At 38.5% G+C, this 131,249-nt stretch overlaps 1 protein-coding gene across 2 annotated transcripts; it reads left to right on the forward strand.

Annotated features, from left to right (window-relative positions):
* The first annotated feature begins 15,150 nt into the window (after positions 1-15,150).
* PREP (prolyl endopeptidase) lies at positions 15,151-113,152 on the forward strand. Of its 2 annotated transcripts, none has more exons than XM_031611257.2 (15): positions 15,151-15,352; positions 16,476-16,550; positions 23,887-24,020; positions 25,780-25,910; positions 28,446-28,655; positions 29,846-29,967; positions 39,077-39,182; positions 61,990-62,181; positions 70,887-71,084; positions 72,638-72,741; positions 91,637-91,773; positions 97,588-97,682; positions 100,286-100,417; positions 104,892-105,048; positions 106,324-113,151. In XM_031611257.2, the coding sequence occupies exons 1-15, from the start codon at positions 15,179-15,181 to the stop codon at positions 106,616-106,618; spliced, it is 2,262 nt and encodes a 753-aa protein (XP_031467117.2). In that variant the 5' UTR covers positions 15,151-15,178; the 3' UTR covers positions 106,619-113,151. The 2 variants fall into 2 exon arrangements, with proteins under 2 accessions (XP_031467117.2, XP_089992059.1); XM_090135933.1 differs by lacking the exon at positions 15,151-15,352 and adding an exon at positions 15,543-15,705 and having other exon boundaries at positions 106,324-113,152.
* The last annotated feature ends 18,097 nt before the right edge of the window (positions 113,153-131,249 follow it).

Raw genomic sequence — 131,249 nt, forward strand, 5'->3', positions numbered from 1 at the left:
TGAGTAGAATTTTATGCGATACAAATGCATAACACATTACTTTTCTACCTTGCATTTCAGTTTCAGGTTAGTGAAGCCTTCCAGCTCAGTACATATTTTCTCTGATACACCATCTGGCAGTATGTGGCAGCAGTTACATGCAAGCCCCTATCAGCTATACAAGTCCTTCTGAAACAATGTGCATTGCAAATGTGAACAGTTACTTTTTTATTACTTAAAACATCCCTTTCAACTTTCATTGTCACCAAGACAAAATGGCTTCAAACAAAAAATTCCTCTAAAACAAACAAACAAATGAAGGGTCACGAATCCTCAAAAATAACAATGCTGCAGGTCTATTTTAGTAATTCTCTTGGCAGAGTAAAATGGAAGCTTCTCTTAAAAGAATTGCTTCCAAGTTTCAACGGAACAAGTCGTAAATAGATTGTTCAGGAAATTCGCAAAGTTTGGGTATGATAATGAGAAAGTAGTTGATTAAAGTTTGAATTTGCTGTCAGAATGTGTTACTTGCCTCCCAGATGGGACTTCAGGACATTTCTTTTCCTTAACTCTTCATTCTAAATTAAATGTCCATTCTTTCCTTAAAGAAGATTTCTTCTTTAAGGCAGAGATAGCCTTTGAGCCAGGCGAGGAGAGGACGCAGCACAATAAAGGACACAGAGGTCTTTGTGATGACAACAGGAAAAGCTCAAGAACGAAAAGAGAGCAGTGCTGAAGGATGTGTGCCAGAGCAGGACCAGGGAACCAGGAAGGGGGGAGGCAGGGGCCAGGCAGGGAAGAAGGTAAAGGAGCCCTGGAAGCCACTGTTATTCCAAGAGATGGCACAGATAGGCAGAGAGCAGGCTGTAGAGTGCAGCTGCTGACCTTTGGCAAGCTTCATGTTACAGCAGCAGCACCGACAGACTGCTCTGTCCCCAGTGGGATGCCGTCCTTCCATCCATCACAAGCAAAACACACTCTCCATAACTTCTCCCTGTGAACGTCCCCATTATTCAAGCAAGCTGCCATCATTCAGCATACAGCTAGTAAGAAATGGACACTTCAGAATTCTGAGAGAAAAGGAGATTTTGATTTCTTCACCAAAGCATGACTGTTTATCAGCAATCTCTGTGAAGAAAATCCAAAAGGGATTCTGACGCACTTCCAAATTTCCTTTTCTTTTTGAGGTGAAAACAAAAATAGAAGGGATTCCTTCATTTAGAAATTAAAAAAAAAAAAAAAAAAAAAAGATTAACTTTCCTTTCGTCATCTCTCCCTCTATATGTATATTAAACTGGGAAAAAGAAAAAAAAAAATGATTGGCATTGTAAAGGCTTTTAGATCAGTCATAAATGGAAAATTGCATGTTCAAACTTGCTTTGCTATAAGTAGTAGAAAATTTACAATAGTCAGGATGCTTCCTTCCAAAGGACCCTAAACCTTTTCAGAAGAAAACCTCTGAAGGGTACCATGATGAATTACTGACATTCAGTCGTTCTGCTGAAACTCAGCACCTTGTCAGGAGCAGCACTACCCAGTTATTTAAGACAGGAAGTGAAATATATTTCACTTAATTGCAGGAATAATGCATGTGGTTAGAGCAATACTTAGACTTGGTATTCGGTCACGTCACACATTTAATAGCAGTGTTATTGTGACAAGTGCTATGCAATTCTTTGCCACCCAAGAGGTCAGCATCATTTCATCTGAATAAAGTGCCCTCAGCAGCAACTGGGACACAGAACTGGCTCAGAAAGGCTGTGCTCATCTGCTAAACAGTCAAACAATCTTCTCTACTCAATCCATTTCCCTGATATTTTCTGCTCAAAGTACGATCTTTGTTAAACTTACTGTTTTTGAGAGTTGAAGAAGAGCTAGTACATAGGGTTTTGAAGCATCCTGTAGTGAGTTATAGTTGCCTCTCACTTTCAGCTTGCTATTCTGATCTATGTATGCTTGCAAAACAAAATCAACATTAAAAAAACAATGCAAATTCTGCCAGATTTCAGCATGGACTTAACTGTAATATGAATAAATCCTCAAATAAATTATCACTAAAATTCATTCTACTTTCCAGAATTTTTCTGCAAAGTTTCCTTTCCTTAAAAGTGGTATAAATAGCAAGATAAGTCTTGCAGGTAGCATCATCCAAACTTGCACGTGACTGATCATTTCCCCTACAGAAGGTACCACATCAAGTATGTACCATGAAACCTCTTGCGTTTCAACCAAAAAGCATTTGTTATTTGCAAGTTTTCTTTACTTTTTGGCCATCCCCCTGTCCCAGAACAGTTTTCTAAGGTATGTGCGGAATCATGGTCTCTCAGTTACATCCCCCACTCTGTTTTGTGAGAGTACGACAAGTTAATTGTGCTTGATGATATGGATGGCCCTTTCAAGTCATGAAAAATGATACTGCTTTGCTTATCACAGGTAGATAACCATTAATATTACGTGTCTCGTCTATGGGAAGAGAAAGGGACTTGTTTGTTTTGAAAGTTTTCAAAGGTAGGAGACAAAGGGTTCTGTGGGGACACCAGCACACAGTGCAGACATACAGACTGAAATCAGAAGACTGGAACCTGCAGTAAAAATAGGTAAAAAAAACCAGAAACCTGGCTGTTTCTTTCAGAAAGTCTAAGCTATTACCCTTAGGAGTACAGCAATGTGAAAGCAGAACAATATCCTATTCAACTCAGGCAGAGCTCCTGGCTGAAGCTTCTTCTTGGTCAGCCACTATTTTAACTGAACAAAATCCTAAAATCTGACTCATTCTTACTTGGTTCACCTGTAGCAAAATCTCTTAAAATAATTGGCATTCTTAGAATGTGATCCAGAAATACTTTTTTTTTTTTTTTTCCAAGAAAAGAGGATGTGGAGATGGAAGTCTTTAGACTACTCTAGTATTAGTCATTACATCTTTTTTAGTAGCACTCCATATCTATCTCACTCTGAGGAGTCCTATATTTTAAGTCAGTGGAAAATGTCTTATTAGCTTTGACTGGCTTTGGATCAAGCACTAGGTGCCTGAGGGCTTCAGGCAGTCCCATTTTCACAAGTGGAGTACTGCAGTGTAACAGTCCTATTTTAAAATCATATGATGTGCACCACATCATCGTAGCAAGTAACATGATAACAAATACAAAATTTAGATTTCATCTGACAGATTTTGTGCTATTTGCAGAGAAAAGATGTATAGAATCGCCAGGCAGGCAAGGAGCTGATTGAGGAGAGGGATCTCTCAACGGAGCTCAGTGGAACCGTGGTGCTTCAGAGGAGGATGAGGATCCCAGACCCCTGGTGCCGTGATACTTTGCAGTAATTAGGAGTTCACTTCCTAAGGGTCAGATCATTTCTTTGACCTCTAAGAACCTCCTCAAAGAAGCAAAAATCAAACAAGAAAGCTCACTCTACCTTTTCACATGAAAATAAAAATATATGGTTTCTCTGTAATGATTTAAAAAATTCAAAATTGTTTCTCTTTTGAAGCCTTTCACATAGACAGCTTTTGCTTCTGCTGACTGAAAAGGTAATATCTCTCATATCTTACAAAGAAGCAATGCATTTTATAGTTTTTATAGTTCTTCTGAAGTAATATTAAAATGACAAAGTTGGAGACAAGTTTCAATGATGTTACAAATGCAAAAATAAAGTTAATCAGTTATTAATAAATGGCACGTGTGTAGCTGATTTACAGAAGGTTGCAAAATACATATATATCCAAAAGCATTTTTAGAACAACAGAATTCAATACCAGGTCTGCAGGGTTGCAGTGCTGACTTTGAGCAACAGCTATAATGGGTACACAAGTTCAGCTCTTCTCCAGAGTAAGACCTCAGGAGAAAAAAAAAAAAAGTTAGAGATCCTTCAACTTGAAAGAAAATTGAAATCATACCATTATATGCTTATATTTTCTGTGTGCTTTGCAGAACAAATGGTTCTTCCAATTCTCGCTGGACATTTGATACTACCATAAATCACTGAATCATAGAGTCATAATGCTTGGAAGAAAACCACTAAGATTATCTACTCCAACCACCAACACATCCCCACTGTGCCCATTAACCATGTCTCTCAGTGCCACATCACCTATCCATCTATGCAATTTATTTTTAAAAAATTACATGAGATATTCCTTCTTCTCAAAATAAATCTTATTGTTATAAGAATCGGTCAAACAACAATGCATACATTCTGCTAATAAAATAGGATATTAAATTATCAACTTCTGTGAAATTAGGACTTTCCCCATGTTCCTGAGAATAAATTTCTCAAAAACAAATGCACAAAACATCATGAAATACCCTTAACCTTCCTCCTGTAATTGGTGTTATGTAGAGGACAATAAAATTTCAAAGACTCTCATGCACCTTGCCTCTCTGAAAACATGATACTTGTTAGACACTTAAATAGTGTTAGTATTTAAGCATTACACTGCAGTTTTCACTGCTAGCAAAATACTGAGCACTTTGTCATTCTGAAGTAAAACTCCCATTTGAAAGAGCTTTTATGAAAGAGTTCATTTTATCTGCATGAAAACTGAGGTATTTTGAAGAATTCTTTAGGAAAAGCCCTATTTACTAACTATAGTCTACATGCAAAATAATTTGTGAGAAACCACTGTGAGTATAAATTTTAGAGTGCTCATAAAACTTTATGCGTGGAACAAGTGAGGCCATATTACACTGAGGAGTGGACTCTGTCCATGGAGTTATCAGTTAGGTTAGTGGTTAATATATAATCTTCAGTCTACAAACACTGAAAAAGGAACTCTCTGCACTCCATGTCACCTAAAAAAATGTGTGGGTATAGTCACTTTCCATGATCTCATAACTTTATCACTGATATCGCTAACTTCAGAGAATTAAACTGATCAATAAATCCTTCCTTCCCTATTTATTTATTTATTTATTTTGCCACACAGCATCTTTTCATGCTAAAAAGCTTCTTTAACAGTTCTCCTGTTCTCCCGCTGCATTCAGCTTTTTATTACAGAATTTTTACCTACATAAAACATTGAAAATATTTTATTTTTTTCATATACTATGTGATCCCAAACTGCAACACGTAACATATAAGTATATAGATACATCATAAATATTTTCTTAGGTCTCTCAAAGATCTAATATACCACCTCTGATAGGATCCTCATAATATCAACAAAATTGGTGAAACAAGTTGCCACTGGTTTTAAAAATGAATCGTGTCTTTTCTCAACAACTTTTTAAAATGCCGTGCAGAGATTCTTGTACTGCATTCTCTTCACAGACCATGGGACAGATATATCTAATGCAGAATTATGCAGACACCTCTAGATCTATGTCATTGCCACTACTGCATGTTAAAAGTAGGAATTTCGCAGAAATACATTTTGTGCTAGGCAAGAGTGGATTTGACTACACTGTTTTCCTTTAGTATGATGCCCAGAGGAAGCTGTTACTCAAATAGAAATGGGAGAGCATACTTCAAGTCTCAGGGAGACATTGTGTTCCCTAATAGACCCTAAATAAAGACCCTGTTCCCTAAATAAAGAGCTGACAAACCTGCCTTGGAAACTACGGAAGTTACTGAACTTTTTTTGAACCTCAAAGTTTTGGCTTATCACTTGGGCAACGATTGGGTTGGTTCTTATTTATATCCCTATTTAAAACAAGCAGATTAATTCTTAGGTTTGCTTTCAAATTCGGTCATAAATGGAATGTCTTAATTGTTTGTTAAAGGAACAGCAGGTTGTGGTCAGGGTCAAATGCCCCTGTGCTCAACAGATTTTAGCTTTGCATAGTACTAACTCTTGAGATGGTGATAAGCAAGCAAAGCAAACCCAGAGGATGATCTTCATGCTTTGTATGAGGGAAATGCTGAGTGTGCAAGTATGCAAGAGCAGGGAAGAGGGAGGAAGAGACCTGATTCCTTTTGACTGGGAATTTTTCACTACATTGGGCAGCACAGTATGTACTGGTACCTCGGCTATTGGTGCAAGCACTTCAGCAAGTATGGAATTCTGCAAGATTAGCAGCAGAATGATGCAAGATATCACTGCTGGAGAGTTGACTCGAATCTTGGCAGAAAGGTTAAGTATATGATCTTGTTTGCTCCTAGTAGCTCATCACTTGCTTTGTAGTGAATCTGCTGACAGGAGCACAAACCTGGTGATGGTCCTCCAGCAGTGTCATTCCATAATTGCTTGGTTTTCCAGAATGGATGGACTCCTTTCTGAGTCACTGTGAGCGATCATGAGATTTGCAAAAACTCAAGAACTCATATAGGTATTGCAGAATGGCTGTTTTCATCCAAAGTGTACACAGATCAGAAGAGCTACCTGCAAGTGCGAGCTCACTAGCTGGGCCATGATCTGGCTGGGTGTTTTCTAACGTAGAGACCTAGGAAACAGGGGCATGGAGATACTTTTTATTACCTCATCACTACCATCTTAGACCTGATTCTGTCTTTTCATGGATGGATTATGAGAGGGCCTGGAAGGGTCAGACAGCAATAGGGAAGAAATAGAGTATTTTCTTTTTATGTAACCTAAGAAGCATCAGACGCAAGTAGCACACCATGCAGTCTCTGAGTCCCTCTCCCAGAACACAAGCAAATCTTTCCAAAAGGGAGAACGTGGCAGAACTAAATAAGAGGAGGCTCATCCTTGCCCCACAGCCATGGGCTGGAGGAAGTGGGTGTCTCAGCAGGGAAGCGATCTGTTGCAGCCTGGTGGCTGGCCCTGCATCTCACTTGAGTATCAGACAGACTGTAGGGAAGAGAAAACGGCTATTTCAACTCAGCCAAGAAGGATTTCAGTTCTTTGCTCTTCTGCTCCCAGTGTTTGGGGCTGAGGGACTAATTCTGTTTGTTTTCCCTTGGAGAAGACTGATTGCCAAGTTTTTCCATTTCTTGGAATGAAGGAACTGGCTTCGTTTATTTTCAGCACTCTCCAGGAAATGAGGCTGTTACATTTATTATCCTGAAGCTGGAAGGCCAGTTCAGTTACTTTAGTAGGTGTAGGGGCACAGTTGTTAAATTTATTGTGCTTTTTCCAAAGGGCTGAGCCTTGGAGCAAGTATGTTATTCCCACTAATTATGTGGTGCCTTCCCTGTGTCTTTGGCTGAACATGCCAAATGTTCGAATCGTGACCTGCCAGCAGAAGCAAAGACCTTGCATGGGCAATTCTGGTAAAAGAAAAATCCTATGAGCTGTGTAGAAATATCTCCATTGTCACATTCCTGCAGCAGTGTCTGTATGATAGTGAGCACAGCCATAGTATCAGCTCAGGGCAGTGAGGGCACAAGTGACTAAGGCTTGCAGCAATATGCCAGTCTGCTGCAAGACAAAAAGAAAATCCAGGTAACATTACACAAGAGAAAGGTACATTTCTTTCTCTGATCTCTTTTAGTGCTTACAAGATTTAGATAACACACTTATCATGAAGTAAATGGAGATATTTTGCAAGTTTTACTTGGTGTGGTAACAACTATTACCCTTTATACCTCTGTAAATACTCTGAAGTTTGCACGACTAAGGGCATAAATAAAGCTAACAAGCACAGCCTAACTTCAAATACCTCCTAGCTTTTCACATGCATGCCTAATTAAATAATGAGGATGAATTTCTTTCAGGTTGTAATAAAATAAAATTGTATAAATAATTATCTAAACAAAGTACACACATGTCCAGAATAAATTACCATCATATTTTCTGATTACTAATGTAAGTTTTGTTAGGAGTGAATGAATAATATTAAAATATTTAATTAGTGAATTCAGAGAGGGGTTATTTGCAGCACTAATATCAACAACAGTACATCTAACATTATTAGTGATCAAAAGAGACTACTACAACACTAACATCTAACATAATTAAGAGATCAAAGTTTACTAGGTAAGCAAGACCCTGCTTGTAGAAGATGTGGTCTCCCGGTCCTTATTTCTTGCATTTCTCTCTTTCAAGTTTATTTCCCGAGTACTTTCATCTCATCTAGAACACTAAAACATTGGTAATCAAGTAAGTTTTGTAAGGAAGCAAATGAACTGCAGCAGTAGATTGTTAGTTCTGTGATGGCGGCTGAACACTGACTTCACAATATGCACCTGTGAGAGGGATGGGGCAATGGGAAGGACATGGTGCTGTTACTTGGCACACGTACTAATTTCAACATGTTTCCCAAGATGTATAAAAGGTCCTTCTGGGTAATCTCCGCAGAGCTTTGGTGTGGTAGGTCTGCCCTATAACCAGATGTTATATATTCAACTTGTCCTATGCCTTTTGATGACTCTCAAGCAGGATTTAGAATAGGACTCCTGACAAGAGATTATGAATTAGATTAAATTAAATAGATGAAAGTTCATGCGGATTTTTTTGTGCAATTTTCTTCCACCAGGATGTGCCATACATATTTCTGCAGTTTCCTTGACTTGCTCCATGTTTCCTGACTGTACTTAGGAACCTGTTCCAGTCAGTGATCAAGATGTCTCTTCCTCCCAGAGTGAAGGCAAAGGAATTACATCTAATGAAAACGATCAGAGGAAGAATTTATTTTCACAGATTTTGTCTCAATTTCTCTTTCTTCTCACTTTTGTCAGAATTCCAAGCCTTATAAATAGAAAAATTAAAGGAGATATAAAGGCTTGCAAAAGCATGAGAATGACAAAGCGGAAAAAAAAATGTTATACTTGTTTGAATATCTACTGGGTCATTGAAATTCCTGCTCCTTTGACATTCCTGCAGACTCTACCATGAATAAGAAATGACAAAACACATGCAAGACATTTGTTTTCAGCGTTATTGTTGCAGCCTGAGAAAATTCATCTTCTAAACTGACTGTCTACTCTGTAAACCACATAGAGTTTTTCTACCAGCTTTGCACTAGATTAAAATCTGCGTATTAAAAAGTTTTGGTGGCAGGATTTAAAATCACATAGGTATTAAAAGATTTTATTATCAATAAATCTCACGCGAAAATAGGTGAATAATGTGTCTTCTCTCTGCCGAGGGCTCCTCCTCTCTGGGTAAGCTCATCTGTAAACACAAGCCCAACTGCTCATGCTGATGATTCAAATCCACCCTTACGCTCCCTTCTGTCCAAGCCCAGATCTCAGCTGGCTTCTCTCCGAATGTCTAGCCATCGGCTCAAGCTTAGTGCAGCTCACCAGAGCTCTTAATCTTTCTTCTAAGCTTTCTTTGCTTCTTCTTTTTGCAGCCACTGTGGCTAACATGACTGCCCTGTCTTCTGTTTAGTCCTTGAATTTGTCAGCACCCTCAGACCAGATCTTTCTCTGCCTCAGCTTCTCATATCTGTGTAAATCATGGTACATAAAACTTCAAAGCTATAACCTTCCTCATACTACCATACAGATAAGATTAGCAGTCTGGGTTTCATTCTCCTGCATGTCTATTTCCACAAGATGGCCCTCTCTTGTTTTGGCAAGTGAGTGTTTTCTCACTCTTTCTTCTTTATCCACAATTGAAAATAAGTTTCTTCTCCTCTCGTTTCATCACAAGGACTCCCCCACTGCCAAGCACAGCGTAATTTTCCTCTCTGCAGATTCCAGCCCCACTGTCGGCTCTGATAAACAAGAGATGTGCCAGCAATCATCACATATTCCACATCATAACTTTTCCTACACTGCCTTCCCAGCCCAGGAAGAGCTCTCTGTAAAAAATACACTGTGCATGATTCGTGTCTGAACTGCATAGACAGTACAATGACAGAAATACAGAGATTTCACATTCAACTCTGCAAACGTTAAGAATGTGTTCCTCAGTTACAGAACTAGGTTTAATTCATACTCGCTTGCAGGAGATGTTAAAGTCACCCCATATATTAAAAATATTACAATTGGATTATTTACAAATGTAATAATTTAGTGCCTATCAAAATTCATACTGTTCTTAAATGACAATTATGGAACTAAAACTTACTTTCTTCTTATTTTTGTCTCCAATGTGGAACTGTAGTGATATAATTCATTTTAAATGAATTATTACAAAGGGTGGCCAGAGCACTGTGATAACCAAGTACATTGTCATAAATAGTTTGTATTTCCAATTCAAAGGTCATGGATTTCATAGCTTTATTTCCTCCTTTTTCCCATGGAATGAGAGGTTCTTCTCAAAGGCATGTTAAAGTTTGTTTGGAATCGCATTTCTGGTGGTCTGAATTATATTTTTTCTTCAAGGAACTATAGTTTCTATAGCATTATAACCCAAACCAAATGTCTTCTGAGGCACAATGGAAAATAATTATCCCATATTTTCTGAAATGTAAGGAATAAATAGCTTCCTTTAAATTCTTTAAATATTTATTTCTTTTTTCAGATACTACCATCTAAACATTATTTATATTGTGTTTGTTTTTTTTTAATATAGGAGTTATTTGAGTTGGTTTTAAGATCTGAATACAATGATAGGCTTATAATATATTTTTGCATCACCCAACGGCCAAAAAGAGGAGTTTAGAAAGACCAAAAAACCCCAAAACAGCAACAACAAAACCACATCAGAATAAGCACTTCCTTTTCCATTTTATTAATGTGGATTAGCTATCTTTACACACACACACACGAAATAATTAGATTAAAAATGCTTATAAAGATATTTTTACAGAATGTTACTTAGTGGGAACTGAAATAGGTGGAATGAAAAAAAGATAGCTAGAAAACCTCTTATTGACAGTGTTGGACTTTCTTACCTGTTAAACTCTGTATACCAACAAAAGTTCAAACCCTTCTAACTTATCTACAAAAGCATTTTTCAGAAGACTAGCAAAATGCAATAGAGTTGTGGAATTATTGAGATAATAACAGTAGGATGCATTTCCAGAAACGCTGAAGTATACATAAGTGTCAGGACTACACCATGATCCAGTGGATAAGTACCTAACTTTGCAGACTCTGAAGGACTCCCTGGTAAGTTATAAAAAGACCCAAACATGCCAAACATCCAGCAAAAGCTGAGAATTCAGTATCTATTCAGGGATACAAAAGCCCAGATTCTCCTATGTGATCTCTGCTATTCAGCAAATCCTTCTTTTAGTGGCAAATTGGTATCAGATAAAAAAAAAAAATTAGGGAAAAAAAACCAAAGAATGAAGTAAGAATTCCCGGGATATTAGCATCTTCCAGGATTAAAATTTTGTTCACTCTTCACTTCACAAGAAGGTCCATGCAGAAGGAAAGGCAAGTAAGCCTAAAACATCTCAACACTTATCCATCTGAAAAAAAAAGAAAAAAGAAAAAAAAGATAACCACCAATTCCTTCAGTCTAGGGAAAGATATTTTTAATTGGATGTATTTATACTAAGATGATTTATATGTCGATGCTCATGTCACTTTAGAGATGGTTTATCACACCATAATCATGGTTTAGAATTGCCTGCTCGATGAAATACTTTGAAATAGCTATTCTGTGATTGCTATTCCATGCCAACTCACCATGTAAATATCCCTTATTACCTATTTGACTTCATAACTCCAGGAGTGTCAGTGTACCAACCCACAATACCAGGGAAAGGTAATATGATTCTGCAGCATACCACTGACTTTAATGTACCCATCCTGACCCTTAGTGTGCAGAGCAGTTAACCATAACAAAACAGTGTTTTGCTTGACTGCAATTTCAAACGTTGGTCATTTCTACATCATGTAGTAGTGTCTATAACTGAAATAACGCAGACTTTCTCTACGTTATGTAGACACTCTATAAATCAGCTCAAAAACTGAGCAATCCTCAGTTACCCATAAACGATACAGAATTTTTGTAATTAAAATGTACAGTAATATTACTTAGAAATCAAAGACTCACTGCTAATCAATAAGACTAAGGCTCTCAATTAGTGTTTTCAAAACAGAAATCCAGCAGGGCAGACACCTTCAGAATTGCTTTCTGCTGAAACTTGAATAATTTGTATGCCTCAGCATGTTCCTGTTAGTGAAAAACTGAGGTTCTGCTGACATCTGTTGATAAATGTCTGAACAGCAGAACTGGTGTCTTACAATTAAGTAAGTGGCATTTTAAAAACACAAAGAAAACAGAAGTCAAGGTACAGACCTGGCTTCTTTCTATAGCAGAAAATTTTCTAGTCATTGTCAAATCCTGGCAGTAGAATGAGACAGGGGAAAGGATGAAAAGGAAAGGTAAAAACAAAATTTGCTGGTATTTTTTGGTAAGACGTTCCCCCACAAGAAGGATGAGGTCACTTCCTACTGAGTCAAAACACAACTTGCAGTGAGTCAAATTAGATATGCTGATTAAGCCGAAAGAAATCGGCTAATGACTGGATGATCAACAGAAATGTAATTAATATCAGCAGAGACCAGAATGTGTTTTTCAAATGATTGAATTCATGCTAATATGGAAATGTGATGATAATGACAACTGTGAGATGTTAAAACTTGGGTTTGTTTTGTTTTGTTTTGTTTTGTTTGAAGTACAGGAAGAATTTTTGCTTACTCAGCAGAGTATCCTCAAAACTTAGTAAAAAATCATTAATAAACTCTACTGGAGGGTTTTTGAGCAAGTAATTTCTTTCTAGAAATTTCACTTGCTGTTACAACACTAAACAATTAAATCTGGTCTCAAAGCTAAAATTAGGATAAAGTCCCAACAGTAATCTCTTTAAATTTTGTGTTAGTTAAGAAAAGGGAGCGTGTTAAGGAAAAGGGAGAAGATGGCTACATCTTTCATAGTAAGTATTTCTGTTAACAAAAAATGTGCTACACTCTCTTCCATTTGTACAGGGAGCGCATGCTCACCACTAAGAAAAACATGTTTTCGGCAATGCTTTAGGCACTGTGTAACCTGTAATAACTGCTTTTCTGATAAGGAAAGCTCAGACAGTGCAATTTTGCTTCTTTATCTACTGTTCATTTGTGAGCCCTCCTCCTTCCTCCCCCCCATAAGGAACAAAAGGGAAATTTACGTTAAAGAGAAAATTCACTTTCTGCCCATCCCTGGTGCTCACCTTTGAAAGAATATTACTAGTTGTAAAATACGAGCCAAATGATCTTATCCTGGAAAACCATGCATGTGGGTATCTTTGTATCTTCCCACTTTCTCTGTATCCGGGATGAATTGAAAGGTATTATGATGGATAATTACTGTGACTACTTGGATGCTTGCCAGGCCATGTTGTAATAACTGTGCACTGGTATGAGAGCGTTGTTCTAGACTGAAAAATAGGGGCATTCCTGTGCCAGCTGCACAGAAGTGTGCGGTCTGGCTGCCCTCTCCTGGCACATCAGAGTTCTTCAAGTGCCTGAAGAACATCTGTGCATAACTCAGTATGTTACAGTGGGCTGCTTTTACTGCACAAAGCTGATCTACAGATACATTGTGGAAATGTCTGGGATGTTTGGATGCATGGCTGGCTGCTAGGTCAGAAGTACTTATAAGCATAACCAAGATGCTGAACATCCAAAAATTCTGGACAAATGTGGAATGTTCACATTAACAACGGACAACATTTCCAGTCTGAAGAAGATGACCTTTTTTTTTTCTGCAGGAAAACTGCAGCTCTGGATCAGATGCAAGGACTTAGATGTGTAGAAACTGAAGTTGAGAGGACTCAGAACTCTGCCAGCTGGACAGCCAGACTCAGAGGGCAGTGTCATTGGTGAAAAGCCTGGTTAGAGATCAGTAACCAGCAGAGTACCCCAGGGGTTGGTTCTGCATTCAGTCATGTTTAACATCTCCATGAATGGATGATGGAGCAGGGAGTCTCCCCAGTAAAGTTACAGATAACACCAAACTGGGGGCAGTGGCCAACACAGCAGGGGGCTGTGCTGCCACCCGGAGGGACCCCAACAGCACAGGGCTGACAGGGACCTCCAGGGGTTCAGCAAGGAGAAGTGCAAGGCTGCACCTGGGGAGGAACAGCCCCAGGAACCAGGACACCCAGCTGGAAAGCAGCTCTGCAGAAAAGGGCCTGGGGCTTCAGGGTGTACCAAGGTGTGCATGAGTTGGCAGCTGAGTGCCATTTGTGCTGAGATGGCAATCACTGTTCTTGGCTGCATTAGGCAGAGTTGTCAGGAGGTCAAGGGAAATGATTCTTCCCCTCTACATTGGTGAGGTCCCACCTGGAGCACTGTGCTGGGCCCCCAGTACAAGAGAGACCTGGACATACTGGAAAGGGTCCAGTGGGGGGCCATCAAGATGCTGAAGAGACTGGGACACCTCTGCTGTGAGGAAAAGCTGAGAGAGCTGGGCCTGCTCAGCCTGGAGAAGAGGAGGCTCAGGGGGATCCCATCAATGCCTGTAAGTGCCTGAGGGGAGGGTGCAAAGATTGCATTGTTTGGCTCTTTTCACAGTGGTGCCCTGTGCTCAGGCAACTAGCAAACTTTTGGCAGCACAGGGCACACCAAGGCATCTCCATTACCTTGCTGTCTGCATTTTGTGAGCACCAATGCAAAAGGTGTAGTTGGCCTTACACAGGATTAAATAGGGCAATAAAGGAAGAAGGAAAACTGACCGTAAGAGAAGGGATGAGAGACATGAAGACTTATGGACGTAAATGAAACTGATGAATGTAGTTAGATCAGTTATTAACAGTAATCGTTATTGTGTGGCCTTATTCCGTCACACGTACACAATCCACCCTCAAAGTAAGCCCATTTAGAGATGGTAACTCTTCTCATTAAGTGTATTGAATCAAGACACATTTCTGAGTTGGTAAGTGTGAAGACTTGATTCAATTTCTGGAATGCTTTATATTATTGTCATTCTAACCACAACTTTATCAGGGACTGTGCCGTCTTTGGGCTGCTCTTGCCTGTAGACTCTTATCATGTGTAAACATTGTTGCCTCCAGCTCTGCATCATGCATCACATGTACACAGGAGTTGCTTGGTAGAGAGCAGTCGAACTCACCCCGTAGTAAGCATGGTTTTGTCGGGGTTGTGAGCCGAAACTTCGAAGAAGCATCAGTTCAGAAGGCAAGCAACGTGGCCGTGCTGCTGGTCAGAGGACCAAGAGCTACATGCTTCTAGTATTTTTGTGATACTAGAGATCACTCCGTCACTTCGAAGAAAAACTGTGAGTTTTCTAACACAAGAATCCCTATTACAAATAAACACCGGGGTGACGATGCTCGAAGTGATCCACCCCATACTCCTAGAGGAGCCCCGGGGGCAGCCGGCGCGGCGGCCTCCAACAGAGGGCGCTGCCGCCTCGGTCCGCCGCCGGCCTTCCCTGGTTAGGGCGGGTCTTATGGCGGCTCCGCTGCGCCTGGGCCGTGCTGTGAGCTCGCTGCCGGCCGCTGCCGCTCGAGTTGCAGCGTCGCAGCCCCTTCCGCGCCTCTCTTCCTCCTCTTCTCGTCGCTCTGCGCCTCCTCCCGCCATGCAGGCCTTCCAGTACCCCGAGGTGTACCGCGACGAGGCCGCCGTGAGTACGGCTGGCGCGGGGGGCAGCCCGCACTCGGAACTCCGATTCGGGGGCGCCTCGGCGGCCCGAGCGGCTTTGTCGGGGGGAAGCCTGCCGCGCTCCCTTTCGAGGCCCTCCTTACGTTAGCGCCCGGGGGTGGCCGGGCGCGGGGATGGGCCGTGCGGGGCGGGTCGCGGCGCTCTGCCGCTGCGGCCCTGCGGAGCCGGGTTGGGGGCTCGGGGGGCGGCTTCCGAGCGGCTGGGAAATGCGGGCCTGCCTGGCTGCCGGAGGGGCGCCGCCGGCTTCTCCGTGATGGTGCACCGGGAACGTAATGTCTCCGCGTGTTCCAGCGTGGTACCCGCGTGGATCGCGGTGTGAGTTTGTAGGGAATCGTGCGTGCTTCGCAGTTCTTCCTCGTATTGCTGTGCTTTGTACGCCGGGCCAGGAATTATTTGCAGCGCACACTTTGCTTTTAACCCAAAATGTTGGCAGAGGTGAGCTGGAAAGACTCAAGTATTTAATTCCGTAGTTAAGCGGAAGGCTGAACCGTGCGACTCCAGGTATCTCGGTGCCTTTTGTGTGCTGGAGCAAGTGGGCAGATAGGAGCTAATTTGGGTGCTAAAAATGGTTTTCTTTTCATCAGCGTGTGTACTTTGCTGAAAGTTTGTGAGCATTACATGGAGGGGTGTAGTAACTGCCAGGGGCAGAACCCGAATTTACACTTCTGGGTTCAACCTGGAGTCAGGTTTTGAGATTTCACTTAAGCATCTGGATTTGAAAGAGGTCTGATTTGTTTGTTTTTAAATGAGCTTTCTAAGCTACCTTGTGGAAAGAATTAAGGTTTGTCCTGTGCGTTTCTCTGGTGTTATTTTTTTTCCCCTAAGGATTATTGCTGCCATAGTTCTTCCACCAAAAAATGATAGAACTAACAACTCACCTGAGAGCAAGATGCTGGTGTCCTTTTCTTTTGCTTCTTAGCATCCTCTTCTTTTGCTTCTTAGCACTATGTGCTTCTGTTGAAATTCCAAATAAACTTTGTTTCAGTGTGGCTTATTCCCTGGTAAAAAGTTTATTGTATAAATGCCTTTTTTTTTTTTTTTTTTTTCTCATTATTTTTTCAAAGTATTGTCTCTTATTAATTCAGGTATTGGATTACCATGGACACAAAATCAGTGACCCATATTGCTGGCTTGAAGATCCTGACAGTGAGCAGACAAAGGTAACCTTTCTTTGTACAGAAATGGCTGTTTCAATAAAAGATCTCTTTTGTAGGCTATGGGTATGTATTCTGTTTTTAGAAGACCTGCCAATAGATTTAAAAATCTTACCATTGTGAATGTAGGTGTAACGTAGTGATGCTTAAAGGTGCCAATGGATCAGTGCTGTTGTTTTGTACCTTTGTGTTAGGGTGGGTATAACAATTTGGAAAACTAAAGCCCTGTTTGTCTTGCGTTGATTTTCTTTGACAAGCCAATTTTCAAGGTTGCACTATAACACTGAAGGGGACCTCTCTGTTTTTAAGATTGCTTTGCCTACTGTCCTAAGTAGATCTAAAATTGCCATATTAATACAAGTCAGAACGGGTAGGAAGAAAGCTTTTCATTTACCTTTCCTTCTTCTTACAGTGACAAGTGTGTAAATCCATTTTGTGTGTTTTGAACTTTGTTCTCCTTAGGTTAGGCTTTGATAATGGCTTCTACTACAGATGTCACAGTATTTTCGGTGTGCGATCTAGTATAGCTAGACTCTGCTTCTGGAGCAGGTCTTTCACTGAGGGAGACCCTGAAAAATAATGAAGTGTGTCTGTGAGCGAGTTCCTCCGGTAGTCATGGCACAGGGAGTTGGAAGAGTAATGGCAAGAAAGTTGTAGATGGCAGTGGAGTGGAAGGGGATTGTTCCCTTAGAATGGCTAATACCTTTGTGACAACTGTAGCTAGAGAGCAACAGCTCTAGCTTCTACCTACTGACATGACTGTGTTGGAAAGAAGATGAAGGGCTAGTTTCTTTTAAAAATAATTGTGTAAGATATCTTTCTGTTAGTAAGATTCCTTTTAAATTCACTCATATTATGCTAAGCACCTATGATGTTTTGATGAGCTACAGGATTTTTAAATAGGATTTGCTGTAACAGTTAAGACTAAGATAAAAACATACACAATGTTCCATTCCCTACCTGTAAATGTGGATCTAGGATTTATAAATATCTGTATTTAAAAAGTTATTTGGGGACTGTATTGTAGAGAAAAATTAATCCATAGACATTGACAATGAAAATTATACATGTAGTAAGTTTGGAGTATTTGGTGTTTTGGTTCTGATATGCTTAAGATATGGTACATCACATTTAAAGGGATTTATTCATAGGGAGGTATGGTTATATCTTTGCTTTATAAGGGCCATGCAAGTATCCACCCACTCAGGTGGTTTTCAGAACCCTATGGAGGAGAGGTGGCACTGTGAAAATGCCGAGATGTCACTATTTGTGTCACTGCTTTTGCTACATGCTGTGAACAGACTGGGGAGAAAAACTTGAAGGCAGATCAATCTCTTACCGAGGTGGTATTTATGTAGAGACAAAAAAAGGAATGGGGAATTGCAGCATCCTTGTAAAAAATGAAGCCACCCAGGCATAAGATGTCATTGTGGTGGAACGAAAATTCTGTTACTTCATACTTACCTACAGTCCAAAAAACACACAACTTGGCAGTGCTGCAATAGAATGATGCCAAAAGTGGAAAGAGTTCCTTTGTGTCTGAGTACTCGAGTAGGAGGTCATCTTTTGCAATGTCTCAGGAGTTACTGAACAAAGACAGCAAGTTTTTTGCTTTCCTGCTTCTTTCACAGAGGTCAGAAAAGACTTGTGAAGCATTAAGCCTCTTTCATTTGCTCTATTACTCACTTTCTTGTGCTCTACAGCAGAGGTTGCTGACAGCTGCTCTTTCTTACTAGCTTTTTTAATGGTTTTATCTCTGTGTTCTTCAGATTGTTCTGCAGGAGTCCTGCAGAATAACCATTCTGTACTTACCGGATCAAACAATAACCAGACCCTGGTAAAGGAACAATTGGATGGCTGTACAGACTTCAGAGGGAATTTCAAGTGTGCTTTGTAGACTTTTCAAATCTTGAAGTCACTAATCTTGAGACGTGCATCTTTTCTTACTCTTCCTCTGAGTCCTGTGTTCTCTTTATGCACTATGTAACAATCTCACACTTCCATCTATTCTGGGAGAAGATCAGGTGTCCAATGCATACCCCCACCAATAAGCTAACTTTAATTTTCCACATTTTAAATACAGAAGAATTAACTTTGGCTTTTGTGCTCATCTGCAATGAAAGAACTCCCACTCCCAGTTCCTGTCACATCCAGGCAAATCAAGCGTGTTGTAAACAGGGAAAATTCTGGTTTAAGCTAAGAGTGAAGGCTGAACTTCATTTATAAAGTTAGGGATGTTTTCTCACTTGAGAACAGTCAAAAGTGTTCTGTATGTGCTGTTAAATAGCGAGACAATTATGTTGGATTTTGCCTTAGAATTCTTGACTAAGCAGAAATAGTCAAGCATTGGAGTGGTGATGATTGGTGTTACTTTGTTTCCGTTGACATGAGTTGGTGAAACAGTTTAAATTTCTTGAAGCATGGAGTAAAAAGTGCAAGCAAATGATACCAGTTTCAACTATGGAATGTTCACGGTTCTAACTGATATGTGCTGTAGGTTTTATAGGATTGAGGTGGAAAGAAATTATGCCTGTAAAGAATCACAGTCGCTTGTGCTATGTCTAATCCAAATCATTTTTCTTTTTGTAATTGGCTTAGTCAGGTGTTTCTCTAGTGATGTTAGAGTGTAGGTGGTACTGTACCTAATCTGCTGTATTTTGTACAATTCCATTAAATTGGTTGATTCTGTGCTTTCTCTGACCTCTCCCTCATTCTTACATTGACTGGAGTGTTTTTGTCCCTTTCTTGCATCAGCGTAGCCATCACAAGGTGATTTTTCTGGGGATGAAGCCTTTAGGTAAATGAGTTTTGTAGTGAAACACATAATTCAGCTCACCCAAAGGCCACATGATATTTGGATCTAAGAATTAGATACTTTCTTTTCTAGCAGCACACAAGCTACTTTTAATTAGATGAAAGTCTGATAGCTCTAGAGATCTTTCAGTTAGGTTACCAGTGCATGTAGCTTCGATTAAGAAACAGATTATTAAAGTCTGCAGGTAGGTAGCCAGTACTGCTTCTTGTCATATGCACAGTCTCTGAGTTGATAAAGCCAACCCTCAAGTAACATGCTTCCATCTCTATGTATTAGTGTGCCTTTTTTTTTGTTTTTGTTTTGTTTTTGGCTTGTGTGTGCTTGGATGTAGTTATGCACAGTTACAAACAACTAAAAATCTCTTCTGCAGACACATAAGTAGAAGCCAAGCTCCTGATTAAAGAAGGAAGTTCTGGTCTTACCTGGGAGAAAAAACGCAGCGTGGGTTTCTGCTGGGTTTCTGCTGCTGTTATGTTCAACCATTGACTTTTAAGACAAACTGAGGAAGATTTTTTTTGTCTCATTTGAAATGTTCTGCTACTCTAGTAAAGTCTTCTGTTGATGACCAAAGTCACAATTGCAAAATCATTCTTCGTCTAGTGTCTTGGGTTTGGCTTGGCTGGACTTCTTTAACTTCTTGGCATGTTTTACACTTTGGGATGTAAGCTCTATTTTAGACTAGAAAAGTCTTTTGTTACTGTATATTAGTCAATTGTATACAATACCTTAGCTCACTAGAACAGCTCTGTAGACAGGAACGTGTAGCATATCTCAGACATCAGGGATGGAGAAGGGATAATAAAGTAGGGGTTGTGTAGCAGATAGCTTACTTTGATATTATGAACTGGTGTATGTATGGATTGAGATATGAACTGAAACTCTCAAAACTAAGATTAAATGGGTTTGCAGTTATAACTCAACGCTTTTCATACACTTTTTGGATAACCTTGCAGTTAAACTTTGGGTTTTGCTTTAGTAAAGACCAAAGAAAGTGCTAAGGAGCAAGCCACCAGAAATTTCTTAGTTTAATTTTGGAACATTTGATACAAGGTACGTGCATTCTTGTAGGAGTTGGACCAAACTGTCTTTCACTGAGATACAGAGATTTTGGGGGGTAACTATTAAATGAACTGTAAATTCTTTATGGATTAATAACAAAGACTAATAATATTTTAAAAAACAATTTATATCCCAAGACTTACCCATGGAAAATATACTGTGAACGCCTTGTTTTCTTCTTGGGTAGTTTTCTTCTTGGATAGAAATAATCTTGTCAAGAGAGTAGCATAGTAGCATGTACCTGATGGGTTGTAACAAACCACAGTTTAAAAAAAAAAAGTGTCTTTTTTTTTTTTTCATATGAAATTTAAATATACACTTCTTTTAAAATACCATTTGACCTGGTCAAGTGATTGTCAAAAACTTTAGCCTTGTGTAGCCTTGTCTCTGGCCTCACTACCACCTTTGCTTTTCAAAATTACCTTATTTTCTGCCACATGCAAGTGTATACCTTACTTTGACCCTTATTCTATTCTTTCTTCTGCTAACAAATTCTTTTGGGTCAAGGCTGCTATTAGTTTGTCAGGTGTAGATTTCAGCAGAGGAAGTATTTTCTCTGTAGGTTCATGAGAACATATGGACAATTGCTGTAGGTTCTGTACCCTTGGTTGGCACCTGTTTAACTCAGCACGGTCAACAGAATTGTCTGCTGTGAGAGTTCTATTGGTAACATCTGTTCCTGCACTTCACACAGGGCAATATTTCAAATATGTATTGCCTTATGGTTAAGAACAGATTCCAAATTGGACAGAATGTCTTTCAAAAATCTTTTAATTCCTACCTCCTTTTTTAGACAGTGATGATATTCCCTTTTCTAAGCAGTCTTTTCATCTTTGGTGCATACTAAGTGGTAAAAAATGTTTGAAATTTCTTTAAAAACAAAATTACTAATAAATCACTTGAGTGCAACAGTTAATTTGTAAGCATATTGTTGTGCAATGAACGGTTGAAAGGAAAAGCTTGTGTCTTCTCTCTGAGTGCAAGAGGTAAAAGCAGATGTGGTAAAAGTGTGACTGCACTTAAAACTGCACTCAGTTAAACCTGAGTAACACATATAGTCTCAGTGTACTCTACAGCAGTGTTACTGTTTGGGTCACTCTTAATAGAGGGAACAAGGATCTGTGCCAGTTTCTTTCTGCTGAATGCTACCACAGAGTACTTCTGCCTGTCTAGCATGTTGGTGTTTTTGTGTATGTGTGTGTATGCATATATATTTTTCTTTTTCCCCTCTGAAAATGTCACAACACTTTGAGTAGTTAGCCTTCATGGTATGTGCTGTGCTCTTAGAAATTTCTATATTTCTACTTAGAGGAAACAGATCAGATCAAAGTGATTCTTGGGTAGATTTAAGTTCTTTTTGTCTTCTAATAGAGCCTGGGAATGTTAGGACAGCAAGGTAGAAGCTACACCATGTTCTCATTGGAGCAATGTTTTGGCTTACCACTGGGATGTGCTGTGCTTCTGTACAGGATCTTAAAGCTGCCTTTGTCAATTTAATCCTCAGGGGGAGAACAGAAATAAAAATCAGCCTTCCCCTGGCAATGGTTTCCCCTTTTTCATTCTTGGGGGATAATTTCGTGACAGAGTCCCTGATGCATGGAGTCTAATGTTGAGTAAAGGTCCATAAATCATTTTAGCCTTCTTTTGTGTCTTTCCCTTTTCAGTGCTATAGTTGTTTTTCTCTGTCATCCTTAAGTGGTGACTTGCATGTAGCCAGCACGTGAGTTCTTAACCTAAAGCATTTCTGCACTTAGCTGAGTGTTCTTAGAGCATTATTAATTTTGCACTTGTGTTTAAAACTTACCAGTTTCTGTGTGCTTTGTTGGACATGAACAAATATCTTCCAAATGGAGAGTGACCAGAATTAATGTACTTTCCCCCTTATCATGTAGCCTGACAAGTCTCTGAAAACAAAGCTTGGCAATGCAACTATTGGCCATGCACTACTGTGGCAGCAGGGTCCATTAACCTCTGTGCCTCATGGAGCCACTTCTCACTGTAAAATGCTATTAGTATAGGCAATTTTGTTTTATTCTTTCATCTTTTTCACCTGAAGAACTGATAGATGGCTAAACATTGACAGCAATTGGTAAATGCCTATTAAGTGCTTTGTCTAGCAGCTGTTTCTCCTGAAAGGCTGTGAAATACAGGCTGTGCATTATGGTTTGTGGCCCACCCACTCCCATAAGTCATGTACTACAGTGAAATGTAACTCAGATGTTACTATGCACTGATCCACCTGCTTTGTAACAGATTCAGGAGAGGGTAGAAACAATAACCTCATTCAAAGAAGCTGGGGAAGAAACCTGTGTTAAACAGGTGTCAAGAGTCCAGCATTTCAGCTCACCTCATTTCAATAACAGCTAGAGACTGGGTTGTGCATGGTACTGCAGCTGTCTTTGGAAAGCCTGGCTGTGATTTACAGCTACATGCACTGTGCCCTATCCTTTCTAGCCTATGCTCATGACAGAAGAGTCTGCATGTCTGCTTCCTAACAGCTGTGGTTCACAGCATGCTGCCTTAAGACATTAGGTATTAATTTTATGTTAATGCACTGTGCTGTAAGTAGGTCTGATGAAACACCAGCATAGCACCATTTTTTCCATCCATGTAATGGGAGTGGTGGCCTCTAACAAACAGCTGAAGTGGCAATAGTTTTGTCCACTGGAGTTAAGTGCTTGCATGTGTTTGGTGGAATGTTCTAAGGAAGCCAGACCCCTTAATGTTCTCTTCCCAGAGGTTACATATGTTTCTCTTTTGTAACTAAGAATTTATCTTTGGACAGAGGGAAAAATGTCTCATCTGTTCTTGTAAAGGACAATACATTGGGCTTTCCAAGAAATATTGACTGGGGCTAGTAATCCAAAGTGTTATGTTAATAGAATGAACAGATGGTGCACGTGACATTTTGTATCATCATCTAGTTTTTCACAGACCCTGAAATGATAGTCGTGTGTATGGGCAAAAGGGACTCTGTTCATTATCAGTTTCCTGATTTATCTGCATTTGTGGTGAAGTAAGAGAAGGTGATTTTTTTTTTTTTTCCTACGTGTTTTCTGTAACTGATATTTGCTTAAATGGTAGCTGTAAACCTAAGAATTTCTTTTGAAGAAAGAGCTTTGGTGTGTTGTTTTGTTGTGTTTTGTTTTTAAAAGGGAGTGGCAGGAATCTGGCTTGTCTTTGGCCTGACTGCTGACTACCTTAATGTGTGTCCTGGAGAAAGATAATTCAAGGTATAGAATCTGTCTTATTAAGTGCTGCAACGTGTAATAATGCAGGTAAATATGTGAGATTGTTCAGGTGTAACTCTACACACCCTACATGGGGAGAAAAATATCTGTGATAATTAATAATTAATGTTTAATTAATAATTTAATTAATAATTAAGTAGTGTTTCCTGTAGGAAGTGCACATTTCTACTTGAACTAATATACTTTTTTTGGGGGGGGGGATATTATTTTCTTTCAGGCATTTGTGGAGGCTCAGAACAAGCTTACAGTACCCTTTCTTGAGCAGTGCCCTGTCAGAGGACTATTCAAAGAACGAATGACTGAACTCTATGATTATCCTAAATACAGTTGCCACTTCAAGAAAGGAAAAAGGTACGTGAGGAATGTCTTCGTAGGTGGCATAGATGAATGTGGAGCAGGTCAAAAGCAAGTACAAGTTAGATAAATTATAGAATGTGGAGCAGGTCAAAAGCAAGTACAAGTTAGATAAATTATAAGCTATGCTTGCATTTATTTCTTTATTGCTGGGAACTAGGAAAGGCATGTGTTCAAGCTGGTATTTAAGATGTGGTTGCATGATGCAGAGCACAAGATGCTAGAGTGTCTGTGATTCCCAGTCATATTATCTTCTTGTGCATTTATCATCTTCTTAATAAGAACAGTGGATTTATTAAAACTAACTACAATGTAGGACAGCTGCTATAAAATAAAAACTCTGAGGAGTTTCTTTGAAGGTTTATCACTGCCAGTTAAAGACACTTCCTCCTTAAAAAAAAAAAAAAAAACACCACAAATCTGTCAGGTACATGTTCTAAATGTTTAATAAAACAAACCAAAATTAGTCTGTTCCAGTAATCTTAATTAATTTGATCTTTGTTAAATGAGCACCTACTTATACCAGGCATGTTTTCACTGTAACGCACAGGGAAGAGCAAAAGATAGCTCAATTACCTTAAGACTTTTGCATTGGTATTGAGAGAGATCTGCAGCTCTTTAGTTACCTGTCCTGTGAGAGAGGGCATAGATTCTTGTTATTAATGGAGGGAAAGTATATTGTGTTGGTGCTTTGCTTTCAGTTTGTTTTTGCTATATTGTGGGGAGCTGATGTTGATTTGGCACTTACGTGACACAGCATGCCATCTCTTAAAGATGTTAAATTTAAGCCCAGAAGCAGTGAAGCTGCTGAAGGACAGTGCTGTATACAGGGAATTAAGCCCTGTTGAGCAAGTCAGGAAAAGCTTATAGTTATATGTGATGCTACTGCACATGTGTGCCAAATCTGATTCTGGAGCAGGCTTGGTCAGCAATTGCTCTGGATTCTCTAAGCTGTTCTTCCTGTGCAAAGCAAACATGTCTAGCTGTGGTTATTAATGCTCATAATATTTTATGTTGCAGAAGTGTTCATGGCATTGTTGAGTACAGTCTCCTCTAGAGATTAAAAAAAAAAATTCTTAATTTGTTGTAACTGACTGTCCTCCAGAAAGAGCAATTATGCCAGTAACTTAATGTGCTTCAATTTATGGCACTTTACTTTGATTTTAATAGGTGTTTTTTTAGTTTGAGTGTTACTCTATTGATTGGCTTGTGCTGAGCTTAAATCATAGTGTTTAAAAATTGTGCCCCTAAATTTCATATTCTGTTTTAAGAGATTATGGTGTTATACCAAGTTAATTAACACTTGCTGAGGGAGATGAGAGCCTGTTCCATTGGATGACATATATAAACTTTATATAAGCTATATAAACTTTAATGTAGACAGTTATGTGGAGCTTAGAACATTTTGCTTTGTTTGAAATGCACTGTGGTAATGCAGATTTTATTATTAAAAGATGTTTTAGATGCACTCATATATAGTCTCCTTTATGTAATCTACATATCTTATTGGGCTGGAATTCCTTTTGTTTTCAGAGGCCTAGAAATTAGTGTCTGGGCCTCCTCTGTGTCAAAGTGGATCACCAACTCCCTTATGGTCACAGGGGAAGCCATGGTTCCTGTTCTGCTGTGATGCTTGTATTTCCATATTTATCTGTCTTTTATTCACTCCATGACAATCTAACACAAGTTTTTCTTGCTAGTCTAATTGAAAAATCTGAGTTCTTCATAGTCATTTTGCCATCTTTTGTTCTTTTAGGTATTTTCACTTTTACAATACAGGACTACAGAACCAGAGGGTTTTATATGTACAAGACTCCTTGGATGCTGATGCCAAAGTTTTTCTAGATCCAAATAAGCTTTCTGATGATGGCACTGTGGCTTTACGAGGTTGGTGACACGACAGTTACTCCTGAACAAGTCTGGGTCTTCAGTAGTTAGAAATAGTTTGTGACTCTTATTGTGTTTAAAAAACAACAAAGAAGTATGACCAGAGTGGCTTGTTAGCATCAAAGTAATCACAGTAGCCATATGTATTTTGTATAGTCTTTCAGAAAAGCTCTTCTCAGTCTGTTATTTTCATAATTAACTGGGTTTATTTTTTGTCATATCTTTTTCATAAATCTGGAATGTATTCCACTGAAATATGTATGGATCTTGAGGCTTTCTGTAGCTAGGAAAAAAAATTTATTAACTTCTATAAACTAATTATCTTAAAATTTTAGTTTGCGTTCTTAATACAAGCCTGCAAGTTAAGGTAAGAGAGAATGAAGTAGCATAGTGTTAACTTCTGTGAGAATCACAAGATGACTTGTTCGCTTCAGTGATAACTCATGTTAGCTGTCCATTTTCCCACTCCTTGTTGGCTTATTGCAGAAGCAGGGCTCTTAAATCTATAAGCTTTCGAAGTCTTTGCAAGACCAATTGATGAAAACTACACAAAGGACAGAATAAGAAGACACTTTGAGTATAATCTAGTCAAAAAGAATCAATATGGCTTTTTCACAGAGAAGTCCTGCCTTTAAAGTGTGGATATCAGATCAGGTTCATGCTGCATTTCTGCAAAGCTTATAACAAAGTCTCTTTCTAAACGCAACTAGAGAAAAGACAGCCATGGAAAAAGAGGTGAAAATCCTGGCATTGATTTTAAAATAAATAAATAATGTAAAGACAGGGACAGGAATAACTGTCTAGCTCTCAAAGTAGAAATCACCAATGCGGCTCTCCCAGGAACTGTGAAAGGACATGGGCTGTTCTATATATTCTCATGTAGCTAGAAAAAGGAGTGAGCAGGGAGGTGGCAAAGTAGATTGATAATATGGAGTTATCCCATGTAAAGACTGAAAAATGACTGAAAAGATGCAGGAAGTAGATAAGTTCATGATACACAGAGGATAAAGAACCTTGGCCTCATTTGGAAAGAAATGGATGAGATTCTGAGCTGACCATGACTACTTCAGAAGAATTCTTGGTTTCTAAAAGACAATTCCATGATACTGTTACCCTGGTTCCTTGTAGCAGCCAAAATAAAGACACTGAATGTCAGAAATAGTTAAGAAAGAAATGGAGACGAGAACAGAAAACATCATTATATTTGCAACCCAGGGGTTTATGTGGTAGTGTTTGAAAATTAAACACAGTGCCAGCCTGGTCAGCTCCCAAATGGGGCTCTAAATTATAGTTCAGAGAAGGGCAACTGGAACAATCAAAGGTTTGGAACAGAGGTTAGAAACAATTGAATGTGCCCAGATCAATCGATCTGGAAAAGAGATAACAAGGATCTGATAGCAGTCTGCAAAATCCTGCACGGCAGTAAGTATGATGGAGAGAGTGCAAAAGGCTTGGATATTCATGATTTTTTCTGTTCTAAGAATGAGAGGATATCAAATGAGGGCAGTGGGAGCTGAGTCCAAAGCAAAGAAAGTGTTTGTTTATCTTGGAAGTAGTAGATTTGATTAACAATGACAGTTGATGTTGATATAGGGAGCTTACTGTGGGTTTGAAGGGAAGGTAGAGAAGGTCAAGGGAAGGCACGCATTGATGATGATTAACAAGCTGCTTCGTGGAAAAGAGGTGTCCTAAAAATGGTCAGAAGCTGGAAGAATACTTTCAGGAAATAGGTGTGCTGGTGTTGCTCTTGCTCTTGCAGGCATCTTCTTGTTACTTCTGAAGAAACCTATATGGATTCTGTTCTGAATCAGAATGACCACCCTTGTTCTTAGGGGGGAAGAATATGTTGAGGTGCATGAGTGGTGTGTCTCAAACCTGAAATTCCTATTAAGTGCATTTTTTTTTTTCAGTAGTTACTTTCAGGTCTTGATAGGCTTATGATAATTCAGTCTCTTCAGTTGAGTTGATTTCCAGAAGTGAATTTGATCCTTGTTGGCTGTGATGGAAAATCTTCTGAATTTTTTTCAGAATCATATTTTCCTCAAAATTTGGATAGATCTGCATATATCTCAGAAGTCTTAGCTGGCATTATGGTAATGAATCCATTTGTTTTGTAGTGGGGAATTCAGTTTTGATGGTTATGCAGGGTCTAGTTTTCACTGATTGCAATATTGAAGCAGTAATGCATCTGCAGTGCGGAGTACTAGTGATGCTACTAAACATGCTTTCTGAGTACACATGACTGACTAAACATGAATCTGCAATCTATTTGAGAGGCCCAAGATAAGAAAACTACTGCAAATCCCAAATTATAGTTGGTGTAGTTGCTTGTATTATCTTTAGAAAATAAGTCCTCTTGGTGTTCGGTGAGCACAGTCCTTTTAACTGCTTTCAGTTATACCTCTCTTTTGTTGAGATTTGACTAGTGTATAGTGAATAGTAAAAAGCCATGTAGGAAAATAGCAACCACTTTTTTGAAAACTCTGATTCCTTGCTCTGGTTCTTACTGCATCTTGTTTGTTTCTGATTTTCTAGGTTATGCATTCAGTGAAGATGGTGAATACTTTGCATATGGCCTGAGTTCTAGTGGTTCTGATTGGGTTACTATCAAGTTTATGAAAGTGGAAGGTCCTGAGGAACTTCCAGATACACTCGAAAGAGTTAAATTCAGTTGCATGGCATGGACCCATGATGGAAAAGGCATGTTCTATAACTGCTATCCAAAACAAGATGGGAAAAGTGATGGTAAGTATGGCTGTACCAGTTGCATGCCATTTGGAAACAAAGTAACTTTTTCAATTAATTTGTGCAACAAATAGTTAATACTAGTTTATACAGTTAGATATCAGATTGTCTTATATGGCCAAAACCTGTATTCAATTCGTGCCCCTTCCTTTTATTCTTGTCTCTCTGACTATCCTTTGCTTAAAAGTTTACTGGCCCTTTTATTTTTTTCTCATACAATCTGTGGTTGACTGAAATTTATGTCTGGAGACAGTTTACTCTAGATCTCTGCCTTGTTATGCATTTTTTTTCTGGGCGTAGGTGAACTGACTTAGGAGGTTGACTTGATGAAGAGTAACCTGAGTTACAAGGTTTTTGTTACTCAACCAGATCCATTCATCTGTGGTTCACTGCACAGCAAACCTGAACATTTATGCTAGCAAAACTTAAAGTAGTACAGAAAGCAGAGTAAATTGTTGGAGAGTGTCAATATAGAAGAAATTTAGGAGCTTTCTCTTAATGTAAGGGAATGCTACTATTATATTTCTTCTGAACCTGTGCCCTTTGTGAAACCTTGAAGAGAGCTGAAATTCTGTCTCTATTTAAATTTGTAGCATGTAGTTTTGCCAAACTTGTAATTTAGACACTCACCATGTGTTGTGTTTACTTTTAAACATATTTGTAGTTCAGAATCTGAAGTATTGCACTGGAAAATGTTGCAAGAAAAAAAAAGGAAAAATCAAGTAGCACATCGTGCTGCACCTTATAATGCTTCATTTTATTTTCAGCAGATGAAAATACAACAGTTCCTAAAAACAGCAATTAGCAGTAGATCTCCTCTTAATTCCCCAATGTAAGATAGAAGCAGAAGCATCTTTAAAGGGTGGCAGAGATTGTTGCTTTTCTTTGATTGTTTAGTATTTAAAGAAAGTGTAGTTTGAAGTGATAAACTTTTACTGCAGGCAATACTTTCTTCAAACGTGAAAGGCTAACTGTTTGAACAAGGCGGCCACATGATTTGAAGATGCAGTGTATAGTGGAGAACTTTGATTGTTTGGAGGGGAATGGTTGTACACTTCAATTATTCCTAGTTCTCTCTGCTGAATGGCTCTCTTCTTTTATATGCAGAAAGATATAGAGGTTTCTGAAGGTTTTGTGTGGGCGTTGGATTTCTTTGAGAACTAATTGTTTAATTATCTGCTATTCACTAGGTACTGAGACCTCCACTAATCTGCACCAAAAGCTGTATTATCATGTATTAGGAACTAACCAGTCAGAAGATATCCTGTGTGCTGAATTTCCCCATGAACCAAAATGGATGGGTGGAGCTGAGGTATGGTGAGCATGCTGAAGCTTAACATTATCTTTAAAAAAAAGTTTTTTATTAGTTTAGATACTGGGAGGAAATTCTTTACTCAAAGGGTGGGTGAGGCACTAGAACAGGTTGCTTAGAAAAGGTATGGATGCCCCATCCCTAGAGGCATTCAAGGCCAGGTTGGATGAGGCCCTAGGCAGCCTGATTTAGTGGCTGACAACCCTGCCCAGCAGGGAATTGGAACTGGATGGGTTCTAAGATCTCTTCTCAATCTAAGCCGTTCTGTGAATCTGTTAGAGTTGCAGAGCTTAGCACTGAACCAAAATTTATTGACTTGGAATCATTGACTAAGAATTGCTGAAAGTGAGACTGGTCTGCTTTAAATCAGTCCTTGAGTCTGTAATGAGACAGTCACGCAGCATTTTTCCTTCTTCAAGGACATTGTCTCATGTAAATTTTGGGTTAAAAGAGGATCACTTGGTGGAAAATTTATCATTGTTCTGTTTGCTTCTTGTCAGTGAACATCAGCCTTCATTTCTTACACAAAGTCTATTTCAAGAAACATATTGTCTGAGTATTCCCCACATTTATTTTCTTTTTATTTGCTTTCATAGCCTCTTTCCTAAAAAGGAAATATCTCTTCTACTTGAAGAATGATGACAAACAGGAGTTCTGTTAATAATGTATGCACAGTTTATAGTTCATATCTTTCCAGCTGCAGCTGTAAAATGTGGCTCTGGCACCCTGATATTAATGGAAGATGGTTCTTAATGGTCAGGAAAAGACAAATATTCTGCAATTGTATACCATTGTGATTGTAAAATGTGGTTTTATCTTTGTGAAATAGGTCAAAAATCTCCTTTTTGAATCATCCAAACAAATTTTCTGGTCAATTTTTTTTTTTTTTTTAAAGCATGCATCTGAGAAAGGAAAAGACCACAAAATAGTTGGGAAGAATTAAAATAGCTTTAGTAAAAATCAAGTTATGTGACATATAGATGCCACCCTAAATATTCTTATCTGATACTATCACTCTGCCAGAGATTTTAAAATCTAGCACAGCTCAGTATTTTATGAAAGTCTGCTTACTTACATTCTTGTAAGATAAATAAAGAAGCATTTTTATTTTACACTGCCTAGCTAGCCCAAACAGATAGAAATAGATTCTCTCCTGTTTTACTCAAGTTCCAGTGGAGTCAGTCAGATGATGCTATCGATGGTCTACATTCAAATATCAAACCTTGCATTGTAGTGGAATCAGATCTTGAAGTTCCAAATCAGATATTGCAGGTTTTTGCAGCCGTTGGGTAGAGGAAGGAAAATACCTGACTTGTCCATGTCAGGCACTTTTCACTTGCATCTTTCTCAGAGAAAGTTATAATAATGCCATTATACTTTAAAAAATAAGTAGAGTGTTGCTGTGATGTATATTTAAATGGAAAAATGAATTTGGGTCTCCAATTAGGACAGAAGAGGGTTGAGCAAAATTTTGTAAGCTTGTTACATCTATGAAACAACATGCAAGAAAATAGCTTCAGTTTAAGTAGTTGACACTACTTGTTCACACCAGCACTAAGTATGCTTGATTTAAACAAAATGTGTAATGCATAAAATTGAGTTGACATAGAAATGTAGATGCGTTTCCAGCTTCTCACTGGAATGGATTGCCTGTGAGGGGGGGAAAGAAAATATGTTTATTGCAAGTCAAACTTCAAATTTATAGCCAGATCAGTTTTGAAGAGGATGGTATCTAAGCTCTTCATTAGTGTAGAAAATGCGTATGTTTTTCTGGTGCAGATTCTAGGATAGTGAGGGGTTTGGAGGAAGCAGGGATGGGGATTGAGTGAATTTCCAGTAGATGGCAGTATAGGATGATTATTGTTTTTTGGGTTTTTTTTTTCCAAACTTTTGCACTGTTACAGATTATCTTTGAAACAGGAGCTTCCCAGGCTTCTGCCTCTCTGTTAGTGGTATGTTCTTGCTTCCTTTCCAGGCTCATATAGTATAACTGTCTTTCACAGACACACTGTTATTCTCAAAGTTAGTCAGTAAATTATGTGAGAGTCTTTCACGTTTGATAGTGTTCGAAGTCCCTACTGCACAGACAGGAATGAAAAGAGGGCAATGGGGGAACCCTCCTGTCCCAATTCTGCCAACAATGAAGCAAGTACAATTTTTTGTGTTTTTTTTTTTTTGTCACACTGTGCACAGTCCATAACCTGACCAAAAAAAAAAGTATTTTTTAAGCGTTTAGAACTGTCAGTTTACATCAGTAGTTCCCAGCAAGGAAGGTGAACTTGCAGATGAAATTCGGAGTTCAGAGGAATAAGCTTTGCTGGATATGTGCTGGCTGTGGTGTGTTTCCACTACAAGATCATGAAAGTCCAGCATCCACAGGGGAAGAATGAACAGTAGGGGCTCAGAGCATCCAGTTTGCTTAAGTAAAACTGCCAGGTGGTCTTTCTGGCTGCGTGGGGGTCTGTGGTAGGTGTAATGTCTTATAGACATTGTATCACAGAATCATTAAGGTTGGAGTTGATCTCTACGGTCACCTAGTCCATCCTTCCCCAATGCCCATGGAGCCATGTCCCTCAGTGCTAAATCTCCATGGTTCTTGAATACCTCCAAGGAGGGTGACTGCCACCGCCCTGGGCAGTCTGTGCCAATGCTTGACTGCTCTTTCTAAGAAGAAATTCTTCCTAATGTCCAAATGGCTTTGAAGGGAATTGGATCTAACCTAGACTTTGGAACCTCCTGAATTTATTCTGGTGTCATATGTTTGCATGCGTGTGACTTTCATTGCACTTGAAAACAAGCTGAAGACCACAGGAAAAAAAAAGTAATACATTAGTTTGTCACCTTAGAAGGCTACAAATTTTACTCTGTACTAGAACTAAGGAGGATGCATGTAAATACCCATGTGCATATTGTTGTGTTCCACTTGGGAACAAGGCTGTCTCATGTAGGAAATTAAGGGAATAGTGAAACTGAGTTAATGCCCAAAGCAATTTTTCTAAGCTGAAAAATGAAAAGGGAGAGCATATTAGCTTGTTGTTTACATACAATAAGACCATGATATCCTTAGAGTATATCAAGCCTGCTTCTCGGTATAGAAAGGTTTCTAATGGACCTGATCCAGAAATCCCGCATTCCTGTAGTCACCCACTGTTAGGTCTTCTAATTTAAAAAATCTAATTTATTAAACCAGCGTGACACAAATAGGTAACAAAATAATTATTTGTAGCATTCTTCAGGGGATTCTCATCTTCTCAAGAACATAAAATACAGTGGGAACTATCATAGACTCGTAGAATGGCTTTGGTTGGAAGGGACCTCAAAGATCATGAAGCTGCAACCCCCCGTCTCAGGCAGGGCCACCAACCTCCCCATTTAATACTAGACCAGGCTGCCCAGGGCCCCATCCAATCTGGCCTTGAAAATCTCCAGGGACGGGGCACCCACAACTTCTTTAGGCAGCCTGTTCCAGCACCTCACCACTCTCTGTAAAGAACTTCCCCCTGACATCCAACCTAAATCTTCCCTCCTTCAACTTAAAACCATTTCCTCTTGTCCTGCTGTTATCTACCCTTGTAAAGCGTTGACTCCCCTCCTGTTTGTAGGCTCCCTTTAGGTACTGGAAGACTTATTCTTTTTTCCAGGCTGAGCAAGCCCAGCTCCCTCAGCCTGTCTTCATAGGGGAGGTCCGTAAGCCCTCTGATCATCTTTGTGGCTCTCCTCTGGACCTTTCTAATAGCTCCCTGTCTTTCTTGTATTGGAAGCCCCAGACCTGGACACAGTACTCCAGATAAGGCCTCCCGAGGGCAGCGTAGAGAGGGACAGTCGCCTCCCTGTCCCCCTTCGCTGATGGAACCCAGTATACCATTTTCTTTCCGAGCTGCAAGAGCACACTGCTGGCTCATGTTAAGTTTTTCATCCACCAGGACCTCCTGGTCCTTCTCTGCAGGGCTACTCTCAAGGACTGCTCCTCCCAGTCTGTGTATATGCCTGGGATTCCTCCAGCCCAAGTGCAAAACCTTGCACTTTGCTGGAACTATATGCTAGTTTGAGTGACTTTAAAACATACAAGCGAAAACTTTAAGAATGCTTTACCTAATTTCCTCTTGTAGGAAAGGAAGGAGCTTTGTTTTTTCAAACAATAAGTTAATAAAAGCAGAATTTGAATGGCTGGAAGATTACAGTGGGGATTCTTGACTGTCATCATGCAGGCAGCACTTTGTGGCACATCTTTGACACTGGAACACTTGAGGCTGTTTAGACAAAATTGCTCTGATTTCTTATTGACCAAGTGTTTTGACAGATTTCACTGGATGTTTTTACATCTCCTTCTGCAGAAGGCTTGTGGTTTTTGATGTTGTTGTTTTTTTTTTTTTTGTGCCTGGATTTTAATTTATTTATCAGTTAGGAAGATTTGAAGTATTTGTAAGTGATGAAAGGCAGGTAATTTCTATATCAGTCTGAAGTGTCTTTTGCATGTAGATTCTTCAGGTTCAAGTTTGGTGAAATCATGCCCAACATTTTTGCAGCATGTATGTAAAGATTTGGAAATAACAGCTGTCATCTGTCTGTATTATACTGATGGCTTCCTACATTTGTAAATGAATACTTATAGGAGGAAATAAAGTTTTTACGCCATCGCTCCTCATGGTTTCAAACTGTTGTATGCATAGCATGTAATGAAAACTGTAGTATTAAAGTGTAGCTTACCAATGCTATGAGTTTTTAATTTCTAGCTATTGTCACAGACAGCATTGCTTTATCTTTACTGCCACCCATCTTGCTTTCCCTGAAAGGTTTGTTGTTCCTATGTCTGAGCGCATAGAGTGCAGTTCTTACTTTGACAATTTGGCTCTATTGTTTACTTTGTTTTATTAGAAATGTGTTAGTAATGGCAGTTAACCTTGTTCCATATACAGAGGACACTGGTTTTTGAAGTAAAGCAGTAGTTCACAAAGGTAACATAGATGCAGGTCAGGATGCGGGCTGTAATGGTGTTAATATCTGCAGTTAAAGAAGAGAGGTCAGTTTATTTTATTCTGGATGTAGGCATATTATTGTATGATTTTTACTTCATTTTTTTTAATAATGCAGAAGCAAATTATGCAATGATTAGGAGTTTTTCTACCTTGATAACAGAGGAAAAAGTGATAAAACTTGTGGTTGTTTAGTTTAAAATGGTAAAGAACATATAGTTGCCATAATAATAGCCATTCAAAGGACCTGTGTTTGTGAAGTAAAAATAGAGAGCTATTCCCTGTTCTAAATCTTTCAGTGGTAACTATCCAGGTAGTACTCAAATAACTAGAATTAATTTTCACAGGAGTTGCTGTCAAGCCACTTTACTTGGAAGAAAAGCATTTTAATGTCTTTCCTATTGACTTTTTAGTTGAGGGGTAATACATAAAGCCAGGAAGTCAGAAAACCTTGCAGCCTTCTCCTGTTTGTTCTTTTTTGTTTGCTTGTTTAATTATGTATGAATTTTAGATCTGGAGCAGTTTTCTATGAGACAAAATATTTAACTTCACTTTTGCTGTGGATCCTCATAGATTGTTACTGCTATTGTAAATAGCAGAAGATAGGACTACTTGGGGTTCCTTAAATAACTTGCAGAATAAATTACATTTTTCTTTCTTTTACAAAATATGGTTATGTAGTTGCAAAGCTCTTTTTATGTGCATGCATTTCTTGGACTTTAAATAAATGTTTATATCTATTAACTTACCTAAGCCACAAGAAAACTGCTTTCTCCCTGAGTATTTTTCTAAGGAGTGGTTACCTTTCCTGGAAGTTGACAGAACAGGCAATAGGAAACAAAACTGCTATTGAAAACAAAAAATGCTCCCCTATAAAGTCTTTCTAGAAGAAGCTTGGTTTATAAGGTGTAATCCATGAAACAAATAAAGCACTGCTGGTGAGTAAAGCTATTGCAGTGATATTTCTTTGTACACTGTAGAGATAGTCACTGAAAATGGTGCTGAAATAATGAATTCAAAATTGCCACATGACTGAACAGTGGCTGCAAAACTACAAACTATGTACTTACACTGTGTCTTTGAAATAAAACTTCCTTTACCAGTGCTGTGTTAAGGATTGTTGCTGCGTTACTCCAGTAAAAATCTTCATTGTTAACTGAAGTTTTGAAAAGCACTGAGTGGATTCAAGAGTCAACTCCAGTTGAAAGGCTTTAGGACTACTTCTGTCTTATTTTAACAGGAACTAAGTGTCAGATTAAGATGTTTAATTGCTTTATAACTTCCTTACCTTTTATCAGTGCATGTTGTCTGAAATAACAGAAATCATATCAATGAGAGAAAATGCAAACTGACTAGTGTTCCAAATCTCTTAGAAATTCTCAGTGTGTTTCTTTCCATCTAGGATGAAGGGAAACACAGATTTACTTCTGAGTCAGACTGTCAGCTCTGACATTACAGCTGTCTTTTTTTTAATATTGAACTATGAATGCATTCTGAGACTTGAGTGAAGTGCTGGTATGACATTTCAATTCATAAGTTTGTGGGCCAAGAGCAAGGGTGCAGTTTACCTTATTAAGATGTATCTATTTAAGGATAGCCCAAATGTTCTTGGGAAATCCTATTTCCTTTTGTCATTTGGATAACTAGTCTGTTTACAGCATAGAAAAGCTGGGGCATAGCAGCTGAGCTGCCTTCAAAGCAATCTCTGCCTCTATTACTCATATTTCCAGTTGCTCAGTACAGTATCTTAACTCAGCCATTTGTGCAGCTGCCCAGTGAATTGAGATACTGGTCTGGCAAAGGAGGCTTTCTCTATATATTTCGTTCCCTCTCTCTTTTTTTTCTTCTCGTCCAAGTTTTTCTTTTTCTGCATGAAGCAGTGGGGGCTTGTTTTTGAGCATGTTATTTTTTTCATCTGGATCAGTAATTCAGTGTGATAATAAATCACACAGATAATAAATGCCTGCCCTAACCTGTATGGTTAGGGGAAAGAACTTGCATGTATACAAGTAACCCTAGCAGAAAGAAGAGCTAGAGGGGGAGATGACATACCCTGGTGCTGCTGCCAAAATTTGTTCATCAAACTGTAACTTTGCAGTGTAGATTTCTAAATCTGCAATATAGTACTAAACATTTTAGCATGCAGCAGTCAACAGTGTCTCGTCCTGTTTTTATCATATTCCTTTGGGTTATAGAACTCACTGATGTAAAAACATCTTCAGCGATAGAGGCAGACATAATTGGCATCCCACCACGAATGTGATTTGGGAGTTCCTACTTCAAATTAAACATAAACTGCTATCAACTCTTCACTCACTCAGCTGGGAACATGGAAGGAAAAACTGATTAGATGTGCTCAAATTTGCTGTCATGAGAGGTTCTGAATTGCCCTTGCTATGACAGCACATGAGAAAATGGCAAATAAGTTTTCTGTCTTGTGTGAAGTGAGCGGTTTTCAGTTAGCTCTTAATTCATAGCATCAAAGAACAAATCTGTGTGGGTTCTGGCTATGACTGAAAGACTTGCTTGTGTCTTACTATTGACTTCTACTGCAATATGTATTTGTGTATTCCACTTGCCAGTAGCGTATTTCTTGAATTAGTGAGGAAGAGAAAGAAACGTTGAGCTCGTACAGGTATGAACAGTTATTTAACCAACATATTGCAGTGGTTTAGTTTAATTAAAACTGACACTTTCAGTGGATCTCTAAAAGAGATCACCTAGCCTTGATTTCCGTTCCTGAGCATAATCCACCTGGGAAGGAGGTGGTAAAATGTCTCAGTATTGCCTACTGTAGGAATCTTGGGTGTTCTTTGCTGTTCATCTAGTAAGCTTGCAGATGTATGGCCTTTCTTTCGTGGCATAATTCCTGGTTGATAAAAAATACTTATAAAAAATGTAACTTGGAAATGCTTGTTTGTTGGTTTTATTTTTTTTTTTAGTTAGTTTCCACATACTGAGATTAGGTACTGTATTCTACAGTGTTTCTTTGTGCCTTCAAAACCATGGATCTGCTTGAATAACTGTATAGCTACAGGCTAATATTCCTGAAATTTATTTTGCTAACTAATTCTAAGAAAACTTTGCACAACTAATGTTATGAATGTTAACTGAAATAAGCCTATGCAGTGACTACGGTTGCTGAATAAGGACTTTTTGAAGATGTTTAGTGCCAAATGGAGAGTTTTCAGAGTTCAGTTTCATGTTTTGTAACTACAGGTTTAAATTTCCATTAGATATTTTTGTGTAAGAATGTAGACAGTCTTCTACATTAGATGTTAATAAAACATATAAATCTGGTAATTTTGGAATAAGCTCAAAAGAACTTAGTAAGAAAAGGGAAACTTGAAATTGATGACTTCCTGTTATATTATGCCTTCCTTTGTGGACTTGCACTTTCAAAAGCTTTGCAAGGAAGCAAGTTATGTTTGCAAAAACTGAGCAGAAGAAAAAGGCTTAAATGGCAACTTTGTGTACCAGACACAACTTTGGAGATTTTATCTTGTGTTTCTGTAATGGCAGAACAAAAAGCTTCATCTGAAAATTTAGAATGTGTTTGTATCTTATAATGTTCATTTAGCAGCACTAGATTTATATGTGAACCTTATGAAAATGATAAAAACAATTATTTTTTAAGTGACTGGGAGGAGAGCAGCCAGTCTCTTTGCAACTCTGAGGGAGAGACTTTTAGAGCTACCTTTGGAAGTTCATTGCAATTAGGCAAAATATGAATCCAAAGCTATCTTTTATCATCTTGTTAAATCCTTCTCTTGTGTGTGCTGCTGTAAAGGACAGTAGGGCAGTGCTTGGCTTCTTATATTAAAAATAAATTGACATAGCATATATGTTTGCCTTATGCAGAGACTCTTTTAGATCAAATATGTTTAATAATAAACAACTTTTTTTAGTCAAAGATGGGAATCAATAGATACAGCTGTTTTGTTTTAATCAACTTAAATTTTTATACTTCTGTTATTTGCGGATATAAGCGGTGAGTGAGGATTCTTGGTCAGTTCTCATACATCTGTTCATTCAATTAATTGTAGCATTAACTAATTTTTTACTAGAGTTTTAGGGATTTTCAACTTGGCCTTTTCAACTTGGATTTTTTATTTTATTTTCTCCTTAATTTATAGATATCTGATGATGGTCGATATGTCTTGCTGTCCATTCGAGAAGGGTGTGATCCAGTGAACAGACTGTGGTACTGTGATCTCCAGGCAGAGTCTCAGGGTATATCAGGTATGTGTTTTCTTGCTTTGTAGATTTTTCTTCATTTTTCTTTCATTTCATTCTTTCATGTAAAATTTGAAATATATTTGCACGTAAATATTTATGTATCACCTAACATCATATTTTCTGATACAGAGAATGAGAAAATACACACTTCTAGAACTCGGTTTTCTTTGTTATGTTTCATTAGAAAAAAACATTCTTAGTTTTGTAGTTTAAAAAGTCCCAAGGAAAAATTGAGATAATATAGACACCCTTAGCAGTGTATGTTCCATTTTTTCTACTCCACTAATATTTTCCAATGCTTAAATTTTTTTTCACATTTCACAAGTGCATGTCTCTCTTCAGTCATTAATCTCCTTTTTTTTTTTTAAGAAAACAAAGCAACCTGATTCTCCAACTTCTATGTAACATTTTCGCTGTATAGTGAAATGAAAATAAGCCCTTTAATGTATTAGTAATAAAACTTGGCTCTGTAGTGTTGTTATTCTTAGTAGATACTTCTACTGTAAGATTTTAAACAAACATTTATAAACTGTTGCCTATTTGTCTTCTAGTTGGATTACCTTCTGTCTTTTGTGTATTTGCCATGCTAGCCTCAATATTATGGGCAAAACACTTGGTACTTTGATTCACCATAGTATGACCATTTTAATGATCAGAAGCTTTTGTGTTGCCAGAATACTGGCATTGTTGAAATCTCTTCCTAGATACATGCTTTACTCTGTACACAACAACTTAATTCTTTGACTCTTCGCTGCTTCTATTTTCAAAAAACTTCAGGGGTAATGAATACTGTAGCAGCTCCTCACTGAATATGGGATTTAAGCAACTTGTTCTCTTGCCCGTAAACAGAATATTCAAGGCTTATGAGAGTGATTAGAACTGGTAGCAGCTCTGCAGTGGAGGGGGAGAGGGGAATGTATTTTTGTTTCTCTCTGTCAGTGCCTTTATTATACTTATTGGTTGCATAGTCTTCCCTTAATTAGTTGAACAAGTCTTAGTACAGGAGATTGAATTTTGGTGAGTTAAGTGTTAAAGATGATAGTTCATACTTCGAAACTTCTTCCCATGGAGAATATTGATTTTTATTTCGTGTTCATGTTATTCTGCCTTTTTATAAATGATATTTCTTAATTACTTTTAAACTTGTCTTAGACAAGTTGTATTAGACAAAACTGCTAAGTTATTTAATGCCCTCTTGAATGTAGAAGATGGCAGGTCTAATGACAATCGTTACAGATACTTTCTGTGGAAGTCTATTACAGACATTAAACTGTGTAGATAAAACTGTTTAGTATAGTGATGCATTTTCGTAAATGATAAATTGGATTGTCATTCAAGATGACACTTTCTAGCTAGAGGCAGATTGAATTAAAAAGAGTAGCTCTCCTCCCATATTTACCTTCCCATTTATAGATACGTTGAACAACCTTGATAAGAAAACTAGCATGAAGCCTTGACAGACCATGGATAAGATAATGAAGCTTCTATTTTATACTGCCTGGTATTAGGTAAAAGTACAGTTTAACCTTTTTTCAGGTTTGAAAATGCTGCTTTACAAAAAAATATTTCCTTCAGACCAGTGTTTGACTTGCCTTCTTGTTTGTTTGTGGGTGGAAATTCTTTTACCTCTCTAAATTCTCTATTTCCCTTTATAAAAGGAAGGATGTAGGTATAGCAGTTTGCTTGCACAAATTTTGTTTTATAACCTCATGTACCTTTGTTATCTAAGTTGCCAAACACATTTTCAGTATGAAGACTTATCTTTACCCATGTCTTTCTGCCTTCATGTTAGTAAGCACAGATTTAACAGTAGACATGAGATGTTTCCTAGAGATTATTCTCCAGTCACATGTAAGCACCCTGAATCACTGATCCTCTAGCCTTTGGCCAGAAATGGTAAATTTGAGCAAGCATCAAATGTGTAAGCTTAGTTTTTTGACTAGCAACTTAGACCACAAGAAGTGTAATTCCAGTTCAGTTTGTAATTTTCTGGGTCAGCAAATGTAGAAGTAATTATTTGTGAAGTTCAGAGAAACTAATACCAGATTTCATTAAGGTGATTTAGATAATAAATGAGCAGCTCTAGAATATGCCTGAAATTGAGTTTAATGACAATTCTGTTTCTTGATATAAGACTTGCATTTAACTGCAAATTAGGAGAGGCTGTTCAATAATATTCTAAGGGATGTTAAGATGGGTTAAGTTGGAGAGAATTATGTATAATGGAAGCACGTTCTTACAAAACCAAAGGATATAAAAATACTGGCCTTCCTTATACTGTTATACATTATGAGTGTGTGTGTGTAAGTAGTGAAGTAGTGTAGTGAATCATGCTACCAATTACGAAGACTCAAGAGAATTAAGTCTTGAGTATCTGTGCTTTTTAAAGCATGTTACATTATTCTTCTATCTTTTAGCTTTTAGAACATGTTTTATTTATAATGAGAAAAATTTGTACTTTTGGTTAAGTCTAAGGGATTTCTTACCATTTTCTTTCCTCAGAATTATTGACTATTTAGTCTGAGCCTTTTTTCTTGACCTGTTTACAATGACCTGTTTATTCAGAAATCTGTGGTACCATTCAGAATATCATCTTTCTTTCAAAAAAATATTTATATATGCATATAAATAAGAAGAAAAGGAAAAAAAGCAGGACAGTATTTTTTCGGTGTCCTAGATGGTACTTGAAATAAATAATCAGTTTTTCAGACTTTTGTTTTTCTTCCCTAATACAAGTTATCCAATAATGCAGTCATTCTTTAAAGGTTTTTAAGTTTTTCAAGTTTTACAGTTCTTTAAACTTAGTTGGGGAGCATTGAACAAAAAAAGCAATGAATCCTTTTCAGAAGATATGAGGTATGCCCTCCCTAGTTTGTTTGTTTTTGTTTTGGAAGGAGTGGGAGAAGAAAAAGCAACTGCTAATCATGACACGTTTCAAATGGTTGGTTTTTAAAGTTGCTCTATAGCATATCTTTATAAATATCATTTCCTTATATCACAATGAATTTGTTTTTTAAAATACTCTTTCCCATAGTCAGTGTGCCACTGCAGTTGAAATGCCCACACGTGAAGTGAATTAACGTTGCTTAGACAGAATTGCACAAAAATGCAGAGAAGTGATTCTGATCCATGATTTATTACCCAAAAAGCCTATTTCAAAATGTCATGTTAACTAACTTAGTCTACCTTTCTTGATTTTGATTGCTAGCAGCACAGTCTTTTCCTTTGACAGAAGGCAATCAAATTTCTTAGTTGTTTAAATAGTTTTCTTTAAAAAGGTGTTCTTATAGACAAGAAATATGACCACTGAAGATTGGATTTCTTTTCCCTATGATGTACTGAGGGCCTTGTGGAGCTGATTGTAATTCTTTCACTATTTCCTTGAGATAATGATTGCAGTGATAAATGGTCATTTGTTTGGCCCGCTTACTTACAAGTGGTTGTGTAGAAGTCACGTTAGTTCAGTGTTGTGACCTCAGTACTGAATGCCAAAACTGCCAGGTTGTTTGTTGGAAAACTGTGGGAATGTCTGTGAAATTAAATTATATTTATAGGCCATTGCTTTGTTCCAAAGACAGGGAAGCATATCTTTCTTGGGAGCTAAATTTCTGTTTTACTTTTTTTGATCTGTGATGTACAGAATGTGAGAATTTCCTATTTTTCAAAAAGTCAAATTATTTTTTTATTTGTGTATAGGTTTTGGTGGTGCAAAAGTGAAGAAAATGAGTTCTGAAATGCAAAAACTTCTGTTATTAACGTTTTCTACTCCTGAAAAAGCAGAAAGAATGTCTTGGAAGATCAGAATTGAGAGTGTCTCTTTTATGTTAAGAATTAAAGTGGACAAAAACTGGAGAGAGGGGAGAAAATGCTCCCATATCTCTAGGCCAGAAGTATATTAGTAGAGGGAGGGTTGGAAATGGTAGAGTATGTTGAAAGACTGAGTATGTGCATGCACATTTCCTAAACAACATTCTTTTTTTTTTTTGTTTGCATTTGAAAATTGTTTTTTTCAGTGTCAATATGAAAAAGTTGCATCAAACCTAGTTTTGGTGTGTGCTTATCTACTATATTAAAAAATGTAGCTTTTATTGGCTAATATGCATCAGATCTATTAATTATTGAATTTTTTTGCATTGTTGAGAGTAATTTCTACATTAGTCTCCAGTGATTCTGCAGCCTCAGGGTCTGCTGAATCCTTGAATGAGTCAGAAGGAGTAGAATCGGTTTCTTGAAAACAGTGTAACTTTACCCAAAAAGAAGCACCAATTTGTTCTATTCAGGGAAGATTGTACGAAGAAATTTCTCTTAGCAATAACGCATCTGTTACCAATACTGTTCTCTCAATGAAATGAGAATTTTTTTCCTTCTCATAAACCTTAGAATTATTTTATACCTTATGTGGTAGTCTCATTCATTAAAACAGTGAACAAAGCAATAATTATAGTGTCTTCCAAAGGTGGACTCGAATTATCTGCTCTTCCAGAGTGTTTTGAAAGTTCATTATTAAAGCTTAACCTTATCTAATTGTAAAGTGATTTCATTCTTGTTTTACATGAGATGAAAATATAAGCTGAAAAACAGTGCATTCGGATTCTCCTAATGTGAGGAAACAGAAGAAAATGTAAACGGCCTCTTAAAAAAAAGTGTGTTGAGTTTTCATACTATACCTCTTAATTAGCAGTGATCTCCAAAACTGACAAAAAAAAAATCCAGCTTCCAGGGCAGCTGGGCACTAATGATCCTAATAATGCTTCTAAATGCAATTAACAGAAAGACTATCTAGATAATTATGCTGCCTCTTTGTAAAACTTTAATTATTACTTTCCTCACAGGTTAAAAAAATGAACTGAAGGCAGCTCCCATCTTTTAACAATGTGTTACTGTAACTTTTGCGTTGTTTCCTGAAAAGTATACAGATCTTAGATATTTTGGCATCCCTTTGCAATCATCTGAGTCAATACAGCCTCTACTACCTTTTGCTCTTGTTGAAACAGAGACTTAATGTGACTGTGTTTTATTTGCATTGTTCTCAGTACCACCCTCGTGCTGTAAGTCTTGAACCCTTCACATCTTCTGAATGACAGAAGCACGTGTTCTGGCTTCCCACTGTTTCACCTTCGGTATGGGATAGGCTGCCTGTGTAACTCAGGCTATGTCTGTACACAAGCAGGTTGGACACAGCCTTTTATGCCCTTACAATGAAGCCAAGAGGTACATGCCAGCTCATCTCTGTGTGCTAGAGGTCTCTTCACTCCCAGATGTTGTAACTGTCCAAGTGGTCTCTTGACCACTTGAATGATTTTGGTTAACACCATTCCCCAAACTGTGACCACAGGGTTCTCTCCCCTATGGATTATCTGAGATACGAAAATCAATGAAAGTTTATCTGTCAGTTGTGATGTCAATAACAGCTCTCTTCTCTCAATTCTTTGAATAATTTGATGGCATCCTGCTTATGCTGAATCCTAGTACAGTTGAATTAAAATGTCAACGGATGACTTCATACAAATCTCTACATCAGATTTCAGAATATTTGGCTTAGATTAAAAATTCTTTCACTAGCATAAAAAGATGACAAATAATGAGAGGAAAAGAACTGAAAGAATTCAGAAAATGGGATGACTCCTGTTCTTTTAAAGAGAATGATTGATCTCATGACTGAGTTACTGTATGAGCTTGATGGACTTACGGTATAGATTAATTCTGTACAGAATTTGTGTACTTACTGGAGGGTGACACTCCCGTATTTTAATGTAAATTCTTACCTAGAACATAGGTACAGAAAAACACCCCTCCTAGTGGGCTTTTTGGTTTGGATTGTTGGATTTTTTTAGCAAGGTTTTGTCATTACTGGTAATTACTGTGACCCAAGATGGTTCAGTTTTAGAACTGATCCATGGGATAAAAGGAGCAGTAACAAATAGATTGGTTTCTAGAGAGCTCCTTAAGCAACTCATTTTCTGTCTGTTCCTAGACATAACTAAGTCATAAATCAATTAATAGTGTGTTATGCAACTGACTGTCTGTGTTGAAATATCATTGTAAAGGAGGACTAGGCACTGTGTTGGTATATGGTTTAAAGTATGTACAGGGTGGACAAGTGCAGGCTTGTAGTAGTTGCTTTCAGATTTGTAGTTCCGTTTTTCTTGGGCTGGATAACACATAGATTGAATATATAATAATAACAAGGTATAGTTGTTTTAAATCTCTTCTGAGATTTAAATGATTTATATTCATTTTTTCATTAAGCTAATCCTACAGCTAGTTTCATTATTGAATACAGTGAATTCTAGTGTGGCTGGGGTGGGTGACAAACTTTCTTACGTTATGCTGTACTGCAGAAATGAAGTCATAGCTGAATTCTGTTAGAAGTAATGGGAGAGTTGTTTCCAGACCCTTGGTGTCTGAGAGGAGGTGATGGACAGAGCTGATATGTTTCAGGTCATTAGCTGGATTTCTGTGCTCTCCCTGCAACTATTAAACAGAAAGTGTCTCCGTGAATTGCAATTCTTTAGGATGATTACAGGCTTAGATCTCTGTGCTGCTTGCAAAGGTACCCGTGGCAGTGAAGCTGTTCTCTCTCATACTCCTTACTCCTTAAGATTAAAGGCAAGGGAAGAAGCAGAAAAGACCACAAAACTGAAGACCACTTTTGAAAAATTAAAAGAGAAATATTCCTCCCATGGCATTTGAAAAAAGTGTTAAGTGGAGGTGAGAGAGAAAATAAGTCAATTAAAATGCAGCTTTTTGCAAAAAGATCTCGTAGAGAACTAGTTGCAGAACTCTTAAATGAGCATTCATTATTTCAGAAATTGTACTGATTGGCAAAGAGGGAATGAGGGATACTGAAAAAAAATGAAAGCAAATGTTAGGATAAGATAGGTATTAACTCTTTCTCAGCCAAAACTGAGACAGCCTGGGATCTAGCAAATTACACATCTGACTTAGGTACCTTTTACTTATTTTAAGGATGTAGTGCTTTAACAATGAAACTCCAATTTAGTGACATTTAAAAAGAGATTAAATAGCATTAAATTAAAAATAGAAGGCGCTTGGGTTGTTCCAATCAAAATTCCATTCCATTTTGTAGAAGCTTGCTGTGGAAAGACTCATACAAGTAGTCTGACTTTGCAACTGGAAACTGTGAGTTAGAAATATACAGTTTAAGGGGAAGAAAACAAAAACCATTTTTACTTATCTATTAAGAAAGATCAGAGTAAAGTTTTTTTTGTTTTGTTTTGTTTTTTTTAAGTTTTCTTTAGTCTGAAAGATAAAAAATGAAAAATCATTGTCCTTCTAACAATTCAGAATCCAGTTCAATTGTTTGGTTTACATTCCCAGGAAAGTAAGGGGGGGAAAAAAGATCTGTCTAAAAAAATGCATCTTGGGAAAAGAAATGAAGTAGGAAAGGAAAATGATGAAGTGGTGTATTTCGTGTATAGAAATGAAAAACACTCATCAGATACTTGCCTGAGAGAACTCAGAAGATGACTGTGAATTCAGAAATGAGTCAGCTACTGTGGGAATTATGGTCCAACACAATATAGCCTATAGCAGGCTTACAGGAGTTAAGATATTTCTTTCCTCAGCAGATGGAATCAATGTGTAGTCTTCCCTTTTTACTTTTACTTACATTTGAAGTGCTATCATAACAAGAAAAATATTTCCTTTTTCATTTCAAATTGAATTAATTGGTTTCTGGCTGATTTGAAAAGACGGATACAAGAGCATAAGTGTTTCCAGATGGAAAAAAAAAAAACGAAGCTGTAAAACCGTTTTTACTTCCTTAAATTTTGAACAACTTTTCCTGTTTATGCTCAATTACATGCCCATCTTGCCTTTCACTGGATACTTGGATGATACAAATAAATTAAATTTGCAGCTTTTCTGTGTAAGAGGCTGAAATGAGCGAACCAGATTGTCCCATGAGAATCAGCAAGAAATGGAACAATTAAATAACTCGGCCTTTTTTGTTAACAATTCATAAGTTGTAGGAGCAATGCCTTACTTTCTAAAGCAGCAGGACAATATTCTAGCTTTTCCTTTGTGTCTCATTCCAGATAGTGATTTATTTTTTTCAGCTCCTTTCAGCTTTTCTTTATCCCACTGGTCTCCTTCTCTGACTAAGAGAATTTGACAGTCATCAGTGCTAATTTAAAGTATTCTGTTGTCTCGAGGTGCCTGGCTTTGCTCCCTTACCTTTAGCTGTCTTTGTTGTTAAAAAATAATTTCCATTTTTTCCCCCATATAATTTGATGTTTCCATTTGCAAGAGTGGGCATCATTTTCAGTCATCTTGCTAGTGAGGAAAATTACAAATAAGGAACATAATGTGTATTTTAATGTTTTGTCCCGTATTGAATAGTTTTGTAAGATGATACGGACGTTAAAATATTGAAATGTTTAAGTATTTATCTTTCAGGTTCTTTACTTCCCCATGGAACCCACAGTCCTAAACTGTAACAAAATTTCTATTTTGTTAAATTCAAAGAGAGGCAGGAAAAAGACGCATTATAAATCTACACACTGAGATACTAGAATTAGAAAGTAGGCAGTGTTGAAGTGGGAGGCACAAAGTTGAAATTACAAAGGATGCAGACACTCCCTCTGTTTTCATGCTGCCTCTCTGAGGTATTACAACACATGCAAGGAGGCAGTGTTTCTCTTGTTCCTGTTGCACTTTTTCCAGTCAGGTCAGGATAAGAAGCATTCACCTATGCAGTGAAAAGATCTGATTTCAACTCTCTTGCTGTGTTAAAAGATTTGATGCAGTCTCTCCCACCTATAAAATACTGTAAACATGAGACTTCATTACTTATCTTTTTAAGCTTTTCTTGCATGTAGCCACACCCTGCTTGAACTGGCTTCCACTATACTAGTAAACTGAATGGATGATGAATGTTTTCTGGCACTAAGACCAGCTGACTTTCTACAACCTGTGTCAATACTTGTACAACCCTCTTACTCTGCAGTACTTGGGTGGCTGCATCCAGACTGCTTCTTAGAAATGATTCCTGGCCTTAAATCATACCCCAGCCTGGAATATTTTTTAAGACTAATTAATTTATTTTTAGTATTGATGTAGTCTGTGAATTACGCAATTGAGAAACATCAGTAGGGGTTGACTCTTGCTGCAGTCTCTTTTCAGATGTTCCATGGAACAACTGCTGACATTCAAGACTTTTCAACTGTGTGCCACTGCACTTTTCTGTATCTCAATGAACATTCATTGTTTCACTTAGCTCTATGTGCAGTAGAAAGTTTTGAGACAGTACAGTGTACTCAGTAACCCAGAGGTTTGAAGATAAAGAAGTTGGAATGTATATACAGCTCTCACCCTGTATTTCCCAATTCAGTTTGTAGGAATCCTCAAATAGTTAATAGGAAGTGCTGGCATCTGTACTTTCCTGATATCTAACTGGTAGAAAATTGCATGAGCAAGAAGACTTCTAGTCAAGTGATAGTTGCTGAGAATTTAATTTAGTCTAAGCTAGTTGGCTAGGATCCTTTCCTCTTCGTGGAGATGAGGAAAATGGTACTTCCAGGTAGCAGTTTTCTTTATCCTAAACAATAAAGAAATAGTGTCTTTTCATGAAATGTATCAGTATTCTGGATTAATAGCTTAGTTTTACATATCTTAGGTAATAAACTTTTAGTGCAATGATTTTTATAACTACCTGAGTAACTACCTGAATGGCAAATAAGGAAAGTTAAATGGTGACATTTGTATTTGGTGGCAGAAGCTGAAGAGGACTTTGGATCCCTTACAGTAGGTTTGGTCTATGTAGTCTAGGTTTTGGAAAAACTGGAACGTGTACCTTAAGCAATCCAAAATAAAAGCTCTCCTTCATTATGAAACAACTGTTCTATGGAATTTCAAAATGGTTAGTATGATCATGTAGTGTAATAGCTTACATATCTCACTAGCTTCCATTCCAATTTTCATCCAGAGGTTAGAATATACTTTTAAATGTGCAGTGCTCATTTTTTTAGAAGTCACTCTGTACAGGTGTTCTAGCCAGATAGGTGTTTTGCTAGGAGTGAAGTTTCTCTTGCCTATCATTTGTAACTTTAAAGAGCAGACTTTGTTAGCAGTATAATCCTGTTAAACAGAATCAATCTGTTTTTCTTTTAATGAGTTTGGCAGGTTTGTATTTGTGCCATTTCTCCAGGCTGAAAGAAGCCTCTATTAAATGCATTCCAAAACATGGCATGGTTTTAAACGTTGTTGTATTTCTTTGCTGGTCTTCAATAGATCTCAACTATCAGCAACACAGATTCACGTTATCCTTCCTTTTTTTAAAAAAAAAAATAAGAAAAATCTTTCAGCCTCAAAAAGGAGATCTTGTTCAAACTACTGAGCAATTAATTCCTTCGGATCTTACTTTTTCTGTGGAACTCAGTCCTTTTTTTTTTTTTTCATCTTGGGTATCTTATCTGTCGTGGCTAATGTTTATATAACAGAGCAGTTACTCTTGTAGGGAATACCAAGTGGACTTCACTTGGTGTATGGTAATATAAAGTAGTCTGTACAGAAGTTAGTCCATGAATTGCTTGTAGGTAAGAATTAAACTGTGTGTCTTACATGCTTCACTGTGCACCGGGGCTGGTGATGGAAATAGGGTAATACAATGCTGGAGTTACTTTTCTAAGGAAACTCATGAGAAAATTTATCTAAAATTGAAGTGAGAGTGGTATGATTTTGCTGGTGAGTTACAAATAGGTTGTGGCAAATAAATTGACAGAACAGCAATACCCTTACCAGCACAGCTAAGTCTAAGGAATTCACCCATGAGTTCTAGAAGAACTCAAGGTGAAATAGCCTAATTGCTGAGGTAGTGTGTAATCTTTGACTTAAATTGACATGATAATTTAGAAAGGAAGGGTAGCAAAGTGATACAAAATTTGTAGAAGGCTTTTGGAAATACTGGGGGAAACTGCAGACTCATAAATCTGATGTCTGTGCAACGTAAGTTAGTAGAAAAGTACAAGAACATAATTAGTAGTTACCTGAACAAAACTGAAGCAGGCTCATTTTTAGAAAGGAAAAGCTTGTCTTACAAACAAGTTGGTATTCTTTGAAGGGAATATAGGTAAATAATTTGTAAAGTCAAGTTGGATTTCTGAAAGGCTTAAAACTGAGTATGTCACCAAAAGGTTATTCTTTTCAGTATGAGCACAGCAAAGAGAATGTACACCATTGTGTATTTTCTTTGCTGTTGTTGTCTTTTGAGATGAAATTGTTTTCACTGCATACTTTTGTCTTCAGCTCGCCTCTTAGCTTAGATGCTATATGTATTTCAAGTCCGAAAGTGAAAATTGGTATTTTAAGTACTTTAGGAAAATGTTAGTTGTGGAAATCTGCTGGGTCTTCTGTCAGCTCTGCTGTACATTTTGTACAGCACTGTAGATGTCAGCCAGTCCAAAAAATTACTTTCATGTGAAGGGAACCTCTGGCTTAATTCTCATCTTTTTTGTGAAATATGATTGTCCAATATTTGCTATTTCATTATTACTTTAATAATTATCACTTAATAAATTTCATTAGCTTTTTTATACTCTTTAAGTTGTGAGTGAAAAATGATATAATTAAAGACTTTATGAAAGCATGACATTAGTTCTGCTGCAGTGAGAACAGTTGTCTTCTGTATTCATTGATTCTTTATATATTTCAAGTGTCTGGGGACCACTGGAAGTCAAGTTGCACTGTGTAGGATTGAAAATAGTCTTGAATCTAAGTGAAGATTACATCTAAGAAATGAGAGTAGACTGCTTCCCCTTTTCTATATAGGAATACGTGTGATACTTTGTCAACAGCCATGGGTTAATTGAATTTACGGTGTGATCTTCTTTAATAATCCTTGCCAGAGTGTTTTCCCTGGAAGATAACTTATGAAGCAGTACTTCTATTTCCTTCCACTAATACTAAAGGAAGCACCTTTTCTGCTTCTCACGTTAGATAAAATGTTCTTCATGCTTCCCTTCCCTCCTTCACAGTATTCATACTGTGTATAGGATGAGTCATTTTGCTCTTCAAATATTCAGTTGGTTTGCTAAGATTTTAACTGGGCTATTGTGTGCTGTTTGTGTTAAGAATGGGCCTTTATATACTAGAAAATCACTGCATAGCTTCTGACGAATTCGTAGCTATTCTTTAATGAGTGTTGGGATTCTTGTTGGTTTTGTTTTTCTGTCTACTGAACCTACTAATATTATTTAATTTTGCTTTGAGATTCAGTAGCAGAGGTGCAACAACTGTATGTTGTGTCAGTAAAGATAGCACTGTGGGTTCATGTCCAGGAGTCTGTCTCTCATTCAGGACATCAGAATTCCCTACTTTTCCTGATGAGATGAACATAAATGTCTCAAACATTGATTTATACAATTTTTTTTTTAAATATCTAATGCTGTAAATTTATTAAGAAAAAAACAAAAGCAGAGCAATTGCCCAGTAACTCAGTATTGTAAGGCACGATTTTTTAGTAGCTGTTCTATTTAACTTGTCTTCTACGGTACTGGCAATGCTCTGGAGTTTGCTTGTGTGTTGAACCAATCAAACAAAAGAAACTTCTCATTAATCACCTTACTTACCTGTTGTACTCAATATACCTGAAAATGCATCATACTAAGCAAACAGTTGAATACATAGCAATCAAGCATTTATATATTAGAAAACTTTGCTGTGCAAGTTGTTCTTTCTTTTTTTAAAGATAACTTTTTTCTCCTAACATGTTTCTTGTTTTTCCTGTGTCTGGCAATAACTTTTTCCTTCTCTCTAGAGATTGTTTTTTTGATTACGTTGTTAGCCTTGACTATTTATTCTTCTGAATCTGTTGTTTGGTGTGGGGAGAAGGGAAGTTAGCACAAATATGTAGGCGTGTGAAGGAGAGTAAGTGAAAGCTCTTTAATCATCCTTGGATAAAAACTTAAACCAATATGACACAGCCAATTGGTCTTTTTGAAGTACTGACTTTTTTCTTTTTGTATTATAGCAGTGCCCAAGAAGCCTAATAGAGAATTGAGATCCTCTTGTTACTGGTACAATAGAGCTGATTTATTAATCATTGCCACAGAGCTCTGAACAGACCCCGCTCTTTTCTTCCTGGGGGAAGCTGCATCCTGAGAACAGAGTAAGAAAGGAGGGTCACAAAGCAGATTGGGGTGCAGAAGAGATAGCTTTCTTACATCCTCAAAGGATGCATCAACTCTGAAAAGCTGTGTGGTTTCTGGAAGGCAGAAGACTTAGAGTAATAGCCAGTTGAAAAACACAGGCTACAGGCTAGATTGTTGATTGGAAGGGATTTTCCTGTGAACACAGGTTTGCAGATGTTGGAGATGCAGGGAGCTTGGAGAGAGAGGATGGTGATGGAAGTTCTTACATTTGGGTATTTGGGAGCTGTTTTGGAAACTGATAGTTTGTCTGAGAATCAGAGAATTGCTCAGATTGGAAAAGACCTCAAAAATCATCAAGTACAACCACAATAAAACTATATTACTCTAACAATCCTCCACTAAATCATGTCCCTGAGCACCACATCCAAACAGTTTTTAAACACAACCAGGGATGGTGATTCAATCATCTCCTGTGGGGTGCCTATTCCAGTGCTTAACAACCTTTTCTGTAAAGAAGTTTTCCCTGATATCCAAACTAAATCTTCCTTGGTGCAACTTGAGACCATTTCTCCCTCGTTCTGTCACCAGTGAGAAGAAATCAGCCCCACTGCTGCTGTACCCACTTTTCAGGTATTGGAAGAGAGCAGTAAGGTCTCCCCTCAGCCTCCTCTTCCCCAGACTAAACAGCCCTGGCTCATTTAGTCGCTCTTTGTAGGACATATTCTCCAAACCCTTCACAAGCCTTGTTGCCCTTCTTTAGACCTGTTCCAGCAACTCAGTGTCCTTTCTGTACTGAAGTGCCCAAAACTGAACACAGTACTCAAGGTGAGGCCTCACCAGTGCTGAGTACAGGGGCAGGATTACTTCCCTAGTCCCGTTCACCACATCATTCCTGATACAAGCCAGGATGCCATTGGCCTTCTTGGCCAACTGGTACGCTGCAGGCTCATATTCAACCACTGTCCATCAGAACACCAAGGTTCCTTTCCATCAGTCAGCTTTCCAGCTACTCCTCCTCAAGTCTGTAGGGTTGCCTGGGGTTTGTGATCAAAATGCAGGACCCGACACTTGGTCCTACTGAAACTCTTGCACTTAACCTTGGCCTGTTAATCCAGTCTATCCAGGTCACTCTCTAGTGCCTTTCTCCCCTCAGGCAGATCAACACTCAAGGGAGCTTGGTGCCATCTGCAGACTTAGTGAGGGTGCACTCAATCTCCTCCAAGATCATTAATAAAGATGATAAATAAAAGCAGCCCTAGTACCCAGCCCTGGGGGACACCACTTGTGACCAGCTGCCATCTGGATTTAACTTCATTAACCACAACCCTTTGGCCTGGACATCAAGCCAGTGTTTCAACCATCAGACCGTACACCCATCCAAATAATGGGCAGCCAGCTTCTCCACAGGGATGTTGCAGGGGATACTGTCAAGGGCTTTACTGAAGTCCAGGTAGACCACATCAACAGCCTTACCTTTATCAACTAAGTGGATCGCCTTGTCATAGAACAAAATCAGGTTTGTCAACAGGATCTCCCATTCATAAACCCATGCTGACTGGGCCTGATCCCCTTGTTGACCTTAAATTGATCCATGGTGGCTCCCAAAGAAGAGTGAGAGGTAGATGAAGCACATGAAGGAGATAATCTTGTCTAAACTATTGAAGAACTAATAGCTTGAAAGAGGCTAGACAAACTGACCAAGGCCAAAAGTTCAGTATTTGCTGGTTGCAAAGTTGTCAACTGGAACTGCTTTGTACTAGGCTGGTATGAGAAGCAAGGCAGACTGCAAGAAGGACTTGAAAAGCAGTGTTATCGGCTGTAAGAATTTCTTTATTCTGTGTTTTTGTTTAGAAGAGCATTGTGTTTTTCCTAGACAAACTGAAAAAACGTGCTCTGGGGGCAGGCAGAAAAGCAAATATGGTGTTTGTCAACTTTCTGTTGATGTTAGATTTATATGATCTTTTTGTACTTTTGTTTAGTCTTGCAGCTTATAAGATCATCTCTAAAATAGATAAATAAACAGCAATGAACAGTGCTATATACAGTAACATCAAAGGGGTGAATCAGTATATTCTATATAGGCTGAAAATGTAGATCAAATTCTTTGTGGTGAAAATGGACAAGAGAAAGGATAGTGAGAGGACAATAGACATCAGCTAGAAAGCTGAGCATAGCAGGTGGAGAAAGACTCTTCTGTGTTTTAAGAAACTTTAAAATAATAATAATTTAAATAAATAAAAAAAACTTCAAAAATCTGTATTGAAACAAAGCCATCCCATCCTAGTTCCCTAGCAAATAGGGAAAAAAAAAATCAGCTCAATCTTATAAAATACGTAGAAGCCTTAACTAAATTGTGTTTGCTTTAAGAAAACATTTTCATATCCTATAAATAGTTTTCTCTGTTTTTTTACTGAGAAAACTCAGTAGTTTTCTCTTGTTATAGATGTTCTTAATTCAAGGGGACTCACTAGCAATAAGGTTAAACAGGTTACAATTTGAATAAAGAGATCTAGTTTCTAGCTGGACGTCACATTTGTAAATAGTACTCGCAATCAGGTTATTTTTTAGACTGCATATGTTAAAGAAAGTCTGGTGTGAGAGATCACTGTTGGTTCCTGTTTTTCTGTTGCTCTGTTTTGCTGCAGTAGGACATAAGCTATAACTCTCTAAACAAAGCATATATATTCTCTTCTGTCCTTTGTGTAATCATCTAAATGGAAATAGAAAATAGAATAAAATAGAATAAAATTAGAAGCCTTGAATCTGATGAATCTCTGCTCATAAAAGTGCTTGATTTCTTTGTTTTGGGCTAGTCTTATATGTCTTGACATGTCTGAACTTTTTAACCCAGAAACAAAGATTGCCTCCTTCCTTTTTTTTTTTTTTTTTTAGTTCAGAATATATTGAATTACAGTGAGTAGCCATCATCCACAGGATAAGTTGTACTGGAAGCTCTCTTTACAAGTGTGACAAAGGTTCATTCCTTCCAGGGAAACCTTAGTATCTCCTCTCCTCCAGACATTCATAAATGAAGTCTGATCCTATGAGGTTCAGATATTAATTTCAAACATAGTCCAAGTTTCTTGAGAATCTGCTTTACCTTTGGAGACCAGAGCGACGTAATTAAAGATTTGTGGTTGTGAAGAAGAAAGGGGGAGAGGGGGGAAAGAATAGTTCTTTTTTGTAGCTGCCTTGGTCTGAGTGAAATCTTAAAAGCAAGCCGTATGTTGCTTGATTCAAAATGCAGGTAGTTTTTGATGCACATGTAGATGATGCCAAGGAGGGGCTGCACGCTGCCCTGGATATGAAATGATCATACCACCAGGGCCATGAAGCTGTCTTCCAATTTGAACCGTAGCATCTACTATGAGAATATCTATCATGTGTTGAGTGTAAAGATTATTGTGGATTAGTACCGTGATATAAATTCTGGAGTAAATGCTCAGTTTTCAAAATCTCTTCTCATAAAGAATATTTGAAACCTGGAAGTCTCTGAGTACGTGGATTTTCAGGTTTGAAAAAATCTCTAAAATAAAAGTCTAATGAATCTAATTTGCTGATATTCTGCAGTAAGACTGCTTCTGCATGAAAGTTCAGACACTTTTTACATGGTGACTTGCTGACCCTGTGCAATTAAACTATTGGCCAGTGTGAGTGGAAGCAGTGAAAATTAAAAGATAATTTCATCTGCCAGTCAACATAATTACTTTTGCAAGGAACGTGCTACTGCTTTTTTGGTTGATTTGGTTTGGACTTTGTTATTATTTGGGACGCTAGAAAAGGATGTTGGCTATATAAACTAGCATTCTAAACATCCTATGGCTTTTGTCTTCACAAGTGTCTTCTCTGGTGACAAATAGTGTGACATTTTATAGTCACACTCTTCTGTAACAAGTTCAGAAGTTGAGGTAATGAGGAACTTTTGATGCTTAAAACATCAAAAATAGTGTTATGTGTTTTCTTGAGAATACTTTTTTGCATCTAACTGAATCTACAGAATGCAATATGAAGTATAATTAAATGGTGATTAGTATTTTATAGCTTTACCTGATCACTTTGACTGCTGGAATACATGAAAAAGGTTGAAAAAGAGTTTTTCTTGCTCTTAACTTTTCTCCCAACATCAGATGAAAAACTGCCATTAGCTGATAAATAAAAACCCTGTCTCTCCAGCCAGCATAGCGAGGCGGTTATTTGCCACAAATGGATTGTTTGGCCTTTCCATGAACCATGAAATACGGAAGGAATTACTGAGAACATTTGCAAGCTGATGAACAGTGACTCTCTAGCACTCTGTCTTTCTCAAAGAGGGCTGACGGCAGGCTCTCTGTGATCATTCTTGCTGTTATAATCACAGTTTGTTCAAATTAGCTTTTCCTTCCCCTATAGTTTTCATCAGTCAGCCACAAAGCTGCTTCATCATAGAGAGCCTCAGCAGACCATTGAATGTTTTGCTGTGTCCTGCTGTGGTCTGAATCTGTGCTGCTTACTGATTTGATTTTCTTTTTGATCTCATTGATCTGAAAATTTTCTTTGAAAATCTGTATACTTTGTTATTTTTGCTCTAATTATTGCTGAAGAAGGGTCAGCTCTACAGGATTATGTTTTTCTGCTATGTGGCACAGCTTCTACTGACGGTCAGGTGGAGGTTATAAATCCTGTTCCCACACTTGCAATTGTAATTGTAATGCAATTATTTGATGGTCGATATTTCTCTGGCAAAACATGTATGCTAAACTGTCTATAGCTCTTCAGCATGGCACTTTAGCGGAAGGACTGGCAGGAACAAGGATTAAGTTATAGCAACATACAGAAAATTATCAACAACTTTAACCTCATGCTTTTCCTACGTGTATCACATTGCATGCTTACGTGGATTAAACTTTGAGTCTTCAATGATTTTGGTGTTGAGGGTAAGGAAGCCTGGATTGAAAACACTTCTTAGTGGATCTCTTCTGAGATATACTCTCAACAGATTGCAGAACAGAGGCAGTAAAACTTGCAAGTCTTAATAAAGATCTTGTTCTTCACCTCTTCCTGCCTTCCCTTCTTTTAAAGAAGAATGAATTGAGTGCACCACCTCTGGCCTTGTCTTCTTGGAATTAGAGGCTTTTCTTTCTTAGTGCTTAGTTATTGAGTTTTATTTATGCAAACATAAAAAATTAAGAACAATTTTTTTATTTTTGCAAGTGCATTTTTTTTTAATTCATTTTCTCTCTGTGACTATTCTTAGTTACAGAGTTAGATAAGTTAGTGCTTTTGGAACGCTTTTTTAACGTCATAACTTAGAGATGTATTGTTTCTGTTACTGGAACACTGAGTTTGAGACTGAAACAGGAATCCTTCACCTGGCTTTAGATCAGGGTAAGCAGCCTTCCACTTATTGGTTTTGGTGACCTTTTGTCAAAATATTTCAAGGGTGAGGAGAAACTGTTTAGGTAACTAGATGCATGCATATATTTGCTTTTGGTCATGGATATAATCAGCAAGTTAACGCCCATCCAGCCATACAATGGAAGGTGAGCATGTATCTTTCACTATTTGCTAAGAATGTGCTGATCACATAACAAGTGTACAGAGATCTGACTGCAGTCTATGGCCCATAGCAGGTCCATCATCCTTGCTCTGATGGAAGATCTATGCACTGCAGCTCCAATTAAGGTATTTTCGTAGGTTATTTTGCATGAAAACTTTTTAGATTTCAACATTCTCTTCTGTTGATGATGCTTATGATAATAGCTCTCAACCTTATTCATTCAGCTGCCATAAGACCTGCTCTGTTACACATGTATAGAGGATGTTCTGTAAGGAAATGAGCACTGCTTAAGGCCCACAGTACATTCACCTTGATTTTGAGAGTTTGATCAGTTACTGTAGAATCTTCCTAAATTCGTGCCAAGTGAAGGCTGCATGCAGAATACCTTCCATAGTACTCAGTAGCTACCCATACAAACAAAAGACACTTGAAGAAACAGAAGAGTTGCGCTTAATCTGGTTACACTGAGCTTAAATCTAAATGTATGTCTCCTCATCTCGACAGACCCGTAGATGCATTCCTGACACAGAAAGACAGAATCTTTAACAAGTCATACTTTGCATTTCAAATTATGTTCCTTTAAACAAACTTCCCTCCTGATGTAACGTACTATTTTCAACAAAAATCTGCTTTGTCTGTTCCCCTTGGTGCTTTGGGTACAGGAGAGAGCAGTTTGAGACAGACAGGTCCTTTGTCTGGCTCTACCTGTGCTTTCACACCCAAAGGTTACCTAGAGCTGGCCTCTCACTTTAAGTCAGTCAGCATCTCCTATCTCAATTTGTGATTAGGTGATGACCATTGCTAATCTGTCAGGGAAAGAAAAATCCTGTAAAACAGATGAACGTTCTTCTAGGTAAACTAATTTAATCTGCTGTACTGTTCACTCAAGGAAATGCCAAACCAAGCATGAAAGTGGAGGCCTGCTGCTGGAGGAGGGAGATAAAGGAGCGTGCAGTTTTCGTTCAGTCAAGCTTCTCCTATGGCTCATTAATCATGAAAAATGTTCCTCCTCTTCTGCTTCTCTTTGCTGCTGCCTTGTACATACTGGTGCTCCCCTGTCATAGCAGTGTGCTTGGTCAGGAAACAAAAGAGAGAGCCTTATTTTGTAGCACTTCTAACGCAGATATGCAAAACAAGAAAGTAGGCTAGGAAGAGCAGGGTGAAGAGCAAATCTTGAAGAGGTGCTGAATCAATCCATCACCATGGTCATGTTGCTCATTGGGGTGCTGCTCCATACTGGCATGGCTGCAGGGGCTGCCCCTACGTTAGGGAGACCTGGGCATCAGCAGCCAGAAGGTGTTCAGCCTCATAACAGATTCCCCCACCCCTAGTCAGTTTTCAGCCTTATTGGAGCCCAGGGAAGTGGCTGTGCTGGTCAACCAATTGTTGTTCCTAGCCCAAAGGAAAAAGCAAAACAGAGTGATATAAGGCAATGCTGGGGCATCCTTTTCAGTTGCAAGCTATATCTGAGTCAGCTGCAGTCCGCAATACAAATGCACCTTCTATGGCTGGGTTTCTTCCTCTCACTGAAAAACTACAGCAAGTAGTAGTAGCAAATGTAGCTGATGTAACTGTCCTTTTCAGCTGCTTGTAGTTGCCTTGTTACTGGCTCTTAACTCAGGCCAGATATTGATGTAATTAATCACTTCAGTGAGACAATGGTTTAGAGGTAATTCATCTGCAGTACTTGTCTTCAAAGGACTATATAATATCCACTTTAACAAGATGAATGCTCTTGATTTTATTTTTATTTTTTATTTTTTTGTAATAACAACTTAGTGTATCCCTGTAGAATATTGGCTCTTTCACTGTGTACTGACTGTTCTTTTGGGACTGGATAAATGAGTTGCAAGACAGCAGTATAAATAGCTAATGTAATGACATTGTCCTTTTTCTCCACTGAATCCTATTTTTTCTTTTGACTGTGCAGTTTATAGTTACTATGTGCATTTACCATAAAAAAGAATTTTTTTCAACAGACTTGGGATTCCTTTTTATGAAGTCTCATTCTTCCTTAGGAGGATGATTTCATTCTGCCAGAAACTAAAATACAAATGTGCCAGTATTTTTATAGTGTTATACTGCAATTAAATTTTTGTCTTGTGAAACTGTTGTGTGTGTGAATTGAGATCTTACAACAGTTTCACTGGTATATATTAGAGTTAGACATAGGATAGATTTTCTGCTTTTACTGGACTTTAAAGCAAGTTTTTTTTCCATAGAACTGCAGGGAGGACTTATAAGGTTTTTCTTCATGAAATCTCTAGAGAAAAATGGAAGTTTGGGCCCCAGTGAAACATAAAGATTCCACATGCAATATGTTCTCTCAAATACTAAGTTGACAAGATTATCTGCAAAGTTTATATTACAGTAGTATAAAAAGTAAAATTTAATTGACTAATCTCTCACTTTGTGTGAAGAGATAGGGCAGTTTTCCTTAAACTAAATTGGCAATTAAGTGAGTGATATGAGCTTCAAGAACATACTAGACCTGACTGTACTCTTACTGTATTTAATGAGTTTAAAATGCCATGTCACTGCTTCCTCAGTTATCTTTTTTTAAACTTATAACAATTATAGCTCAGCTATGACCTAATTCTATTATCCTGACCAACTATTAATATTGTTGTGCTGAGTTATGGAAGGAAATATTGTGTTATGGACTTACATGAACACACTTATGCACTGTTTGGGTCCTTGTCTTTATGAAGAAACAACCTTTAGTATAAAGGATGAGGTAGAAAATGGGCAATTGTTATTTACAAATGGAAAAGTTTCAATTTCTCTCATCAGTAAGGACTCTTCCTTACTGTATGCCTATAATAGTATGCTTGGTTGATAGATTGAGTTGCAGATGTAACAAGCATATTGATCATATCTATTGTATTCTTCTCTTTCTTTCCACTGGCCTCTAAATCTGTTGCAAAAAAAAAGTAAGATGTGAGTAAGTAGCGGCTTATTTCTTATTTTTACTCCAGGTTATTCAATATTAAGACTGTGGTAGGGAGCAAATAAATTGAGGCAGTTCATAGTCAAGAGTGCTGTACTTCTATTATTGGATGTGGTATTCTAGAAAGTTGATAGGGAAAATGCAATATCATTCTTGATAAACATTATTCAGCTAACTATGTGTAGTCCTTCTGGTAGTGGTGACAAGCTTCTGTAGAATAACATCCAGGAATATTATCTCTGAGTTGACAGGGAAATGCTTTATATTAAAATGTACTGTACTCATTCAAATAGCATCGTTTCTTTTCTGTGGTAAACTATTCGCTTTCAGGGAATATGGAAAACTTTACACTTCAAGAAGAGAGAAAATCTTTTGCAGAAAGAAAACAAAGGACTTCTATAGCTGAACACTAACACTCAGCAATTTTGCTGATGATGTGAAGCAGGCAGGAATGTCTAAAACACCAGAAGGGTGTACTGCCATTCAGTGAGATCTGGACAGGTTCCAGAACAGACAGGGAACGTCTAGAGAGAGTCCAGCATGGTGATGGGCCTGAAGCATCTCCCTCATGAGAAAAAGATGAGAGACATGGGGCTGTTCAGCCAGGAGAAGAGAAAACTGAGGGAGCATTTTTTCAACACTTGTAACTATCTAAAAGAATGGTATCAAGTAAATGGAGCCCACCTCTTTACAGTGGTGTCCAGAGACAGAACAAGAGGCAGTGGGGATGAACTTCAACACAAGAAGTTCCATATGAACATGAGGAAAAACTTTACTTTGTGAGTGACAGAGTATTGGAACAGGCTGCCCAGAGAGGTTGTGAAGTCATCTCCTCTGGAGACACTGAAAAACCTGCCTGGATGCTTTCTTGTGTAACCTAGGGAACCTACTTTATCAGGTAGAACTAGATGATCTTTAGAGGTCCCTTCCAACTACTCAGTTATGTGATTCTCTGGTAGTTCTGGCAGTATTCTTCTTGAATTTAGTTAGAAATTCCTCAACGTGTCCATAAACTGGGATTTTTCCACTGCAGCCTATTAAGCTGGTTAATTATTCATGTATATTAAGCCCCTCCAATAGCATTGCCCCTTTTGATTGCTGTTGTTACTGGAGAAAGAACCTACAGTAATTGTGAGGAAGCCCTTGCTCTTGAGTGTAAGGAAGCTTTATTTCAGAAGTTGAGGAATTCACTTTATATGTTTGATCTTGCAGGAATTCTTCAATGGGTGAAGCTGATAGATAACTTTGAGGCTGAGTATGAGTATGTCACCAACGAAGGAACAGTATTCACTTTCAAGACAAACCGTCTTTCTCCAAATTACCGATTAATCAACATTGACTTCAGTGACCCAGAAGAATCGAAATGGAAAGTTCTCATCCCTGAGCATGAAAGAGATGTTTTAGGTAAGTGTTTGTCATGTAAAAGTCTCTCTATTCTGTTTTTTTTTTTTTTTTAAAACTAATACAGTCATTAGTCAGTTGGATGATCTTGTACAGACCTTACTGTTTTACTGTGTTTGAATTTTGTTTAGGATTTCATGTGTTTGCTTGCAGTTAAGTTTTGCCTAATACTTGAGAGGTCCGGATTCCATTCCTCTATCTCTTTCATCCTGTGTGGCCATAAAGGAGACAGACTTAATCTGTCGTTGTTTTAATTCTGTTTTTGTAGGAAATGAGGGGAAGATATTTTCCTGCTTTCTGTTAATGTAGTAAATGCTTATTAGATAGAAATTGCAGCAAGTGGGGCTTTGTAAGCAGAAAGAAGGAAAAGAACAAGCATAGTATAGTATAGCACACTATGAGCAGACCTGGTCAGAGATAGAAATGAGTAGACAGCAGTAGAAAAAAACCTCAAGACAGTCAAAGTGCATGGAATTCTTGGAGTATAAAAGTGACTTAAAAACATAAATGTTTGTTTTTTCAAGGTATATTGTGACAAATTTTCTGAACTTAGGTTCAGCATTGGGAAGGTTTCTTATCCCGTTTTGGGGAAAATGATACTAAAACATTGTGCTTACATTAGTTTCAGATAATAAAGAAAAACTTCTCCTGAGCTATTTTTTTGACAGATGCTTTGTGTACATTCATGTAGTCTAATCTGTAGACCGTGCAAGATCTGATCATGATTTATCCAACTACCATAATTACAGCTATACAAAAAGATTCAACTTCTTTTTTTAATCCTTCTCTATACAAATCCACTAATTCGCTGTCTGCTATTTTTCCAGTGAGGAACTGTTTCTTAGAATGAGTAAAATTCTCTGTATATGTGATGGACATACATATATGTTACTGTATATACTTACTAAGTATATACTTACTAAGTATATTACTATACTGTCTCTTACTAAGACAAATCTAATTGGCTCTATTTTGAATTCTGATTAAGATCTCACTTTCCAAGACCTATAAGAAATCTCTATTTCTGCACTGTATCTTACCTGATTTCTGCTGCAGCCTAGACAGGCTACACCTCTATAAAGCAAAAATGGAGAATGAAGTGTTTATGACATAGTTTTTGAGATATTCTTCAGTTGACCAGAAGCTCTCTGGGCAGTCTTTGTCCCATCTGTCCAATGTAACAGATCTGTGAGGGAAAATGAGGCACCTATGGGAGCATGTCCAGAACTGCAGTGATGTTGCCTAACAACTGGAGTCTGAGTTTTGCAAGATTTTGGGTAAACACAGAAGTAGTGAGCAGGGCTTAGTGAGACGCAAATCTTTTTCTCAAGATTATGAACTCTTTGAATTATGAACAGTCTGGATTTTAAATGAAGTACATTTCCAGTTCTAGACAGTGAATAATTGTTGCACGCAAGCTAAAATCACAGAATCACAGAATGGCCAGGGTTGGAAGGGACCTCAAGGATCATGAATCTCCAACCCCCTGCCACATGCAGGGTACCAACCTTCCCACCTAATGCTAGACCAGGCTGCCCAGGGCCCCATCCAATCTGGCCTTGAACACCTCCAGGGACGGGGCATCCACAACCTCTCTGGGCAGCCTGTTCCAGCACCTCACCACTCTCTCCGTAAAGAACTTCCCCCTGATGTCCAACCTAAATCTCCCCTCCCTCAACTTAAAACCATTTCCCCTCATCCTGCAGTTATCTACCCTTTCAAGGAATTGTTTCCCCTCCTCTTTATAGGCTCCCTTTAGGTATTGAAATGCAGCAATGAAGTCACCCCGCAGCCTTCTTTTCTCCAGGCTGAACAAGCCCAGCTCCCTCAGCCTGTCCTCAGAGAAGAGGTGCTCCAGTCCCCTGGTCATCTTCATGACCCTACTCTGGACCCTCTCCAACAGCTCCCTGTCTTTTTTTTTACTGGGGACTCCACACTTGGATGCAGTACTCCAGATGTGGCCTCACAAGAGCAGAGTAGAGGGGAACAGTCACCTCCCTGTCCCTACTGGCCACCCCTCTTTTGATGGAGCCCAGGATACCATTTGCCTTCCAAGCCGCAAGGGCACACTGCTGGCTCATGTTAAGTTTTTCATCCATCAAGACCCCCAGGTCCTTCTCCACAGGGCTGCTCTCAAGGACCGCTCCTTCCAGTCTGTATGAATGCCTCAGATTCCTCTGCCCCAAGTGCAAAACTCTTAAAAAACTGCTTCTGAGTTTGATTTTTGATTGCAAGTGAATTTGCTGTCTATCCATGAAGCCATACGTAGATTACGAGGAACAGTATTTTATAGAAAGGGACCAAGCTGGAGAATTGACTTACAGAAAGCAAGTGTTGAAATAGAATGGGATAGAGGCATGTGATTGGTGTAAAATACATTTAACAGACATGGGTTTACCTGCACTGTGATCTGGGCAGCCTAGAGGCATTGTGCAATGCCTGTGTAGGTAGGCACTAGCTAGATATTCCTTCCTAGCAAACTTAAAGCCATATCTGTTCTTCACTGCACCATGTCACATAGCTCAACTCCATTTTGTTTTCATTCTAAAGGAAAGTCATGCTGAGTTCATGTTTGTGCACGTATAAAAAAACAGCATAATGCATGCAACATTCCTCTAATGAATTATATGCGACAGTCTTGACTATATAAACATAACAAATGCTGCAGTTAGAGAATCAAAAGCCTGGATAAATGGGTTTGCTGGGGGCATTGGCCTTCAGACTATAAACACAACAGGCATTCAGCTCTTACACACTTGAAGGCAAACATAATCTGTCATATGAAACTATCACAGTGATTTTCAAGACTCCATTGTGTATTATCAGGCTTCTGCTGGGTTTGAATGTGGAGCAAGGAAAGGCAATCATATCCTTGTTTTTTGCCAGCTTTTTGGGGTGGTGCATAATGGTATTGCATTAAATGAGCAAATGAAAGCATCCCCACAATAAGGTCAGTTATAAGTGTATCTTAGAGCTTAGTGCTACAGTAAAATAAACTTGAATTGCTCAGTTGTTTTTCTGTGGTAAACAGTTGCAAGTTAGTGTTACATGCTCAGCACCAGCATAAGGGAGTTTTACCATTTTTAGGAGGTTGTAGCCCTGAATAAATTAACACACTTCAAGATAGCAGGCAAACCAGTCACTGTCATTTTGTTTTAATCATTCCAAGATTTGGTTTGGAAATACATAATTATAGCAGAAGGTAGTTAATAATTCATTGCCTTGTGTAAGCCTTGCAGTCTAGGGAATTTGATTTTGTGTGATCCAGAGATGACAGTGTAATGAAATGCCTTCAGCAAAAGGTAGGACAGCAGTGATTCAAAGGGTAAATGAGCGCTGCTACTTGTCCACTTCAAGGTATGTGAGGGAGACTGTTTACTCAGATATAATCAGTTGTGCTAGAATTTCCTTATAAATAATATAGTCAGTGATCCTCCAGGCCACAAATGTCTTTTTTGTAATTTTACTGGATGTATAAATACTTGAATCAAAACTCTTGCTCTAACACAGTCTGCTTTTATTTCTATGAGTTAACTTGAATTCTGTTTCAGAAACCCTTTGCTACATGCATATAGATTTTATTTATGATTAATAAATTAAGTATTAATAAAATTCTGCCACTGTCCATTGGTGGTAAAAAGAGAAATTCCACAAAGTGTCATAATGCATTCTTAAGAAACATGCTAATATGATTTAACCAAGAAACAAATATTCTTGCCTACACGACAATATGGATGTCAGTTTTACCAGATATAGTTTGTTTTAATTGAATTTGACCTTTTTTTATTTTCAGAACTGTTTAGACATAAGCTAATTTGGGAAATACAGGGAAAAAGCAATTACTGTCCCACATTGAAGCTGATCACACACCTCATTCTACAACAGGGACTTCATGGTGACTTGAGATTAATTTGGATCTCTTCTCTCTGTGTTGAGGGGAAGAAATAAACGATGGCTATTTTAAAATGAAATTTAAGGAGGAACCTGAGGACATCTTGGTGTGCAATGAAACGCATTTCCCTCCCACTTTTGTGCTTGTTTATAAAGTGTTACTCTTGATCTTCAGGGAATCTGAAATTTAACCCTAGGGGAGGTTCATGTCTAACATTGAACTTGTGGTTTAAATGACTGCATAGCTGCAAAGGTGTGGGCCGATTTCATTCAAAAATTGCTGTGGTCACTAGAAACACTTGGATGGTAGTTTGTGTTGTTATAGATCTCAAAAAATTATTAAACTATCTCATTGCCCCAGAAGTGCTCAGTACTTGTGGAGCAGGGCAGCTTAAAAGTGGCAGTTGCACCCTGCCATGTAGTTGGGACTATGAAAAGAAAAATAGATCTCCTGAGTAAGGAGGGCTAAGAAGTAAGCAGTATTCCTGAACGTCATAGATCAAGTAAGTGTTTTAAACAATAGAACCGTATCCTAGAATGACAGAACTTGGGTTGGAAGGAACCTTAAAGGTCATCTAGTTCCAATCTCCATGCCATGCCATTAAATCTCAACCATTAATAAGCAGGGGCAAAGCTAGCAATTTTTCTGTACCTTGCAAACATCTGCACCCCTAAATTCAGGGCATGTAAAATGCTTGCCTTCCTTCTGCTAGCTTGTGCTAGAGAAAGGCAGTAATTTCTCTAATACCTCTAACCTTCTAAATCAAATGCTTAAGAATCTGCAGTGATAATGAACAAACATCCAGAATCATGAAGTGTTTTTGGAGATGGTTATCTTTTGGTAGCGTAGTGAAACCAGGAGAGAAAGACTGAACTGAGATTACAAAATTATTAATCCTGAATGGCAGGGAATCTGTATGGGTGTGAACAGTCCTTCATGTTTATCTCAGCTGGGAGAAAACTTGTGCATTCCTTTACTGTGTGTTGTTTTTCAAAATACCCCTACTCCACACTGGAGAGTTTTGTGTTCAAAGTAAAGCAAATGAAGGTTTGCATGGATGCTCTGAGGAGCAGCTGTTCTGTCTGTTACCCCAAGGAGGTACTCTGGGGGGCTGGCTGGCACACCATCATGACAGAGAGAAAGAACTTGGCTGCAGTGCAAAGGACCAGATTGATAAGTTCCTACTGCAAGATGCGGTGTGTGGCTTAGCTGCCATGTTTCTTAGCAACTAAGAGCTAAGATCTGGCCAAGCTAGATGCATCCCTCAATCAGGGATGTAGAGGATGTGGTCTAGATGCATGTCCCTGACTTAAGTCTTATTCTACTTCCCAGAGTAGGGCTTTACTGTATCTGTTTAACTCAGTTTACTATGGAGAAGCTGTATCAATCACAGATGACTAAAGCCTATTGATTATTTCAGAAAGCATTGTTCCTGATGTTTGCAGTTTCAGAGTAGCTTTGCCCACCCCCTTGCTCTCTCATTTATATGTTTCATACTGTGAGAATGTAGAGTATAAAATCCTTGTTGTGCTGAAGTTGGCAGGAGTTTTGCTCTTAACTTAATCATGGCAGTCTGTCACTGATGGTGTCTCAGAGGAAAGACAGATGCTGTGAGGGTTTGGTTACCCTCACATGTTTTAAAATGATTCATGGTTTATTCTGCAAGTTGCTAGTGCTTTCATTTCAAGTCTATCTTCAGCTATCTTTTAGTGGTAATTATGGGTCATTTTGCTTGATACCAGCATGCATATATATTAATCTGCTGAGGCACTGAACATTGATTGACATCATAATGATGATGATCATTTGGATGACCAAAGAATCCAAAAATGACCCAAATCCATTTCCTAGCTAAAGTTTTCACAGCCCATTAACACATTCTTATTTGTTGAGTGGATGCATGAGCATATTGTATAGAAAATAAGTTGTCAGTATCTTTTTATGACTACATAGTCATCAAGATGGATATTTTCATTTTCAGAGAGAAATGGAAAGTACCAAGGATGCTCCTTCCTGCCTACTTTTAGCACTGACCAGTGTTTCCATCCATCTCTGATGCCTAAGCCAAAGGATCAGGTTGGAAAAGGCAACCTCCTACTAGTTTATTGTTCAGTATGTGAATCTGTAGAGAAACTGAACAGGGCGGCCAAAATATTTAGGTGATCTACATCCTACGGATGTTCATTGCTGCCTGTTTTCTGAAAAGGGAGTGTACAGCAAGTGGTGTCAGCCTGAACTTTTTAGACGTGTGAGGCTTGTGTACACACAGTCATAAAAGCTTCAAGGAAGTGCAGAGGCATGTAGAGTGCATTCCGCAAAGTATGTGCAAAACCAGAGGCTGACTGCTGTCACAACAACCTCGACAGTTCCTGCAGTTGTCAGTGGTGAGCAGGGGAGTAACGGGCTGAGCTTGCAGTCAAAAATAGCTCTTGTTAATAATTTAGCATTGTTTGTTTGCTGTATATATAAATGTTGGGTCTTAGTCTTTCTTTTCTTCTGCTCTTTCAAGCTTGCTTCAGTTATTTTGTTCTGTTTTGATTTGTACGTCTTTATGTAGATACTACTACTGTAAGTTTTGGAGGCAGTTATCAATGCACCATAACAATTATTACAAGGTTATGCTGCTGAAATCTCATAAACAATTTTAAAGCAATTTCCCATTGTCTTTTCATCTAATATCTCCAGCTTGCTGAAAGTATCTTATTTGTAAATGAACCAGTTGATGATGAGGTTAATAGTCCTGCTTCCCAGGCAAGTTCTTTAGTAACAGGAAGCCAGAAGCCTTATGCCTCCTGGGCAAATGAGTTGTTTTTTTTTTTTTTTTTTTTTAATAGAAAAGAGTAATATCTTATGTAGTTTGACTTTTAATGAAAACATCCACTAAATTGCAGTGCTATTAGTTAGTTAGTGAGGAATTAAGGTTGATCACAATTTAATTTTTAAAATAAAGAGTGCCCTTGCTGAAGCAGAGCTATGTGTATAATATGTTTGAGGTTGATTTGAGAGTATCTCAGTCCATTTTGTGAAACTTTGCCAGGGAATTTAAAGAGTAAACGGAGACATATTTGTCATAGATATTACTGAGAATACAGAGTTCACAGGAGCTCATTGTTACAGCAGGATGTTACTAGAGGGATTTAGTTCAGATTTTTTTTTATTAGTGATCCAGTTATAGATGTAAATGTTGGCAGATTTGTGCAACAACAATGTAATAAATGCTTCAAATGACTGCATATTTTCTTTGTATGTGGCTGGGAATGATTCTATATTTCAAAATATGTATTTGTGTATAATAAAGTCATGAAGCATGTTTTGTTCTCCAGTCTTGCTTAAGCTCCAGAAGTAAAATTAGATGACCATTAAATTTATAAACAGTGTTATATTGTACGCTATTATACTATTTCAGACTGTGGCTTTGTGGCTGAACTTTTGGTTTATGTTGTATTCTGGGATTTCTGTTCAAAAATTCCCAGATTTAGGCTAGAAGTTTATGTGAGGGAGTTGAAAAGTCTGGAGGAAAAGGAGAAAAAGAAAAATAAGAAAAAGTTATTTCAGGGGTGATGTTTGGGAAGAGGATGGAGTAGTTAAGCTTTAATTTCTTGTTTATAAAATAAATTTATATGGTTAAGTTCTTTCTGATCAAGCCGAAAGAAGGGTAGGCTATAGACTTGCTAGGTTCAAGCTCTTGGGGATCATGACAGACCTAAACTCCATACAAAAGCAGAAGCTGTTAAAGAAGCTAAGCTGTGCAAAATAGTGAGGTTCAGAAAGAGCTTGTTATCCTTAATGGAAGGGGCACATGATATGTCACTGAACTTCTGTTCTGGCTCCTGAATGCTCAATTATGCTTTTACAAGACAGTGTTCAGTACAACTCTATGAATTCAAGACATTTGTTTTTACAGGGCTTTGAGGAAAGAGAATGAGCTGTTAAAATGTGAATAATATAATATAGAATAAGATGGAAATTATGCCAATGTTTTCTTGCTTCTGTTTTGTCTTTTGCTCCTGTGTTGGCATTTTAAATTCCCCACTTGCTGCTTTGACACTGGCAGCATGCCCCAGTCATTCCAACCTGGTTTTTCGTGCTCATTTGAGTCCATCTTTTTGATTTTCCTCCAGTAGATAAGATAAGGCATTGTGTAATGCTGGCACCCTGTCCATGATTTTCATTTCCAGTCTGACTTATCAGGGGAAAAGTGGCATATGTGTAGTTGGAAGAGGACAAGAACCACAACCTCACCAATGCTACAAACAAAACTAATTAATCATGTCCATAATTCCTGTATGCCTGTTTGAGTATTGCACAATGTTCAGAACAGCTCTTTTCTAATGCTGAATAGAGCTTGCTTAGAAGAATAGTCTCCTGAATACTGAGACAATAAAAACAGGATGAATGCTACCTTCTAGGTTCTATACTTAGTGTGCAACACAGGATAATACATCTCTTCATTATTATTAGTTTAGCTTAAGTCCAAATCATGATTTTATTTTTGCCAGTAATATTGATGGAAGTGCATGAAAGTTAAAACAAGGTCTCAGTGGAATTTTTTTGAAATCTGTGGTATTTAAGAATAATGTTTATCTATAAATGGCCAAAATGAGGAAAAATCTTAGTTAAACAATTCATTCTGCCTGTGTCTGCATAAATTAGCTTAAAGCGACATGGTCAGCACATATCCAAAGAATGTAATCTTTTATGTTTGGGAGTATGGTGTATGTATTTAGGTATGTGAAAGAACTTCAATTTATATTCATAAATGCAAGAAATTCAATTTATATATTATGTTTGTTTTTTTCTTTCCCATACTCTTCAGAATGGGTTGCTTGTGTGAGGTCCAACTTCCTCGTTTTATGCTACCTGCATGATGTGAAGAATGTCCTGCAACTTCATGATCTAGCTACTGGTACACATCTCAAGACTTTCCCATTAGAGGTTGGGAGTATTGTGGGATATAGTGGTCAGAAGAAGGACAGTGAAATATTCTATCAGTTTACTTCATTTTTATCTCCAGGTAAGGTGTTGAGGTTTTTTTTTCCCACTATATATTGTTCTTTTTCCTGGGGACTTAAATTCTCTTGTTCAGTAGGTACTAAATACATCTACAGTGTAGATAAAATTGTGTTCCCTTCCCTGGGGGAAGGGGCTGCATGTTGCAGAATCTACCAGTTGGGAAGTCCATGTTGCTTAAGTAATGAGCATGTTTGAGACATCTGTGTTCAGAAAATACAAAGGACTGGCTTGTACCAGAGATGACTGTGGTTTGGGATATTAAGTGCCAAGCCATTACCAAAATGCTATCCATGACTGCTTCTTTCATCACATGGTTTCCTAATATGCACTTATTCTGCCTGCTCTGAGCAGCTATATATATGTATAACAGCTGCTCTGCCTGTGACCACCTTGCATGATTTCCTTTGTGCTTTCACATTACTTTAATGCTGCTGTAATGCTTCTTTGTATTTTCATCTGCATTAGGCTTGCTAGTCACTGTATGGCAAGTACAATTAAACAAAATACTTCCCAGCAGGTTAGAGTATTCCTCCTTTTATTCCTCCCATTAATTCACCATTATGGAAATAATTTTTATCAGTTTTTAAGTATTGGTTTTCATTTATATTCTTTCACCAATCTTTATCTTTGATTTTCCACAGTCTATAAAAATGATTTAATGAGGCAATTAACTTGTATCAGATGTGTCCTCATTATTTCATTTTTCAGTATAATTTTTATAGCCAAAACTTCTGTAATACTTTCAGGAAACAAGAAGCAATTACCTAAAAGGTACACAATACAGCAGTATTTCAATCAAGTATTGTCCACTCTGGTTAATTTTATTGCAGAGAAAATTTCTGTGGAAGGCTTGTTGCCTCAAACTTTTAGTGTTCTTTACTTTAATGAACGTTTAAATAGAAGTTTTATACTGCTCAAAGGCAGAGATTTTTCTCATGCAAAATCACTTGGAAAACATGGATGTGTCTCAAGCAAGTGAGGCTGCCTTCAAACCTTCAGGATCAGGATGTAAAATAAATGGTAGGAGACCAAATTCTGTTCAGTCGCATAGGTACTCTCTGCTATTGTCACAATCTCAAGTTGATGCCTAGCTCTTTCTGTTATCCAGGGTTCTGTTTGAATTGTAATGTCAAAATATTTTATTGTAAGTAGAAAAATGTCTTGAATAAAATTCTTAGTATAGTTATTCTTGGTCTGGTAGCTCTGAGGGAGATGTTTTAAAGTGAACTTTACACTTCTTCCAATTCTATCAGTCTCAGTAAATGCTATGTTACTTCATGAAAACAAATGGTTTTCTTTTTTTCCAGTTTGTTTAACACACTTTCAATACTAACTTTGGGCAGCAAGAACTATTGTCTTTGCAGAAAACCTTTGCATCCCTCTTAGATTAAATGTATACATGTGTTTTTTAAAAAGTGTTAACTGAAAGAGTTATTAAGAGCTTTTTTTTCCCACCCTGCTGAATTATCATTCATTACTCCATCACAATGCCTAACTATCATCCTTTTAACAGTGCCCCTTACTTGAAGCTGACAAAGTTGCACTCTGTTATAGGTATTATATATCACTGTGATCTGACTAAAGAGGAACTGGAGCCAAGAGTTTTTCGGGAGGTGACTGTGAAAGGATTTGATCCTTCGGTTTACCAGACAATTCAGGTAATAAATGCAACTCCTTCTATCTGCTTGTTAACACTTAGACGAACGTTTAACAAAATTGTGCTTGGCTGAAGGTGAGTGATTTTTTTTAGCTTAAGAGCCCTGCAGGGCTCTTTATAGATACCTATTGTGAGCTCATAGCAAATAGTATGACTAAAAATATTATGTGAAATACACATTTTAAGTAACAAGTGGTCTTGCCACTAAACACAGTTTTGGTAAGTGCTGATAAGGTATTGGGCCCTGGTTTGGACTTTAAGAAAACAGAGTGTCTAGGAATAATTTGTACAAATTCATTGAAGTAATTAGGAGTGTCGTTACATCCTAAAGCATAGCAGATTTAATCCCTGCAATTTATAGAAGAAAGTTTGCAATGTGGTTTAGTTACTTTATACATAGGATTTTGCAAGTGTAGAATAAGAGCGAAGTAGAAGATCTCTGTTTCTATAGCCAAAGGTATAACAGGAACTGATGCCTGAAAGTGGAACTTAAATAAACTTAGTGTGGAAAAATAGGAAATTACCTCAGAGATACTATAGTGAAGTGTGACACCTTTCAATGGAGTCTTGGAAAGGAGATGTTATCTTTCTTAATCTCTTATTTTAATTTTGCCCCGGTACATATACAGGACAGATTCTGTAAAAGCAGAGAGACAGTTCTGTGTGCTCATGTTGCTGTTGTAAGCAACTCATCTGTTTGTCCACGCATCTGCAGACAGAAATAAAAGTTCTGCAGATGACAGTTTGTTATAAGTATTCTCACAGAGTCTGTTTCAGTCAAATTCATTTCAGAGACTTGCCCAGAATTACTTTGGGGCATAGTGAGCTGAAAAAGAGAAGAGCATTTTCTTTAGGGAAGAACTTGGTACAAATATAATGCTGACATGAAACTTGAGGATAATAATGGAATACAAATACCCATCTAATTAAAAAGAGTTTTGAAGGGGTTGCCATAAATTAGAAATAATGCATTTTTCTAGTAAATCATATTTTATGACTGGAAAAACAAAATCTCATTTTATATTTAAATCAATTACATGCTAAATTAGGGCAAGTTTAGAGTAGTAACGCACGTTGTTTCGAAAAGGAAGCATGCTCTGCTATTCCCTGTGGAAACCTCTACTCTGTGAATCTCTGGCAGAGTGGAAGTATTATTGTTCTGGCTTTCTCCTTACTCCTGCTCAGTGCCAGTTCTAGGTAAATGTGATCTGTGCAGATACAATAGGATCATAAAAAAGTGTTCAAAGAACACTCTTGGATCACCACTCATTCAGCTTTGCCTTTTGTCAGCAAATTAGTCCATTGTGGTAACACCTTTGAAATTTCTTCTCCAATCATTGGAATTCATGATTCACCATGAATTACATTGTTCAGATTCATGGGGAACTCTCAAATGAGCTGTGAAGGCAGCGGCTTGTTGCAGCTGTGACTGGGACTATTTGGTCACCTTTGTAGTAACCTTGCCTGACAGTGCTGCATGCTTTTGCACAAACCTAGTCCTCATCCCCATTTGTGGAATCCCACATGGACCTTTAATGTTTGTGCTAAATCAGACTTGGATGAGAGAAAGAGAAATGGTGGCTCATCAAAGGAATTTATAAATGGCTGTCAACCTTGCATATCCGTTTTAAAACTTAGGCAATGGTTTGGGGAATTGTGGAAGAAACTGAAAATTAAGAATGCAAGAAAAATACTGAGGTTAGGCAAAGATTATTGATTATAGAAGTAGCATCAGCATTATGGAGTTCATGACATAACTTTAATTTCCATCAAAATTACTAAAGTATTAAAGAAAAATGTTGTTGGCTCTGTTCTGGTATATGACCTTAGGGAAAAGCAGGTCCCCTGCAAAGATTATTTTTTTATTCTTCTATACCTGAAGAATTATATCTTCCTAGATTTTTCTGTATAGCATATATGAAACTTTAATGACCTGTTTTTATAGCAGTCTTTGAATATAACTGTGTTAAGAAGACTTGAACTGAAATTGTAAGGTGTCATGAGTGTGAAATCTGAATTATGGCAGCTGGAAAATGTCATAGCGCCTGCTTTTTGTTCTTCTGGATCCCCTGTAAAGCTTCCTTCACAGACTCCTTGCACTGCAAGTATAGACCAGCAACAAAGTTTACTTTATGTATATGAATTTTCATAGAATTATAGAATGGTTTGGGTTGGAAGGCACCTTTAAGATCATCTAGTTTGAACCTTCCTGCTATAGGCAGGAACACTTTCCTCTAGACCAGGTTGCTCACAGCCCCATCCAGCCTGGCTTTGAATGCTTCCAGGGAGGGGAAATCCACAACCTCTCTGGGCAACCTGTTCCAGTGTCACACCACCTTCACAGTATGGAATGTCTTACTAATATTTTAACCTGGCTACATTTGTTAAATGTTATACTATATAGTCTTAGTAACTTTTTCCTACCAAATGCTTCCTGAGATTTCTTTGCATTACTAAATGCTTTGATCCACCACAATGACAGATTTCAGGAAGTAGCCAAAATCCATGGGTGGATTTTACAGGAACTTTTCTTTTGCCAAGAGCCTTCATGTTTATTGCATAGATAACTCAACTGCTGCTTTAAATAAAAAGTTTGTATTTTATCTTTACAAACTAAGTGCTTATGTGTCTCTCCATATTAACACCTCACCGTGACACTTAGTCATGGGTAAACAGTCTTCTGTCCTGACACAGAGCTCACTTACTTTTAGGCTGATATGCAGTCAAATATTGCTTGGCTCCTTTTGCCATTTTTTGAATACCTTTCAGGACTATCCTTAACATACATAGATTGCTCCAAAAGCGTTGCCTCCTATTTATTTATATAGAAGCTACAATAGATACAAAGAGCAAAATAATACTATTTGGTAAGAGTACATTTTCAACTACAAACACTAGTTTTCCAACCTAGTCATCACCATTAGCTGTGCATTTTTGCTAGTGATGAACAAGATCCTGCGTGCTGCACTTACTAAATTCTTCATCAGTAGAGGTGACTCACTGTCACCACTGCTGAAATGCACCACCTATCACCTCACTGTGCTAACATCCACTGTTTGGTCTCCATAAACTCTCAGCAAGCATTGGTGAATGACAACTGGTGCAGCGTTTTGTGCATGGAGCAAATTTGTCACACATCTTCGCTTCATATACACTTCCATGTCAGATACCATTTTGTTAGACCACCCCTCTGCTGCCATCTCTCACACTGCATTGGCAGGAAGGTTTGTGCTCTGCTGCTACACCACCAACATGTGCATCTGATATCATAAGCCAACGTAGCAAAATAGGAGGCATTACTTTCAGAGCAGCCCTCATAGTTTGGTGTGAACCAAACGTATATGCTGCTATTGACAGATGAAGTTTGAATTAGCTCTTGCAAAAGAACTGTGAAATTCATAGCACAACTTAATTTGTTTTGAAAACAGTTGCTGTTCAGATGCTGTTGTGAAGAAGGACAAGTCTTTAAAAGGGTATCTGTTTTCTTGAGGCTGTGATTCTCTCTTTTGCAGAAATTGTTTTTACAAGTGAAGTGATTTTCGTAAGAAATGTGTTCTGTTGTTCTGCCTTTCAGCCCCATCTGCACTCCTTTGCAGCACTGATTTCAGGTTATGATTCATTGATGAGGGAAAATTAGCCTCCAAACATTCTAATTCCTAGTGGAACTTAGCACTGTACAGTTTGGCACAGTTATTAATCTCTGTTTCAGGAAAATAAAACACAGAAGATGAGTCAGGCTGGAGATTGATTGACAGAGCTGTGGGAGAGATTTGTGCACAGCACCTGCCCACGCTATTCCTGGATTTTGCTGTTGCTGTTGGAGTCCGTTCACAAGCATTAAATGCTCTCATTAAAATGAAGAGTAAAAAGGGCAGCAGAGGAAAGCAGTGTCCTGTGAAAGATGTAGTAAGCTCAACCTGCTTAGCAATACAAGAGCTGATGTTATCACTTTTTTTCAGTGTGGATAAGGAGATAGAAGCAATAAGATGACTATCTCTCATCTAATAGGTACAGAGAGGTCACTGGGTTTTGGAGAGCTACTGAATTTTGGTTCAGTAGCTGGGTCAGCTGTGTTTCTTATACCAGAGGAGAAAAGTGTAAAGAAATTTTACACTGAATCTGTGCACAAAAAAAATAATTCTTCCCATTTCAGAACTGATTAATTTTTGAGGAGCTGGACTTCCTTGTTTTTAACAGCATATGGAGTTTGACTCCCATCTTTATCTCATGGGATGAGGGAATAGAATTAATACTTTGGGAAACAAGTTGCTTATTATTGCTTGTTTCAATTTTATTCATTTCTTTTCCTTGTGGTTTCATATTGCAGTGGGGAAGAAGACTAAGAAATACTGTGGGGGAGGAGTGGATGTAAGGAAGTGCATGGGTTTTAGTGCTTGCCAAGTGTAGCACACCACCTACCCTCTTCCAAGGGGAAAATAAACTCTGGGCTGTTTCACTTTTCATCAGAACTCCCAAGATGAGACTGAAGTCTTCAGCTTAGAGCTTTTCTGGTGCGTTGGTAAGGGCTGTGGTTTTGGCAATTAGTTAGCAGTCTTGCTCTGGATGGCATCAACAAAATCACAATGACAACTGTGGCAGCACTGGCAGTGTGCCTGTGTGAATTTAACTTCTTACACCCTTAGCATGTGATCGCTATGAGCACCACTTTAATCTGCCATTAACTTTTCTACTTGCAGGTCAGTGAGGAAACAACTCAAAACATGGTCTTTTGGTTTTAAGGCTGTGTAACTCTTTAAAGCCAGAAGTTAGTATATTGAAAAATGACTTATGTTGCAGCCATATTGCATTCCATTTTAAGGTGAAAATTTGTGCTTGTGAAGGATGTTATGTCTAGAAGAGCAACAAGTGAAGAATTTCCAATAATGACCTTAAATGAACTTGAATTTTTGAAGCCTGCCTAAGCAGAGTAGAATTTTACTCTGTACCCACTATACTTAAGCAGCAGCATCCAATGCACTCAGATAATTCATACCAGTAATTCTGGCAGACCATGACATTACCTAAGTCTGGAGTTGAATAAAGTAGGAATCAGATCCTCATATTCCAAGCAGGAGGGATGTAGTAATTGAATTTGTACTGGATTGGCAAAGAAAGCAATGCAGTTTTCCTGTTTTAAGACCTAAATGTCCAAAGTTGCTCTCTCCCCTTCTTAAATACTATAGAGGATTGCTGTACAGCTTAGATGTTGGGAGTTGTGTTCAGCAGAATGCAGAACAATAAAAATGTTGTTTGGGGTGGAGGAGTACAGAACTGCTCTTAGGAAGAATTAATACAATACCAAACCACACAGTGTGGATGGATAATATTAAAATACCAGTCTCTTTCTTTTTTGGATCATCATACAGGCTTTGTGATTCGCTAATCCCAAGCTTTCTAATATCAGACTTTGTTTATTTAATTCCCTGCTAAATGTGCAGGGAATTGAAGAACTTCCTAAAATGCTAGTTTGCAAGAATCTTCATTGAGCCAGCAGTTTGTGCTTGCAGCCCGGAAGGCCAACTGTGTTCTGGACTGCATTAAAAAAAGGGATGGCCAGCAGGGAGAGGGAGGTGTTTGTCCCCCTCTATTCAGCTCTTGTGAGGCCCCATCTGGAGTACTGTGCCCAGGCCTGGGGCCCCCAGCACAAGAAAGACATGGAGTTCTTGGAACAGGTCCAGAGGAGGGCCACTAAGATGATCAGAGGGCTGGAGCACCTCTCCTATGAGGAAAGGTTGAGGGAACTGGGCTTGTTCAACTTGGAGAAGAGAAGGCTGCAGGGAGACCTCATTGCGGCCTTCCAGTACTTGAAGGGAGCATATGAACAGAAGGGGGAACGGCTGTTTATAAGGGTGGATAGTGATAGAACAAAGAGGATTGGTTTTAAACTGAGATGGGAAGTTTAGGTTAGATATTAGGAGGAAGTTTTTCACACAGAGGGTGATGACGTACTGGAACAGGCTGCCCAAGGGTGTTGTGGATGCCCCATCCCTGGAGGCATTCAAGACCAGGCTGGATGTGGCTCTGGGCAGCCTGGTCTGGTGGTTGGTGATCCTGCATGTAGCAGGGGGGTTGAAACTAGATGATCATTGTGGTCCTTTTCAACCCAGGCCATTCTGTGATTCATATTAAATCATTATAGCTTAACTAAAATGTGTTGTGAAATATTCTTATGCCTTACTCAGTAGAATCTTTGATTGAACTTGTAATGGTTTGTTTTTGTAATGAATAGAGATGTTAATAGCATGCTTGATCTCAAGCTGCATTACATGCTCCATTTCTTTCTCAGAATTTCCTAAAACCCAACATAGAATCTAATGGTTTAAACAGAGTTTAGTTATTGAACCTACTGTAGAGAATCTGTTTTGATATACAGGAGCTTTATACAACTGTAAAGGAGTTTAAATGATTATTTTACAGCTTTCCGTGTCTTAAGTTATTGCTTTCTTAGCAGTGAATAAAAACAGTATAGATTCCCACAGTAAATGACTGAATGCATTTTACTATCAAGAAAAAAAGATTAAAAGTGTTATTCACTCAGAAGCCTTAAATGAACATCTGTTTAAATCATCAGGAATCTCGGTAGGTGGATTCTTTACTGATGTAGAAGGATCGAAATGAGAGTGCTGTTGTAGTAAAATGCTTATTATTCATCCTCTTCTAAACAAATTGCTGAAGATCTTTCCCTTCTCTTTTTTTTCCAGCTTTTATATTCACTCCTGTGGTAGTTCTTACATCCAGTAATTAACCATGGACACATCGCTGTTTTAATTAATTCCCTTATAAAATAAGTAAGAATTCTGATGATTCTCAGTGGAAATATTCTCACAGATCTTATTTTCCCTTTCATATAAGCAAGTTGTTGTTATTACTCAAAGGTAGCGAGGAGTATTAACTCCATTTTACAGGAATAAAAATGTTCAGAATGAGATTTGTCTATGGTTACACACTGATGTGCTAGGGTTATTTTTGGATACAGGTTGCTCTTCTTTTTGCTGATCTCAGGAGTTGACTCTTCAGATGTGATCAGAAAACTGGTAAACAAGTTTTTGTTATCACTGTGCCAGTTCATAAAACTTTAGCATCAAACATACAGAAGAAAAACAAACAAAACAAAACAAAAACCCCCTAAACATCGCCCACTCCTAATATCTCCAACAATGTTAAATCCTGACAAAAGAATATCTTTTGATCAGTATAGTGTACACATGTCTTATAGAGTGCAGAATAAACAGTCGCATTCTATAAAGGTGAAGGATCAAATGCAGAGAGTGCTTCTACAAATAGCTACTGTTCCCAACCTTCTTTATAGCTCTTTAGGTCTTGTGCAGACCCAAGCAGTCATAAAAGTGGAAAATTTCACCATACTAAGGACTGTATGTGTAATTGTCCTCTAAAAGAAAGAAGCGATAACTACCAGTTTTCTCTGTCTCTTTCTTGAGGCTAAAATCAAATTTGCTGGCGTGCCAGCACATTGTTCATAAGGAGAGTGCTCATCTGCAAGTATAGGAATTTTTTTTTTTTAATCCGTCCTGCCCGCTTATTACTTTGCCTCACAGAGCCTATCCAGGAGTGGGTTAAATTGTGATTTAATGCTGCACTGAAGACAGCTCTCTCTGGGACTATAGTCATTAGTTTTATTCACTTCATTCACTGGCAAAAGGACATTAGATGATTGCAGCTGTCAGACCTCACTGATGCGGATCAGAATTCAAGCCACTGATTTGGCATGGAAAGGCATAGCATTCTAGTACTAGGCTACTGAGACAGTCCGGCTATTCAGAGAGCTGATGGCAAGTTTATCTTTTTTTTGGTGTTGTGTAGTCCTGTTGAATAGTCATTAAATCATCAAGAAGAGGACTTGCATTTAATAAATTGTGTGGGCAAGTATCTGTCTTTGCCACTGGATGATTTTGAAATTGGAACAGATTTGCAGAACAGTAGTAATTGTAGTTGCTTACTTGTTAATGAGGTCCATGCTACTTATAAACATGGAGTGCTCAATATTTTACAGGTATTCATGCAACTGTAGTATATATCTAGGTAAATTTAAAAACATAACACTTTTTATTACACATAAATATTTAAAACATTTTCTGAAACGTAGCTGATACAAGTTTGCAATGAGTTGGTGGATTTTTGAAAGTATTTCTGTTCTCACCAGCTGTTCCTGAAGATTTTTCTATGATTCTATGAATTTTTTTTACATCGTGGCTTTATGAAAGGCAGAAAGGAAGCTTGTCCTCTTTCATTCCTTTTATTTTCTCTACTTATGAAGCTTCTCTTCCTGGGATTGTATAAAGTATAAGTTGAAATGATCTTTTGAGGTTATTTTTTACATTGGAGTTAAAGAGGTTGGATTCTCTCTTTTCCTACAAGAGGAAAGGAACCAACTATTACTGCCCAGGGGATGTTGCAGTCATGAACAGAAAAACCTCTGGCAGAGGTGCTGTGATAATAGGACAGAAAAACTGGGAAAGGAAAGAAACTGCAGTGTGTGCACGCAGTGGCAATGTGGTCATGTATCCATCATGACTTCTAAGACAGGTCACAGTTATAGTATCTAAGACAGGCCACTTCTGCGTGTACTGTTCTGACTGGCATTTGTCTACTTGGTTGTTAAAAACCTCCAGTTTCCCTAGGCAATTTGTCCCAGTGTTTCACTGCGTTTATTGTTAAAAGGCTCTTTTTTGCAGGGGAGAGGAGTATGCCACAAGGTTTCACCTATATTCTCGTGATATGCTTGCTATGCATTCCATTGTGTCTCTCACAGACAAGAAAGACAGATAATTCTCTTTCTAGTTACAGTAAATTGTCACTATGTGTCTCTTAGTATATAAAGATCTGCGTCCTGTTCAGTTTTTCTAGACAGTTTTATCTTCTGCTCATCTTCCTTTTCCCTGGATTCTCTGAATGTCCAGGATGTGATGTGACATGTTAAGCAAAGTAACTGTAGCTGAGGCTTGCAAATGTTGAGTGCAGTACCAAGAGTTGTTTCATTTGTTGTATTCATGTTGCAGGTGAGGCTTCTGCTTGTATGTGCCAGTCAAAGGGTTTTTTCTTGCCTAAAAATTCTTTGTTTGCTCAAGTTCAGTTTGACATGTTTTGTACCTCTCGTATGCTTCTCTGAATTATTTAGTCAGTTCTTTCCCATCCTGTAGGCGATTGCACCTGTCTGAACATCATGCTGCATTTCTTGCCTTACTGTTTTTGTTTTTTGTTTTTTTTTTACTTTTTCATGCAGCTTTGCCTTGTTTTGCTCTTTGCAAAAAGCACTCCCTTGCCACCTCTTTTCTGCAGGAGAGTCTTAGTGTTTCCTGTTAGCAATGAAACTTCCCCACAGTTCCCCATATTCCACTTAGATACTTCACAGTGAGTGAATTTCTCATCCTGAACGATGTCCTTGTGGGCCACAAAGGAACTGGGGTGTTTTCAGAACAGAAATGGCACTGGCAGAGCTGAGGGGTTTGTATTTGTGAGCCCCAGGCCTCTAAGCACGCACAAGTTAGTAACTAGCTCATATTAGGTTTGACATGCAACTGATGCAGAAACATTGAAGTTAGAACAGCAGCCTACAGAGAACAAGCTAGAAGTTATTGCTTCTTTATTTACTTGTGTTATTGGAACACTTTGGCAGCTTAGTCATGCACTGTGTTCACCTGTACATTGAAGTGCTATGTACAGACATAGCAGGGCCCCTTGCCAACCACACCTTGAAAGCAAGACAGATCAAGAAATTGTGTTTCTGGGTGGTTATAGTAACCGTGTGTTAACTACATAGAGGCGTTGGAACCAAATTCTAATTAGCAATATTTAAAAGTAGTGAAAAATACCCATAAACTTTTTACATATGTTATAAAAACCTGATAAAGTTCTACTTGATCCTTACTGACAGAAAATTTTAATTTCTGTTGTTAATTAACATTAATCACCTTGGTGGAAGATAGATAAATAGAGTTGAGTGGTGAATGTTATTGTTAAATAGTAATTCCATGTGTTTGTAGAATCTTAAGTAGACTTGCTTCAAACACTGTAACTAAGTTGTCTGTAACCTGGGAGCCCTCTACCAAGTAAGTAAAGCTTTGAGACTACTACTCTGAGCAGACTCAGCAATTGAAAGGTAAAAAGAGAAGCAAATGATGGCATATTTGTGAACTGAAGTGATGACTCTTACTTCCACTGTGAATATGATTGCCTTAGGAAAGGATGGATATTATGTAAGTTGATCATATAACAGCTGTGAGCTTTGTTAAAATGACACAATCTTGGTGTATGCTGAAAGAATGCTTTTTCCAAGAAAAAGCAGGGAGAGTAGCAGCTCGTTTCCACCCAGCACAGTTCAGTCACTAATTACGTGAGGTTTTTTTTTCCTTTGGATATTTATCTATCTGTGATCCAATACAAATTCATCATGGCACAATTTTATTAAGGGTAATCTAGTTTGCAGCTTCATTTATCAGTTGATTTTATTTTATCAACATTGCCCGGAGGTATTGATAGAATATTATCTTTCCTTTGATTAATTATTTCTGCTCTGTCCTGGAGGCATATCTTAGAAAATTTATGGGACAAGGGAAACCTCCTAGAAGCATAATTATAGCTCACTGCAACTAGTTTTTTACCCATATAGATGAATGATATCAAGAAGTAGATTTCCTTGGTTCTGACTTGCTTTTCTCACATACACAGAAAAATGGATGGATAAATTCTTCCTAACAAGTATAGCTTGCTTTTTGGCCAAATGCTTTTGGAAGTCATAGCGCACAGTGTTCAGTGGTAATGACTTAAAATACACAAGATACAGAAAAGATTCAAAGGATAATGGTAGAATCCCTGAGCTGAGGAATCTTTTACCGGTAGGAACATCCCTGAAGTTATTCTTCCACTTCTTGGTGTATTTTTGAAATACTAGAGTCACTGAAGTTGACTTGTAGCAGTTAGACATTTCATCTGTTTTGTGATTATTAATATCTGGATTCTTTGATTGTTATTAAGGTTTGTTAAATTTTCCCACCTTTTCAGACATTGCCCATGAAAGAAAAGATCGGTACAAGCTGTCCATAGTTTTACTGTTTAAATAAACAAGTTTCTCCTCCTTCTTCTTTTTTTTTCCTCCTTGTTCCAACATTATTATAGAGATGCATTAGCACACCTCTTGGTGTTCCTATTATGAAGTACCTTTAAGCCTTGTTACGATGTCTGTCTGGAAATTACATCATAAAGTGAAATTTTTGTGGGCTTTCATTGTACTACTTTAGTTGTCATTCTTCCCCTTCCTCCCCCCCACGGTTGTTAAAGCAATATAAAAAACAAACAAAACAAAACAAAAAACAAAAAAGCAACTAGCTCATTCTCATCATTCTTTTCCACTTCCTGCTTCTCACTGGGTGATTTTTCTTCATCACAGAAAGAGAACTGCAAATCTGAAAACAACAAATGAGCCCGAAGTACTGTCTCTCCAACAAGGATGTGGTCACCAGTGCTCAATTGTTGAAATCAGTTTGATCTGATCCTTAAAGTTATTTTCTTCTAAACTGACACTGTTAGGTATTTTCTAGGGCTTCCTATTTTTTCTTGACTTTTTTTTCAGGTGGTGTCTTGTTTTTTTTTGTTTGTTTGTTTGTTTTTCCCTTCTGCAGCCCTCTTGTTTGTTTTTGTAAATTAAAGTTTCAAAATTTAATTTTTATAAATATAATTTGAATGAGAAACCTCATGTAAAAGTGCTTCACAGTGCTTTTAAGTGTCCTGTTGTTTTTCAGGAAGTTCTTCAGAATTCTGTAACGTTCATTGTCCAGAATAGATGATATGTTTCTTTTCAAGCCAAAGAATAGAAGGGTTTTGCTGTACTAACCACATGTGGAACTTTTGTTGGTGTTTAGTGATTTATGGTGCCTCTGGTTTTGAGTAACCAGCAGCATCTCTAAACAGGATAACTCTGAAATTATTCAGCTATCAGAAGTCATAAACCAAGCTTTTTGGCAATGTAAGTGGAATATGTAGGTCCTTCTCTGACATAAGCTGGGTATTTGACATCACCAGTGTTAAAATTCAATTTGTTCTGTAGGAGAGTTTTTGGATTTGCATTTACAGGTGAAATTTGAATGCCCCGAGTACTCTAGATGCCCTGCATTAGGAATTAGAGACAAGGTTTGGGTCATCTTTTTGAAGCAGCAGCTCAACGGCATAGCTGTCTTGAGGTAACCAATCAAGTTCTGAACAAAATGGGAACAGAAATGCTGAATTAGCTGGTTATTGTTTGAGTGAACGTATCTTTCTCATTTCCCATTAGATGTACAAAACTATAAATAAGAATAGCTTGTTATGGAATAGTGTACATAATGTAAGTTCCCTCCCTTGCATAGTGGCGTTTTATTTTTAAAGTGTTTACCATTACAACCTGAACTGATTTCCAGCATGGTAAAGAGGAGGGTTGTTTGCTTTCTAATGCTTACACAGTGTTACAGTGAATTGTCTCATGTCAGAGCAGATTTCTCAGTGAAGTAAATCTTGGATTTAATGAAAGAAATTGCACTAGCCAGCAGATGTTACCTGTGTGCGTGCTGCTTCCATTGGGATATCTCTTTTCTTAATCTCATTCTTGAATACCTAAACTGAGAGGTAATTGAAGAAAGAAATCATAACTACCATAGATGTATGGGAAAAAATGTTTAATGTGACTTCAGTATATATTTAATTCAAAAGGTATATTATATCTATCTGATATGTCTCTGTACTGTACTTTCAGTATTCTTTACAGCAAATTGAGGAAAGAAAATGGAATAGTGCATGGCAGATGCCACTTGGTCTGTCGTAGGAAGCACTGAGATCACTATGAAGTGTGGCAGAGAGAGAAGCCAACAAATCTGTCAGGTTGCAAAAAAGGAGTGAAAGGAATTCCTTGAATCTAATTTGCCACTAACGCTTTATGTAATGGGACTGCTACCTCATAACTGATCACAAAAAATGTGATTTAGGAATAATGTCTGCCCTGCTTGTCCTGCAGGATTTTTGAACTCCCAGCTATATTTTTCTCCTGCTTCTCCCCACCACCACCCTATGAGATACTTCATGAGTCATTTGCAGAAGGGCAGCTGAACTTAGAAGACATCTTTTCTAAAAGACCATCTCCTAGCATTTAGCCTCTGTCATCACGAAGCTGCTTTTCATCCCAGTGGATAAGTAGAGAAACAGGTTCTTCTAAGAGATTTCTTTATTATTTTCACAGTGCTTTTGAAAATGTCTGTAGTGGAGTGCTCTTCCTTCTGGATTTTATCTGCATTAATTTCTGCTGTGCTGAGTCACTTTGGCTCCTGTCCAGTTCTGTGTTAAGCAAGCTTTGCAACCAGCTCAGAATTGCTTTGAAGCTAATTTAAGAAACTTAAAGAAGATTGATTAGGATTTCCCTGTGAAGAAGGGAAACCTCAGATCCTGTGGATTTTGCTGTATGTTGGTAATAGGCTGCCAGATCTACGATGCTCTTCAGACATCTCTTTTTTTTATGGGTGAGTGCTTGTCACTGCTGCAGTAGATGGAGTATTTCTTCTCTGGTGTGCTATGCAGCCTGCAGTCCAAAACTAGGGGGTTTTGTTGGTTTGTTTTGTAATGTCAGAGATTATGAGAATTTGAATGGACTGTGCAGAAGTTGTGTTTGAGGCCATGCACTGGGAGGGAGAATCTTGATTCTGTGGCAGTCTATGAGACTTCTGCCTTTACACCTCAAGCAAGGAGAGTATTTCCCCCTGCCTGCTAATACTGATACTTTCAGACTTGCTGGTGTAGGGTCTTTGTGATTTGCCTCCCTGAAGTGCTGAGCAGCAGTTATTACAATTTATCAATTGTAGGTGTTGCTATACAGCGTTGTTCAACCTCTGGTGCTATCTGTGCACAAGTTCCAACTTTCTCCAGGGACTACTCCATCAGGTTTACCCTTTCAGTCTTCTTTGAAATAGAGTTGTATGGTATTTTAAACTCTTAAGCCTTTAACAAAGGTTTTGCAATGTTTGGGAAAACTAACGACATTACAATTTACAAATTTCTTATACTTTTCTTTACTGAATTTCAAAGCATGAATTTTGACATAAGTGTGGTGAGACATCTTTGTTTCGCAGGGAATAATGGAGGGAATACTGCATATGAAACTGAATGTGTGATATGTAGTTCCAGGAAGTTAGAAATGAAGTGATCATTCCTATTGTTCAGCCACTCAGCAGGGGTATGGTCGGGGTCACCCTACTTGTGTGTGCTGGGACTGAAGGCAGCAGCCGTGGGGGAATGGGAATGTTCCTGTCTGCAAGCACAAAACAATAGATGAACTTCTGCTACATATTGTTCTTTTTCAAAAAGAAAGAAATTAACTCATTAAAACAGTAATTGACAATAGAACAAAAGTCATTCTGAAGGCATTGTCTTTGTACTGCTGTATTTAAATTATGGTACAGATGTTTTTAATAAGGCCTGTTCTATCATGATTTACATGCCTTAATTATTTTTTGTAACATTCTTTGGCATTTTGGCACAGTGAATGTCAATGCACTGACAAATAAAACTTTCACCTGGTTTGGATCAAGCACACAAAGACATGGAAAGAATTGATATCTCTGGTATGTAGTAACTAATCTTGAAAGAGAGGTTAAGAGAGACATTTTTAGAATCACTAGTGGCTTTCTAAGAATGATTAGCCTATTGTGATTTAGAGAGTGTTTCAAATCCCAAGTCAAAAGTTTCCTTTCATATGTAAAATTAACGTATTATCTGCAAGGAATCATTATTTATGAAAAGTTGAACAAAACACTTTTTAATTGGAATTTAATTATTTTTGCTATTAATTAGCAAGTTGAAATTATAAAAGAGTTCTAGACATTTAGATATGGTTTACGGCTTAAAAAATATGCATTAGACTTACTTAGATTGATTTGGGTTGTTTTATACTACGTTTCAAAGCAGTATTTCAAAACCTGTGTTGAATCTTACCTTAAAATTTGTACAAGTTTGGGATGGGTTGTCTATGTTTTTTTTTTGTCTAGGAGGATTTTCAGTTTTATAAAAGTAAGGTGATTTCAGGTATATGTGCACCTTTTTTCCTTCAACAACCACAATTACATTCACCCTTTAATCTGTATATTCTGTAAACAGACAAAAGATATTTAAAAGCAAAAAATGACACTGAGTATTCCCAAATTTCTGACTCTTAGTTTTTAAGAGTGGAAGCCTGTATTTAATTTCAGTAGCTTAAAACATTTTTAGCTGTGTGATGCAGTGTTGTACTCAGGCATATTCATTTTATGTATTTGTTGTGATGACCATATCACTTCCTATGTGGTATAAGATACTGATTTGGGTATTTATTCACAGAAGTGCATGGTGAACGAGTGCCAAAATTATTTTTAATTCATTGTGTACGTTCTCACTGTCTGATTATATTATCTCTAGACAAATAAAAGGGAAAACTTGACTTTTCAACTGCTTTCTTTCAAACTCTGCTAACTTTTCAGAAGCTGTATTATTTACATCTGGCCTTTTGTGAAGAAGAGAGGATGCTCTTGTTGTCATTACAGAAGCATAAATGGATAAACTTAGGATCTTTCTGAATTTATATCTGCATCTGTGGTACTGGGTGTTGGTTGTCCTACTCCTTAAGGATCGTGTAACGTAAATTCTGTGTGTTTATAACAAACAGGAACTAAGAGGACAAAGACCACCACAGAACTGAATGCACAGCACACATTTTATTCTCATTAGCTGCTAAGTAAATTTGCAAATCATTTATATGTAGACCTCCCTCTACAGGATTGGAAGTAAGCTTCTAGTGTCTGTTTTAGATCAAAATTGAGTGTAAATTGTTTTGAAGTGCTAAGCCTTGGTGTTTTTTTTTTAAACAACAACAACAAAAAAATGGAAACTGTATGTACTAAGGAGGAATAACAAATATTGTTGATTTTAGTTTGTATAGTTTAATTACTTTGTAGTAATGAGTAGATGTGCAAGCAGTGTTCCTTTCTCTCTGGCTCATGCCAATTAGGATAAGGTTTCTAAATCTGTGCCTCATGTTCCAGCATCTGAATTAAGAGAGATTCTTTCTGGCACAGAGATCTCATGCCGTGTGACACATAGGGACGTTAGCGTGAGACAAAATTATACTTACAATTATTTCAGGGCTCCTCTGCTGCTCCCACACATGCTCTGAGAATAGTCCGAGGGCCTGCACGTGGCAGAAGCACCCTGCCAACCACACACTGTTGCTGGTACACTCCTGGAGACTGAAAATATTTATTTTCAGCATTTCACACCTCCCTCCCGTACTATTTCTATAGTTTCATTCTCCCTGGTATATCTGATGCATTGTCCTCAAGGTGATTTTGAAGGGAAAAATGTTGCTTTTTATATGTGCTAATGGCCATAGTGATGTGAGTCTTCATTTAAAAATATGTGAGCGATGAGTAACGTAATGTGACTGGCACAAGTGGATCACTCCTCACTGCGATAAAGCAGAAAACCATAGGACCCTTCTGTGAGCAGTAACTTGTAAAAACTGTCAGCTTCTAAAATTAGGCATGAAATGCCATCACAGGAAGGTTTTCTCTTCAGGGCTTGCCCTTTCCAATTTACCTTAATCTTTGAGATAGAAGCACAGCCCTTTATTGGTTGCATAAATAAACCATTGGACTTGCTTCAGAGATAACACCCAATTTAAAGGTGAGATTGAATCAGTTGTTGAAAATAGTCTATTTGGAGAAGCTTAAATAGGTTCACATATCTTGGTGTCTCACTGAATTGATTTTTTTTCCACCTGCCATTTGTTCCTCTCGGAGAGAGAGGTAATGATTATTTCAGTAAAAATAGGAATGAAAACCCTTACATTACAAATGTCACCTTGACGTGCAGTTTTTTGGTTTGGTTTATTTTTTGGATGAGTTTGCATTTACTGTCATGTTATTTAATCTTAACTGATGATGATAAAAGCCTTTGTGAAGTCATTTTCCAGAGAGTTCTGTAAGGAAAAGAAAAGGCGTCTGGCCCACCAGCTTTGTTACTGGAAACACAGGAAAGGCCAGATGTGCACATTGTGCGAATTGCCAGCAACAACTGGAGTTGTTGGAGTGTATTTTAGAGAGGATTCTCTTTGGAATGCCTCATCTCTATCCTCAGCAGGTCTCCTGTCCATCAGCTATTTTATTTGTTTATAGTATTGTGTTCAGTTTGTTTGTAATGTCTTTCTAAATACTTCAAGTGTGTTCTCCTGTAATGAGTTCTGATGAGTACTTCAGGGGTAAAGAGATGTTTGTGGCAGTAGCACATCTGTGCAAAAATGCCTTCGACTTTTAGTTCTGATTATTATTTTTTTTTTTTAAATAGGACTTAAAATACTGAATTTTATCTAGAATAAGCCTAAAAGACTTGGTGAAGCCTTCAGATGTCAACACAGTTTCTTTTGAAATTTCTCACACATCTTTAGCCATGCTTAAACTAAAATCAAATGTGATTTCATTTTTTTTACATGCCATGTGGCTTTCTGTTTCACGTTACAAGCAGTGCTCAGACTAAATGTGTTGCATGAGATCGTATTACTGGTGGGGTTCATTAGTTATAAAAACAGATCCTGTTGATCATGTACACTTTATAAAATATGATAGGTTTCTTTCCTCTAAAAGTGAAGAGGTTGTAAACATACAATGAAGTAAGAATGTGATTCTATTACTTTGTTCTGATTAAAATAGAAACCATAAATGTTGATACCAAAACCAATGCAAGGAACTTTAGGATAAGCAGTAAACTGCTTTCATGTCCATGTTTCGTTTGATTGTCAAAATTGGATATGCTGGATCCTAAACTATAACATGCATGCAGGTACATGCATCTAAACAACAAGATGAAGAAATTCTGTTAAGCAATTGCAGTGCATGTTTCTATATGTGGAATTTAGCTTTTTAAGATACTACAGTGCTGTGACTTATTGTAGTAGAGGCACGTAGGAAACCATATGCTGCATGGATGCTTGATTCTTTGCAAGTAGATTTCCTAAAAGCCAGCAGATAGCTCTGTTGTCTTGCCAGGCGGGTTTGGGGGTTCTGCAGTGCCAGCACTCATGGTCCTAGCTGCTGGGAAATGTCTGGAAATATGCCAAGTATGACAGAAGTGTCTGTCGTGAATTACATTACCACTGCGATAAGGGGAATTTGAGACAACCTGGAAAGACTGGACAGTACTCAATCCATGTTTGCTGGATACAGTACTGCTGTTATGAGTTTATGGTGCATGCACAAGTGTTGAATAGCCACCTTTTTGATGCTTTCATAAGGTTTAATAAGAAACAGGGTCTTCAGCTCTTCAAGGTTTATTCTTTTAATTTGAGTCTGGTGCGTGGAATGACTCTGTTGAGAAATGTTATTAATGTATTAACAATGTTAACAAAATGTATGCCAATATATTAACACAAAAACCATAATTCTGTGGCTTTTTAAATATCTTTAGCTTTTTGCTTGTGATTAACTTTGTTTTTACAGGCAAATGCTGCTGCATTTCAGCAGACAAGATCAAGTCTTAAGGGAGTTATACATATTTTGTCTGGGAGTCACATAGCTATTTCTTACCCAAAACTGTGCAAGATTTGCTTGGGTCTCACTAAGTCGCAACCCTACGATGTGTTGCTTCTTCTCCGTACACTGTTCTCTAGTGTTTGAAATTTAGAGTTTTTAAAAATGAGAGATTTTTAGGAATGTCTTAGATTAGAAATCTGGTTTTAGTCCTGTTCGTTCTCCTTATCAGCTCAGTCACAGTGCAGGACATGTAAAAATTAATAGACATACCCTTTGTATTGTCATGTTTTGATGTTTTTCAGAGCTATCCAGCAACCAAGCAGGTGATGGCTTGATCATTCCACATTTCTTCTTGTCTTGTCTTAGGTTTTCTACCCTAGCAAAGACGGTACTAAGATCCCCATGTTTATTATTCACAAGAAAGGAATTAAATTGGACGGTTCTCATCCTGCCTTCTTGTATGGATATGGAGGCTTCAACATATCAATTACACCAAGCTACAGGTAAGCAGCAGAGTATTTTATACCTTCTGAAGCAATTCGATGTTAACAACTGTCAGAAAGGACTGAGAGCTGGCTGGACTGTGGATCTGCAGAGTAAAGGGTTTCAAGTCCTTTGGAAGTAAGATGGAATTGCAAGGGCTGCAGATCAGAGTCCAGGCATCATATGTTTGTTTTGGTAGTTCTGAATTCAAGGGACTGGCCCAGAATCAAAGAAGAAATTTCTGTCAGAGTAGAGAAGTGCTGTACTCTTGTCAAGTTTACAGCAGGCACCCTACTCTGTGAATTATAGCTTAACCATTTCCTGCTTTGTCACTGAGCTCAACAGAAAAGACATAATGCATTAAAATGCTGAGCTGATAGTATAGGAAATTTCCTTTTTACCAACTGTGTCTTAAGTATTAAAGAAAATTCTTGTGTACTGTAAATTGTGAAAATTCAGATGTATTTTCATATACATCTGAGAAGATTGTGAAAAGCAAAATCATACTGTGTTCCTGTATAATCAAAAAGAGAAAAGATTAATTTTGTCGAGAGGTAGGTTTGATACAGGCTCTGCATATGCAAAGCAATGCATTGTAAACCAAAAATGCTGTTTGCAAAACAGGATTTGTTGCTCTCCAAAGCCATAACCTATATTGAATAGATGTCCTCTTTAAAGAAAGGGCTTATTTCCTCTGTGAGGGAATTCAAATAGACTTAGCAAAAGTGGCACTGATTGTCTTAGAGCTTTGATGTATAACTGTTGTTTCTAAGCAAGGCAGAAGTAAACAGAAATGCAAAGGGCTGAATGGAACACTGTATTTCAGATAGAAGAGCAGCTCACTAATACAAAAATAATCTAATATCAAACCATGCTGTTAAGTTTGTGTGCTACCAGTCTTCTTTTAGAGTCAGTGTATTTCAAGAAATTTTTTGTAGTATTAGCTCTTCCAGGTCACTGTGGTTGTATTTCTAAGTAGGATTTACAGTCTCTGGTGGTCTATATCAAGTACCTTGTCCAACAATGGACCTCACATCTTGCAGTCTGTGATTACTGGAAAGTATTTTATATGCCTTGTAAAGCTACATTTTTAATTTCCTGTGGTTTTTGTGAGACAATTATATAACCAGAATAGGTTTTAAATTCCCTTTTAGATTAGACTCAAGCACTGATTTATTATGGTCTATTGTAGATGCTGAAAACTGCGATAAAACTGATCGTGTTTTCTTTTCTAAAGTAAATATAATGTATTTATTGATTTGGGATAAAATTTCATGTGCTGCAGAGCCAACGTGAGTTGGCTGCTGGCAAAAGGAGTGGAAAGTATCCCATGGTCCCTTGTTCCACCTCCTTTCGTTAGCCCTGACATTAGCTGGAACTTTTGTTAAGCTCATTACTCTCACAAGGGTGGCAAACTATCCTAGCAAAAAGGATGGGTGGTTTTCTGCCACTTGGGCAGGTTGAAATTTGACTTGTAGGAGTCCAGCATTAGCAAGGAGCAAGAAAGTGTAGCTAACAGAAGGGAGGATGGGAGAAAGGGACAAGTGACCTATATATTTTGGAGCCCCATGAAACTGTACTCTTAAACAGTGAATTAAATAAGAGTATGAATCTGTAACCATACCATAGAAGAAGCACAGAGAACTATCAGTTCTAAGAGACTCTATGTTACTCCACTAACAGTGTGAAGAAGACAGAGGTGAGCTGCATCTACCTGCTCATTCTTTCCTTGTAACAGGAATACATCCTTTCTTAGCCTTTCAAAAAAGAGAAAGATCAAAGCCTTGGAATGCATCTTTATTGTTAATAAACTCAGAGTTGCACGCTTGTTGAGGAAGAATGTTCTGGAAGTAAGCAGGCAAGATCAGGAAAGGAAATTGTAATAGAGAAGTTATGTCAGAAAGACAGAACTTCCATACCTAGTAAGTTCAATGCGTGACTATGTCCCTGTTACTAAATAGTACAGTATGCAGGAGTAGTTCCCAGTCCAACAGGTCCTATTGCAGCCCAACACCACACCATTTAAAAAAAAATTTTTTTTTTAATAGATGAACTCAGGCACAATTGCTCAAAAAGAGCCACAGGATGGTCAAGGCTGAAGTCTGCCACATATCTCACCTGACCCTGAGCTGAGACAGTTACGGAAATGCAATTACATAGTAGCCTACTTACACACACACACACAAGACCATTCTATTTCTGGGTAAATATTCTTTTTTTTTTTAATTTGAACTTAAGGCTTTTGTAACTTTCTACAGAATGTTCCTACTTCTCCTATCATAGAATCATCTTGGTCAGAAAAGACCTTTAGGATCACCAAGTCCAACCTTCAGTCTGACCTACCACATCCCTTGGTGCCACATTCACACAACTCATAAATACCTGGTTCGTTTTTAGACTACTGATTATTTTCAGTGACCATCTTCTGTCCTATACTTCTAGTCAGTAAAATATTTTCTTGCTGATATTTTGCATCCATCAATGTGAGCTAGCTCTTGGGCTTGGGAAACTTGTTTTTTAATTCAAAAAGTGATATTGCTTTTCACTTATTCTCTAATACACACACAAAAAGTCTTTTCCCCTGAAAGCAACAGAAACAAATCAACAAGGGGATCCAAAAATAACTATGAGAATGATAGGCCAAAGTCATTAAGTCAGTTACAGCAGTGTTTTATTTTTGAATGCAAGCATGCATCTTTTATGTGTTCCCCTGGACCAAAGAGCTGTATTTGGTAGCATTTCTAAAATGTGCACACTAGAGCACTGTCATTAATTATATACAGCCTGCATAGTGAGTGCAAGTTAAAATTGATGGAATTGGCACCTGTGGCTTGGCAGATCTTCTGTGGTAACACTATTGCAAACCCACCAATAATGCCTCAGATTCTGCTAATTACACTGCAGGAATCAGCTTGTTTCCCTGTACTGTTCTGTGGGTGCCTCTGCAGGTGCAGTAGAAACAATTTCTCATGCGCCCAGAAATACAATTGATTGTGAAGCAGACTGTGAAATTGTATTTCACTGCTACAGGGTCAGATTCGACCAAACCTTTAAGCATGGAGGTGGTGTAGGGAAAGTCTGTAAGCCCACAGAAAGGTCAAGCAACACCACAGCCAATGGTGCAGAATGCAAGATCACTAGATCGCTCTTTTCTGTTTCTCTTTTACAATTGCCTCCTGCCCCATAAAAGCCAACGAAGTCCAGTGACTCAGGGATTATGGGATTTTTTCCTTACCACTAGTGCACCAGCCTGCATTTTTCCAAAGGAAGTTGCAACCATCAGCTGATGAGGAAATGGCTGTAAAGGCTGTCAGAGGGAAAAGGGAGCCAGACTTCTCCATACAGAAGGATACAATTTCTAGACATCCAAGGCTACTGAACAGTTTACTGTGACTTACACAACAAGCTGACTTGAAATCAAATCTGGAAACAAGAATTTACCTGGAAGAACAGGAGAAAATAGCAGGGTTTGGATGAAAGTTAAATTTTGTGCTGATAATTTCAAATTTTTACTTTCTTAAAAGTTAGTCTATTTTAATTCCTTGAATTTAAAATTGACTTTGAGAAACCTTGTTATAAACACTAGGCACTTCCGCCTCAAAATATCAGTCAAGTTAGAGTCGTCTCACTTTATTACTGATCATAAATTGGGTATTAATTAATAGTTATTTGCAGTGGCATTACTAGATGTTTGTGTTGAGAATGTATGGTTGTAACATTATCAGAAGTGCCTAAATTCCAGTTGTACCAATGAGAGTGAACACAGATATACTAAGCCTTACTTACATTTTTTGCAACGTAATGATTATTTCAATCTCTGGACTTTATCCTAGTGAGGGTCTGTGGAATTGAAAGAGAATTTGCTAAGGGAAATGGAGACTAGCTTCGTATAATCAAGTGACTGCATTAGGGACTCTTCTGAAATTCAATATCTTAGGAGATGACAAGTCACTTTCAGGCCCTCTGAAAATTATCGCCAAGGTAGCACCTCTGTTAGAGGAGCCTCCATGAACATGATGCACTCAAGAATTTGGTTCCACGTTGCTCAGATTATTTGATTAAATATGTTGACTCTTCAGATAGGCAGTTTCCTTTTCAGAAGATGGAAAAGGGTGGCATGTTTTATTTTTAAAATAATCTCAGACAATATGTTTGGGTAGCAAATTCATACCTCACCTTCAATTCCTCTTCCTTGCATCTTTGGTTGGTTACTCGGTCAAGTAAGTAGTACCCAAACTTTCTATTGATTCTGCCTGAGACAGAGACGTGGAAAAGTAGTGCAGAGTGTTCTGTGAGATTTTGTAGCAAAATTTAAGAAGCCACCATCTTATGGAACAAGCTACTGTGAGACTACTGTACATTATCAATGAATTAACCTGTAGAAATTGGACATCCTTGAGTTTGACAGAATAATGCTCTCTGACCTTTGCACAGTATGCTTATGGAATATCAATCTTACCAATAATCAGCATGTCCCAGTGATCAAAGGAAAAATACTGTTCACAGTGATGGACTTAAGAATTTTACAGAAGCAGAGATCATTCATGCCATCTGATTGCCACAGACAGCCGATCTAGGCAGAATTTTTTTTTCTGACAGATTATAAAAATGCGAAAGTCTTATTATTTGTCATCTTTCTGCTTTTTTTCTTTATTTTCTTAATCCTTGGCACATATGTCAAGACCAAGTGCCAATACATATGGAATTGCTTTGTGAGGTATGGAACATTTACTTGTTTTGGTATTACATCCATGTGAGAAATGCTGTAAGACAGCTGTCTTTCAGGACATTTCAGATGAGCAGTAGGGAGGGGCTTAAAGGTAAAAAGACCTAAGCCTTGCTCTTACGGTTGAATTTAGTTTTTGCAGGCAGCAGTCTCTTGCATAAGCAAAAAATTCAAGTAAGAAAGAAAATTTAAGTAAATTCAACTAAAAAAGAAATTTAAACCTACTAGGAAAAAAAAAAAAAAAAGACTTGTTGGTCTTAAGTTTGAATATTTACTGTTCTCCTTAACAATAAAGGAGATGGTTTTAAGTCTGGAGCTTCTACTATGTTAAGCTACTGCCTCAATACATGAGAGATAAATATATCTTCTTAGTTGTTAAATATAACCTAAATTACTTAAATCCCTTTTTTAATAATATTAATAGCTTTTATACTTTTTGCAGTTTGACGTTTAAGAAAAAATCATGTTACTTCAGCCTTCAGCCAGGTTTGAGAGCTATTAGGGAAGGCAGAACTTTTCATTTTTACTTTTTATATTTAACAAATCAAGTGGAAAATGTGAGGAACGGGATTGACTAAGACTTGACTGCAGAGCCTGGCACAAAACAAGGACAAATATAGTTTTATAAAGGTCAAAGAAAAAGCATGAAGCAGAAGTTGTATATATCAGCCCATAAACAAATGTCACGTGTTGATCATGTGCTGATCGTTATTATTAATGCTTTGCTTTCTTCATTTGGGCTAAACTTTCCTTTCCTGGAAGAGTGAAGGACCCACTGAAAGGCAGCAGTTAAAAAGCCTTGGGGGTCCAGTGGTACTGCATAACTTACTTTATGTTCCAGAGGAGCCAGTAGACATTCTCCTCAAGGGTGTGAAACTAAAGAAGAGCAGAACAGCTCTGGTTTCCTTTAAGAGGCTGCAAAGTGTTTCATTTCCACTGACAACCATTGAAAAGAACCTGGCTACTTAGGTTTGCCATCAGAGCAGTACTTTATTCATCATTTCGTCATTGATCTTAGGACTTTCCTTCAAAGTATTTTTCTGAAAGTGGTAGGAATACAAGTAGTTAGAAATAAATACTAATAATAATTATCTGCTTGCTTTTTCAGTGTGTCAAGACTTATTTTTGTGCGACACCTGGGGGGTGTTCTAGCAGTGGCGAACATCAGGGGTGGTGGTGAATATGGAGAGACCTGGCACAAAGGTAAATCAGTCCAAGCACAGGAACAAAACTGCAGGTCTAACACTGAGGCTGACAACGTTTTCGTTTTGTCCCTCTTCCATACTCAAGTCTCATTTCACCTTACATTTATTCCATAGAAAAGTCGGATTCTTTTTCTTATTCATGTGATCTCTACCTTACCCAGTGTTATCTGAAATTTTCAGTGGATTTTCAATGAATTTTTTGCATCCTAATTTGAATGGCTTTGCAGAAAGTATTTTCCAAGATAGTGAAAGCTATTATATTTTAAAAGCAAGATCAATTTCCTAGATAATAGGATTGGAAATCCAGCTATTTGTCATGAACAGTCTTCCAAACAAAGACTGTCTGAACTGCAAGAGATTTGCCTTGCCTTTACATATCTCTTACGTTACTTGTAATGCACACGACCCCACAATGACCCCACAGTTCTAGATATGTAAGACAGTGCAACAATCTATTTAGTTTTTATTGGTATCACAGAAAGAAATTAACCATTTGCAAAACCTTATAGAAGGTATGAACTTTGGAGTTCAGAATGTAATTCTGCTAGGTTTGTATGTTAGAAAACAAACATCAACAGAATTGATTTTACACAATTTATGAATAAATCCTTTATTAGTGAGTGAGTGAGATAGTTTTCATATGATCTTTAATCAGCTCCATGAGTGACATGTCATGCACTCTGTACTTAGGAGGTACAACTTGTAGGTAGACGTTTTTTAAGTGACTTCAGTGTTCCATGTCACTTCTTAGCACCTTTAAAGTATTTCTCTCCATATTTTTCCAGTACAATCCTCACTTAAATCCTTTGTTTGTCAGCTTTTCTGATTGTTGACAATTTTCTGCATGCCTTCACCAGAAGGAAAAGCTGAAGAAAGTCCCTCTCACCACCATTGTTTGGTGATGATGTCTTACTCATATCCCAAGAGTCTGGAGGATAAGTTGCTAGAAATCTTGTCAGTAAGGCAAATGCACCAGAACAATGATGATGCAACAATTTGCACGGGGAGTAATCTATAATAACTTTGTATCAAACATAACAGTATTCCCAGATCATTACATCTTGATATTACCATTTCATCTGTGGTAACTTTTTGTCTGGGTCATTTCCTTACAATTGAGTTAAGAAGTAATGGTTTCATAAATAGAAGCTATATGTGATTGTAGATGCAGGATATTATTGCTGGAGATGAAGTATCCTTCATTAATTTTAATTTGCAGATTGGTTTGTAATAGGTTTTAATAAAATTTATTTTAATGTGATAATGCTCCTTTATTCCACCTATTTCCTGCTTAATTTTGACCCAAGTCTTTTGTGCAGTTGCAAAAATAGATATACATCTGTTCTTTGCTAACTCTAGAAGCAATTACAGGTTTACTGTATGGATTTTGACCTTACGCTAGTTCAAAACTTGAAGGAAAGAGTAAGATTTATTTATTTCTCCTTTGCTGCCATGCATCTGAAGACTTTTTCCTTGTCCCAACACGTCTTTCTTCAATGATCTTATTAGTATGAGAGTATTTGTTTGTTATAATGCTCACAATTCCACAAGGAAATCTGTATGATTAAAGTCTGGAGTTACCTTACTCAAATTTTGCAACGTAGGAATGCAGCATCCAATTTAAGTTGGTTGTGTTGGGTCATTAATGGATGATGGAAATAAGCACCTTCATATTATATCTAATCCTGGAGGTGGGGTTAATTATCCTGAACCATAGTGGGAGCCTGGGCAATTAGTTTAGGCTAAACCACTTGGCTTTAAACTAAGTGGAAGGAAATAGAGTTCCATTTCTGCCAGGTACGAGCCCCTCTTACCTGACTGTACCACAGTCTTTCCTTCAGGAATGTAAAGATATTCTCCCCAGACTGTTACAAATGTTTAATTGTCTGAGAAGTAATGTACCAGATCTAAGGTAGGGTGATCTTTGAGGAGGAACCGTTTTCTAGTTCTTTACCAAACAAGCATCTGAAGAGAGGAAGATGCCAGTACTGAGATTGGGTCATCTGTGAGCCCTCTAGGTTGATATTCTTTCCACACTGATAGCTCACTAATAAAATTTCTAACCAAGATGCAGTTCTGAATTTCTTATTTGACCACAGCTACATATCATCTGATTTGGAAACATAATAGAAAAAAAGGTAAATTATCAGCCATTCTTTGTAAAGGAAATTAAAGTGCTTATTTTATATGGGCGCAAATTTGAAGTTTTATCGCCTTAAGAAACTGTCGCTGAGTTTAATGCTGTTAATGTCCCATTAGATCAAGCCTCAAGTGGATTGTGTGGTTATTTTGTATATATTTTGTAATGCAAAGCTTTTAGCTTTAATATTACTGGTTTGGAATGTTACCTGGTGGTCATTCCACAGTGTAAGTATGTATTATTCAGCGTTTCTGAAAGCATTAGAGTTATTGACAAAGCCATTTCATATTCTTCGTGTTGAAAGAATATTTCACTTTTGCTGTCTTTCTGATCTGCATCAATTATTAAAATGTTCATGAAACTGGAATTGTTCCCAGGTATTTTTGCACACGTGTTTTTCTGAAGAGATGGATTCACATGGGTTTTATGGAATCAACTGATTTGTTTTATTTGCGTGCTAGGTGGTATCTTGGCCAACAAACAGAATTGCTTTGATGACTTTCAGTATGCTGCCAAATACCTCATCGAAGAGGGCTACACGTCTCCAAAGAAGCTGACTATTAATGGAGGTTCAAATGGAGGCCTCTTAGTTGGTAAGAACTGCTTGTATATTTCCTGGCTTTGGTACTGGAGTTTATCAAAGTAACCAAACAAATATATCAGAATCTTTTTTTCAAGAGTTGCCAGAATGCCTGTGCATTAATATATACCAAGCATTAAATATATACAGTTCTACTCTATTTGCCATTTACAAGACATTAGGATTCTGCAGCAAATACTAGCTGCAGTACTTGTGATTACTGTCTTGTTTGCTAGAATGGTAGAATCACGGAGTAAGAATGCATTAAAAAAAATCTGTTTTTCATCTCTTAAGTTCATCTCTGATTAGTATAAAACAATAACTGAATAACCAGAAAACCTGTTATGTGACATTCAGGAATTTTTGTGTGCCTATGGCATAAGCCAGAATCCCAAGTTCTGCAGTACTTCATTAGAGCTTCTTATTCTGTCTTTCTGTAGTCATGCATTCTCATTCCTAGAGGAGAAAATGATAACGTGACGTTGCTGCATTTAAGGCCTTTGTACAAGGACACGTGACTGACTTTAATCGTGTAGTTAAGACAGGTGACAAATAAATCCAGGAATGTCTCTTGTGCAAAACACTAAATTCAAGGACTTTTGAGGATTATGTAAATGTAATGCTGTTACAAGTGTATTTCGTTCACTGCTATGTTCTTAAATTTAAGGAAATTAATAGTCTTCTTAGAAAAAGTTGCACAGAAAATCTTATATTCCATGCAGTGTTTTAAAAGCTACATTTATTTTTGATTATATCCTAGTTTCTAAAAGTGGTAGAATAAAAAAGAGTTATTTGTTTCGGTCGTGGCAGGAGAAGGAAACACAAAAGAATAATGTGGTTAGTTTGGATTATTTTAAAAACAACATGAGAGACATGAGACAGTATGACCGAGATGATCTACTCATGAGAAAAGCATCTAGTTTATTGGAAATGAGATTTATTAGGACCACCCTTTGCATGCTCTGCTCTACTCTCTATTTAACAGCTGCTGAATAACTGACTGTTGATTTTTTGTCGTTGTTGTTGTTTTACAGTGAACTAGTATCTTGTATAAGAAACGAGATGTGGAGTTATACAGCATTTTAATCTGTGCTATCTTGGCCACAACAACGTTTTAAAGACAAACATGTAATGTCATATTTTTGCATATTTGCTTCTCAGATGGCAGAAGGTGTTTGTGTACTGTAAACACCACCAATAGGAATGGATGAAAAAAAAAAAATAGAGGAAAAAAGGTTTTACACATCATTGGGAGTACAACCACTACAAAAGTCCATGTTATGTGAGCACAGTTATATATGTATGAAAATTCTGTTAAACTTCCGATTTATTACATTGCTTCTGCACCTACTGTTTTATCCTTACTTGGACTTCAGTTTCAGTCAGGATGGGATTCATCCTACCTTGCTTTAGTCACCAAAAAAATCTGTTTCTTCATGAACAAGTCAGCTGGGCACCTTCTTTAGGTTAGGGAAAGTGAGTGCAGAGTGCATGTCATGTCTGTATCAGACGGATGCTGTGAGTCTAGATGCCTCTGTTGTGAAAGTCTAGTGTTAGAAACCTATTGTAATTGCTGACTAATTACAGTCCATCTGGATTTCTTTGTTCTTAATGAGACAGATTAAAATAGGTGAATTTAGGAAATACAAAAGTGCTTTTTCAACTTAAATTTTGCAGTAGCTGTTCATACAACACTGGCAAGCATAACTGTTACATTAAGTGCAAGCATCCAGAGCCAGATTTTCTTAGTTTTCATTTTCTGAGGGGGAAAAAAAAAATTATAAGGAAGAGTATTGTTATTCTTCCAAAATACTGTTTCTTTTTAATCTTAACTAACAGGAGGTGTCTCTGAGGAGCACAGGGCTCTGAACTCTTGCCTCATTGAGTTGAGAAACAATACTTCCTTGTCCTGCAGGATATGATCCCAAAGCTCAGCATTGCAGCACAGCTGTGACCTGAAAGCCTCTTTCATGCAAATGCAGCATTTGTCCCCCTGTGTTTGCTTAGGCAAACAGTTCTGAGGCTTTGATACCAAATTTTAAAGCTCAATGTGTAGAGGGATAAAATTAATGAATAAATTGTTGTTCCAGGTTACAGCATATAATTATGGCTAACAAAAGGGGTGTAATGGGAACTGATAAGTGGCTCCAAAACTGTTTGTTTTCTTACTGAAGTAACTATCCTAAGAGCTAGGAGCAGCAGTTTTGATACAATTCTGAGCAATGCACAGTCCTTCAAGAGATGTTTTACAATGAAGAATTGAATGAATTCAATCTTACGATAGGTGTTTTGGCTTTTTTTTCCAGCCAGAATAGCATTTCTCTTCAAAAAAGGAAATGACTTGAAAAGATCTGATTGAAAGATTCAGTTAAAAGGATGAAGAACTTTTAGACAATAGCCTTATATAAGAAAAAGACCCAGGAAGTGTAGTTACATATCAGAGATGACTAGACGTAAAATAACATCCTCCAGAAAACAGAAATAAGGAGAAAATAGGTTAAAATAAGAAAATAGGTTAAAAATAAGCTTTGACAGGGACTGATGGACCACAGGAGGCTGTGCAAATTGCTAACAACATAAATGTTGGTAATAAAAACTTTCTGTGTGTGTCAGAAGCAGGAAGCTGACCAGAACATCTCTGGGGCTGTGCAGGAGCACTAAATAAAGATAATGACGGAACAGAACAAGGAAATGGTTCATTTTTATTGATGTTCCTTTCTACAGAGCATTGGGATTTCCCTTCACCAGTCTCTCCTTGTGGGTGATACTCTGAGGAGTTGCCTCAAGCTGAAGCATTAGCAGAAGAGGTTTTAGAATAAATCAAATGAAAAATCATGTCTTGCCAGGACCAGATGGTACACACACAAGATCCTAAATGAATTCCAATGTGAAATTGCAGACTGCTAAGCCTGAATGTCTGATGAACAGAAGGGGACAAGTTTAATGCCAATTTTTTAAATGGTTAATGGCTAACCACAAACTGCAGATCAGTAAAACTGACTTCTGTAACAGACAAGCCAATTGAAACCAATAAATAATAGTTGACATGCATGGGGAAGAATTTTGCAGGCTGAAGTTGTATCTTGAAATTTTAGAGCTATTTGAAGGAGTCAAGGAGCATATGGTGCATGTAACAGTGATCTGGCTATTCTTGGATTTTCATAAGCTTTTCACAAGATCTCAAGACTTTAAAAGAAAGTTCTTGTTGAGTTGGATGGAAGGTTGCTGTTGCAAAAGAAAGCAAAGAATGGGAAAAAATAATCTATTTTCACAGTGGACAAAAATGAGAAGCTGACAAATTTGAAAAAGACTATATCTGGGTTTGGATGTACAGTTTGGATGAATTAAGGAAGGGATCCTTTGTGGTAGTTAAATGAAAATCTAGGTACTTCTAGGTATTCTAGGTATTTCTTATGCTACAAAAAAAGTGTAGGGAATTTGTAAAATCATCTGGCAGATTTAAATCAAGCAACAAGTTGGAATTGAAGAACTCGTTGCTGCAAGATATCATAACAATAGATGAATAAACATTAAGAAAGGAAATAGATGTATTTATGGAGGATACTTGTTTTGATGGCTGAGGATAAACTCCAACTCAGGAGAAACCAACTGACTTGTTGCAAAAGCTGACAATGTACAGGAAATCTCTCAGTATTTTCTGTATTTAAAGCTTTTTCCAGAGCATCTGCCAGTTGTAACTCTTGTAAATTGAACATGGAGCTAGGTGGGCCTAGTCTGGTTTTTTTTTGTAATATGAGACAACCGTTATTCTTAAAGAAATTGTGCCTTCCAGAAGTAGGGAAATGAAAATAATAAAAAGAAAAAAATACGGCAGTAACTTTTTTTAAAAATTAAAATGAGGTTATTCCTCTGATTTTGTAAAAGCTTGCTTTCATTAGAACTCTTTTTATATGAATTGATGTGGTAATTATGGAAGAAAACTTATCAGTAAATGGAGAATTTTCTTCTTAATGTCCTTTTCTTTGTTGACAATAATGTTAGAAAATGAATGGTTCAGCACACTTCAATTTCAGTAATCCATAAGTTCACATATTTAACACGTGCATTTTTCCTAGCAAACTCAGTCTGCTAGTTTGGAAGACGTATTTGCTAAGAACTGTGTTTAGTGCTTCAAGAGGAAATAGCTCTTAAGTTCTTTAGAAAATATCAGCTTTGATAATTATAATTGTTATCCATTTCTATGTTTGCTTTCATTTTTTTCTTAAATGACTGTTTCATTTCATATACACTGGCAGACTTCTCTCATTGCAATTGGTTTTATTTTGGATATTTTGTATTCAAGTTCTTTGGCTTCAGATATTACATGGGAAATCCATATTTCTTATCATGTTGTTTTACCTTAACAATTTTCTGGGTTGTTTTGTTTTGTTTTTTCCCCCTGACGATAATTTACTGTTATTGGACCTTTTATTGCTGATATCTTTCTTTAAGATATTAATACTAATAGAGTTGTTTTCTTGTCAAAGCTGCCTGTGCTAATCAGCGTCCTGACCTCTTTGGCTGTGTTATTGCCCAAGTGGGAGTGATGGATATGCTCAAGTTCCACAAGTACACCATTGGCCATGCTTGGACTACTGACTACGGTTGCTCTGACCATAAAGAGCAGTTTGAATGGCTATGCAAGTAAGTATCTTTAAATATTTCTGTCACTGTTAAAATGCAATTTCTGCTCAACAGTCTCAGGTTGTCATGATAAATAACTATTATTATTAGCTAATATGAATTATTTCATTCTTTTCTGACATTGGATTTATGGAGTTTAGAGTTTCTTTACAAGTCAACTTCACACGAGAACAACTCTCGTCAAGGCCCTGTTGAGTTAACTGATTATAGTTTCTGAGACCATATTCTACTAGCAGCTTTAACCATCTGTTAGGTACTCTTTCTAAACAATACCTGCTCTAGGCTGTCACAACAGAGAGTTTTCTCAAGTGAACCACTAAGTAAATTGTATTTTTTATGATGGGGTAGAGAAAATGACCATTATTAACTGTATTATACAATGTAGATAGGATTTATTTGTAGGAATTGGATGGCAGTAGACCACAATAGGATATTAATTCAGTTCTTAGGCTCTTGCTAAGAGTTCTGGAAAGATTATTTAGAAGAGCAAAATAAAACAGGCACTGTGAGAGAACATCAATGGTCTGCACATTTGATATAGTCACTAACGACTGTGTTAAAATATGTTACATCATTTAAAATTATTTTTCTGGCATCTCATCTCCTGTTCCTTCAATAATGAAGATTGGCATTACAGGACAATGCTGCAGTAGTTTAAAAAAATGTAAATTTTCCTGCAAAGAAAACAAGCTTTCTTAGTAAGATAATTTCTTACTCAAAAAGTATGAATCAGTCATCTATCAAGACCCATAAAACTTACAGTTCTTTTTTCAGTTTCCTGCATGATATTCTTCCAGAGTACCTTCATGTTCAAAAGTGGTATAAATATTGGTGGGAACAAATTTTGGTAAATGTATACAGAACTTGTTTTTCACTATCAGAAACTGTTTTGTATGGAAAAGAGCCATTTATTCACATGCAGACCTGGAAATACATGTGTGTGCTGGAAAAAAGTCTTCATCTCCTTGCTTCGCTGCAGAACAGATCCTGCTATGAGCTTTACAGCTTCTGTTGTTCTTTCCCTTTGCCCATTCCTGCTATTTTGATATTTCTGTGAGATGTATGCATACATCCTCTGTAAGTTAATGTATTTCTTCACATTTGAGAGCTAGTGATTTGTTATGTGTCATTTGCCAGTAGTGCAGTCCTGGTATGTGCAATGGGGAATTGTAGAATTGAGTGCTATCAAATGTCCCTGTGATAGTTTCAATGGGGGTGGACCTTCTTACTGGATCTTGAGGAGAAAATATATAAATGTTTGTCTGTTCTTCTCAGGTATTCTCCACTTCACAATGTTAAACTACCAGAAGAAGATGGCATCCAGTATCCCTCTACACTGCTTCTCACAGCAGACCATGATGATCGTGTGGTCCCTCTACACTCACTGAAGTTTATTGCTACTCTGCAATATGTTGTGGGCCGAAGCCGTAAACAGACCAACCCACTTCTCATCCATGTTGACACCAAAGCTGGACATGGAGCAGGAAAGCCAACTGCTAAAGTTATAGAAGAAGTGTCAGATATGTTTGCTTTTATAGCACGTTGCCTAAATCTTGATTGGATTGAATAGGCAAAATGCTTATTACTGTCTCCTTTAGGAAAAAAAGAAGGGCTTTAACACCATTTAAGACCAACCAGATACTACTTGGTGTAGTACTTACATTTAAGAACTGCAGTTCAATATTTTATTGATCCAACCTGCTATGGAATTTTGATCTGTGCTTCCCTTTTTTTAGAATTTCTTTGAATTTCTTTTCTACTGCGTTTCAAAGTACATATTAAGTAGCATGTTCAAATACATAGCTGAGCTACTGTCAGTGTTGTTGTGAACATCTAGATTCCAGATTTAGTGTTAGCTGAGCTGATTTCATGTAAACAATTTTAATGTATTTTACATCTATCAGCATATCCAGATAATTTGTAATTAAATGTAAGTACTGTCCACATGCAAGAACTCTGAGCATACTTTATTTACACAGTAACTTATTTAAGAATGGAAATGTAAAATGTTCTTTGGTAATCATGAAATATTGAGGAGATAGTCTAGGTAATTAATTACCCAGATATTATTAAAAAAATTGTATTATTTCATACTGTTTGTAACAGTGTATTACAGTCTATAATAATGTTGCTAAATTGTCTTTTCTTACCACAAAAACTTGAAAATGTCCATTTTCTCTTCTGTTATTTATTTTCACAAAGAAGAGAAAATTGGAGGCAGGAAAACTTGAAGAATATTGAGTTTGAATACTCAGTTATCAGTCAAGGTACGCGTATACACTTCACAGTTGTTGCCTGTCTACTGTTAACTCTTCAACTATTTTTAAACTGTAGACAGATTTGTCTAGATTGTTCAAATTCAGATTTTCCCAATGCATATGACAGGATATTCTTTAAGGTGCCAAAATTTGAAGATACATACATGACTTTGTCTTGGCTGCAAAACAACAAAAGCACATAAGCAAACTCCCTAATGATTTGACATGCACACAACACCTGAACTGTTATTTCATTAATTTGAATAGGTTGTAGAGCTATTAAATATGAGTAGAAGTTGTCTAGTAGTAGTTGTCTAAACTGTGACATGCTGCAGCAAGTAGATTTTGATTTTGGGGACAGAAAGGTTTTCTACCATTCACTATTAGTCTTGTTCCCATCAAGCAAATACTACTGCTTCTCAGTTTTGGATAAACTGATACACTCTTCCAGTTTTGTGTTTGTCATCATATTCATACTTGGATCCCAAGGCTTTTGGAATTTTTGAGCTATTTGAGCTCTGAGCTCAGGAGCTTTATCTCTAAGCAAGTAAAGTCTCAACTTGGGAAGAGGGAGTGGTATTTAAAAAGTGAGTAGGCTGCTGATTATCTGTACCAAATTCATATTGTTTCTTTCACTCTCAGGGACTTTTCCTGATTCACTCTGTAGCTTGGGAAGGATCATGCCTCCAAAGCCCTTATAAAGTATAATCTGATTTGGGGGGATAGAAGGGGTTGGAGAAGAAGAATTTATGCTTTCATAACCAGTACCATACCGATAAACCTGTATGTGATTTGGGGCTTATTTGTGAACCCTGGACATTATTTTTACCAAATAATGTATGGATTGCTGTATTTGATCACAGCACCGAATTGAACAATCAGACTAGAGAGTTGAGGGATTTTTTTTTTTTATTCCTCCATGCTGTGAAAGTGGAGTTCAGGTTCAGCCTCTCACCCTGACCTTTTTCCCATAGACATGTGAACTATTTTCTAAGATCATTTTGGAATTTTTAACAGCTGTGCTTTAGGGGCTGGAATGAAGCTGATGAGAGAAAGCTGGGACGAGTGTCTGGCACACCAGAAGGCTGTGCTGCAATTTGGCAAGACTTTGAAAGGCTGGAGAGTTGGGCAGAGAGGAGCACTATGCAGTTCACTGAGGGCAAGAATCCTACATCTGGGAAGGAATAAGCACACATATCAGTACAGGTTAGGGGCTGACCTGCTGGAAAGGAGCTCTGCAGAAAAGGACCTGGGAGTCCTAGTGGGCAACAGGCTGGCCATGAAATAGCAGTGTGCCATTATGGTCAAGGAGGCCAATGGAATCCTGGGATGCATTAAAAGGAGCATGGCCAGCTGGTCGATGGAGGTGATCCTCTCCTTCTGCTCTGCCCTGGTGAGGCCTCACCTGGAGTACTGTGTCCAGTTCTGGGCTCCTCAGCTCAAGAAAGACAGAGAACTTCTAGAGAGAGTGCAATGGAGGGCCACGAAGAGGTTGTGGGACCTGGAGCATCTCGCTTGTGAAGAAAGGCTGAGACACATGGGACTGTTCAGCCTGGAGAAGACTAAGTGGAGATCTTACCAATACTTATAAATATCTGAAGGAAGGGTGTCTAATGGATGGAGCTGGGCTCTTTTTGGTGATGCCCAGCAACAGAACAGGGGGAATGAACACAAACAGGAGCATAGGAAGTTCCATCTGAACATTTGGAAAAACTTCTTTATTGTGAGGGTGACAGACCACTGGAACAGGCTGCCCAGAGAGGTTGTGGAGTCTCCTTCTCTGGAGATATTCAAAACCTGTCTTGATGCTTTCCTCTGTAACATGCTGTATAGAACCTGCTTTATCCAGGCGTTGAACTACGTGATCTTCAGTGGTCCCTTCCAGCCCCTACAGTCCTGTGCTCCTGTGATGCACAAGTGCAGTGCCATCTTTGAAAGTAACACCCCAGAGAATCTGGACTCTTCTTGAATGTTATGATATCAACAGGGCAGAGTTTTTCTCTAAGCGAGAACTTTGCTTGATAGGGTTTGTAGAAAGCAGGATCCTTGGATAACTGTGAAATTGAGCTAAATTGTATCAGCACCTTGAATCTCAAATCCTTGAGCACAGCCACCTCAGTCATCTTTTCGGTCTTTGTCTTACCTTGTTCTGTAGCTGCTCAAACACATTTTTTTTCTTTCTGTTTTTACCAGTAGTAAGTTGTGGAGTTTGGAAACAAACATTTCTCTTTGAGTGGCAATTGAGAGTACTGAAGGTGGAGCTCCCAGTCACAAAGTTAATGTTCAGGATTCCCACTGTAAAAAGCTGCTATCTCTATTAGAAAGGCATTTTGTTTCAATAGTAAGGTCTTAATTGTGATATTTTAATTGATCTTAAGTAGGTATTCTAAGTACAAGATTCTGGTTTCAAAAAAGTGATCTTGCAGAGCTGTCCTATTGACTGCATTGCTCCTTCTAGTACAGAAAGGATGATGGCCCCACATGGAATCCATGTTAATTCCAAGCAAGTAATACAGGAGTAATACACTGGAATTTAAACCTTTAAGGTTTCAATTAAATAGACCTGGAACCAAACAATTCCTGGTGTAGAAAACCATAATGAAATTTCAGCTAATCTGCTTTCAAGGGGAGCAGTGGTAATGCTATTTCACAGAGAGGCTGTGTGTTCTGTGCCTTTTATTTCCAGTGCATGAAGCAAATTTCACTCGAGTCCTATAAGAGTCTTATGTTATATAAGCTAAAATCTGTTTTTAAGTGGAAATAAATGAACTTTTCACACGGTACTCCCTTCCAATATTCTTCACAGCTAATGTAAAGATATCTTAGTTGTCTTTGCCTCCATTAGAATCAGAGTTTATATATGTGAAAAGAGTTGGAAGTATTTTAAAAATGTTGAGTCTTCATATCCTTCATAAGAAAGAGCAAATTAATTTCCCTCATAGTGGAGTTGATTTAACTTTTGGTATCTGAGGAAAAAAGACAACCTGAGTATAGATGGATGCTGAACCCTCCCCACCAGTATAACCACCAGCATCTAAGGGAAGAAGGAGGGCAGTTGGCTGTGGGTATGTAAGAGTAAGGAATGGTTAAGACAGAATTTGGAAACACCTGTTCCCACACCCAGCACTTCTCCTGTTTCACCAGGGTTTTCTTGACGTGAGTTTTCTTGGCCATCTGTCTGTAGGAAGGCAGAAACATGAGCAGCAGTTCTTTGGATTTGATACAGCAAGCAACAGCTTTCAGATATCTATGTTTGAAAGGTGATGTCAGGTCGTTTAATTTTAGCCAAAGGCAGCGTCTCAGGGCTGCCTGAAGATCTGCATATAGACTCTTCCTGTCAGCCTCTCCTGTGAAAGGGGTTTTCCAAGCTGAGTAGGATTTGGGGGGTGGGCTGAGGGAGGCGCTTGGAAGCCAAGCTAATAAACAAGCACCCAGTTTTCTGCCAAGCTCTTCTACTTTGAAAGCCTTTAGTTAGACAGCTTTTGTGCAATTGCCTCTTTGTGCAGACCTCTCAGGATTTGGATAGTTCATGCTGTTTGAACAGCCAGGTTTGGCAACTTTTTACAGTTCTCCATATGTTCTTTTAATTATTTTTGCCTTGCTATTATTGTGTGCCAGGAAAATAAAAAGCATTTCTCCAGTTTTTTTTTCCCCTTACTATTGAGGAAAGGGGAGGTGAGGTAGCCTTCCAATTCTCTCATCTATGAAGATAGCCAAAGTGTATCTCAGACAGTGTTACTCCTGAATAATCCTATACTGTTTCTAAACAATCTCACACCTTCCACATGTTCATGGCAGAGGGATCCCTGTGATGGAGTCCCTGAGTGGAAGTTAGACCAGCTGCTGGCATCTGGAGAAATAATATGAAGTTCTGGATTATGAGGACTGTGATTTGGCATTTTTCCCTTAATCTGTCATAAGAAAACGAATGGAAAATTCAACTCTTAAACCCAAAGCTGAGCAATATCAGCATCTCTGCTCTGTAGATACCCCTCTACATTTGTAGCAGGAGTAACAGAGGCAAGGAACAAATGTGCTTGCATCCTTGCCCATAGCAGGGTAAATTTAATTTTGGAGGTCTGAATAGTGAGGGTTAATCAATTAATGGTGGTTTTCACTAAAGATTTCTGGCTTCCACAGCAAATGCAACATGAGAGCTGGAGTCAATGGATCGATGTCTGCAAATGTGACATTTCTGGCCTGGTGTGTGCTGCTCAGAAGAAAAATGTTGGTGTGTGTGTTCTGCTTTCAGCATGTATCAGGCCTTCTGTGTGCAAAAAGGAAGGAGATGTTGTTCTTGAATGCCTCAAAGTGTATTTTAGCTAGCATGCATGTTAGAGAGGCATCTGATAGTGCTAGCTAAAGCATTAACCTAGACATTTGTTTGTAACCTAAGCAGTGCCCAAAAATATTGTCTGTAATTTTCATCTTAACATTACTGTAAAAATATAGCAGAAATAATCTGATGAAAAGCAAGAGAACTTAATTTTGTAGTATCCATGTTGTCCTACCCTTTCAGTGTATTAGATGGATGTTTATTTTCCAAGTTCCAAAATAAACATCCCCCTAGAAATGGAGAGGGGTGGAATTCCTGGATTTAGGAAATGAGGTAAGATCACACACCACGCAGACCCAGCCATAAATTGAGCAACACAAAATATCTTAATTCAGCAGAGGCACCTGAGCTCATAGGTGGAAATTCCACTTAGTTCTTAAAACCTTCATTTTTACGTTACTTTTCTTTCCCTGTGAAGAGATGTACTTCACCTCTAACAGTTCCTCATATTAAATATTAAATTACAGTGCATTTCTGGAAGTTCTTCACTATGAGACTGGTGAGGTGCTGCAACAGGCTGCCCAGAGAGGTTGTGGATGCCCCATCCCTGGAGGTGTTCAAGGTCAGGTTGGAGGGGCCCTGGGCAGCCTGGTCTAGTATTAAATGGAGAGGTTGGTGGCCCTGCACGTGGCAGGGGGGTTGGAGATTCATGATCCTTGAGGTCCCTTCCAACCCTGGCCATTCTGTGATTTCAGTGATGCTATCAAATATATTCTCCTGCAGGACTTCAAAAGCATCAAAAGACGAGTAAGAGCTAAAAAATTAGCAGTAACTTTGAGTAACTACGAGCATACTAAATAACAGAGGAATTTATTCATTAGTTATATGCCTGTTAATGCAGTTCTTTAGGAGCTTGGATGAGATTGCTTAGCTGATGAAAGCACTTATTTCTGTGCTGCTTAATGCTTTGAGGCTGTCTTCTGGTGTGCATCATGAGCATGTCACTGGAGCAGCAAATGAAGCACTGCAGTGTGGGCTGTTGTTTCCTTTCTGGGAAAGAAGTTGAGTAAAGTGTTGGGGCATTTCACTATTCAGAATCTTTTAGAGTGGTAACAGGAGCAGAAAATACATCGTGAGATGATTATTGCAAATGAAACGGTGTTATTTCTCAACAGATTATGATGTTTTCTGAAAGTGTTGTATTTCAGAGGAAGTTCTGCTGTAGTAAAACATGCTTTGAGCGGTACATATGTGCAAGTATCTATTTCAGTAACTTGGCAAAACTGTTAAGCACTCATGTTTATTGTTAATAATTAATATTCTGCTGTTTTGCACTGACGTTGTTTTCTGATTTTAGTTTAAAGCTCCTCAGCATGAAAGGTGTCTTTTCATCATGAGCATACAACTGACATAAAACTGTAAACCTATGACTGCTTACAATGACTCAAGGTATGGTTTACTTTTCATCTCACATTCCACAAGATAGGCATGTATATTAGGAAGACTTCACCTTATTGCCAGAAAAGTGAAATAAACCTTTATGATCACTGCCTGCAAATTGCAGAGCTTGGGAAGCCTCTGTCATTAATTGCAAACACTTCCAGCTATATTTTGAAATTAAAGGCAAAACTTTTCGTAATTAGAGATGCTCAGACCTCCTGAGCTTTGAGAAAGTACAGATCCCCATCTTATCTCTGCAATAGCACCCATCCCTCAAAGACTGAAAGCAAAAGAAGTCATTCTTGAAATTCCCCATATTTGCAGTGCAGTTATCCTCCAGCACTAGCTTGCAGAGCATTGACTGCCAAGCACAAACTGGAAAACATCCTCTTCTCACAGATGCCAATCACTCGCACAACAACCCAGTCATTAAACAGTTTGCTGCCATGGGCCAGCTGCCCATCCTTTCTGCTCGTTGGAACCTTCCAAAGTCTTCAACTTGCCAGAGGAAGTAGATGGAGGAGGAAGGGTTCAGAAGTATAAAATTGCTTCTAGCTAATAAATTAGAAACCCTGTCGAGACCATTTCATTAGAGGCTTTGAACAGTATTTGTTGTTTTTTATGCTGGTTCCCTTTGGTGAGAATTAGGCAGCCAGTCTTGCCAAGTGGTGCCAGTAATGCTGGGTCAGAGGAAGGATGATGTCACCTGGAAAGGTATTCTATAGCAGATGCTTTCTGTTCATAGATTTAACACCAACATGTGTTGATTTCTGCTGTACTTATCTAATTAGGATTATTTTGAGGGAATAGCCATCAGAACATCAACAGCGGAGGGTGTCATAGAGCCCATCTAGTCCCTCAGAGAGGCTGTATGCCTCGTATGGGTGCAAGACAGTTATTGCAGCAGGACCTCTCCAAAACGTGGAGAGCAATCACTAGCCAAATCTAGAAGTGGCACATCTCAGAAGATAGCAGTATAGGAACTCTGTATCTTTCTTGTCAGAGACACAGACCTATGGAGCCTGTACTTGTAGAGCTGAAGGAAGAGCTGTCCTCCAAGCAGTCAGAGGCTGGCTTTGGGGTGTGTGGCCATAACTCATCCCAAGTTCCCACACTGACCATGACACTGGTGCCTAGCTCCAGTCACTGATCTATAAAGTTCTCTGTTGATCTGTTATTTTGGAACCTGAGGATAAAGGACTTAAGGGGTGTGACAGACTGAATCAAATAACTGTTCAGATATTTAACCTTGCTCTGCAGGCCTAGATGCAAAAGTGGGCGGCCTGCAGGCCAAGGTGCCAGAGGGCAGCCTCCTTCAGCAGTGGAGGGCAGGTTTTGGTTGGGAGACCTGGCCCTCTGTATGTGGCTGGAAAGGCACAGCAGCCTCCTGCTGAGCCTCCACCACATTGTTAACCTAAGGGATTTAGGGATCTCAGTCTCCCGTGATATCAGGAAGCACTGGAGAGATGTGAGCAGGGAGACATTAGGTCCAGCCGAGGAGTCCACACAGGAGACACGAGGAGATCTGTTCAAGCAGATCAACCATGTATGTAAAGCTTGTGTCTTGTAGTTCCTGCCTTGGGTCTGCCTTTACCTGATGTGCCCCATCGTGAAAAGTTTCATAGCTCTTTAAATAAATAAATCCTTCATCCTTTCAACACTTTCAGCACTGCAGGCATCTGGTCAGATTCAAACAGCTGGTGATAAATCATCCTGGCAAAAAAAAACATTTTCTGCTTTCTCTCATGTGTCCCCACATGCAATATTCTTACATCTGACACCAGCCCTGAGGCAGAAGTTGGGTGGTAATCGTTTTTGCTTGGCTGCTGCTTTAAAATTCAGAGGTCTCACAGGGCCACAGTCTCCCTGCCCCACAGGAGCATGGTGCTATTGTGTGGGCAAAGCCCTGGGCAGGATCCTGGCAACCTCCCAAATGCAGAGCTCCAAGGTGGCCTGGGAGGAGGATTCCTGGGATGAAGGCTGGGAGGAGAGCTGCTTCTGGGGGGTATTTCATGCCCTGTGCCAGAGTAATGCCAGCGCTTAATACAGGTCTCATCTTCAGCAGGACACTGGGAGCTGTGTTTGAAGCATGAGATTTCTTGGACTTTCTGCCCTTCTTTAGCAGAGGACATGAATGTTGCCAAATTTCAGGGGCAAACCTCTCTCTTCCTTTAAGTATAAACATCCCCTGCGCTCAAAGCTTTTTTTTTTCCCTGAATTTATTAATGCACTCATCTCATTGTGAGTTTCTTCCACCATTCAGAATGGCAACAGATGTCTAGAGAACCTAATCACTCACATGTTCAAGCCCTAGAAGGCTGTGAAAGATATCTGGGGGATCGTGTCATTCTTGTCTCCAGCACAAATGTTGTTGGAATGCAACGCCAGCCTGGAAGCCAGCTTCCCAGGGAGCTGGGAGTGCAGTGGGGAGGTGAGTGAACAGGCCTTCAGGAACAGTTCCTACCTCCGTGCAGGGACCCTCAACCTCCCCAGGCCTTGCTGAGCACTTCCCAAGGACAGGAAGGGCTGCCAGGTCCTTTACATGAGCAGTACTGCTGTGCTGTACCACACAAGGACACAGCATCGCAGACTGGCTGAGGCTGCTGGGACCTCTGGGACCATCCCAATCCAGCAGAGACACCCACAGCAGGGTGTCCAGGCCCACATCCAGGTGGCTTCTGAAGATCTCAAAGAGGAGACCTCACAGACTCTGGGCAGCTTCTGTCAGTGCTCCATCACCCACACAGGGGCTAGAAGGGGACAAGGCAAGTAGAGCCTGACCCTGCTGCTGAACCAACAAGGCCTGCTGCTTAGTGCAGAGAAGTCCATCTTGTTGGACTGACAGTCCAGAACAGGGCAGGACCTCCAGATACCAAGGGAGTTTCTTGGCCTGAGTGGGAGTCATTGCTGGGAAGAAGCAGTGAATTGATGGGTTTCTGAATGGCAGTTCTAGGCTTAAATACTTAATGCCTGCCTGACTCCAGTTTCAGGTTCTTAAATACCGCTGTTGACTCTGAGCCTATATCTAACAGCAGCCTCACTCTCCCCATTCTGCCATTCTATTGTCTCTGCACAGTATTACACACTGCAAGAATACTGTTTTCCTTACGTGCTCTGCACTCCACAAGGTGCTCTCTTCTTTTCTAATTCAAGCTGTGAGTGCTCATTTTTCATTCTTCACACTCCTTGCTGTTTTAACCTTGCCTGTTCCTTGAATTATCTGGAGCTTCAGCATGCAGGAGCTACTATGAAGCCTATGGCAAAAACATGCTGCAGGCTCATACGCACATAGAGACCTTTCCTTGGGGCTTTGGCTTAATTTTCTCTCTGCTTTGTTCCTGATTGCTCATTAGAAAGGCAGAAAGCCCTTGAGCCAATTTCCAAAGACTGGCCGTACCCACTGGGTGACATATGGCTCCCACAGACGTGGCCCTCCAAAGGACTGTGCCTCACTCAAATTGTATTTCTGGGATGCAGTGAGGATGTCAGGCAACGCTTCTGTTTTCAGTGAATGACTGGCTCTCACGCACTGGGAATCTTTGGTGTCAGCATTACACTTCCCATTCAGCCCTCTGGTTTTCATGTCTGCTCTCAATGCACTTTCACAGTCTTCTGCTAATTCTAGAGGTTGTCTTTTGCAGAAGGAGTTTCTAAGCTGCCCTGGCTCGGGTAAATCTTTCCTCAGAGCTGCCACTCTGCAGGACTCTCCTCCCAGGCTGGCAGGCTCCCACTCCAGCAATGCTTTTGCCGCTGCAGCAGCTCATCACAGCCATTGTTGTGGACGCGCAGCCTTGGGGATAATTAGGCTTTCCACTATAAAGGACCTCCAGTTCTCATTATTTCATCCTTTATGGTGGCACAGAGAATATGTCTGCCTAGTTTTACATTTTCGTGTTCTCATTTCAGGTAAGCAAATCCACACAGATCTAATAAAAGTGAACCACTGTTCCCTTGCCTCTTGTTTTCAGTACTGGAAACTAAGAACTGTCAGCAAAAGACAGTCCTCATCCAAGACATAAGAACCAGTGCCTGTCTTCCTCTTCAGGCAATGAGCTTCCAGAATGAACCCAAAAAAACAAATGCAAATGGGGCTGATGGAGGGCCAGTGCCCTGGGGAGAAGGTCTATCAAGAAATTTCCTGAGCTCTTTGTTTACTGAACAAGAGAGAACTAAGCTTCAGATGCCAACTCTCATCTCTGGGAATGCCTTTAAACACCTTTTGCTCTACTTGCACTTTGTGGTAGGCTCATCTGACAGTTGATACCTAACTAACCTGATTTCCTCCCATTATTTTTTTTCTCTAACACAGCTGACTGCACTAGAGACACTAACACTGATGCCAAGGCAGTCTTAGTCCGCCCTTTTAACTTCTGGTTTCTTTCCCTGCTAGTCTTGTGCAAAAAGCGGTTTTCAGGTTTCTGGCCAAATTCAGAAGTAATGGGTTAAGTTTCTTCATTGTGTTGTTTCTCTTCCTCATTGAAATGCATGTCCTAAATTTAATTTTGAGTTGAAGAAAATGTGTCATTCATCCAGGAAAAAAAAGTTAAGCACATCTATCCCAAAAGGGAGGCAGTTTGAAAATGAAACGACTTTGCCAACATTTTCTGAGAATCCTTTCCAACAATTCACTGAGTTTGTCATGAACACATCACTTGGTGATCGTCCTATTTGCTTCTATTGTTGCCCTCCACATTGTTCGTGCACTGAACAATCCCACATTGACAGAACAATTCCAAGTTTTTTCTAAAGCATGTATGAGAGGTTTGGGGTTTGCTTCCTCCTTTTCTTTGGTAAAGCTTCCCAATGAGCAGGTCTGCTTCTGTTCCTCCGACCTTTCCTATCACGCTGCTGCTAAAATCACACAGAAGTCTCCAACAGAAACTGTGGTGCACAGTGTCATTAATCAGTGCTGCCCGTGATATTCAAGCCGGTATCTCAGAGCAGCACTTGGGGGAACGTTTCTCAGCCTTCATTCACCATCAGTGACCTCCTGCTTATTATTTTTGCTGCAGTGACAGTTTTGCTGGATCCAGAGACACATCCCCATGCGTCCTCTTCTGAATTTCCAGCAGTTTAATTTCAATCTTCCTAAATTTGTATTTGGTTGCAAGTTTCTGCCCCATTTTAACTCTCCTCTTGACACTTCTCATGACACAGCGTTTTCCATTAACCCTAATGGAAGCCATGCTCATTCTGGGCTGTTTAAAGAGACCTGGGACAAAGCTGTCAGAGTTCCTGACAGATCTCCTTTGAGCCTCTCGGCCAACACAGGTTTCACCATTTTTAGCTCATTCCTGCTCGCTTACTGTGGTGCTACACCAAATCTCATGGGCACTGCCACACCAGGAAATGGAAAATATCTTGTAGTTTGCCAGCAGCAGAAAAAATGTTAAGATTAACAGCTCTGTTGACAACAATTTTTGCAGATTTGTCCCATCTTAGTGTTACTGTCACGAATAGTAAAGCATTAGCCATTGTATTCCGTCAAAAGCAAAAATTTCCATTTTCTTAGCAGTCTGCTAAAACCTGAAAAAAGAAAAATTGTCCTTCATAATTCCCAATGAGATTCCATTAGACTAAAAGGAAAAAGTGATGTTGTATTTTGCATGCCTCAGAAATGATGCCTCAGAAAGGCTGCGACGCCGGCTGTGAGAATACTTTTCCAGAGCAGTGCAGTTACTCTCAGACAACTCATACATTTCCTGCCTCCAACTCTTCCATTCACATAATGCAGGAGTGGGTTCTGTGGAAGACGCACAGTGACTTTCATGTCACATCAAAATTAATCAAAATGCCACAGTCTAAGAAAATACTTTTTTTTTTTCCCCTCAAAATCTTTAAACCTAATAAATTCTCCAGGGAAATGTGTGGGTTATAGTAAACAGACAATTCCTAAGCATCTAGATAAGCTGTGTGATACTGTTTCAGCACACAGTTCCATAGCCTGGAGTATCGCAGCAAACAGAGCAGGATGAACCCATGACAGCTGAAGATGAAAAACCCTGCACCCATATAAATTCTCCTAACTTCATCAAACTCGAGCAAGCCGCAGTGATTTACACTTCTCCAGAGTGTTTTCAGTGCAGTTTCTTTCAGAAATAGAAGGGCAAAAGTGGAAAGGAAAAAAGAAAAGGTGGAATTACAGATAAACAAACCAGAGGATGGCAGCTGCCTGCAGCCTACCAGGGACAGAAACAAAACAGCCAGCTAATTATAAGCAATTCTGTCTATAACTCACATTCTCCTTTTTTTTTTTTTTTTTTCTTTTTCATTTCTTTCCTGATTTCATTTCATTTTAGTGTGGTTTCAAGGAAATAAGATCTTTTGCTTGAAGACTTCATCTGCTCCTGCTTGCCTCAGCCCAGAAGCCAATAATCCTCTCCGTGATATCAGGCATGCTTGCCTGATACCATGCCAAGGACAGCACATGAGATTCTCGGGCATGTGGAATAGGAACAACAGATGAGAAACCGCAACAGATGCAAGGTAACTGCTGAAGACAAAGATTTATATTGTACCCTTCCACAAGAAAATGAAGGGAGGATGGAAAACAACTTGGCAGCGCTGTCTGCACCCTGGGGATGCTTTCTAAAATCCCTCACCCGTCGTGAACAGCAGTGGAGTGACACAACCGGAGCAGGTCTTCGCCAAGGATGTGTGCGGGGCGAGCAGATGCCATGAAAACACGGTTCTAAGCAGAGCCCAGCATTTAGTGTAACCAGCTCCTGGTTAGCCCTAGGTGGCTTTTAGGGTTAAGTGAAAGCATGGCTTTACTCCAAATCACAATGTCATCTATTTTCTCATGCTGCTTGATACGATGCTCAGTATTTTTTCGAACAATTGCATTTCATTTGATTGTTTTTAAAGCAGGCATAGCGCCGTGAGGTGAGCTGGGTAGAAGTGATAAAGAAGGGTTGGGACATTTTGACAGCCACTGGGCCTATCCAGTCTCATGCTTAATGTGGGGTTTTTTGGCCAGAAGAGTCCCATGTTTATTAAAGATGCTAATGCTGTTAATAGCATTGCCTCTCACGATTTCATAAACTTCTGCAAGGCCCCTGTGCTCAGATGTTTTGCCTTTAGTCTGCTTCGTTCTCTCTCTCATTCCTCATACAGAAGCAGTTCTGTGTGTTGATCACTCTTGTTACCCTGTTCTGAAGCTTTTGCAGCCAACCTACACCTCTAGAGAAAGATCAAAACTGCAGGCAGTATTCCAGGGGTGAGCAAGTCATGGACTTACACGTTGGCATGAAGGTGTCCAGTTTTCTCTCTCTTACTTTGTTGACAACTGTTATTAATCGGTCTGCTTCTTAAACTGTGTACTGATAGCAAGCATGAATAAGTCTCATCAAGCTATCTATCATAACCCACAGCTTTTGCTGCTGAGGGAAGCAATCAACCCATCTTTTATATGTGAAATTAGAATTGTTTTTCCCCTAACCTTCATATTTATCTACATCAAATTTCATCTGCTGTTTTATTGCCCACTCAATCTAGTAAGCTCGTTCTCCAGCTCTGCATCATCATCTTTACTATCCAGAATAAATGACAGCTAATATTGTGTCAGCAGCAAACCTCACAGGACAGATTTTCCTGCAGGATTCCTCTTACAATCTCTCTTCACCATGAAGGACCATTTTCTCCTACCCTCTGGTTCCTTTCTTTTCATAAATTATTTACCTATGAAAGAACCTTTCCTCTTGCTACATGGCTGCTTTGCTTCCTTTAAAAGCCTTGGTGATAGACCTTGCTGAAAGCCTTTTGGAAACTCAAGCAAGCAGCTTGAGTTTTATCTTATTTAATTGCACTTGACATTTTCAAAGAACCAAAGGTCTGAGAAGGTGATATTCACCTATAAAAACTATGACAATTATTCTAGCAAAAGGGACTGCAAACACTCCTACCAGGGAAACTTCCCCAGAGGAACGACAATGTAGGGAATCCAGCACCAACACAACAAATATTTTTCACGTAACACGTAACCCCAAACCCAGATCCGGCAGATCTGGAGGAAACTGCCAAAGCCAAGAAGGCAACAGTATTGAGAAGGTTGGGCAACCAGGTAGAGAGCTCTCCTGGCTTTTTTTCCATTGGTATAGGAAGGGATTTTGAAATACATCAGGACTTAGATACTTGCCTCAGTGTAAAAGATGAGGATCAAAACTAACGAAGCTTGGTAGATGATCCCCTTATTTTCTGAATATTTCATTTGAACCTGACCTGACAAATAAGGCATAAAGCTTATGGGGTACAATATGAGGAGAATGAGGCCTTTGTCAGGCAGTGGGCCACCAAGTGCCCAGAGCCAGTGGGCTCCAGCACCACTCACAGACCTCACAGCGTTTTCTGAAGCTTCCCAGGCTCACACTGCTCATTTTCTTTGGTCCAGAAAATAAACAGATAGCATCATTCTTTTTTTCCAGTGCCAGAAAGGATACTTCCAAGGAATTGAAGTGATTAATATTCAGAATGGAATTCTTTTACAAAGAGCACTGGAGAAATTGCTGGACTTGTAAAGATCAGCATATCATTGCTTGGACTGCACATGAGAATAAGGACTAAGACTAAATTGTTTGTGAAGCTTTTCAACAACTTATTGATCTTCATTTTAAATGCTGACATGAGCTATAAACTGAGATCTCAAAAATCTTAATTTAAATGACAAAGCATCCTACTTATAAGCCTTGTAATATCTGGCAGCACTCAAAGCCCTGTTTAATGTTTGGGTCTGTTTTTTTTTTTTTTTCCTTGTGTTGGTTTTTCCCCTTTCCCTTCTTTTCCCAGCAATTTGCAATAGGATGAGATTCTCACACTCTTCAAGCTGAATCTTGTGCTATTTAGCATACTGCAGACTCTCAGCCAGTGCTAAAGCATTTCTTAATTATAAGCATGAGAGCTGATCAGCAGATTGGGAAATACATTGGTGCTCTGCAGACATAACGCTTTTGTTTTTTTTTTTCTCTGTTGTTCCTTCACTCCACAGACCATATGGTAAAAAGTAATATGTTCAATGATGTATGTTAAATGGTGTTTCCTCTTTTTTTTTTCTGTGCAATGTTTTGTGTCCAGTGCAAATAATAACCAAATGCAAAATATTAACCCCGTAGTTTCCACCCTGCTTCTCTAAAGGATCTGGTCATAGTTTCCAGTATACACACACATCTCTAAGCTTGAGCCATCCTTGCACACAGCAGAGCTACATCGACTTCATAACTCTTGCACCGTAAATTGCCATGCTCAGATGGCTGTGATTTAACTAGTTGTAATTTAGCTTGGTATGCATCTGTCCACACGTTTACATCCGAGAGTTATCTACTCCTTCCCACAGAAACAGAGGGGAAAAAATAACTTATAATGTTACTTATTTACCCCACTTTCATTTCTATATGCAGCTCATCACTGTGGTACCTGAGCGGTTATCTACGTTCAGACAGACATAATTTTCTTTGTGTGTAGTTAATGCAAAAGCACTAAAATTTCCAGTAGCAACTGTTCCTTATTTGTGTGCAGTGATGCATATATGTAATAGCCTATTGGCATTACAGCAGGCAGTCTACAACCATAAGTAGAATGACCTTCCCAAATTTCTGGTCTTCTAGAGAACATTTCAATTGCCATTTCCTTAAATGCTTCTGAACAGCTTCATTCCTGAGAGCAATCCCAGTGTGGGATTTTAGCCTACCAGTCTGCACTTAGATTTCCCTGTGTTACTCTTCTGGTTGAATGTGTTTGGCCACAACAGACGCTGCAAATGGTAAAGGTAATGGCAGAAAGGGCAGAAGAAAAAAGTGTTCTCAGATGCTATAAATAAGTGCAGGCAAAAAATCTCTCTGAAAACAGACTGTGAAAGGAGTAATTGCGATACCTTTCCAAACTCATTAAGCAAGTAGGAAAGTTAACTCAATTGAAAGACAATATCCTTATTAAGGAAGAAGATAAAGGAATATGTTAAAGTGGATGACACTTTCCAGAAAGAATGAGTTATTTCTGAAGTCTCCAAATTGAATTCAGATTGTTACTCATTTACTTATCTGTGCTGTGTATGTGTGCCCTGTATGAGTATGTGTATTAGGAATGCCACCCTCCTTTCCTTTATTGATTTTATCTCCCTCAGTGCTCGTCTGCCAATATATTTGTATAGTAGCACACAGGAAAGGCACCTCATGTACATGCAGTCCAGTGAGAACACCATTATGCACCCAGCCTGGGGAAATGAGCCCTCCAAGCCCTGAAGTATTGATGCTTGCAAATCTTTCATATTCTGTTGTGTTTGCACCCTCCTGCTGATTTCCTTGGCATAAGAACATGCTTTCACATCACAACGGAGCTCATTAACTGTGCAATTGCTCTTTGCTGGCTGTTGCATTTGGTTGGTCTGGTCTTGAGCCTGGGTGAATTCACGTTTCAGTGGGCTGCTCACCACTACCACTTCAGGCTTGCCAGCCTGGCTTGCCAGAGGCTCCTTAGCAAGCCAGGGGAAACTGAATTCTGCAGGTGGTGTCTGAGCAGCTGTCACAACGGCCTAGGGAACTAATCCCAGATCCAACCATGCCAGGCCCTGCCCAGCCTCTGAGAGGGAGTGAGGAGGGCTGCCCTGTTCTGGCTGACAAGGCTACAGGGCCTCACAGACCAGCAAGATGGAATCAGTACTATAGCTGGGAAAAGCTTCTTTGCCTCACATGAGGATTTTCCACAGCTGGACTCACCCTGCCTCTTTCCTCATATGGAGATATTCCCAAACTCCTCCAGTGGGAGGTTTTCATAGTGGGCTTAGAGACAGCTCACCCAAAGGGCCACTGATTAAATCCAGTGAGCTACATATGCAAAAACAAAGGCAAGTGGGAGCCCAGAAAGAGGCATATTGACATGTGAAATAAACTGCATTCTCTTTCCTGCTCTGTTGTTGTAGGTCTTTTTTTAGTGCTATTTTCCCCAAACATAGATGTTGCACTTTGAAGAAAAAGGCCTCTGTCAAATTCAGTTACCTTTGGTTCTGGCACCGGTTGACTTTTCTCTGTCTCTCTGAATATTGACAAAATATTCAGTTTTTAAAAACTTACTGTCCTCTTTTGTTTTACCACAGCCTATATTCAAGATATTTCTGATAATTTCTTTTAACTAACCTTTCCCGTGGACAAATGATAGATCTTCTATGTCTGGATGTTCATCATAATGGATTAATTGCATTTTGGTCTTTACTTTAAATTTCGTTGATTTTAGCAAAACCACACACATTGAAGGCAATGTATCTGATAGCCATGTGTGGTAGATACCTACCTACTTCTACTCCTCTCCATTTTCCATCATTGTAAATAGGTTGTTTCACATTATGCAAATGATACTAACCTCATTTTCCAGTGCTTCTTTCTTTCCATGTAAATGCATGCATTGATTAGTAGATTAAAGTAATCTGCTTACTGACACCTGAACAAGTTGGCTACCTGAGCCAACACCATTAACTATCTTCACTAACATGAAGCCCATCAGTGCCAAGGACAAGTCGTAGTCAACATTTTCTGTATGCCTTGTGCTAGGAAAATAGAAAAGAATAGATAAATTCAGGATTTTCTTATTTAAATTCAGTGCAAAAGCATTTTTCTTTGCTCGTTGCCACTTTCATTAAGTCAATCCTAAGCTTTCAACAATGATGTGAATGCCATTATGCAAATAAGCAATGACTTTTCAGACTCACAGAAATGATGACACCTATACAGAGACTTCTGAGGCTATTTAACAGTGGCAGTCTCTGAATTTCATAAATGCCGATTTGTAAGTGTTGCATTTAGTAATAATGATTATTTTTCTGTGACGCTGGCCACTTTTAAAGCCATATCTTGAAGCTGAGAACTAATGAAACGTTTAATATTCCAGAATAATTCACCTCTGCACATCACAATGCTGTAAGAAGTTTCCTATCTGATGACGCCTGTAGCTGGCACGGTTTGTTCTGCATTTATTATGGTTCTTGAGATAATATTCGTATTTAATGACTGTGCACCGATAAGCTAAAACTGGATGAATAGAATGTCTTCCATCTTGTTCTGCTTAAGTTGACATGAACTTTCATTTATGTCATCACTACTTGCAGCTGTTCAGATACACTCTAAAAACGCTGAAAGGAATACTCCATCAATCCACAACCAAATGAATGACCATAAGAATGAGTCTGTTGTCTTACTGTCTCTGGATTGCTTTAATAAAAGCATTTGTATTCCAGGAAGGAGGCAAGAATATAATTAATCATTGACACAACTGAATAGGCACATTGTCTAAGTGATTCATTAGGAAGCGATTTCAAGAATATTTATTTTGATGATATACATTTTATAATTCATTAGCAACATAATAAAGTGAACATTCAAAAGAATCCATTTCCTATTTTTATACCTTTGAATTAAATATAACTGCATTCTTGCTATCTGCGGCTCTTTACAAAGCTTAGTGCCTGAAGCCAAATGTGATTGTGGCAAATACAGTTATATCAGGAACCTAAGTTTACAAGAGTGAAGTCCTTCTTGTATTGACTTTCAAATTTGGTTTGAAAAGGAGGTTTTTCTGACAAATAATTGAATGGTAATTTTTAAACTTCGTGAGGCTTTATGGCAAGTCTGCCCACTAGGGCTTACCTTGGTTCTGTTTCCTTCTGTGTCATGTCAACACATGTTATCCACAGTTTGTATACGCTTGTTTGTAGAAACATCTTCCTAACACAGAGAATGAATGCTACAGTGGTTGAAACTAGTTAGTTGTAGTGCATGGGTGGCAGTTAAAACTGGTGTAGCTTTGTGTCAGTCCAAACTTGTTTTAACAACAACATGGACATCCCAGCATCTTGCATTAGGCATTACACGTCATCTGGATCCCTCTAAGTAAAAACTGCAGTGTATTTAAAAATCTTTATCTATCCTCAGTAGCAGTGTTTGTGAAAATGGCTTGATAAAGAGCTGGAAAGTGGTGAAAAAGCAAACTGAACAATGAGAGTGTACAGAGTTAAAAATAAGGAGTGTGAATCTAAGAACTATTGGAAAAAAACAAACAAACATGTAATAACTAAGATATTTGATGTGAAAACTTAGGCTAGAAATTACAGGTTTCCTTAGTTTTTCTGACAACATCTAGTAGGAGGTTGATGACAACTCAGAACTTCAGCAAGAGAGAATATCAAATACTGATATCAGAATTCATCTCCTTGCCTCAAATCTTTAAACATTAATGATGGAAAGCATCTGCTTTCTTTGCCTAACAATAATATAACCTTTAAATGTTTTACAGTTGATGTCTTTCCTAGTTACATAATGTTTTGAAGAGCATTTAGATTCACAGTCCTTATTTTTAACCTTATATTCTCACTCCTGAGCAGACGTCTTACTTTAGTGACTGACTGACCTGCAGCTCTGCACCTTGTCCACAGAGCCTCGTCTCAACCACATCCTTCCCTGTGCATACCACCCTTGTGGGGAGAACACCCATTTAAGAAGCTGAGAATAATCCAAATCAAGATCTCCTTTTGCTATACAAGCACTTACCATGCTACATTTGCCAGTGTTTGAATATCTGGAAGTACTATGCATCACAAAGTGTATCTGAGTGAGGCAGAGAAAAGTGCTCCATAATGGAGTGTTTATGGCACATGGTGCAGTTTTAGCTCTAACTTCCAGAATTGTTTCTGTATTTGGCATTAAAATGCATTTAGTGCAATGTGGAAAAAGCACTGAGAACAATACTGAAAATGCATCTCTTTCAAAGCTCTCCCATGTGAATGCCCTAAGCTCTGGGATTTCAGCCCACATGGTTTTGGCACCCTTTTTCTTGGTCCAAAGAAATCTTGGACCCTCTCTGGTTACTACATTTGAGGACAGATGATATTCCTGCAGTGCTCAAACCTTAGAGGATGAGTGAAGCAGGCTCTGGCCTGTCCTTGCTTCCTCCACAGCTAAGCAAACGAAACCTAAAGCCAAGAAAGAACTCACTGAACACTCGCAGCAGTCACAAACTGGACTCCCATACTGTTACAGCTAAATCTCATGCTAGGTGCTTCTTCCACCTCTTTTAGATGCTGCTGTCTGAAAAGAGCTCAGGGTGGGAGGAGCCAGTTCCCAGAAGTCCCCTTCTCTACAGCCATCCACTTTGAGAGCTTAAAGTCTTTAGGTGAGGGAACTGTATTCCTCGCGTTCTTGGTTATGAAAACCTGGGTTAAGAGGCCCTCCATCTTGACTGCAGCTGAGGATACTCACTTCTAATTCTATTATCTCAAAGCCTTTAAGAGACAAAAGACAAAAACCTAAGTGTGCTGTTTAGCATGTTATTTTGCTGATGCATAAAAGAAAAAAAAAAAAGCCTTTTGCCTAAATTACAGCTATTTTACCTGTACCTGACAGGCGATGTTGTTAATTGAATGCCATTTTGAAAAATGTTTCCAATTTGAATTTTGCTCAGTTCTGCAAGCTGAATATATGAACTACAGGATTATATTGTGTTATGACATGACTTGGTTGACATCTTGCTTGTAAAAGGCAGTAATAAAACTGGTTTAGTGCCCAAATGCAATGCTGTTTCTTCTTACTTCAGCTGTACCAGCAAACAAAGGAAGGAGGGGCTCTGTAGGACAATCCAGCTATATAGAAGTCTGCTAAAACCTTTTCAAAATATATTAAGAATTTAATTCTCATTCTGAAATGACTAGGAACTCCTGCATATTGCCCTCTTGTGACTACCTGGAAAGTACAATATTACATCCATAGAGAAAAAGTACATCACTTCCTAAAGAGATAATTCATCTTGTCACAGCCTACCATATCCCTCTGCTCCATAAGTTATTTTTATTGACCAAGGACAATGCAGTGAAAGAAAAAATGCAGTAGAGATTTATTAAGCATTTTTTAAAATCTCCCCCATAAACATAGTTATTGATAACTTCAGCACAATGTAAAGAACACCACTGCTTCACTCCGGAGACAGTGGAGAAGACAGCTATCTGATGTTGTAAGTCAGTCCCTCCTCAAGCAGGTGCTGAGGAAATAGATGGGGCTACTTTCTGGGCAGCACAGTACATTGAGCTCTCTCCTCCCTCTGCCTGGACTCGTTCAGCCACACAGCCAGGGCAGGTGGGTGCCAGCACTGGGCACTCCTGGGTCCCTGCTCCGTGACCCGAAGGCAGCGTGCTACCTCCTGAGGCAGTGGCAGCTATGAGTGGCATTTGAGGACAGGGCTGCTGACAGCCTGCAGCAAAGCAATCTGCCTGTTTTATGGAGGTGTCAGACTTCTCGTAGGATGGATCATAGCCAGAGACAGGTGCATCTAAGGTACCTCATCAATCTAACAGTGTGTGTGAGAGAGATGTTTATGCCCAGCTGGAGCTGCCCAGCTCCATGGCTGGATGTTGGGCCCAGCCCAAGGGTGCCAGACCAGGTGCTCAGTTACCGTTCTATCCACAGAAGCAGTCTCACAGTTCTTACTGCTCCTTCGTTGGCTCCTCAGTGGGACTGTCCCAGCAGAGTGCTGGCCATAGCCAGGTCTCTCCCTGGAGCAGGAGCACTACGTCTCTTTCCAGCAGCGCTTCAGTTCTGACACTGCATTGCTGAGCCTTGCCACCGGCTCTCTGTGAGCTCACCCTTACGTGTGACCTTTACATCTTGTCATGCTGCTGCAAAGAATGATACCAGTTATAATTTGGTTCTGCAATTATTAGGTTACGTGACCTTTTAAAAACAGTCCTTCTATACAAATACCACAGGTCATTTTACAAACATCAGGGAGCAGTCTGATCGCTCCAGTAGCTGATGTGAAGGGTGCCAGCAGCACTTGGCTCCCCTCAGTGCATGGAGGCTCAGCCATTTTGTGCCTGTCTCACTCTGGTCTCTCACCCAGGCCTGTCTTCCAAAGATGAAAGCCAACCTCCAAGCACCCGTAATATAGAAGGCTGAAAATTAAGGCTGACCAAATTGCATTTGACTTAAAAACCTTTACCTAAGTTGTTCTTTCTGCTGAGCCTTTCCTAAGGCTTATAACAAAGCATTTCGTAGAATCACCGAACCATTAATGTTGGAAAAGTCCTCTAAGATCACCTAGTCCAACCACCAGCCCATCCCCACCATGCCCACTGACCACGTCCCTCAGTGCCACATCCACACATTACTTGAACTCCACCACCTCCCTGTGCAGCCTGTGCCACTGCCTCACCACTCCTTCTGAGAAGAAACGTTTCATAATACACCTCCTGAACCTCCTCTGGCACAGCTTAAGGCAGTTAACTCCCAGCCTGTTGCTGTTACCTGGGAAAAGAGGCCAACCCCCACCTCACCACAGCACCTTTTCAGGTAGTTGTTGAGAGCAATAAGTTCTCCCCTTATTGCTCCAGACTGAACAATCCCAGTTCCCTCAGTTCAAACTCTGACTGCTCCCTCGGTGTGTCATGTCTTATTGTCTACATTTTGCCTTTATGTGCCATGTTTCAAATGTGTACACCGATAAAGTGCAACACTAAATATATTCATAATGCAGATTCAGGTCATTGGCAGTCTCGGTCTCTCAGTGCTAGAGAATATTTGATGCAGAGTTTATTGAATTAAAAGAAATGTTATAGCAGAACTGTTCCTTGGTGACCTATATGACATGGAGAATTACGATGACTGTTGTTTGCAACTCAGTACAACTCTGCAAGTATCCTGAAGATATGCTATCAAAGTATACTGACTTCCTTGCTTCTATTATGATGAAAATTAGAGGGAACCCATCTTAAATGGTCCAATACTGATTTGTTAGAATAATGTAATGTTGACAGAAAAATAGATCCAACACAAAATTTCAGCAACCCTTCTTTTATTTGATATTTTTCCATCCCATTTGCTATTGTTTCAGAGAGGTGTAAACATAATGGCCAAAGTTATGCAATTTGGGATGAATGTGAATTAAGAAGTGGTTGCGCACTTTCACTTCTCCCCAAATACAAAGAGCAAAAAGAGGAAAAAAAAACCATGAATCAGCCCTGCCTCAAGTTTGCCAGTGAAGTAATCTCATAGAATCCTAGAATATCACAAGTTGGTAGGGACCCACAAGAATCATCAAGTCCAGCCCCTGGCTCCACACGGGACCACCCAAAATTCAAGCTCTATATCTGAGACTGCTGTTGTTCAGATGCTTCTTGAAATCTGGCAGCTCGGGGCCATGAGTACTTCCCTGGGGAGACCGCTCCAGTGCCCGACTTCCCTCCAGTGAAGAACCTCTCCCTGATATCCAACCCAATTTTCCCAAATCTCTCAGATGAGACTGCTGAAGTCAGACAAGTTGTAAAATAGCATATGTAGAATGTAGTAATTTACTGAAAGGTAATTACTTGGAGTGACACTGTAAAACTCTCTAAATGCTTAATTAACTGCAAGGATCTTAACATGTACTTGATAAGATTGATAAAAAGACTTTTCTCTTTCAAAAATAATAGATATAAAAATAAGTACTGCAATCAGGTAATGAAGTTTTGAATATAAGTAACCTGGGATGGTGCTGAGTTAAAGTGTTCTGGCTGTTCGTTTTCTCAAGTTTTAGGAGAATTAACTGCTCCAACATTCCACGTACCTTCTCTGAAAAACACAGAGCCCAGACTCCCAAATGAAGAACCCCCCCCTCTAAGACAGTGAGGTCACTGGGATGATTATAAGGACCCTGAGCCATCTGTGAGAGCACAGAGCCTGTACTCCTGTGGTCCATCCACATCTTGTGCTGTGCAATGAACATGTCCACCTGGGGCAGGAGATCAAGCGATGGCCACCGGCAGGTGCATGAAGTCCCCCATTTTCTTGTTTAAAAGACACATATTGCTCATGTTCTGGTTATTGAGATGTTGCTTCTGCCATACCAGGAGCTGCACACATAATAAACGCACTGTGATTTTCTGTGCATTAATAGCTGGTAGGTCTGTTTCCTCCAGTCTATTGACTGAACTCTATCTCCTCTAGACATAAAGTGATCACCAGGACAAATTTATGGCTAGCACACGTATCGACACAGTACCAATGGCTTTAACTGTGTTCTTGTTTGGAATGAATGCCTGAGGATTGCATGCAAACAGATGCACAAGTCACAAAACGAGGACAGCGCTGAGGGCACAGATCTCCCCAGTACATTTCATAGAGAGATGCTGCAGGTGAAGAAGAGGAAAATTACATTTTTATTTGCAAACCAGTAGTTCCCGACAATTTAACCCAAGACGGCAGTGCAGAAGATGACTTTCT

The sequence above is a fragment of the Phasianus colchicus genome, chromosome 2 (genome assembly GCF_987193195.1).
Source record: "Phasianus colchicus chromosome 2, bPhaCol1.hap1.1, whole genome shotgun sequence".
Lineage (NCBI taxonomy): Eukaryota > Metazoa > Chordata > Aves > Galliformes > Phasianidae > Phasianus > Phasianus colchicus.

What these genes read in the sequence shown, in the direction of transcription:
- PREP (XM_031611257.2), top strand. Translation starts at nt 15,179, where the DNA reads ATGGCGGCTCCGCTGCGCCTGGGCCGTGCTGTGAGCTCGCTGCCGGCC. An exon ending in TGTACCGCGACGAGGCCGCC is followed by an intron (nt 15,353 to 16,475) that starts GTGAGTACGGCT and finishes TTATTAATTCAG; the next exon opens with GTATTGGATTACCATGGACA. An exon ending in CGGTTTACCAGACAATTCAG is followed by an intron (nt 72,742 to 91,636) that starts GTAATAAATGCA and finishes GTCTTGTCTTAG; the next exon opens with GTTTTCTACCCTAGCAAAGA.